Consider the following 144,179-nt stretch of genomic DNA (forward strand, 5'->3'; position numbering starts at 1 on the left):
CTGAAGTGTTCAAATAGCAGTGGCTGGACTCGTAAAGAGAGACACACTTAGTAAGAGGTTGCACTAGGGAAAAACATGTACCCATTGCCATAGGGGAGGTGCAAAAATTTTTCAAAGTCAGCATAGGCTGTATAAATTTGAACACCATATCCCTATGTAGTTCATGCCCCATCCATGCATTTGTGAGTGTAACTTTTTATCACTTTTACACAAAGTTAAATGAAAAGACCCTCCATCTATTTGAAATAAAACAATATTCTAAGTAACTTATAGTTTAAAAAATTCAGAGTATGTAATAACTAGGAAAAAGTTAGTACTAATAATGAAAACGTGTAAGAATGTATAGATATAAGTAGTTCCTAGAAAAAAGTATAGCCTTTAATATTTATATTGCAAAAGAATAAAATCTAAAAATTGTTAAGTATCTAAGTCAAGAAGTTAGATAAAAGGTATATAGCAAGGGGATCCCTGGGTGGCGCAGTGGTTTGGCGCCTGCCTTTGGCCCAGGGCGCGATCCTGGAGACCCGGGATCGAATCCCACGTCGGGCTGCCGGTGCATGGAGCCTGCTTCTCCCTCTGCCTATGTCTCTGCCTCTCTCTCTCTCTCTCTGTGACTATCATAAATAAATAAAAATTAAAAAAAATATTAAAAAAAAAAAAGGTATATAGCAAAACATTACATCATAATGTTGAAATTTATAACCATTCCCTTTAGAGTCTATTTAACATTGTACTGCATGTGTTCACCCACATAGTAAAATGGGAATAAAAATATTTGAAAAGAAATGCATACACATATCATTTATGACTTAAAATATGATCATATACATAGAAAACTCAAGAGAAGCAAGTACTCAACACTAATCAGCATTAGTAGCTTATATGTAGTAAGTCTGCTACATAAAATTAATTTGACTCAACACACAGTCAGCAAAAAGTTAAAAAAATGCACTCTTAAGGCAGTTATTTTAATAAATTAGTGAAATATATGTGGAACAAAAATGCAGAAAATCTTTTTGTAGAAAAAGTATAAACCTTTAATGCAAGTCATGATAAAAACATCCAAATATGGACAGAGTCCTCATTCGTAGATGGGGATACTCACTAACACAGAAATGGAAGGGATTTCCAAATTTTCTATAGAAGTTAGATTATTGAACAAAATCTTACATAGAAAGACAAAGAACCTAATATAGTTCGGCATATTTCATAGAAAAAGTTGGTGAGGGAAATTATACTCACACCTCAAGATATGTATTCCACTAATGTTCACTGAAAACAATTCATGTACCAAATGTTAAGAGCTTACAATAAATCAATGAACAAAACTGATGGAGATCTCTGACTCCATAAAGATTCATTCTACTTGAGGAAGTTGTAAGATAACTAAGAGTGTTGTATTTTTCAGGATTAGACATGAGAAAAAGGGATAAGAATAGAGTCCAGAGATAAAGCAACACATATGTGGAAAATCACTAAATGATAAGGGGAATAGTATATATTAGTAATTAAATATTTAATAGGTAAGGCAGAAACAATAATTCATTCACATAAAAAATGAAATTAGAACCTTACTTCACATTATACAAAAATTAATTCTGGGTCAATTAAAGACTAAATAAGAAAGACTATAGTGTATTTATTGTTGGAAAAAAGATATCAGCTAATTTTCACACATTGGATTATAATTTTTATTAAATATTAGTAACAAATACAAACCAATGATGGAAAATATTGATCCATTTGACTATAAAAACCAACAAAAAACACAAAGTGCTCAGGACATCAAAATATCATTTAAAAAGTGAAAATATAGACCATAGACTTGGAATAGATACTTGTCACACATTTAATAAACACAGAATAGGTATCCAGAATATATAAAGAACCACTAAAATGCAATAAGAAAAAGGCAAGCATTTCAATTGAAGAAGATAAAGGACATTAGCAAACATTTCACAGAAGTGAAAACCCAAATGGCTAATAAACATGTGAACAGATGTTGATGTTAATAGCAAGCCATAAAATGCAAATTAAAACAAGGCATTATTTTACATCCATCCGATTGGTAAAAACAAAATGTTGACAATAACAAATGTTGTTAAAAGTGTCTAGCGGAAAAAGTTCTCGTCACATGCTTGTGGGCATCTGAATTGTTGCAATCATTTTGAAGAGCAATCTGTCAGGATCTGGTAAAACAGAAGTAGAAATTATAAGCAATTATCTCACAAGAAGGCTCACTTTCTGGGACTGTATCTGCAGGTATACTATAAGACACGAACAGAAAAGCTTTTATTAAAACAATATTTTTAGTTGGAGTAAACTATAAACAATCTTAATCACCAATGAACAGAATAAAAAAATAAATGAATGTGAATGAATTGATGTTTATATAATTAAATACTGTATAGTCACTAGTGAACTAAGGTTTCATTTATTGATAGTGAGGAATTGCAAAACATAATATTTAACATTAAATCACAATGTCCAGTACAAAATGTTACAATATTTCAAAGTTTAAACATGGAAATAATTACACACACACATGCACACACATTGAACGTATAAAACACCAGTGTCAGATTTTCTCTGTGTATAGAGGTAAAGAACAAGACTGGTGAAGTACAACTTCTAAGGGTCTGCAGACTCTATGTAGTAGTTTTACCTCATCAAAAACTATGAAGCAAATATGGTAAGATACAATTTGATAAATTTAGATGAGTATTCAGATATTTATTAGTATTCTTTTTGCTTGAAATTCTTTCAAGATTTTACTGATATCCCTTAAAAAACAAAGAAGAGCAGTCATAGATTGGGGTGCATTTCAGTTCTTAGAGACTCAGGCTAAGAGTTAGGAACTGGCCCTGATGCTCAGCCAGACAATATTTGAGAAGAGATTAGAATATATATTTTGGAAGGAAAAAAGACAAACCTTCAACATCTCTTTAGATCTTTTCCCTGAATGATGATAAATAACTTTAAATATATGAAGGTTTCTAGGTGTTATCTATGATTAAAGCAGGAAAGTTTCAGCTTAAAGAGTCAGAGCCATTTCTAGCAATGCCAGCAAAAGGCAAAGAGAAGGGGACAATTACTAAAAGTTAACTGTGTTCTACCCAGGGCAGTAAGTACTCCGCTCAGTTTATTCCTTCTTATCTGGCTAACCCAGGGAGTTGTTCTTCCTTGTTCAATGTCTGATGGTAGCAACAAGAATGGTAACAAATGCTAGGATGCAAGATGGATAGTAGGAAAAATCTCTGACGTCCAATTTATTTCCTAGGAAATGCAGCTGCTTTGAATTACACGTTAGGACAGAAAAAAATAAATGAGGAAACCGAAAGAGGCAAGGAAGTCGGAAGCAATGAAGTTTTCATCCTTGGTCTGGGAAATAGGATATCTGGAATCTATTCTCCTCTATTCTGTTAAATAATTGCTTTTTCTTAGGCAAATTCCTTACCCTTTGGGGATTTCAGTTTCCTCATTTATAATATAAGAGCATTGCATGTTGACTGTCTTTTAAAGTCCCATATGCTTAAAAATTCTAAATCTCCTGGAGATTATCATCTTTCTGACATGGAGTTGGAGAGGAATGAATAACTATCATGCCTAACTAACATCCCCTAAATAAACTCCTTGTTAGTCCAAGTCCAGTACTTTACTATAGTCAGTTCAGCAATGCCACACAGTCTTTAGCTTTGGACATGGTATAGTTTTCCAATGGCACTTATTGGCACTTATTATTAATTCACTCATTTTCCTGATGAGGTAGGATCCCTATGGTTACCTCTGCTGGTTAACTGACTGATTATTTAAGAATTTGGTATTTGTATTTTTAAAAAGTTTTTAATTTAAATTCTAGCTAGTTAACTTACAGTGTAGTATTAGTTTCAGGTTTATAATATAGTGATTCAACACCTGCATACAACACCTGGTGCTCATCACAACACGTGCCTTCCTTAATACCCATCACCTCTTTAACCTATTCCCCAGCCCAACCCAGATCCCCAAGAATTTGGTATTTGTTTTGTTTTTAGATTTTTAAAATTCATTTATTTGAGTGAGAGAGAAAGAAAGAGAGAGGAGAGAGAGAGAGACAGAGAGAGAAAATATGTGCGGAGTGAGTGTGTGTGTGGGGGGGGCGGAAGGGGAAGGATAGACGAGGAAAGAATCTCAAGCAGACTCCACATTGACCATGGAGACTGACGCAGGGCTCTATCTCATGATACCTAGATCATGACCTGAACCAAAACCAGGTGTCAGAGCTTAACCAACTGAGCAACCCAGGTGACCCCAAAACTTGTTATTTGAATAAAACACTTTCATTGATGTTAATGGCAACAAAGACATTTCCTATTGCTAACGCCCTTTTGACAATTACTGGCGTGTGACACATTCAGGAAATCTCTGCTTGGTCCAGCTTTTACAAGAACTGACTGTGCTCCATAAATTACGGCCTCAATCTCAGGCCTGGCACTCATTAAGGGAGGAACGCTGAGGACAGGTTTCACTCCTCTCTGCTTATTACTATACGGAATTGTACTTATCTGTTAAATTGTTTGATGATATGACAACGTTTGAATCTAATGGTTCTCTGGTCAAACTAAAGATTTCAGAGTTCCCTAAGATAAGCCACATCAGGCTTCTAAATTGGGAAGCCTCTCCGTGGATCACATTTCAAATATAGATTATACGAATGATCCGACATACCCGTGTATCAGCTCACTAACAGAAATGTGTAGGAATGTATCCAGATGCAGTTGGCATCTTAGTTTTGTGTGTAAGTGATATCTGTGCTTTACTGAAGCTAAACACTTTTCCACACCAAGCTGCACAATGATGATTGCAAACCGGGGAGCAGCGGCTTTGGTAAATGAAAGCAATACTAACGGAGTTCAAAATGCTGTGTTAACAGTTCAGTGATCATTTTATGGGAATCACATCTACTATATGTCTTCATACGGTGACAAGGAATCTTTCCTCACTGAAAATAAGGCTAAACTCATCAGTAAAGAGGAAAGAAACACTATAAAGATAGAATAACAAACACTTCGGACTCCAGCTGATACACAATTTGGTAATCGCACTATTACAATAGTCAAAATTTATCCAGCACTTATTATTATCTTCCAGGCCTTTATTCTAAGTCTTAAAATGTGTGTTCTCAATGAACACTCACAGAAACTCTGTGAATTAAGAAACCATTATTATCTCTTTTATGTTGATAATACAAACCAGAGTGGTCAGGGAATTTGACCAAGGTCACACAAATGGTAAGTGACAGCACAAGGACATGACTCCACACAGCCTGGGGTGAAGCTAGCACTTGGGTACAATTCCTACAAAAGTAGTATTTGTTACCCTTCTAAAAAAACAAATATTGCTAGCCATATGAACCAAAGGAAGAATTCTTTGAAAATAAAACTATTTTATGTATTTTTCTCCTTGTTTATGTCTCATGAAGTTCTATCGGAAAAATGCTTAAACTGTGAAACCCAAGTAAAAACCTTTATTTTTGGCATATCTTTCATAGTCACATCCAGTTTCAGACAACATAGCCCATCAGCCAATTTTTTTCTTCCTACCTGATTTCCACTGAAACTACAAGTTAACATAATTATGATTTGAAAAACAATGGGCAAAAGAATGTATTATGGTTTAAAATATCTCAAGTCAGAGGTTTCCCAGCTGTTGGGAGACTTCCTAACACTGCTCGCTCTCAAAAGGCCATAGTCCTAGAATCAAAGTCCTTGCCATACATATGTTCTATTTCCCCTTTTGTCCTTTTCAGTAGAACAAGTGCATTCTCAAAATCCAAAATATTCTCTATTTTAATGTGAATCTGATTGTGGGCACAAATTTTGCAAGATGTCCTCATTTTACTTTATTTTTTTGAGGGATGCACAGATTATTAATTTACTATTTTTAATGTAAAATATATCAAATATGCAAGTGCCTAAAACATATACAATTAACAAATACAAGTGACACAATCATACTCATTCTGGCAAACTTATTAATTTTTCCAATTATTCACTCTCCCATTCTGAAAGAGATGTCCTCATTTTAATACATAGGTTATTATACAAAAGTTGTTACAAAGTTTATAATAGGAATAGCTTTCCTCACAGAAATAATTTTATAAATGGCAATATTTTCAAGGCAAGCCATACAAGGGTATTTAAACTACTGTCTATTGAAGTTTCTTGCTAAAGGTATAGTCTCTTCCCAAAGTTGTTTTTAATAGCATTTCATAGAAAATGTATTTCTTAACATGAAGAGGACACATCTTCCTACTTGTTAATGTTGAGGGTATAGTTAGACAGATTGACATGAGAGAGACTTTATTGGCACTAGGAACATGTTAAGGGGGCTTCTTCCACTTAGTAAAACCATCTATTTTGATACAAAACAAAATAAATGATAACAACAAACTGTGAGTAATCTAAATGTCTGTCTATTCATCTCTCTATATTTCCATATATATATATATATATATATATATATATATATATATATATATATATACCTAATACTGTTATAAGAGTTTTAAGTAATTTAACTTATTGGAACATCACAACAACTTGATGGACTAGTTTTTATTATTATTATTATTATCCACATTTTACTGATGAGGTGGAAGATACTGCTAGACTGCATGATTTGCTCAGGTTCATACAGTGATGAGTGGTGGAATTGGTCTATGCAGTCAGACTCCAGAGTCTGTATTCTGACCACTATGCATCTGCTACTTGGTCACTTTAAGACAGAGCTACTCATGCGATCCAGTCTGCCATGGGTGAGATTGAGAGCTTCAATTCAGGTACTCCGTATGTTTGGTTTTTATAAATGGAATAGTTATATGTTGAGTTTTCAGAGCCCTGGGTTCTCTTTATTCATTAATATATAATCATGATTCCCTTCCTCATTTCCCCTGTCACTTGTTCTGTTCATTTCTTCTGGCCACAGAGAAAACGTCCCAAGTTCGACTCTTTTTTTTTTGTTTGTTTGTTTTCCAAGTTCAACTCTTGATTTTAGAGTTGAACAGCTTTCAAAATCATCTAGGGTTTCATTCTAGAACTCCCAGATTATTTTTCACCAAAGTATTTTTGTGATTAGGATCTCTTTCCCTCTCTGTACTCTAAGAAGTTTCAAGGGATCTGGAAACCCCTGGAATTATATACATGTTTCTGGAAAAATGGTAAATGACTAAACTGATTATCAGAGTAGCTTCTTGATCTTATCACCTGAAGATCGTATGATCAATATGATTTAAGAAATGATCAATATGCTTGTTTGCAGTCATCATAACAGAAGACAAGGGGGTATATAGACTCTCTGATTAAGCAATTCCATTTTAGAGAATGTCCATATGCATAGTATTGCTAATAAGCAGCAAGTACCCACAGAACACTTATTTCTCTAATTACATTTTATGGAACAATTTGTGTTTCTCAAGATGTTTTACATATTCTACACATAGCTTCATACACACTCACCCATTTAATAGAATCACAGGAGGGATTTTCTACTCTTTTCTCCTCTCAGAAATTCACAACTAAAATATGAAAAGCCTTGTGCAGTAGAAACCAATTTAACTATTTAATTTAGCAATCTCCAAAAGTATTTGATCTATAAAGTACTTTTTTTATGAAGTGATTTGAAAAATTCTCTCTTCAACTAGAATAATTACACAGAAGGATTTGTGATATTTTAATATATGTACTATTTTTGTTAGGATATTTCAAAAATTGTGTTTGCTATAGTCATGATGGTAGTATTTGAACCAGGTACAGGAACACAGACCTCTCTACAATTATTCAAGTGAAAAGATATCTGTGACTCTATGATCAGCAAGAAGAAAGTGGCATTTCCCTTTACCTATATTTAATTGCTGATGAGGCAGCAGTGGGCACTTTTCAAAATGCTGCTGTATGCAACAGCTGTGCAATCATTCATTTTAATTAAATCATTTCTAAAAAGGGTCCTTAGAAAAATCACATAACGCCCTCTTGAGTATTTTCTATAGATCAGGTCCATTGTGATGAATGGTGTGCTCACATATTCACTTGCTCCTTATCTAGTTTACAGAATAACAAAATTCATCAGCACAAAAATTTGTAGGAATGCAAACCACGCTGGCAAAAAAAAAAAATTGAAGTTTTATCATCTTTACATTATTTCTAGATGTTTTAGTTTTTCTTTTTTCAGCATCTTTTCATTGCTACATCTTTTTTTCATCTGTCTACTAAGAAGGATTTTAGAAAGGCTAAGCAGCATCATAAAATCTTATTGCTTGAAGCTCTCCTTCTGGCTTCCCATGGCTCAAGAGTCTTCCTTGCAGAGTCACTGTGAGGGAAGGCCTCCCTTCACATCCTCCCTAGAATCTGTTCCATTTGAATAGATAATCATTCAGCTGTAGCTAGCAGCTGCTGCCTAATGTAGTCTCTAAACCTAATGCAGATTCCTAAGGGACTTACAAAGTCATTTAAGAATCTGTCTTGGTGGAGCATGTGAGAGTTGCTCAAAGACTGTAGTGTGTACTGAGGCAGCACACTGCCTCTTCCCTTCCTCGTGACCATGCCGCTGAAGTACTGCCACGATTTTAGTATTCAGATAAAGTTGGCTTCGTTCATCTTAGCTCTCAGCCTCAGTTCACAGAGGGTGAAAGCAGACCACAATTGTGTCCCCATTTCTATCTTGTGTGCCAAAAAGTACATAGCACATGATATGCTTTTAGTACCGTCATCATTTTTGTCAAATAAAATCTTTGGTGGATCCTGAGCTGATTATAAACAGAACTGCCCTGTTAGAAGAAAGGCTTGGACACTGAAATCAATCTACTTATCTTATTTCCATATATACTCAAGCCTGAGGCACCTCTGTGGAATTCCAAACATCTGAGAAAGAAAACACTTTAGAACACGGGCACCTAGAAAACCTCACTACCTGAAAATGCAATTCCATTATATTCTTTTACATATAAAATTGTATCCTTAGGGAATATGGCAGGACAAAAATGAATGGGAAATACATTAATCAAATTATTGTTTTGATTGAATCAACTGTAGCACTTCTTTTACAAAAGTAGACTGAACCTTCTAAGAATTTAGAACCCAGAAATCATGTGAATATGGTTTAAATGCGTGACCTTCAGATTATAATTTCTAAGTTCCTCAGTGACAACAAACTTTGCATTATTGCTAAAGCATACAGTTAATATCAAGACCTTCATTTTTTTTTTTTTTAATGTTATGTGCTTTCCCGTCAATTGGAATACCTTGAACTTCTTCACTTGGTAAACAAGAGCTTATCCTTAAGACCTAACATAAGTTTCATCTAGCTAATACATGACCAAGGTAAAAGACTCAATGCAAAAGGACAACTGCTAGCAGTGACTAAACTATTCAGTCTCTTTTACGGTCACTGATAACTTGTAGATTTGTCATTTTACTATGACTGACTGATTTTGCATATCTGTTTAGCAATCCTCATAATAGCTTCTAGCAGCTGCATAAAAATGTGATTTACATGAAATGATACATACTGGTTGCCAAAATAAACAGATAGCCTAAGGTTTCACAAGAGAAAGGAAGAAATAAGAAATGTAACTGGCTATATATATATATATATATATATATACATATACATATATATATAAAATCAGGCATCTAAAAGCCACAACTATGGAAAAGAAATACATGATGAACAGTAAAATCATTTTTAATTACTGTAAATCAGACTCCAGTAGTTAAATGTAAAATGCTACTACATTTGTTATATGATTTCTTTTACATTTTAAAGTCATTATTATATGAAACATTGGATCATCACACTAGATGAAGATTCTCCTGCTACAGAAACTTAAGAAAGCCATTATTAGCAATGCCTGCATTAAATTCCTCCATGCTTTTATTATCTATATAATAAATAAGTTATTATAAATCCTCCCTGATTTCTGAATATCCTCTGAAAGATAAAGTCTTAATTTGAATCCAAAGGACATCATTGATTAAGATCAAGCAATGAACTCACAAAGACCACAAAGTAACAGAAGAAACAAGCATGCATGATATGAGGAATTTTAAAATCATTGCCCATATTCACATCCTCAGTGTTGTCTCTGCTCCACTGATGTTGTTTTTAGCTCTATGACTTGCAGTTAGCCATATGACAAACTGACCAGCTTCCACTTTAAAGCAAAGACTACAGGGGCACGGCCAGTTTCTGCCAACTGTACCCTTCTGCTTTCCATCATAAGGAGATCATATTCCAGACAGTCACATCCTCTGATTCCCATAATGAGAAGACATTTGGAGAAGACTGAAAGGTAATATCCTATAACAGCCTCAGCAAACAGCCACAGCCACTGATCGGCACTGCACCAGAGACAGAGATTGGTCTGCTTAGCAGCGTAGCTAACACATACTAAGAACTCAAGAAACTTCAGCTACCATTATCACTTGGCTACTATCACTGGAGAAATAACCCAAATAAGTAAGAAGAGAGGATCCATTATATAAATTATTTTGGTATAGTATGAACCAATGAGACAGAACAGAAAACCCAGCATTAGACTTTATTACAAAGAAAACTTAAGTATTTGATGAATGCCAAATAACAATAAAAGAATTTGAAAGAATATACATTAGAATAGATTTTTTGCTATGAAACTAGGAAAATAAAAACAACAAAAAAGGTAACATTTCTAGTGAGCATAAATTAGGATATCACCTTCACGTATATTTAACATGAGAGTAAAAATTTGGTACCGACTATATAGAAAGCTATTTGTTGATATGCATCAGTTATCTAATCATTCAATAATGTTTACAATGTAAGTAAAATTTGCATAATTTCAAAAAGGGATGAATTTCTTAATAGCACTTTTAATAAAATGTATTAACAAAAAACTGTCTAAAATAGGGCAATGGCTTCAATAAATCTGTTTATTTGAAATTATTGTATTAATAAATTAGATTTTCTAAGAATATCTAAGAAATACAAATCATTCATAATGACAAAAAAAATCCAGGATATGAAACTGACTATTATGTATGATCTAAATTTTATAAAACTTTTGACAGATATAGCCATGGATATGATATAGACAAACTATAACAACTAGCCCCAAATAATACAGTGTGATTAACAACTGCTGAGTGGTAAAATTCATATATATTTTTCCTTTTTCTTTATATTTTAAATTAACTCCACTTATTGTTTATAAAAGAATAAAAAACATATTATATAAAAGGAATAATCTCATGTTTTTAAAGAGTACTAGGTATATTTTACTCTTTAAAAAAAGCTTTAATGACTCTTTAAAAAAAGCTTTAATGACTTTTACTAAATATTTTACCTCAAATTACAATTTCAACTTTACATACACCTATCTGAATGTTGTAACATTCTAACCACTTTTTTCTCTGATTCTTTATTCATTAACTGCTTAATATTCAGAATTTATAGTTTTGCAGAACACAGAACTTTATGTATTGATAGAAAAGAAAAGGCAGTTGAAATCAGAATACTTGAATTGCAGATGGTCTCACCTGATACTTTGCTCTAATTCTGGGTACCTTCCATGCTAAGGCATTCTCGAAGAAAAAATACCTTGCAGTTCATTTTTTCCCCAATAAATAACAAATTATTTCTTAAGAATTTCAAGACGATTAAAAATTGCTCAATGTTTCTCAGATCATAGAACATCATCTGAAAATCATTGCAGCCATCTGTTCTCAATCACAAGAGATGTGAGAGAACGGTTAGTAAAGATACACTGAACACCCCAAGCTGTAACAAGGAAATACCTCTACATAGGCTAAAGACGACTTATTTCATTGACCTAAAAACCATTCCATTTTTATCTACAATGTATTCTACATTTTCCTTGTATTAATTTAGTATGGCTAAATTGGGTTGTGGTAACATAAAACCCCTCAGTGATTTGTTAATACAAAGGTTACTTCTTTTTCTTACAACATCTCCAAAATGAGTCTCTTCAGTCAGGTCTTTACTTCAGGACCCAAAATCAAATATTTTTGGTTTTGCGGGCCATTTGGTCTGTATCTCTATGGCTCACCAACTTGGTTCACCAACTCATTAAACTCTGATGTAGTGCAAAGGCAGTCATACACAAACAGTGTAGCTGTGTTTTAATAAAACTGTATTTACTAAAACAGGCAGCTCTACTGGGAGCCACAGTTTGTGAATATGAATTCTAAGTGGCCAGGTATGTGAACATCTGGGAGTAGAGTATATGGGCATGGGGTGTACCATTTACAAAGGCCCTGGGGTGGGGAAAAACACTTTGTGTTCTTACAGAATAGAGAAAAGGCCAGTCACTAGAACACAGTGTGTTAGAGTTTGCAGTTATAAGCTAAGAGAGGTGCAGATTATATAAAGTTTCACAGGCCACGTTACAAACTTTGAGTTTTATTCTAAGTGGAACTGGAAGACCCCTGAGTCTTCGAAACAGAGGGACAGCATAATTGGATTGACTAAAAAATGACCATCCAGGATGCTACGCAGAGGAAAGACTGAGAGGGAGGGCAAAAACAAGGAAGGAGGTTATTGTGGTTACATAGGATAAAAGTAATGGTGCTCTGGACTAGCCATGGAGATGAAAAAACTGAGTAGATTCAACACATTTTAAAGTTAGAAAGGTTAAACTAACAGAGTATAAGGAAGACAAAAGATACCTAGACCTCTAGAATTTTGGGTTTGAGCACATGGGTGGGTGATGACGTCCTGCAGCTTTTCCTACTCCTACAAAATAAATGTGGAAGTTTAAACAATTACCTGGAGATGTTAGGCAAAAAGAGCCCTTCTATTCAAAACAGAGTCATGGTATATCCTATGACTGCTTCACTTCCCTATTGATTTTGCCTTTTTGTAAGTAAAAATTAAACCCACTTTAGCTCACCAAATCTCCCAACTGGCAAAGTTTGGCTTTCTGATTTCAGAAACAAACAGATTCCCAAGACAGATAAAACTGTATGCTTCTTAATGCACATTCCAATCAATGTTCAGATATGTACCCCCAAAGCCAAGAGGCTAGTTTTTGCCATTTTTTTTCTATAGAGTTAGAACATGTATGCATTTATCCAATAGATTATTTCTTGAAAGTACTGTATATACTGAGAACACAGTCGTGCAGCAAAATTAAAGCCCATATATGGACTGTATTTGGGGGGAATTGAACAATGTTTAAGTAAATAAAGCGAGATGTATTCATTGTGATTAACATTTACTGAAGTTAGTATGAAGTTAGTATGAATAAACAATTCTTATTTCTACACATGCCCCCTCATTTAAATCCATTATAGATTTTCTATATACATTTGTTTTTTTCTACTCCATTCTTTATGATCTATATATTATTAGATATATATCGTAAAAATGAGAAGGGGGTAAAATCACTAAAACATTTTAATAGGATCACACATCTTCAAATTTTTGGCCCTGGCTGACAAGATGGTATTTATTGAAAAATCTCATCCAGCAGACTCAGGGCAATACGAATATAAGCACACAAAGTATATATGCTTAGGTCAATTCATTTTCATTATATTGTCATGGTCAGTTAATTTGTTTTCCCATTTTTAATAACACTTCTGTGTAAAGAAAAAGTATTGGAACAATTTTTCCGCTGAAATGACCACTTTATCAGTTTAATAATTTCTCTTTCCAAAGTAATTTGCTGTCACAATTATTGAAAGCTGATGTGACAAGCAGAGACTTGGTTATTTTCATTACAATTATCATATGATAATATTAGAAAAAAATTAAAGAAAGCTATGGAAGTTGAGAGTCCCAGAGCTAAATTTATGGTTGTGATAGAAAGCCTTGAGAGAGGAGAATTTTTATTTTTCTATTTTGAAGTCAAATGGAGAACATTGAGGAGATTGAAGTTTGAATTGCAACAAATGGGGCTGAGATATTCTTCAAGCATCTCTTGTATTGACATGCTATTAATCAATAAATGTGAAATTCAGGTGAGTAATATCTGAAGGCTTTCTTTCCACATTTATTTCTTATTGCCTCTTTCTCAACCTTTCTATCCATATACACTCACTGTATCTGTTATATATCATTTATGTTTTCTCTGGCTTGATTGCATCTTTAAAATAAGTTATAGCACTTCTTTTTCTCTAAAACAAGACCACACAAAATCAGTGTTCTGTGATTACTAAACCACTATCCACCACTTCAGTCTATTAGCATGATAAAATTCCCTGTTTGACAACTCATACTACCTACCAATTAACTGTAACAACCCTAGGAAGAAGTGAAATAGAAATCAATATGACAGGAAAATGTTGATCTGTTAAAATAAATAACTGACATGTACATATATTAGCACTCATCTAAAAAAGTTACACTGGAGAAAATTAACTGAACAATGTACCTAACAAGTCACTTAAGCATTTTGTAAATCAATTAGAATCCTTTTTTTTTTTAAGATTTTATTTATTTATTTGAGAGAGAGTGTGCATGTGAGTGTGCGAGTGGGGGGAGGGACAGAAGGAGAAGCAGACTCCCCAGTGAGCTGGGAGCCCACCAGAGGGCTCCATCCCAGGATCCTGAGATTATGAAAATGGGGAAGGCAAGCGCTTTAACCTACGGAGCCACTCAGGCACCCCAGAATCTCTTAAATTATTGTTTTTATATTATACTTAAAATTCATCTTCTCTTGAAAAAAATATCATTTCCTTTATGCAACATATTGAATTTTTTCCCTGTTGGAAATTTTATTTTAATCATGAGAACGCTTGTTTTAATCAGAAGCAGTTTTGGAGAACTAAACCCCCTTCTCCAACATACATGCACACACTCCACTGTATTTACGTCTGTTTGGTATAAATCAAATTAGCATTTGATTACCACTGTATTTCCTGACCCCAGTTAAAATATATTTATGAAGGCCATACATTTCTCCATGTGTATTCTCTAGCATCCTCAGTCTAGGTATTTCCCTCTCTTTCAAACCCTCTTGTGCTTTTCCCATTCCCTATACGATGTTGGGGTTCTGACCATTCCTATATTTAGATATTCACTAGTTGATTAAATGAGTCTCCCAAATCTAAAAATTTTCCTCAAAATTTGACTGAAGCAAACGAGAACCTCAGCTGTCTAACATATAAAGAAACAGATTGCAGTAGTAACAGATAATCTCATATGTAATGTTTCTTTCATATTACCATTCTCTACATATTCATTAATAACCTATTAGAAAAATAATAAGAGAGATCCAGACTTTTCTTTTGGAAGGCAAAATTTTATTTTCTCCTACTAGATACATGAAATAGTCTAATTCCTCTTCATAAGGAAACACATCAATTTCCCTCTCTCCCTCTCTCTCAATGTTATTTTGGAACAGCATCTCATGAATTAAAGGGATAATATGTCAACATCTGGTTAAGTAATTTCAATAGAGTATGGAATAAAGAGTTACATGCAAAGAATCTTCGCATATATAACTTCATTTAGTAATTGAAAAAGCTTTACTAGGCAGTTATTATCTGCATTTTGCTAATGAAGAAACTGAGGTGCAGAGAGTTTAGCTAATTTGTTCAACATCATATTTCAGGTAATGGGAATTCATCCCAGATCCATTTGTCTATAATGGATTTGTCCTTTGTTCTCATTCATAATTCTGCCTCATAAGAGACTTGTTATTAAACTTTATTATTTAATTTCCTCAAAATTGGGGCTTTGGAACTTATTTTTCCCTATTCTTGGAATACTCTTTTCCAAACTTTAGAGTACCTCCTTTTTGGTATTCTGGTCATATCTCAAATATAATTACCTTAAAGGCCTTCCCTCCCTAATTCATCTAACTTAGGTTGGACACCCTCTACCCAATGCCCTTTCTCTTTCTGTCCCTCCTGGCTTTACTAAGATAAAATTGATATATAACATTGTACAAGTTTAAGGTGTATGACACAATGACTTGATTAGGCATATATTGTTGGGAAATAGTTCCCTCAATAGTTTATGATGACCACCCATAGTTAAAAACATTTTTTCTTGTGATAAGAACTTTTAAGATCTAATCTTAGCTCTAAGCAATTTTCAAATATGTAATATAGTATATTGTTTACTATGTCACCATACTGTACATTACATCCCCCAGAACCTAATTTACCTTATAACTGAGGTTTGTACTTTTTTATCACTTTCACCCATTTCCCCAACCCTCAACTCCCCATCTCTGACAACTCCCAATCTGCTCCATCTCTGAGACAAGTGTTTTAAGATTCCATATATAAGTAAAATCACACAGTATTTCTCTTTGCCTAACTTATTTCACTTAGCATAATACCTCAAGGTTCATCCATGTTGTCACAAATGTCAGGATTTCCTTCTTTTTTATGGCTGAATAATATATTCCACTATATATAAATATTACATATATATATATACACCTCTCTATATAATATATATTATGTATGTATATGTGCATATATACACATATATGTATAGAAATAAATGTCATATTTTCTTTATTCATTTGTATACAGACATTTAAGTTGTTTCCATGTCTTGGGTATTATAAATAATCCTACAATGAACATGAAGGTGAAGATACTTCTTTGAAACAGTGATTTTGTCTGTATATATGCCAGTGGAATCTCTGGATCATATGATAGTTGTATTTCAAATATTTGAAGAACGTCTATTCTGTTTTCCATAATGGACGCATTAGTTTACATTCTTACCAACAGTGCACAAGGGTTCTCCACTTCTTACCAACACTTACTTCTTGTCTTTCTGATAACAGCCATCCTAACAGGTGTGAGGTGATATCTTGTGGTTTTGATTTGTATTTCCGTGATGATTATTAACACTGAGCACCTTTTCATGTACCTGATGGCCATTTGACCATCTTCTTTGCAACATGTCTATTCAGGTCCTCTTCCCATTCTTTTATTCGGTTACTTTTGCTGGTGTTACTGAGTTGTATGAGTTCTTTAACTCTTAAATATTTTGGATATTCTTACCTCTTTTTTTTTCTTGTTTTGAGAGCAAGCATGAGCATGAATAGAGTGGAGGAGGCAGAGGGAGAGAGAGAAGCAGATTCCCTGCTAAGCAGTGAGCCCCACGTGGGGCTCCATCCCAGGAAAGGTCATGACCTGAGCCAAGGGCAGATGCCTAACTGACTGAGCCACCCAGGTGACCCAGATATTATTACCTCTTATCAAATAGGTGGTTTGCAAATATTTTCTCCCATCCCACAGGTTGCTTTTCATTTTGCTGATCATTTCTTTTACTGTGTATAAGTTTCGAGTTTGCTGTAGTCTCACTTGTTTATTTTTGCATTTGTTGCTTGTGTTTAGGTGTCATTCCCCAAAAAATAATTGCCAAGACCAATGTAAATGAGTTTTTTTCCCTGCTTTTTCCTAAGATGTTGGTTTGCTATTATTTTATTGAGAGTTTTTGCATCTATATTCACTGAGAACATTTGCCTGGAATTCCTTTTTCTTGTTTTGTCTTTATCTGACTTTGATATCAGGGTAATGTTGTTCTAAAATGAGTTTTGGAATGTTTCCTCCTCTTCAATTTTTTTGGGAAGAGTTTGAAAAGGATTGTCTTTAACTCTTCTTTAAATGGCTGGTAAAATTCACCACTGTAACCATCTGGTCCTAGACTTTTCTCTACTGAGAGGTTCTTGATTATTGATTCAATCTCCTTAAATCATTATTAGTCTATTCAAATTTTCTATTTTTTTATGACACAGTCTTGGTAGATTAAATGTTTCTAGAAATTTGCCCATTTCTTCTAGGTTATTAAATTGTTGGCATATAGTTGTTCATAGTAATCTCTTCTAAGTCTTTGTATTTGTGTGGTAATCATTTACGATTTGGGTAATCTTTTTTCTTGGTTAGTCTTGCTTAGGTTTGTCAATTTTATGTTATCAGTTAGATCTCCCAAGATCTAACTTAGTTTCTTAAATCTTTTCTATTGTTTTCCTTTTCTCTATTTATTTATGCTGTAATCTTTATTATTTCCTTCCTTCTGCTAACTTGGGTTTAGTACATTCTTTTTCTAATTCTGTTAAGTATAGGTTAGGTTATACACTTGAGATTGTTTTTGTTTCTTAATGTATATACTTATTGCTAGAAACTTTCCTCTCGGAACTGCCTTTGCTATATTATGTAGGTTTTGGTATGTTGTATTTCCATTTTAGTTTGTTTCAAGATATTTTTTCCCCTTTTGATTTCTTCTTTGTCCCTTTGTTTGTTACAGAGTGTGTTGCTTTATCTCCACATATTTGTAAATTTTCCAGGTTTATTCCAGTTATTAATTTCTAGTTTCCCACCACTGTGGTTGTAGAAATACTTGATATAATTTCTAACTTCTTTTTTTAAGATTTTATTTATTCATTCATAAGAGACAAAGAGAGAGGCAGAGACATAGGCAGAGGGAGAAGCAGGCTCCCTGCAAGGAGCCTGATGCGGGACTCGATCCCAGGACTCTAGGATCATGACTTGAGCCAAAGGGAGACACTCAACCACTGAGTCACCCAGGTGCCCCAATATCTAACTTCTTGAATTTGCTCAGGCTTATTTTGTGCTCTAACATATGATGGATCATAGAATATGTCCCACATGCACTTAAGAATAATATGTATTTTTCTACTGTTGGATGAAATGTTTTGTATATATCTGTTTGGTCTATAGTGTTGTTTCTTATCGATTCTCTGTCTAAATGATCTATCCATAGTTGAGAGTAGAGTGTTAAAGTCTCCAACTATTACTGCTGTTTATTTCTCCTTTTAGCACTATTAGTGTTTGCTTTATATATTAGGTACTCTGATGCTGGCTGGGTACATAAATACTTACAATTATTGTATCTTCTTGATGGATTGACTCCTTTATCATTACAGAATGACCATCTCTGACCCTTTTGACCATTTTTCTCTTAAAGTCTATTTTGTCTAATATAATATAGCTACCCCTGATCTCTTTTGGTTACCAAAAGAGCTTTGTTAGTTTCCTTTGTTGGTTTCATGTCTATTTGTTTATTTGTGATCCTTGATTCCTTGCATTAGTATTTGCACATCTGAATAAGTAGCCTTGTCCTCCAGACTCCAGCTCAGCTTTGAGATCTGAATGGGTCAGCTGGTAGCATCCTTGGGCAGGCGGGGCTTGCTATCAGTGTCTCTTTTTGGGTTAGGTCATTGCTCATGCTCTGAGATCAAGGGCTATGCCACCATCTGGGAACAGTGGGATAGAATAGTTGGCCTAATAACTTGCTCACGTGCCGCTATATGATGGGCTCTCTGGCTGCCCACATGCTCTGGTCAGGCTTTCTAGCCAGCTGGGATGGGTGCCATATTCAGCAGTTGGGCAGGGCTGTGTATTTGCTTCCCAGCCCAGGTGGAGCCATAGAAAGGACTCACAGCCATTATGGATCAATGGCTGGGACCCAAATGTGGCAGAGCTGCTCACACCACTCTTAGGCCAGATGATTAAGTATAGCTGTATCCTACAACAGCTGCTATGATTTCCATTCAACTTGAGAACTCTTAACTGAGGCAAGATGATTCTAACTAGCTATATATTAGAGGCCTATGATTTTTAATCTTGTATTTATCTGAAGGTTTTAGTCACTTATATGAGGCATTATAACACAGGATCTAATGTGGATACAAGAGTAGTTATCACTGATGCTTCTGAGTGCTTACTTCAGCAGGCAGCAAAACAAACAGGGATAGAACAGTAGAGGCCACAAATGTATATAATAATATTCACTACCTTTTTTTTTAAACAAAAGGTATTTTTAGATATATTTTTGAATTTTTTGTTTTCCCAGTTGTTTGTCTAATTAAAATCATACCTATAAAAATTACTTTATAATGAAATAATTATTAAGGAGTTTAATTCAGCCATGAAGTTAGATTGGAGACACCATTTACCTAATGGTGGACACAATTTACCAGATAATTCACTGTATTCCATCTTCTTTTCCTATCATCATAATTTTGCATATATAAACCAAACCTTGCTCACTTTTAGTCTGATTATGTCCATATCAAATGATTAGTTTGGCAATAGTATGATTAATTTAGAAATTTCAGTCACATTAATAAATCATGTATTAAAGTATATACTATTATTTTTTGAATATTTTTATCTATATATTATTTATCTATCTATTCAAAGTTAGAATATTTATGCCTTCAATTGAACATCTTATTTTTGTTTTCTTTCCTTTGGGAAAACTTCTATGGCATATAGTGTTCTCTGAATAATTTACAATGGGAGACTACATAGGCTAGGCACTTGGAACTTTAAATAGCATCCACACTTGGCACCAACTACAGTGGAAAGATGGACTAGGAAACAGGTGTCCAAATGTTCAGTGAAGGTTGGGGAGTGATGATGAGCTCCTCTGATAATAGATGTGAAAAAGGCAAAGAATGCCATAGCTGTGCAAGTGTGAGGAAGATATGGTCTGCAAATAGCAGGGAAGAGATGGAAGAATGTGGTGTCACCTCTTGATTCAGTGCTACACAGAAATAAAACAGTGAACAATATCTACTCAAGGCTGATGGAAGAGGAGGGCCAAACTTAATTTCTCCTGCTGCAATTTGTATTTCCATTCCCCCTCCTGCCTTTACAAAACAGAATTTGTGGTTTGAAAAGTAATATAAAATCATTTTAATACCTAAAACAGGCCAGATGAAACCTATCACAATCACATAAAGAATTGCTATTACTATTATATATACAAACACTTATGATGTATTTTACTTAATTCTTGCCACAAGCATGGAGAAAGGCACAATTTTCATTTTCATTGTATGAATCAAGAAATTTAAGCTCAGAGTGGTTAAGTGATTTGTCCAAAATTAGTTACCAATCTGGCTAGGATTTGAATCCAGGCTTATTTATCTATATGTGTTACTCTTAGCCAATTACTTTGATCTCAAGAATGGTGAAGGATAGTAACTTTTCCTAAAGAAAAAAATATTTAAAAATATTGCCTTAAATTTTACATAGCAAGCTTTGGGAATCCACTTGAAATTATACAAAACAAAATATAATGTGAAGTAATTAATTTCTTTTCTACAAAAAGCTGGAAAATTCTATAGGAGGTACTTGACTGAGGAGGTCTGAATTCTAATCCTAATTTCACCACTAATTTTTTGCATCATTTTTAAAATTTTTTTAAAATATTTTATTAATTTATTCATGACAGAGAGAGAGAGAGAGAGTGAGAGACAGGTAGAGGGAGAACCAGGTTCCATGCAGGGAGCCCGACATGGGACTTGATCCTGTGACTCCAGGATCATCTCCTGGGCTGAAGGCAGAGCTAAATCTCTGAGCCACCCGGGCTGCCCTATTTGCATCATTTTACATAAATCACTTAACTTCACGGGGTCTCAATTTTGCCATTTATACACCAAATATATTTTCCTATAATATTCAAAGAACGTTCTAGCTCTCAAATTATAAGATCTCCAGAAATATTTGATTTATACTAAGAGTAAGAAAAAAAATCCATGCAAAATCTTTACTTATTATCTAACTGAATATTTATTTTAAAATAATTTTTATAAAATTTGTCTTAGAAAAGAATGACCTTGCAGTCATGAAAATAGAAATAAATCTATATGAAATTTTAGTAAAAACTGAGACATTTTACATCTAATATCTTAAAATTATTTTTCACAATACATTTCACCTTATAGCTGTTGACAAAAAGCTAAAATTTCCATGTTAGCATGACAAATAGATTCCATTTTAGTCTGCATTGCATAGGTTGAATGAATGTTAATTTTTATACTACTATATAGGCTTATCTTTGATAATTCCAGAAAGAACATCCTGAAAACCAAGAAACTGAAATGCCTTACAATTCAATAGAGATTATCTTTTGAAAATTTGGACCCATTCATCTATCTGCTTTTTGCAAATAGAGTTACATAAAACTTTGCCAACTAGGATGTATAGTTGAGCCTTATCCCTAATTGGAATTTTAGTGCAAACCAAGAGCACCTCAAGCCTGGGAACAAATCCATTATAAAGACTGAAGTAAAATATGAAATCTTAGATTCCTAATTTGGGGTTTTATCCCTTTTAACTTAATTTTTAAATGTTTTGTAAAATGTTCTAATATAGCTTAATAAAGTTATACATAAGTAAAAAGTAGTTGCTGAATATTTTTCAATTTGTCTTCTATGACTGCCACCGACTCTTCAGATCATGTAGTAGTTCCCTTTTTATTTTCGAAAGGTTTTGTGTAGTCAACTTTTAAAAAAATGTATTTGTAGTTAACCTCAGATTCTACAGAATAAAGGTCCTTTCCTCTGCTTCCCAAATAGTATCTGCAGAGTTCCTCTAAAGGAAAATGCTCTGCATCACTTGCCATCAGGGAAATACAAATCAAAACCACAATGAGATACCACCTCACACCAGTGAGAATGGGGAAAATTAACAAGGCAGGAAACAACAAATGTTGGAGAGGATGTGGAGAAAAGGGACCCCTCTTACACTGTTGGTGGGAATGTGAACTGGTGCAGCCACTCTGGAAAACTGTGTGGAGGTTCCTCAAAGAGTTAAAAATAGACCTGCCCTACGACCCAGCAATTGCACTGCTGGGGATTTACCCCAAAGATACAGATGCAATGAAACGCCGGGACACCTGTACCCCGATGTTTATAGCAGTAATGGCCACAATAGCCAAACTGTGGAAGGAGCCTCGGTGTCCATCGAAAGATGAGTGGATAAAGAAGATGTGGTGTATGTATACAATGGAATATTACTCAGCTATTAGAAATGACAAATACCCACCATTTGCTTCAATGTGGATGGAACTGGAGGGTATTATGCTGAGTGAAGTAAGTCAATCGGAGAAGGACAAACATTATATGTTCTCATTCATTTGGGGAATATAAATAATAGTGAAAGGGAATATAAGGGAAGGGAGAAGAAATGTGTGGGAAATATCAGAAAGGGAGACAGAACGTAAAGACTGCTAACTCTGGGAAACGAACTAGGGGTGGTAGAAGGGGAGGAGGGCGGGGGGTTGGAGTGAATGGGTGACGGGCACTGGGGGTTATTCTGTATGTTAGTAAATTGAACACCAATAAAAATAAATTAAAAAAATAAAAAAAAATAAAGGTAAAGACAATCTCCACTGCCACTGGCTCTAAATATAGGAGAAAATTACATGCAGAGTTTGGGAGACATTCCTAGATTCCTTTTTTCCAGTCCATCAATAGTGTTTGGGGATGACAGGACACTAAAGTCAGAAAACATAAATGTTGTAAGTTGTAGGCTTTGTACTTACTAGTTGACATGGATCAGATGACATAACTGGGATGTCTGAATTTCCATTGGCAAAAAAGAAGAATCCAGGCATACTTTTAAACACCTAATAAATTCTGCATATCTGAAACCAAATGTTAAAATTGGTTCTTTTGTCCCAGTGAAATGCTGAATGGACATTGTGCAAATACAAAAGAACTGATACAGTGGAATAGTACTGTAGACTGAAAACTTGTCTCAGATGGCATAATGACAGCTGGAGAAGTTTAGATAAGGAAAAATAAAATGTCAGAATTCTTGTCTTAGGAGTTTGTAGTACGCTGGCATATGGTTCTGTTGAAGCTGTGGGCAACCCTGCCTTAATCCAATCATTGAAACTGCTGTTAAAAAAATACATAATTTATTTCCTACTATGATATATAAAAGGTTCTTACTTAAAACTGTAAGACAACAAAGAATAGTTAGATGATATAAATTCAGTTTTTCCAGTTTAGAAAATTAGAGAAGGAAACTATCTACATAGTACTCAGAGAAAGAAGGCAATTTGGGAAAAATGTATGCAGGGCTATTTTAATATTGAGAGAGAGTAACATACACAAAAAATTGAAACCCTGGCTGGCTCAGTTGGTAGAGCATGCAATGTTCGGGGTCGTGAGTTCAAGCTCCACATTCAGCATAGAGCTCACTTAAAAAAAAAAAAAAAAACAATAAACCCCAGCAATTCTGTTTGTGCAATGTGAAAATATCTTTGCAATGCCACTTTTATTGAGGCTTTGCAGACAGATATGGATGAGTGCTACTACACTGCCACCTGGTGATTAGGCAGGTAGGAGGGATTTGAATTAAAATGCCTGAAAAAGATGTCAGAGTTCATTAATAGGAATTTCATATGCTGAGTTTCTCTAACACATCCAAATTTGCTAGTAACCCACACAAAAAAATGAATGAGTGTTAATGTAATTATTTTATAATACTCTATAGGCTTATATTTAAAGAATTCCAGAAGAAATAGGCTGAAAACCAAGAAACTGAAATGCCTTCGAATTCAACAGAGGTTATCTTTTGAAAATCTGGACCCATTCATCTATCCACTTTTTTCCCAACAGAGTTACAAAGAATGCTAAATCCTATTTATTTACTTTTTGTTTGTTTTGTTTGGATAAAGTAAATGCACAAACTCTGTAGAGGTTCAAGAGTTTGTGACCTATTCCTGGAAATGGGAGAGGAAAAGAATGCCATGACCTAAATTTCTTTTATTTCAAATGATGCATTTTATGTTAGCAATCTTGACTTGTACTGTCACACTACTCATTCAAATTAGAGTTACTCGTTGATTTTATAATACTGCCTTTTCTTTTAAAAATGATTTGGCCAAGGAAGAAATGGTTTCCGCTACTTGAAGTTGAATGTCAAAAGCAACAAATGCAAAGAAATGGAGGGAACAAAATATGTGAGCATTTCATGAAGTTGAATATTTCATCCTTTTTTTAAACTGTTGAGGATTAGAAACAATTTTAACAACCTAATATAGATGTCGAGACAACTAAATTGTTAGGCAACTCACTTTTTGGACAAACTTGTCACAGGTATGGATAAGAAATTTAAGATTTACATCTATTCTCCATGCTCATACCTACTAAACTATAAGGGAATCTATGAAGAATGCAGAATGGAGCAAACCAAAGAGGAACCAAGATGGCAAGGTCAGCTATAGTAAGTTATCTCTTTCTCAACAGACCAAAAATAATTTCATAAATTTGAGAACTACATAATAAAGTTCCTATCAGTGTTTTTATATTCAGCATATTCTTAGTGATTGTGATAAATTATGAGAAAGTAGTTAACCACTAATATGGATTTCCAGATGATTTAGATCATCTCTTTTCAGACCCCTATTCAAATTGTCATATCATCCAAGCTTTTTGATAAGAGATAAATTAATCATTCACTTAAACCACCTTCAAGTATGCATGCTTAAAGAAACCCCACATTGCTGGTGATACAGGCATACTGAATAGTTCATCTGATCTACATATCATTTTGTAGCTTCACTATATTTATAAGAGGCTGAACATGTGCTTCTAGTTACTATAGAGGGTGAGATCTTACCAGTATATCTATGTAGCCAAAAGGCTATATAAAACGCTGGGTGACAAATAGTGAAAACAGTCCCTTGGTGAGGGATGGTAGTGGGAGTTGTGATGTTTCTAGTGCTGTACTCATATCCAAAAAAATTATTTTCCTATACACTCAGTTTTCATCCATTCGTGATATTTTTATTCCTCATGTTTTCATGTTAGTGCATTAACTCATCGACTCAACTCAGCTAAGAGTCAAAACTGGAAAGCTAATTTATTTGAGCAGAAATTTGTTCATTGTACTTCAGTAAGAAAAAAAGGTACCACGAAAAGCCCAAGGGAAGAGTATCGGATAAAATATTTAGAAATAGAATCTTCTCCTTATAATGGACAATCACATGTAATATACTGTGGGCAGTTCTATTCATTGCTTTTTTGAAGGTCAGTAAGAGATGGACTATTTATCTTCTCCTGAAACTGGGGCATGCCTGTTCCCATTGTTTCTCCCCTAGGCCCATATTCACAATACTCAACCAAGAGCAGAATTTCAGCTGAACAATTTAAGAAGCACTAAATAAGTGACAAAGAGTGAAGCAAAGAATCCTGCTGTGTTCATCTGTGCATTATAAACAGGCAATGAAGTTCATACTCCCACTAGCAGATAGTGGGCGCTAATAAATCTTGGTATGACCGATATTTCTAAAAGTACAGTCTAAAAACCCAGTTTTTCAGTTTGGAAATAGGAAAGCTAAAAGAATGTGATTTATTTCTGTAAAGTCACAAACAACTAGTCATGTTTACCAAATTTCAGAATCTCCCTTGAGCATGACGTTATGGGCAGAGAGTGCATTATAACATACAAAGCACTTTAACATTCTTTACCTTATATTCTTTTCCCAACTGAAAGATATGTGGAATTCTCATTATAGATTTGAAGAAGCAGGATCTTGGGAGATCTCATAACTCAAGTTAAAATCAGTCATTTTCAAATACATTGTGAGAGGAGACTTTTTAAGGCAAAAAAATAAAATAAAGCCTACTTTACATACTGTAATTTGAACTCACTGATGTGAAAATGTAGGGGTTCAGAGCAAATGGTCAAGAAAGAATTCTTCAGGCATCTTCAGTACCAAAAGGGTGGTTTTATTATTAAAGCACAGGGACAGAACTCATGGGCAGAAAGAACTACACTGGGATCGTGAGGAGTGTTTATATACTTTCAAATCGGAGGGGTTTAGGGAATAGCCTAAGTCTCTAAGGAATTTGGAAGCAAAGTTTCCAGGACCTTAAGGAGCTAGCTATTGTTAAGGAAAGGTCATTTATTACTGTCTAGTAAAACTTTAATGAGCAGATCCTTCAGATATATATCCATGGGCCATATGCTTGGAGGATAATTGCTAACACATATCTTGGGGGGTAGAGTAAAGGAAGTTTCCAAAGGGAGTTTACAAGATCCTGGAGATCAGGCTAATGTCAAGCTAGTGTTGTCCTTTTGCCTCTAGCAAAGTGTTAACATGGAAGCAGCTGAACTCCTTGGCGAAGGTCACTCTGCCTGTTTCAAGTACTTGTCAATGAATGGGCCGTTAAGTTATAATGAAGTTTAATTCTTTTTATTTTGCCTTTCTCCACATCATTATTACTTTGAGAAATTATTAGGTACAAAAAGGAATTCATCCAACAATGTTTTAAAGATTATAGAGCTCTATGATACTTAGGGTTATTAGAGTTGTTGAGTCAAAATTCCTATTCTGGGATTTAAAACATGGAGGGTGGAGGCAGCCCCAGTGGCTCAGCAGTTTAGCACCACCTTCAGCCCAGGGTGTGATCCCAGAGACCAGGGATGGAGTCCCAAGTCAGGCTCTCTGCTTGGAGCCTGCTTCTCCCTCTGCCTGTCTTTCGGCCTCTCTCTCTCTCCTCTTTGTGTTTCTCATGAATAAATAAATAAATAAAATCTTAAAATAAATAAATAAAATAAAAAAATAAAATAAAATAAAACAAAATAAATAAAAAAATAAAACATGGAGGGTAGATTCCCACATTAAAATATGTTTTTGATAACATTAATAGTATATATAACTTTTACTCTCTAAGCCATTAAGACTTTCTAATGTATTAGGTTTTTAAAAAGGGAATATGATTCTAATTAATAAGAGCCATAGCTATCATATAAATATTTTAAAAAATCATTACTCAAAAAACATTTATAATATTTTGAGGAAGTTACAAGTATAATATTGACCCTTCTATAGTGAAACACTGTGCACTGTTAAAAGAAGAATGTCAGATCAAGATTTAATAAGTTTTATAATTAATTTTTTATATATTGGAGCACAAGAGGCTTTATTCCATATTAGGTAGAATGCAAATCAAGGAAAACTGTCCAAAAACACTATTATGTTTGTCCAACTTTGCCTCTAAAATAAGAGAAGCAGTTTTTATTTTTTTATGACTACATGTACTTTAAATTATTTTAGACTATGTATACAAGACTCTGAATAGGGAATAAACTAAGGCAACTTATCACAGGGAACAGTCTACATTGCTATTCTCTTTTCTTCAGGCTCTTGTAATTGGTGGGCTTTGTTGGTTGTGTCCATCCCCCAAACAAAAAGAATGAAAAATGAATGACTCCTAAAGAATAGGCCCAAGTCTCCTGCATCTTTAATAGGTAAGCTTCTCTCTTGCCTTAAGTTTTGCACATGTGACATATATAATAAAGAAGGAAAACAACTGAATCAGAATAAGAATCAAAATGTAAATTCCTTTATATAAATTCATTCTCTAATCTTTATTTATAGAAGAAAGAAACAGGAAGATGTGCACATATCAAAATGACATGCTGGTAACTTGTGAAAGATTTTGTGCTATATACTTTTTTTTCTTTTATATACATAGAAAAACTAAAAGAAGAAATATTTCCTTCCTGAGGGACACATTTCCTTAACACTACAGAAGTAATTCAAAACCTTTAAGATATATTGTTAAATATTATACCTTGAGATAGAATAACAGAGTACAATGTTAAAACAATAGATAACTAGAATGAGTTTTTCCCCCTATTTCTTTTCATATCTGTCACCTATGCAAATATAAGATAGAATATTAACAATATTTTGTTTCCTCTTTTTTCTTTTTTTTTAATTTTTATTTATTTATGATAGTCACACAGAGAGAGAGAGAGAGAGAGAGAGAGAGAGGCAGAGACACAGGCAGAGGGAGAAGCAGGCTCCATGCACCGGGAGCCCGACGTGGGATTCGATCCCGGGTCTCCAGGATCGCACCCTGGGCCAAAGGCAGGCGCCAAACCGCTGCGCCACCCAGGGATCCTGTTTCCTCTTTTTTTCTAGTCAGTCTAGCCAAAAGTATACAAATTTTGTTTATCTTTTCAAAGAATTTTTGTTTTCATTGATTCTCCCTATTGTTTTCTATTTTCTATTTTATTTATCTCCTCTCTAATCTACTGTTTCCTTCCTTTTGGTACCTTTAGGTTTAGATTGCTCTTCTTCTTCTAATTAAGGTAAAAAGTTAGGTTATTTATTGGAGATCTTTTGTCTTTTTTAAGATAAATTTACCCCTATAAATCCCCCTTTAAGCACTACCTTCACTGCATACCATAAATTTCAGTATGCTATATTCTAATTTTTATTCTCTAAGTATTTTCTTTTTTTTTTTTTTATTTATTTATGATAGTCACAGAGAGAGAGAGAGAGGCAGACACACAGGCAGAGGGAGAAGCAGGCTCCATGCACCAGGAGCCCAACGTGGGATTCCATCCCAGGTCTCCAGGATCGCGCCCTGGGCCAAAGGCAGGCGCTAAACCGCTGCGCCACCCAGGGATCCCCTTCTCTAAGTATTTTCAAATTTCTTTTGTGATTTCCTCTTTGACTCATTGGTTATTTAAGGGTATGACTTTTGATTTCCATATATTAATGAATTTTTAAGTTTTCCTTGTGTTATTGATTTCTAGCTTCATTCAATATTCTACCTTTATGGTCACAGAAGATAACTTTATATAATTTCAATTTTTTCAAATTTACTTAGACTTGTTTTGTGGCCTAAAATAGTTTAACCCAGAGAAGGTTCTTTGTGCATTTCATATATTGTTCTACTCTTGTTGGGTGGAGTGTTCTGTTTATGTCTTTTAGATCCAGTTGGATCTTTATTTTTTTCCCTCAGATGTATGGAGATATAATTGATATAAAACATGGTGTAAGTTTAAGATATACAATGTAATGATTTGATATATGTAAATATTCTGAAATTATTATGACAATGAAGTAATACATTTATTATCTCACACAGTTAAACATTTTTTGTGTTTGGTAAGAACTTTTAAAATCTACTCTCTTAGTAACTTGCAATATTATAATACAGTATTGTAGTTGGTTTATAGTGTTGTTCAAGTCCTTTATTTCCTTATTGGTCTTCTGTCTAGATATCCAATCCACTGCTAAAAATGGGTTATTGAAGTATTCAACTGATATTACAGAACTATTTTTCTATTTAATTCTGTAAATGTTTATTACATTTTAGGGACTCTGTTGTTTGGTGTATATATGTGTACGATCATTTTATCTCCTTGATGAATTAACACTTTAATCAATATTTAATGCCTGTCTTCGTCCTTTTTTTTTTCAATTAAAATCTATTTTGTCCATTTTAGTATAATCATCCCACCTCTCTTTTGCTTACTATTTGCATGGATATCTATTTCTGCCCTTTCACCTTTAACCTACTTGCATATTTGGATTTCATATATCCTCTGTCAAGAGCATATACTTGGATCATATCTTTTTATCCACTCTGCCAAACTCTGCCTTTTGCATGGAATGTTTAATTCATTTACATTTGATGTAACTGCTTATAAAGAAAGGACATATTTCTGCTATTTTTAAATTTTTATGTCCCACATAATTTATTTCCTCCATTATTTTCATCTTTTGTGTTTTGTTGTGTTATGTTTTTCTGCTTTTGCTTTTTTGGTTTTTTGTAGTGCTATTGTTAGTTCATTCTAATTTTATGAACTAATTTTCTTTATTGCATATTTGTAAGACATTTTTTCATTGGTTACCATAGGATTACAATGAACATCCTAAATTTATAAGAATCTAGTTTGTCTTGATACCAACCTAGCTTCTACAATATTCAAAAACTCTGCTCCTATATAGTTTTGTTCCCTCTGCCTTAATATAGCTGTTACCACAAATTATATTATATTGTGTATCCAATAACATAGATTTAAAATGATTTTATGCATATCTTTAAATCATATAGAAAATATAAAGTAGAAATACAAACTAAAAATGAAATAATTGACTAGCTTTTATATTTCCTATCTAATTACTTTTACTAGTAATTTTTTTAAGATTTTATTTATTTATTTATTTGACAGAGCAGAAGCAGGGGGAGTGGCTGGCAGAGCGAGAGGAAGAAGGCTTCTCGCTGAGTGGTGAGCCCCATGTGGGGCTAGATCCCAGGACCCTAGGATCATGACCTAAGCCGAAGACAGACGTTTAACTGACTGAGCCATCCAGGCGTCCCCTTTTTTAAAGATTTCATTTGTTTATTTGACAGAGCGAGAGAGAGAACACAAGCATGGGGAGTGGCAGGCGGAGGAAGAGGAAGATTTTTATTTCTTCATATCGGTTTGAGTTACCATCTAGTGTCCTTTCATTTCAAATAAAGGGCTCTCTGTAGCATTTCATGTAGGGCATCTACTAATACAATGGAAGTGGAAATGTTACTACCAGCCTTACAAAAACAAAAACAGGGATCCCTGGGTGGCGCAGCGGTTTAGCGCCTGCCTTTGGCCCAGGGCGCAATCCTGGAGACCCAGGATCGAATCCCACGTCGAGCTCCTGGTGCATGGAGCCTGCTTCTCCCTCTGCCTGTGTCTCTGCCTCTCTCTGTCTCTCTCTGTGTGACTATCATAAATAAATAAAAATTAAAACAAAAACAAAAAAGATTATAAGAGAATCCTATGAATAATTACTAGCCAACAAATTAATCTAGATGAAACACAGTTCTAGAAACAAAAATTGCCCAAACTAACTCAAGAAAAATCGAAAATCTCAACACACTTATAACAAGGAAAACATTAAAATCAGTAATCAAAACCACTCAAGAAAAAAATGGAGGATCAGATGGCTTCATTAGTGAAATACACCAAATATTTAAAGAATTATCAGCAATTCTTCTCAAACTCTTCAAATAAAGAAGAAGAAAAAGAAAAAGAAGAAGAAAAAATAAAAAGAAAGAACACTTCCTAAATATTTGAGGCCAGCATTACCATAATGCCAAAGGACTATAGAAAGAAAGAGTCTCTTTAACATATATTACTGAAACTAGATATCCTCAGGGGGAGCATATGAAAAGAATGAAAAGTTGGATGCCTACACTCACAATATTAAAAAATAATAATAACTCAAAATGGATCAATAACTTAAATGTAAGAGCTAATACTATATAACATTCTTAGAAGAGAACATAGGGGTAAATCTGCATTACTTTGGATTTAGTAGTGAATTCTTAGATATTCTTAGATACCCAAAGTATAAACAAACAAAAAATCAGGTAAACTGGACTTCATGAAAAAAACAAACAAACAAACTGTGCATTAAAGGACATCATCGGGATCCCTGGGTGGCACAGCGGTTTGGCGCCTGCCTTTGGCCCAGGGCGCGATCCTAGTGACCCAGGATCGAATCCCACGTCAGGCTCCCGGTGCATGGAGCCTGCTTCTCTCTCTGCCTGTGTCTCTTCCCCTCTCTCTCTCTCTCTCTGTGTGTGACTATCATGAATAAATAAATAAAATCTTTAAAAAAAATAAAAAATAAAAAAAAATAAAGGACATCATCAAGAAAGTAGAAAGACAACCACAAACTAGGAGAAAATATATGGAAATCATGTAATTGAAAAAAGTCTAGTATTCAGAACATATAAAGAACTCTGACTACTGAACCACAAAAGGACAGCTCAATTAAAAAATGGGCAAAGGTCTTGAATACATGTTCCTCAAAAGAATACACACAAGTGACCAGGAAGTACATTAGAAAAATGTCCAACATCTTTGGTCATTAGAGAAATGCAAATCAAAACCACAACCAGGTATTACATTATATCCACTAGAATGACTACGCTGCTGAAAGATAAAAAGGTTATTCACTTTGGAAAATTTGTTGGTTCCTCAAATAGTTAAAAGTAGAATTATAATATGAACCCCAATTCCATTTAGATATATATATCCAAAAGAAGCAAAACTGAATATACAAATAAGAACATGTATTTATATATTCACAGCAGCACTACTCACAATACCCAAAAGGAAGAAACAGCCCAAATGTCCAGCAACAGATGAATGGATAAACAAATTGTGTTTATACAGATATATTATTCAACCATAAAAAATTAAGTAGTGATACATGATGCAATAGAAATGAACCTCAAAAATATTACACTAATTCAAAGAAAACAGACAAAAAAAGCTCACGTATCATAAAAGTCTGTTTATAAGAAATATCCAAAATAGGTAAGTTTATAGAGGCAGCAGATTGGTGATTGCCAAAAGACTATGGTGGGAAGAGAGAGAAATGGGAAGAAAGTGCTTAATGGGTAAAGGGTTTTTTCTTTTTTTGAAGTAATGGAAATGTTTAAGTTTTTTTAAAGAGACAACTATTTTGCATCTATTTAAAAGCAGGATAACTGGGATCCCTGGGTGGCGCAGCGGTTTGGCGCCTGCCTTTGGCCCGGGGCACGATCCTGGAGACCCGGGATCGAATCCCACGTCGGGCTCCCGGTGCATGGAGCCTGCTTCTCCCTCTGCCTGTGTCTCTGCCTCTCTCTCTCTCTCTCTCTCTGGACTGTCATAAATAAATAAAAATTAAAAAAAAATTTTAAAAAAAGCAAGATAACTCTGAGAAGAGTTAGAAGGTTACAGCTCCATTCTTAGTGCAAGCCTTATGAATTTCAGAGATTTGGGTTGAAATCTGGAATTAGACACTAACAGAAGAGAAGAATGAAACAGATGAGAATTGTGTGATGTAACTGGCTCTTCTGAGTAATTCACCTTCTCAGTTCAAGAGTACAGCTTGGCAACTGAATTATCAATCCTCTACTTCCCATTTATCCACTTTTTAATGGGAAAACTGCATTTACCATACTACCAAGTGAAAAAAGCCAATCTGAAAAGGATATGTGCTATATGATTCCAACTACATGACATTCTGGAAAAGGCAAAACTATGGAGATATTAAAAAGTCAGTATTTGCCAAAGAATGGGGGAAGGGATGGATGAATAGGAGAAGCACAAAAGATTTTTAATATTTGTATGATACTACAATGGTGGGTAGATATATATGCAAACCCATAGAAAGTACAACACTAAGAGTAAACCCTAAACTATAAAGTTTGTGTGATTACAATGTGTCAAGTTCATCAATTTCAACAAAGGTACTGCTCTGATATGGATATGATAATGATACTCCATTATCTGATATGATAATGGAGAAGACTATGCATTTGGGGGGGGCAGAGTGAATATGGAAATCTCTGTACCTTCCTTTCAATTTTGCTGTAAACCTAAAATTTCTGTTTAAAAAATTATATCTATAAAAAAAATAGAAGTGACTGATCACTTAGACTATGTTTGATCCATAGACTACGTTTCAGTTAGTAAGACTTTGAGTAATCTGTTTTGTAATGCTACTTGCATCAGAGAGCCACAGGAAAAAGATATACATGACTAGAAGTAGGGAGCAGGGAAATAAATTCAGGAATAATTTTGAAGTGTCTATTAACATATTTTCAAAAGAATAAGCTTTCAAGAATTTGCAAATAAAAATGTTTTAAAAAGATACGTAATTAAAATATATCAGTGAAGTAATAGTTTATCAAACACTATAAATCATGTCTCTGTCATGACCAAAACTCAGGAAGGTTTAGTAATATTTTAGCATATTAGAAGTTCAGTAAAAGAAACAAGACTAGCCATCCAAACATAAAAAAATATAAATCTCAGATAAAGCATTAACAAAATTCAATACTTTAAAAGAACAAAAACTCCACTGGGGACAAATGGAGTTCCAAGGGTTTTCACTTGAAGGAAATTGGAATTTAAAATGAAATCCACCATTTTACTGGCTGAGGAAGTTGGAGCTTTGTGATAAAGGCTTCAGGAGTATTTGGAAAATGAAGGGATTAATCTTAGAAAGGAGGGAGTCTCAGAAGAGAAAGCTCCAAAATTGGTGTATAAATTCCTCCAAATCTTTGGATGATCACAGAACTGTGCTTGTACAAGGAAGAATTCCAAGGTACCCAGTGAAAGCAACAGGTGGATGTTGGCAAGAAATTTCAGTGCTGACAATGACAAAAGAGTTTGGAATCAAACCACTAAAATTGCTCGCTAAAACAAAAATCAGTGTTATTCAGAAGAAAGCATTAACTAGCAGAATCCATATCTTCAATGCTACCCAAAATAACTTGTGAGGCATGTTGGGTACCAATCCTCACCATGAATGACATCACAGCCATCCCTGACTTACTGGAAATCTAAACTACACAAATAGGCCAAGGTTTGCAATCTCTCCCACTTCTTCAACTTTGAGATAGGCCTCAGCAGTCCTTATAAGAATGATAACCCTGTTCAGAAACTACTCTGTTCCTTACTTTCTAGTCTTCTTAGTAGATATGATGCTCATTCTCTCTATTCAGGCCCAAGGAATTTCCTACTATGAGAAAGACTGATAGTCTTCATATTGACTTACAAGCCTGTTAAACATCTAGGACTAGAATACAGTCCTTTGACTTGGAAGACTATAAAAGCCAGGTGCTTTTGAGAGCCAGGTGCTTTTGAGTTGCTCTACTCTGGAAACTTCTTCATGCCCCGCCCCCCCACCATTGGTAAAAACAAAAATTAAAGACTCTGATATTATTGAAGTGACTTGGTATTAAGACAGTAAACCTTCATTGTGAGATGGTAAAATAAAACTCCATGAAACCAATAGTGAAATGTACTATGTCCACTGAACCATAAATTTCAGCTTATCTAAGGGCATGTAAAACAGTAATCTTGAATATCATATTATATCCATAATTAAATATTATAAAGACTGTCCTCAAGCAGAAGACAAGTGTGGGCCTTTAAATTTCAGTGACTTTTTCCCTAAGGTGAGAAGGTTTATTATTTTTTATTATTTTTAAGTGCATATATTTTTAAAGATAAAGATAAAAAGTATATGGGAACTATATTTAAAACAATAAAAAGTTGTCAGAGTGATGGAGAGCTAAATAAAATCTTCCTTTTTTATTGATATATTAGTGACAGAATCTTGGTAATGAACCTATTTCAATAACTCTGGTCCAAATGTCCACTTTTTTATTTTTCTTCTGTAAGTCTTTTAAATATCTGCATATGCACATGGTAAGCCTACATTTGATTTTTTTTAGGAAGAACAATGAGGAACTGAGAATGACTTTAAAAGATTTCAGATAAGATGGGGAAAAGAACCAAATATATTCTAATAGGAGAACGAATGTTCTTCTTGAGTGACTTCTACTGTGTGACTTGGCCAGTCAATCAGTATTTATTGAGGGGCTGCTGGGTGGCTCAGTTGGTTAAGCATCTACCACTTGATTTCAGCTCAGGTCATATCCCAGGGTCCTGGAATCCAGCCTCACATCGGGCTCTACATTCAGCAGCAAGGAGTATGCTCAGGGATACCCTCTCCCTCCCTCTGCTTAGGCTCGATCTCGCTCTCCCTCAGATAAATCTTTTAAAAAATTAAATATTTGTTGAGTGCCTAGAGGTACCTGCTAAAACAGAGTGTCATTAAAAAAAATTCAATAACCAAAAGCACCCTTGCACATCAGTAATTCACTAAAGCTATTATCTGCACAAATCATGTAAGTCCAAAGAAACTATTATTTATTTCAAGGTGATTTTTTCCCCTTTTTGGTCTGCTTAGGTCTATATATTATCTTTAAATAAATGATGATAACAATAAATCATAATTTTAAAAGAGCCATTATATTGTTTCCATGAAAATACTTAGAGGAGTACCAATCTATACGTTTAGACATGGATGACACTAACTTCATATTTACTGACTGGCTATTTCCTTGTTAATAGTGTGTAAATGTAAATATTTTGGCAGATGACTAGATATTTACTTACTTATTTTGTCAAAGTAGGTGAAAAATTCAAACCACTTTGTACTTAGATTAAAAGTTTGAATTGCATTTGAGAGAAGTTTCTAAGTTATTTCTGAAAAACATGTCCTGAGTTAATAACTGGTGGTGCCTTACTCAGAATAATCTGTTGATCTGATGAACTTGTTTGATAATAGTGGCTTATTGTGAAGGGGTCATAATTTGGAAATAACTAAAATATAGTTTATAATATGTATATCTGACAGAGTGAAATATCTGATGATTGAGTGTCATTCCATTGCCTCAACTTCACAAAAACATTTAACTAGGCGCAGCACCCATGCACTCAACTTGTCTCTTTTTGAATTTTGACCAATTTAATTCAAAGAAGATGAAAAAATGCTATAGTTTTCATGATATATATAAGCAAATTCTTTCTACTTACATTTTCTAATTTTTAAAAGATCCTTATTTAATAAAGACTGTGAATTAGTATTTATCACAATTCACAGAGGGAGGTATTAAGTCTACAACTGTAAGTGTGGATGAATTTATTTCTTCCTTTGGCTCTAATGGTTTTCATTTCATATATTCTGAGACTTTGTTGCGTGCCATGTATACATTTAGGATCACTGTATCTTCCCCATGGATTCTTTCATCATGTATTGTCACTCTTTGACTCTGATCATTTTCTTCACTCTGAAGTATGGTTTATTAAATACTAAGACAGCTCCTCTTCTTTATTATTTATTGATGTTTGCATGGCAAAATTTTGTCATACTTTTGTTTTCAACTGTATTATATCACTGAATTGGAAGTGAATTTTTTGTACAGCAGATAGGTGGGTGATTTTTTTTTTTTTTATTGACTGCTAACCTTCAACTTCTGATTGGTGTATTAAGACCATTTAGGACAAATATTTTTATGTTTGCAATTAAGTTTTCCATTCTACTATTTGTTTTCTATTTGTTTCCTCTGATTCTCATTTCTCTTTTTCTTTTATCTTTTACTTCAATATTTCACAGGATTCCATCATACAGTGTTTTTAAGTGCATCTCTTTGTATAGTATTTTTTGTGGTTGCTCTGGATATTATGACATACATATTTAATTTAGTATTTTACTACTTTGAATGAAGTGTGGAAAACTCATTTCCACTTAAGCCTTTTTATATTATTCACTTATCATTATCTTGAGTATCAGCTAGTATATTAGTTTGCTACTAATTAGTTTGCTGTAACAGGTACCACAAACTAGATGATTTAAACAGCAGAAATTTACTTTTCACAATTTTGAAGACTAAAAGTCTGAGGCGAAGGCATTGGCAGAGTTGATTCCTTCTGAGGCTGTGAGGGAGAGTTTATTCAAGTCTTTCTCCTAATTTCTGATGGTTTGATAGAAATCTTTGGCATTTGTTGACTTGTAGGCATATTACTCTAATCTTTGCCTCTATGTTCACATGTTTCCCCACTGTCCTCTTTTTGCCAGTTTTATTCCTTCTTACCCTTGCCCCATTTGTCTATGGCAGAGTAGAAAAGATTTAGGGAGAAAGAAGCATCTGGCCTGGGCTGCTTGCTTTGAGTGAGTCCCTCTTGTTGGTTCTGCCTGGCTGTCTCAGTCTGTTAGTAGAAAAGAGAAGTCTGGGGCCTGATGAAAATAGAAAATGCTTCCCATGGCTTCACATTTTTAGTGGGACTTCTAAATGATCCTGCTTGATAGTGGTGTTGGGCCCTCCTGAAACTATAAGCAATACCTGTCTGGTCAATGGAAGAAATGAGCCTACCTGAGTTGTCTTCTGTTGATCAAGTAAAGGTCAAAAAGTGTCAGGTCTGCGTGGCCTTGTTCTGTTGGGTGGTCATATGCAAGACATCCCACTGCTGTGCTGTTTCCTCTAGTCCTAGGATCCCAAAGCAACTCACCTTCTTCTTATCACACTGCAGAGTTCTCCTTTGGTTGTCCCTAATATTTTCAAGATTTACAGTTGTGCTTAGCAGAGAAGAGCAGGGGAAATGGGTCTATATTATCTTTTCTGCATCAGAAGTCTTAAATAAATTTCTAACAGGTTGTTTTACCTAACATATAAATTATTTTTTATCTAGAATTTTTGTTTCTAGAATGTGCCAGCCTAATCTAACTGAATTTCTTTAAATATAAAGGCTAATAATATATTTTATTTTCTGTCTAATCATAAAATATCCCCACTTTCTGGGTCTTAGACACAGTTATTTATGCAGGGATAATAGGTGGATTTAATTTTGGATAGTTCTATCATTTGCTTTTGTTTCCTTCCTTTTCACTGTTAGATAATTACTTTCAAAGGTCAGTGAATAGGCACTGTGAATACTAACCTCCAAGAAAGGACTTCAGGAGGACACTATTGCTAACCGGAATCTTTAGTCACATTTATACCCACAGTTACCAGCACCATTAGTAGACTTGCTTTTGAACATGAAAGATGGTAAATAAGAAAACACATTTAGCCATCATGCTCTGGCAAAAAGCTTGTCTGTTTAATTGCTTACTTGGAATGAAAATTATCCCTGGTTAAAAATATATCTAATGAGGACTCATTCACCTTTGCCTTGGTGTGTAGACTAGAGTGATTATGTTTTATGTTTCCTTTGAAACTACACTATTATATAGTCATTAGGATTGCAGCTTTAGTATCAGGCTAGTACTGACTCCAAAACTTACCAACTGTCAGCCTTGGAAAATTTGCCTAATTTCTCTGTAGGTTTCATAGCTTTGTTCTTGTATTCTATTACTATTAGATAATGCTTAGAAAGTTTTTAACACAGTGACTGGAACATAGTAAGTACTCAATGACTATTTGTTTTATTATTTGAATATTGTCATTCTCTTTCTAAAGCTCATCATTTTAGAAAAGACTGTAGTGGAAATTAGCATAAGATAATTCCATAGGAGGGCTGTAAGTTTCTTAGAAGTATCTTTAATTTGGGATCCCTGGGTGGCGCAGCGGTTTGGCGCCTGCCTTTGGCCCAGGGCGCGATCCTGGAGACTCGGGATCGAATCCCACGTCGGGCTCCCTGCATGGAGCCTGCTTCTCCCTCTGCCTGCTTCTCCCTCTGCCTGTGTCTCTGCCTCTCTCTCTCTCTCTGTGACTATCATGAATAAATAAATAAAATCTTTGGAAAAAAAAAAAAGAAGTATCTTTAATTCAAAATCTCCACTTCTGGTTTGCTTAGGAATTTTTGTCTTTTGTTCCTTTCTCCAAACACAATTAAAAGAGGGCTTAAAATATTCCTAAAATATTTAATTAAGAGTTTAGCTTGTTTCTAATTAATAAAGGTTTTATCAGAAATCGGCTATATTAATCATCATTATATCCACAGTCCAATTATATCAACCTATTAAATCAAAGTTATTCAAAACTTATTTAGTTGTTTTAGTTGGGCTGATTATTATCTTACATATTGAGTAAAACCTATTAGTATTTGTTTCTAACTTTTATCTTCAAGAAAGTGCATATATAATGGAAATATTGAGATGATTTTCATTGAATGAGAAGATTATAGATGCTTGAAAAATAAGACAATAATTGCATTTTGAGAGAAGTCACTGATCTCATCTGTCCCTTTGGCCAAGTCTATAATGCACACTATGATATCAATTAAACAGACACTTATCAATCATCTATCAAAGCCATCATTCTGTTAGGCATGATAACAATAGTTATAGTTCCTACTTCAAATGCTCTAATTGATAAATTAATTCTGAAGAGCTGACAAACTGGAATGAAGTATTGCATTTGTAGTTTGTTTCTACAAATGCACTGGAAGAAGTAGGATGATGTTTGTAGCTTCTCTGAATGTGTCGATGATCATGCCCATTAGTTTGCGGTGAAATCTACAGTACTATCAAGTGGTGGAGGGGAACATACTGTCTGGCACTTGACAAACTGATAAGATTAATGTATGACAACAGAGAGGACTACTGCAACAAGTTTCAATGCTAATCAGAAAGAAAATATATATATAATGAATTCTCCTTATTTAAACATGTTAGAGAGATACTTGTAAACTTTTGATGCTATAAACTGATAAGTGCTTACATGACTTATGAAGTTTTCTGTGCTCCTTGACCAACAATTGAACTAAAGCACTCCGAGTCTAGCTACGCGACATATGAAAAACAAAATCAAAAACAAAAAAAAAAAAAAAAAGGAAAAAATGCAACTAAGTAAGTCATACGGAATTCTGTAGAATCTAAATATTTTTGGTGTATTTGGATAAATGTATTAATTTTAAACTTATAGCATTGAAGAGCTATGAATGCACTATGAATATTTTCCCAATACCCATATTTTACTTTAATAGTTTGCCATCAGGTTATTTAGTAATTTTTAAAAAATAAATGGCAAATATGAGAAATCAGTAGCATAGGGAAACATTCATAGTTTCAATGTATTATAGATAATTCATACAATTTGCCATATATGCTAAATGCCTGACACAGGTCCATAAGGATTTGATAATTAGTCATATATTAATAAGTTGACTTTCTTTTCAATCAGAGGAAATACTGCATGCTCAGAATACGGATGCATAGGTATATAATTTTTATCTGCCTTTTTAATCCCCAATTTTTTTAAAAGATTTTATTTATATATTTGAGAGATAGAGCATGAGTTGTGGGAGGGGCAGAGAAAGGAGAAGCAGACTCCCCGCTGATCCCAGGACCCCAAGATCATGACCTGAGCTGAACTCGGACACTTCCTGACTGAGCCACCCAGGCGCTGCTCTCTACAATTATTTCTTAATATTGTTGACTCGAACAAAACAAGAGTTATGGATGCTGACCCTTATGCAGTAAAAAATCCTTGTATATTTGACTCCTCCAAAACTTAACTACTAGTAGCATATTGTTGCCCATAAGCCTTACCAACATAAACAGTCAATTAACACATAAACTGTGATGTTATACGAATTATATATTGCATTCTTACAGCAAAATAAGTTAGAGAAAAGAAAATGCTAAAAAATCATTAAGAGAAAATACATTTACAGTACTGTACTATATTTATTCATCCCCACACATATAAGCAGACTCAGGCAGTTCAAACCCATGCTGTTTGAGGGCCAACAACATTTAATTCCATTAAAGCAGACCATCTTCTAATTCTTATGCTACTGAAATTTATAACCTAATCAACAGCTTTTTCTCTGAGTCTATCATTATCAACTGTAAAAATGATCACTGAGGTTTCAGGTCAGTGAGTAGATACTCCGATTGTGCCAAGTTTTAGATGACTAACTCAGTTTTATCTGTATCTGTCCATGAGCCTAGGGCATGTCTGAGAATACCAAAACAAAGCCAAACTGGCATTAGACTTGTAGCATGCAAATGTAGAAGCAGGTAGGGCAATTTCCCAACTATATCTGAAGCCAGTAGAGACAGAGAATTGGTGGGAAATCCAGCTTTGCAAAAAGTATCTAAAAGTGGTAAAAGAAAAAAAAAAAAAGCCACATATCTCACTAGCCAAAGATGAGAGTGGGGCCCCAAATGGAAGTAGAAATTAGAGGTCAGAAGTAAATACAGGAATGGAAAAAAGGAGGAGAAAGGGAAGAACGACCAACAATTTTTTCTTGTAAAGCTAAGTCATTGCATACTGCCTATTAATGGAGGCTTAGTAATGAAATGTTTTGTATAGATTACCATATATCAAAGGCACACATCAAGAGAATTAAATTACTACTAAGATTATTTAACATTATGTACATTATGTACTAATATATAAATATGTACCCGAAGAAAGTTTGAGATCAAGTTCAGTTTGGCAAGACTAATACAACAAAATGCCTAAATGGGAGCTTCGTTATCTCAGTTTGGGTACAATTCTCAGGATAACAGTTCTAACTACTTATACTACAAAACGTGAAGATGAAGTCTGGTTATAAAGTGCTTTTAGATTTGTCCAAGAATACTGCCTGGAGGGGAAAGACCAGAAAAGAAAGAATCTAGAAGTATATACAGGGATGAAGAAGGATCAAGAAAAGATTTATTTGCACAAACTGAAAGTTCAGTTTGGAGTCCTCCAAAGACAAGAGAGCTTGTTTTCAAAGCATCCAAGAAAAGGGCCCCAAAGAGAAAAAAATCAGTTTAAACATCTGTCAAGCCAGGAGAGTACTCCTGGTAGACCACCATAAGTGTGCTAGGCAGCCTCTGCTTTGAAGGAGCCTAAGAGAACATAAAGAAGAGAGAGGAATGGAAACTCAAGGTAGAGGCAGAGGAAAGCTCGTACCACACATTCCTTTCCCACTGCTGGCAACCAGCTAGAAACATGGTTGAGCTGAATAGACACAAATTTTTGTAGTGGTTGCTATAGGTAATACAATATGTATCTTAATTCATCCCAATCTACTTCAGGTAAAATATAGAAAATCTTCTCTAATAAAACTATATTTTTCCTCCTTCCTTAGTACTATTATTGTTATTTTATACACAGACACACATATATGTATTTTATGTGTGTGTATATATACATATACACATGTATAAAATTTTGTTTTCTCTCTGTTCTGCAACTGAGTAATTCCTATTGATCTATCTTTATTGATTCTTCTAACCATCTTAAATATAATTTTGAGTTCAGTTAATGAATTCTTTTTACTTTTAATAAGTTTTATTTTAATAAATAACTTTATTTTCTAGAGGAGTTGGGTTTATAAAAAAAACCTGAGCAGAAAGTACAGAGGGTTCCCATATACCCCCAGCTCCCACACATGCACAACCTCCCCCACTACTCTGGCAAAAGAGCAGTACATTTGTTACAACTGATGAACCTACAATGATTAGGATTCACCTTGGATTAGGAATTAAGATTCACCTTACTGTTGTACACTCAGAGCTTTCAAATGTTAATGACATGTATCCATCATTGTGGTAGCATATGGGGTATTTTCACTGCCCTAAAAATTATCTGATCTGTTTATTCATTTCTCCATCCTGCCTAAAACCTGGCATCTACTGATCTTTTTTTACTGTCTCCAAAGTTTTGCCTTTTCCAGAATGTCATAAAGTTGGATCATACAGTAGATTTGGCTTCTTTCACTTAACAATATGTATTTAAGTTTCTTTTATGCCTTTTCCTGGCTTGATAGCTCATTTCTTCTTTGTGCTAAATAATGTCCCACTGTAAGAATGTACCATAGTTCATTTACCCACTCTCCTACTGGAAGGATATCTTGGTTGCTTCCAAGTTTTGGCAATAATGAATAAAGCTGCTACAAACATCCATATGCAGGTTTGTGTGTGGACATAAGTTTTCAATTCAATTGGGTAAATACTGAGGAGAATGATTGCTAGATCATATGGTAACAGTATGTTTAGTTTTGTAAGAGACTATCAAACTGTCTTCCAAAGTGGCTGTACCAATCTGCATTCCTACCAGCAATGAATAAGAGTTCCTGTTGCTCCACATCCTTGTCATCTAGTGAATTTTTAATTTTGGTTATTATATTTTCAACTCTAAATTTTTCATTTAATTCTTTTATAGCTTGTATTTAATAAGATTCTTATTTTTAAGACATTGTTCTGTATAGTCCTAGAATTCTTAAAACCTTTTCATTATAGCTACACTAGAATATTTGTTTGCTAAACTAACATCTGGGCCTACTCAAAGTCAATTTCTATTGTTTGCTTTTTTTTTTTTTTCTTCTGAGTCTGGGTCTCAATTTCTTTTTTCTTCCCATGTCTCTTCATTTTGTGTTGAAAAATGAAAAATTTAGATAATATGGAGGGAGAGAATATGCTAATCTCTTCAGACAGCTCATAGTTGTGCAAGGTTTATTTAACATTAGAAAATCAGTCATTTTTCTGCCCTAAGTTTCCAGTAGAAACAATATCACTATGTAGACAGATGAAAATTTAATATAGATGAAATTACTCTATGTTCATTAAGTTCTTAATATTAGAATGAACCAGGAACTTCCTTAAACTATAACAACGGTATTGGGAAAAAATAACAGTATCAATAATTATACTTATTTTGAAACACTGAGAATAATCATTATAAGGCAAGAAAAAAAAATGGTGCTGGCCAGCACCATTTCTATACAACATTTTTCTGAATCCTAAAAATGAACCAATAACAAAAAAATAAGGAATAAAACTGTCATTACTTAAAAATGGCTTGATAGTATGTGAAGAAAACCCCAAGAATTTATAGGTAAATTGTATAAGAATTGATAGCTGAATTCAGAAATGTCAAAAAATTGGAAGTCCAGGAAAAAATATGGAGAAAAATAATCATTAAATTTACAGAGAAAACAGAACACCTAGGTGGCTCAGTGGTTGAGCATCTGCCTTCAGCTCAGGGCATGATTCTGGGGTCCCAGGACTGAGTCCTACATTGGGCTCCCGCTCAGGGAGCCTGCTTCTCCCTCTGCCTATGTCTCTGCCTCTCTCTGTGTCTCTCATGAATAAATATATAAAATAATAAATAAATAAATAAATAAATAAATAAATAAATAAATAAATTTACACAGAAAACTATAAAACATTCATTCCTAGAGAAGGAAATATTGTATCACATTTCAAGTTCAACATTTCAAATATACTACAAACCACAAAGACCAATTTTGTCTGTATGTGAACATAACTACAAATTGTTTTAACAAAAGATTAGCAAAATAATTCCAGGAACACATAAAAAAGAATGCAGCTTGGCAGAATGGGGTTTATCTGGAGAATACAAAGATGGTTTCCATTTAAAAGACAATCAATATGCTTCACAATACTAATGGAATAAGGGAGAAAAATCCAATGGTCATTTAAAAAACATTTGATAAAATGTAACACTCACTTAAAAGCTGAAAAAGGCAACTTGCAAGAATCCTACAAGTAGCCTTACTTTTAATGGCAAAATACTGAATGCTTATCCTCTTAATTGACAATGAGGTAAGGAAGCTTGTTCTCACCACTCCCATTCACTATTTTATGCAAGAGGGGGATGGGGAGAACATAGCTCTTACAAAAATAAAAAAATAAAGAAAAGCTATACATATGGGAAATGGAGACACAGATCTTCCATGTTCAGCAAATGTGAATGTTCACATAGAAAATCCCAAGGAATCTACCAAAAAATTACAGAAACTCTTAAGTGAATTTAGCAAGGTACATGAGGAAAGGTTAAATTACAAAAACTATTGTCATATTATGTACATATACCAGAAACAATTTTAAAATGAAACACTGAAAACTATAATTCTGAAGCATCCTCATTATTTAATTTGAAGATTCTTTAACAGATCACAGCAAAGTTCATCATAAAACTGTTATGGTGTCTTCAAAGACTATAAAATCTGAGACACTGAGAGGGAATTGGCCCGTTGTATTCTGTGTTTCCATTAATTGCCAAAAGGAATGGGGTTAAAGATTTTATTTGTTTCCATTTTACTTCCTATGGATCTGCATCCCATGTTTATCTGACACACTTGGGGCTCAGTTGTGTGCTGTAATGTCTCATTAAAGAAGATATTAAAACCAAAAAAATATATATAAAAGTATTAAAAACATGGAATACTTAGGAATAAATTTAACTTAAGACAAACAAAAGTTCTACTCTAACCCCTGGCACAGGTTCGAGAAATTAAAGGACACGTAAATAATGTTTACAGATCAGAGGCACAATATTTTTAAGACGTCAATTTTCTCCACATAGATTTTTAGATTCAATAAAATCAAGATAAAAATTCTAACATGCTATTTTGGAGAAACTGATGAGCTGATTTGATTCTAAGTGTGTATAAAATTTCAAAGAACTCTGAATAGCCAAAGTCAATAAAACAACAGCAACAACAAAATCAAAGTGCTTACACTACATGATTTCAAGAAATAACACAGCCATAGTACTCAAGACTGTAAATGTTGTGCCCAAGATCGTGAATCCGAGGAACCGCCAAGGAGCCGACACCGATGCAATCACACGAGGGTTTATTTACAAGCTCGAGCCTGGGGCCAAGTATACCCAAAGCAGTGGAGCAGGGACTTGGACCCCGAGACTAAGAGGCGTAGCAGCTTTATAGGGGCCAGTGGCCAATGGGATACGCAGAAAGTTGCACAGTCATGCTGGTCCCCTGAGCCAGATTTCCGGTTAGGGTGTGCCCTGGTCTCTGACTAGGGAGGGGCAGTGCCCTAAGTAATAAGCAGGTCAGCACAAGGCGGGTGCAGCCCAAAATAGTCAGTCCTGCTCTGCTTGTCCAGGGGTAGGGGGTTTTGTTCAATTTCCTGGGTCCCACAGTAAAAAGATAGGAATTTATATCAATGAAACCCAATAAAGGAGTTCAGAAAGGATCTTTGCATATGTGGATATTTGTATGAAAAACAAAGGAATCATCAACCTTTACCTCACACATATACAAGGGTTTACCAATCTTGTCACTTGTCATTTAAGATCAGATAGATATTCTTTGCTGTAGAGAGTTTTTCCTATAAATTTTAAGATGTTTGTCTGGCCTCTATCAAGTAGATTCCTACAACATCCTCTCCCCAGGTATAACAACTCCAAGTCTCCAGATTTTGCCAAATGTCTCCAGGGAGCAAAATCATCCCCATTGAGAACTACTGCCTTACAAAGACTCTAATTTGAAATGGATTTAAATGTAAACATAAAATCCCAAACATAAAATTTTAGAGAAACATTTAAGAGAATACCTTCATGATGAGAGACAGACAAGGACTCTTTATATACAGGAACCAAAGAGTATGAACACAAAGAGAAAATACGAATAACTGGGTTTTATCAACATCAGAAACTTACTCTTCTATCACAATTTATTTTCAACCTTTCACTGACTGTTCAACAAATAACACATGGCAAAGAATAAACTAAAAGATCTAACTATTTTAGAAAATTTTGTTCATTACTGTGTTTGCGAAATTACATATGTATTATATATTATATAGACATATTCGTATGCATGTATATATAATCACACACACATATAATATGAAGAGCCAAGAATAGCTTTATCTTTATTTTTTTAAAGATTTTATTTATTTGAGGGAGAATGTGTGCAAGAATGAGGGAAAAAGAGAACAAGCTGGGGGAGGGGTACCGGGAGGGGGAAGCAGGCTCTCTGCCAAGCAGGAAGGCAGATGTGGGGTATAATTCTGGGACCCCGAGATCATGACTTGAGCCAAAGGCAGACACTTAACCTACTGAGCCATCCAGGTGCCCTAGAATAGCTTTATCTTTAAAAGGAAGAAATTTGGGATGCCTGGATGGCTCAGCGGTTGAGCATTTGCCTTCAACTCAGGTCCTGATCTCAGGATCCAGGATGGAGTCCCACATCGGGCTCTGTGTGGGGAGTCTGCTTCTCCCTCTGCCTGTGTCTCTGCCTCTCTCTTCCTCTGTGTCTCTCATGAATAAATAAATAAATAATCTTTTAAAAAAATAAATAAAAGGAATAAATTTATAAAACTTACACTACCAGATAGCAAAGCTTACTAAGTAATTAAAACAAATTGGTACTGGCATAAGAATAAACCAAAGGAACAGTAGAACAGAAAAAAACCCACACACATATACTACCACTATGACTAAGATAAACAATATGAATTTGTAGAATCAAGAAGTTAAGCAAATCCTAAATGAGATAAATTATTAATAACACAAATCAAAAGAAAGCTTAAAGGTTATATTAATATCAGATTAAGTAGATTTCAACAACAAAAAAGGAATATAATCAGAGATGAAGAGGGACATTACTTAATGATAAAAAGGATAAATTCCCTAAGAAGATAAAACAATGTAAATTTTCATGTACCTAAAAACAGAACATCAAAATCATAATGCAAAAACTGGAAGAACTAATAGAAGAAAAAGTCTAATGCATAATTACTGCTGAATATTTCAACTTTTCTTTCACAGTAATCAATGGAACAATTATAGGTAAGATAAGGAATGATACAGAAGAACTGAACAACACCTGACATAGAACATTCCACCCAGCAAAGTATAATAGACTTTCTTTTCAAGTGCACATAGAACATCCATCAAAATAAATCATTTTCTGGGCATAAAACAAATCTAATACATTTTTAGAAAATGAAATTATACGAAGTATGATCTGTGAACATATTGCATTAAACTAAAATTTGTTAACAAAAACAACTAAAAATCCTCAAATATTTGAAATCTAATGACACACTCATAAATAACCCAATGGTTAAAGAGGCTGTTACTGGGGAAATTTTTTAAAAACATTATGGAATGAAAATGAAAACACAACATTGCAAAACTGATCAGCTAAAGCAGTACCTAGAAGTAAGTTACAGTATTAAATTCTAATTTTAGAACAGAAAATACAGGGAACCCTGGGTGGCGCAGCGGTTTAGTGCCTGCCTTTGGCCCAGGGCGCGATCCTGGAGACCCGGGATCGAATCCCACGTCCGGCTCCCGGTGCATGGAGCCTGTTTCTTCCTCTGCCTGTGTCTCTGCCTCTCTCTCTCTCTCTCTCTCTCTCTGTGTGTGATTATCTAAATAAATAAAAATTAAAGAAAAAAGAAAAGAAAATACACAAGTCAGATCAATGAAATAAGCTTCTACTTTGAGAATTACAAAAAAAAAGAGATTTCGATCTTGAGCATTTAAAAAGAAAGAAAGAGTAAATGCAGGAATAAAATTGAAAAGAGAAAAGGCTATTGATAAAAATCAATGAAACCACAACTGACTCTTTGAAAAGATCTATGAATTCGGTAAATATTTAACCTACTGACTAAGTAAAAAAGAACAGAAACACATTACCAATATCAGGAAAGAAAAATGGGAGATCAAAATGTTAAAAGGTAAGTAAGTAAATACTATGCACTAATTTATACGAATAAACTCAATCTCAGCTCATTTTTTCATTCCTTATACAACAATTAACTCAAAATGGATCATAGATCTAATTACAAATGTATACTAATAAAACTTTCTACAAGAAAACATTGAAGGAAATACTTGATATTGGCTTAGACAAGGTTTTTGTAGATACTCCTTGTATGTATGCATGATCTATAAAAGACAAAAAAGAGATAAATTAGGCTTCATCAAAATAAAGATCTCTGCTCTTTGAAAAATACTTTAAAAAGATTAAAGAACAAGCTACAGATTAGGAGAAACTATTTGCAAACTATGTTATCTAAGAAAGGACTTGTATCCAGAATATATGAAGAACTTTCAAAAATCTGTAATAAGTATAAAAAAAAGCACCAATTTTTAAGAATAGCAAAAGATTTGCAGCCACTGTAATAACAAAACAAAATCATATATGGATGGTAAATAAGCATGTAAGAGGATGTTGAACATCATTAATCATTAGGAAAATTAAAATTAAAATCAGACATGCCACTATTCATTTCTAGAATGGCTAACCACACATACACAAAACACAACAGACAATTCCAAGTGCTGAAAAATATATGCAGAGACTGGAGCACTCATACATTGGTGGTAGGAATGTAAACTAGCGCAGCTACCATAGAAAACTGTTCAACAGTTCCTCACGAAGTTAAACATGTCCTTACTATAAGACCCAACAACCCCACTGCTGAGTATTCATTCCACAGAAATGAAAATTTATGTTCACACAATATTCATAACTGCTAACAGCTGCATACAACCTAAATGCCCTTCACTTTGAGAAAGCTTTTTTCTTTATCAGAAGACATAAAAAGATAGTGAAAAGACAAATTTAGAATTTTTTATCGCATATAAAAATGTGTTCCAGCCAATTAACAATCAAATAAATACCTATTTTAAATCCACACTGAGATAATCATTTCGCATTCAACAAATTAGCAATAACTGAAAAATTAGATATTATTAGCTTTTGGCAAGAAATTGAAACAATCATAACTTTCCTCTGCAGGTACAAGTGTATATTGACAGAACATTTTAGAAATCATTTTGGCAATTCATAAAAAAGCTGAATATGTGTTTGTTCTGCAGGCCAACAACTCTGCTACTAGATATACACACTGAAGAAACTCTTACACATGGGCGTCATGGGACAATGACCACAGAACACAGATAAGAATGTTTGTAAGCAACATTGTTTACTTAATAGCAAAGTAGAGAAATGGGGAACAACTCAAATATCCATTAATAACAATATAATTGATAACTAAGTCATAGTTTATTCTTGCCATTGTATATTCAACAGCATTGAAATTGGATTAACCATAGATTTACATGTGTGGGTCCTAAAAACATAACATAGAAAGGAAAAATAAACACAGAAGAGTATATAGCTATATTTAGCACAGACAAAATTTAATAATTTGCTTTTTGGGAGACGTAGACAGGTGTTGATTACAGTCAAAAGCAAAAGAATGATTTAAGCTGAATTAAGTAGAATGGTTACTTCCGGATAAACTTCTGAATAAGGAATATTCTATACCTTTGCTTGCTTGAGTTGTGAATATACAGATGGTCATTTTATTATTATTTTTAAAACTCCCTGTGTAAGTTTTTATCTTTTCTTTGCATGGGTTTTCTTTCTTTCACTCTCTTTCTCTGTCTCTGTCTGTCTCTCTCCTCTCTGTCCTCCCTCTTGCTCTTTCTTAAGATAAATGATCTAATCTGTCCCTCAGGTTTCTGGCTAGGGTGGTTGAATGGAAGTGTGCCTTCATTTCCAAGTGAGTTAGGAAACACCTGAAAAAAGAGCAGATGGCTGGGGAATATAACTATCTCAGTTAAAGCCATGTGAATTAGGGCAGCCTATGTAACATCCAGGTAGAAACAATATCCAGGGAAGTTGTACAGCATATCTGAAACTAAAGACAAGGCTAGGCACTACCAGCAAAATGTGATATTTAAAACTTAGTATTTTCCAGGAAAAGCAGGTGGTGTGAGAAGAGTCGTTACTGAGAAATGAAGAACAGAAATAGGATTATGGGATTGTGTCATCCGCAACTCAAACAAGCTACATTTTCTCAACCTGCTTTTTCTTGTCTCAACCTGGAGGATGGGGAGAGAGTAGAGGAGGAAACCGAGTATTAAGAGTTACAGACTCATTCAATAAATATTTATTAAACAACAAAAATTACTGAGTACTCACTAAGATCCAGGCAAGAAAAAGCTCTCTTCATTTATTTTGTTTTCTTTTCTAATGAAGTGTCAAGAATTGGTGAAGGGTTAAAAAAAAAAGAAAAAAAAAAAAAAGAAAAGAAAATTATGGGGTAATATTTACCCAGAGTGCTCAAATAAAGCCTCCCAGAGGAGGTGCCATCAACAGAGACCTCAACAATGTGAGTCCTATGAATAGCTAGGGAAATAACATCCCAGAATATTAAATAGCAAGTTCAAAGTTTCTGGATTGGGAGTCTGTCCAACTGTCTTGGTACATTAAAGGCATCAAGAGAAGGTCAGCATTACTAAAGTGCAGTGATCCTCAGAGAGAGGTAGGAGATCATGTCAGATAAGTAGCAGAGTGGGAAGCCAGAGAAGATAGCGGGGAATGTGGATTTGAACCGAGCCAGTTAGGCTCTAGAGTCCCTATATTTACTGTTCACCTGATACTATCTCTCTGCTTAGAAAAAGGTGTCTCCATTTTGCAAAATATTTATAGAAATTCAGATCCTCTGTATTCTTGGAAGAGTCTGTATCTGTAGGTCAATAGAACTCCCAGTTAGGTCCTGAGGTACATGTCAACTCACGACAGAATTTAACTTCGGAGCATAAATTCCCTTAGACCATCAGCCCAGTCTTCTTTAGAAGCCAATTAAGAATTTCTGAATAAGCAAAATAGCATGTGTTCCTTAGAGAAGATTATACCAATATATAATTTGCTATTTCTACTACTAATACTGCTACTACTACTATTACAAATTATAGAAATAATAATCTCATTAGTTTCCAATGGAAAAAATGGTTGTTAATTCTCTACAACAAAGGCACATACACCCTCATAAATTCAAATACACATTATGAAGTAATATACTAGGAAAGATGGACTAATTGGTGTTACATATTCATTAGGTATAAGAATTCAGCCACCCGGGGCTAGGCCGCACCAAGACTCAACCCCAATATCTCTTAGGCAGGTTAAGAATCTAATACTAAAGGGTGCCTGGGTGACTTGGTGGTTGAGCACCTGCCTTCAGCCCAGGGTGTGATCCTGGAGTCCTGGAATCGAGTCCCACATTGGGCTCCCTGCATGGAGCCTGCTTCTCTCCCTGTCTATGTCTCTGCCTCTCTCTCATGAATGAATAAATAAAATCTTAAAAATAAAAAAGAATCTAATACTAAGACAAGTTCAAATAGGCTCTAAAGCTAAGATTAACAAAAGGTTTGATTTCAATTTTATTAGGCAGATACACACACAAATTAATCTTTATAAAAATCTTGGGAAAGGATCTCATTTTTTTTATTATCAACTACATTCATATTATTTGTGTCCAAAACTTTCAGTTGTCAGTCACTTGTGCTCTTTTTTCCTGATTTACAGAGAACAGCAAATGAAAATGACTAAATCTTGATGATAACCTAAAACCCGTTTAGGAGAACCAAGCCCATCATCAGCTTTTCTGGTTTTATTAGCACTTACGATATCTGCTATATAAAGAACAAAGATATTTCTGAAACATTTTCATTTCTTATGCATATATCTATAGCTACTTTCCATATTTCTTTATCTTTCTTCTCCTTAAATTTTAATGATTCAAATCTATACCAAACTTCTGGATTATCTCTCCCTACAATATTTTATCAAAAAAGTTAGTGCCAGAGAGGTCAAAAGAATTTCCCCATGTACTTTTATCCTTCCTCTAGGATTCACATGTTATTTTCCTTACATATGTATTCACAGCAAACTGAGACACAGGGATTTAGGCTCTATTTCTCAAGGCAAGTATAATTCTGTCCTTGCAGGTTTTCAAAAGCATGATAAAAACATCCCCATTTCCTCCAAAGGAGGGAGTTCCTCTTCTCTGCATACACTGTACTGAATAGAGGTGAAAATCTCTGAAGTTTCAGTCTCACATTACTGATAGCACAGAGAGCTACAAGCTGTGTGACTTAGGAAACAAACAGGATCAGCTGGGTGTTTGAGAACTACCATGAGGGCTAATAGCTTGGACCGTGTGATGGTTGGAGAATCAGGCTGCCAATTATTTTGTCCAAGTATGTGCCATATTAATGACAGAATTTAAATAAATAGAAAGGCGGAAAGGCAGACAGATAATCTACTTCACAATTGCCTTCCAATGAATTGATTACATTAAGAGAAGTGTCTCATAAAAAAGGAGACTCATTTCCACTAGATTTTCACCTGCTCTGCCATTTGAAAATAGGAATGGATTCTTTTCTATTTCACAATTTAAATTAAAGCACTCAGGTAAAAAATAAATAAATAAATAAATAAATGATAAATAAATAAATAAATAAATAAATAAATAAATAAATAAATAAAACAAACGCAGGAAGTAGACCTATTACAATGAGCCTAAAGAGATAAAAAATGTTCCTTTAAAAATGCTGACACCTTTAAAAATGGGACACCTGGGTGGCTCAGTGGTTGAGCATCTGCCTTCTGCTCAGGGCGTGATCCCAGGGTCCCAGGATCTAGTCCCATATGGGGCTCCCCGCATAGAGCCTGCTTCTCTTTCTGCCTATGTCTCTGCCTCTCTCTGTGTCTCTCATGAATAAATAAGTAACATCTTTAAAAAAAATTGCTGACACCCTACATAAAAGGATAAGCACATTTCTTGAGTGGGAGAATTTAAATTATGAAAAGATCTATTATTACCAAATGAATATATTGATATAACACACTTTTGATCACAACAAAAATTTTGGTTTTGGACAAATTGAGCATGATAACTTGTCAAAATTAATTTGAAATACCTTGTAAATGTTTGAGAAATGACAAGAGATATTTGCAAAAGAATAAAAGAAAGTTTTCTTACTATACCAGATTCTGAGAAAATCCACTACAAATAAAAAGTATATTATTTGTGTATCATTATGCAAACTGAATGGAACGAATCAAAATACTGAATCTATAGATGGGCCCAAGGATATCAGTAAAAAAGAATATGATACAAGAATAATCCTACCATGGTCAATTTTAAGGTACCAATGTCATGACAATCAGCATGCAAAATCCCTGAAAATTAAACAACTGGTGTCTGCAGCCCACCACTGGCAAGGGTGTTATTTCAAGTCAGCTGGAAAATCGTATTTGCTTAATAAATGGAGCCAGAAAGATAACCTTTGCAATTTAAAGGAAATACAGTTAAATACTTAACACATTTTACATAAAAAAATCAAATCTCTATTGTTTAAGAATACATGAAAAATACCCATATTCTAATGCATGAAAAATTCTAGCAGACTAAAATGAAAATATACCCTAAGAAAAGCTAAAAGAGAATAGGCTAGGAAACAATTTGAAGTATTGAAAACAAAAGTTAATATTCCTCAGATATACATACATACAAAAAAGCTGTATAAATTAAGAACCAGAATAAAACTTCAGAAGATAACCAAAAATGAAAAATAATAAGGAGGAAGAGAAAGAGGAGGAGGAAAAGAGGGAGGAGAAGAAGAAGACAAGGAAGAAAAAGTATTCTCAATCTCATGGTAGATAAATAACAGTAAAATGCCATTTTTTTTTATTAACATACCAGATTAGCAAAATTTTAAAAGATTAATGATATCCAGTATTAAATGGGGAAATGTGTATACTGGAGCATTTTGTGAGGAAATGTGATTTCACATATTCTATAATAACTGTGAGTTAAAAATACACACAACCAAACTTAATAATCCTATTTTGGTGACTGGGGAAGCCATTTCTATAAGCAAAGACAAACCAATTAAACACAAATAGAAAAGTGTATGACTACAGGGACTTTTTAAAACATAGTAGTAGTAAAATATTTTAAAACAAGATGCATATATGCCAATAGAGTAATATCTGAATTAGTTATAAAATATTAACATCATGAAATATTGCCCAGCTACTAAAAATGAGCTATTTAAATTACTATTGACATGAAAGGATATAAATGACATACTAAAGAAAAAAATACACTGTGTACTTGTAAAATCCTATTTTTCTTAGATAGTAGTAATTAAAGTCCCTATATATGCCTTTGTATAGGCACACTTGTCTTTAAAATGAAGAAAGTTATGGGATATCTACACTAGTAAAGATAAATTCAAGGAAGCCATATTTGGAGGGGGGTTGACACTTTCACCATTTTCCTTTTATATCTCAATAGAATTTGCCTTGTTAGAAAGTACTATATGACTTTTACAATTTAAAACAGACTGAAAGTATGAAATAATTGGCTAGATCAATTATATTAAACTGGAAGACTGCTATGACACATCATATGAATAAAGCAAAATGAAGAGTGCTATGAACAAACAAGGCCTATTTAAAAACCAAATGATGGGGATCCCTGGGTGGCTCAGCAGTTTAATGCCGCCTTTGGCTCAGGGCGGGATCCTGGAGACCCAGGATCAAGTCCCACGTCGGGCTCCCTGCATGGAGCCTGCTTCTCCCCCTGCCTGTGTCTCTGCTTCTCTCTCTCTCTGTGTCTCTTATGAATAAACAAATAAAATGTTAAAAAAAAATGAGAGAATTATGTGTGTTTAACATAGATGTTAATTTGGATTATTATTATTTATTATTATTATTATTATTATATCTCTGAGTGACACAAAAAACATGACAGAGAGATTGAAAAAAACATTCCACTCTTCTACAGTATTCGTGGGAATGTAATTGGTATAAGCATTTGAGGAATAATTAGGCAAAAAGATATAAAAAGGCTTAAAAATATGTATGCTCATTTCTCAAAAATGTAACTTGTAGTCATTTATCCTAAGGAAATAATTCAAACATTTATTTGTCAAATAAATTTAGCAACAATTTAGGCTTGTCACAAGTTCAATATTTACTAAGAGGTTAACTGATTATATGCACTGTTGATGACACCAAGACTGACAGGCAGCTGACACTCCACCATTCCCAGGTGTTAATGCTGCCATTTTTTTTCTGTTATTTGTTTTATGGCCATTGTTTGATGGTTAGTGCCCACAACATGCAAGGTATTAAATGTTTTAAATATTATCCCTGAATATGACCTTTTAGAATATAATATACAGAGGATCCCTGGGTGGCGCAGCGGTTTGGCGCCTGCCTTTGGCCCAGGGCGCGATCCTGGAGACCCGGGATCGAATCCCACATCGGGCTCTCGGTGCATGGAGCCTGCTTCTCCCTCTGCCTGTGTCTCTGCCTCTCTCTCTCTCTCTCTGTGTGACTATCATAAATAAATAAAAAAAAAAAAAAAAAAAGAATATAATATACAACCATTAAAAGTAACACAGTAGAATGGGGTTTTCCAACTTTAGTTATGTGCTAGTTCACGCTGAAGATTTTTGCCTATGTATATGCCACTTGAATTATTATTTTCTTAATATATTTCCTTAAGTCCGTTAAATATCAAAAGTAGAAGCATCTATAGCTTAATGTAATTAAGAGTAATGGTAAAAAATATATATATTATATATATATATTATATATAATATATATATTAATATATTACATATAATATAACAGTATTATGAATTTTGAACTAGATAAACCTGTTAATACGTCTTATGAAAAGGTAACTATCATAAATTAGTTATTTAAGTCAGACTAAGACCCTCTTTGTATTATCAGAATGATCAGAATGATTGAAATAATACAGAAAGTAGAATAAAGTTTTTGCTGTAGATTTAATATTATTTAATACCTTGTCCAAAAACAAAATGAACGAGATTTTGTAATCACAACATCAGCAGTATGCATCCCATGTTTAAGGAAAAACTGAGACATATTATAAAGACATATTTTGGCATACAGAAAATTCACAGTGGCTTTAATACTTTCTGTTTATTTTTCTCTAAATAAAAATAAAATAAATTAAGGAATCTAGAGATAGGCAATGCTGGCCTAGGTTCAGGGATATTATTTCCATGATCCTCTTTGTCTTTCTCTCATGCCTCTGAGGTGGCTACTACATCATCAGCCTTCACATCTAGAGGCAAGTCAGAAGAAGATAGGGGGAGATAAAGAACCAAGCTAATTGCATCTATCTTACTCAGAAAATCAAAAGTTTTCTAGAACCCCTCCAACCCTCTTCTCTCAAATATTACTGGTCTGAACTGATCATGTGCTTACCTTACATGGTAGGGAAGCCAGAAAATTAGAGAATAGGATCATTGTAAATGCCTTGAACCAATTCCCATCTAGCCCCTTAAATTTTATATATACACTGTTGCTTCACCCTACATCCTATTTAGTAGAAAAAAAAGGGAATGACTGTTAGGTAACTAGGTTTAGGTAACTAACAATTTCTACCATAATCTGCAAGGTATTCATGATATATTTTAAGATTTAAAAAAGTTTACAAAAAATATGTACAGCTTTTCTTTTCAAAAAGATTTAATGTGTCTATGTATGTATGCATGTATGTGTATATACACATGGGAGTATCTTAGTATCCCAACTACCAAAATCTCTGTCTCCTGTCCATAGTCCTGAGAATTTCTTAACTGGGGTAAGAGGCGTTAACATGTTTCTTACTCAGAAAACACATCATTTCATTTGGGAAAGTTTTAACTATAGATAGAGATCTGACTTTCACCTTCTATTTATCTCTTCATAGTTGCATAAAGGGCCGTGGAACCAGTGTAGGGCTTACAGTTTTGACACAAGAGCTTTCTCTCTTATCTAATTCTTGCAGAATCCAGATTTGGTGGCCTTTAGACACAATGTAAGCTACATCTGTTTGATTTAACAATTGTATAAATTTTATTACTGTTGAGACAGAAAGTAACCCGCAAGAAAAATAATGGATTTCCAACATCACATCTGTGTGTATTTATATGAATTGCACAGCTCTGTCGTTTTGTTCAGCTATCTGAGTGGCTGTCTGGCTGAGGGTGCTCTGGGATTTTAGTGCTTTTTAAATATTCTGGCACAAAGCATGGCTTTTTCTTAGCCATTAGGGTTTTTAAATACACACACATACACACACATATTTTTAATTAATGATTAACTGCAATGATGATTCATCTTAAAATTAATTATGTACCAAATAAAGATTTCTGGAAACCAAAGAGATAACCTTCATGCTTATGTGATATTAAAACAAGGTCACAGGCCGCTGTCAGTAGTTATAGCTCAGTCCAAAGTCCATGAGCATAAAAGGCCACTTGATCTGGCACAAGAGCACTACTTTTCATTTAATGCCACTTGGTTTTCTCATTAACTAGTAGAGGCATGGACTTCTCTATCTTTTCTGAAATTTTAGACAGATGTAAGGCCAACTTCAAAATAATGGCTCTCTTGGCAATTCTGCTGACCCGACCTTATTTATTACCTATATAATGCAGAGATACAAATGCATATGGATATATATGCACATAGTCATCCAGGTAGAAAGATAAGAGATTGTCTATGCCATTGCATTAAAGGCTTTAGTACAGTCTATCAGCCATACTACAATTATTTGAAATTAAAAACTCAAAATAAAAACAAATTTTGTCTTGTCACATGCCTGTATTCCTCTGCCCTGCTTATCCAAGGAGAACATCTGGACTCAGTATTTAGAAATCATTATATTAGCAAATTGAGAGCCAAGGCAGCCAGCACAAGGGAGATAAGATCCAATGAATCATTCATATCCAAGAGTTGAGCTGATTCATTTTGGAGCCATTGAAGTGGACATAGAGCTTTTCATGGAAGACCAGCATAAAATACCTTTCAGTTGTCAAGCCAGATTGAGCAAAGAAGCAAATTATCTAAGCATCATTTCAGAAAGTGTCAAAAGAAATGCCAACTGAGTGGCAGCAGAGATTTTTGAGTTTCTAAACTGCATGATTTGTCATGACAGAATTTTAACCATTTTATTTTTTATAAGGTATTCCAAGTATTTCTCCCTTATGCTGACATTTAAGGGATATTTATGTGTAAATATGTGCTGCTTCTTTCTATAAAATAATGAATTCCATAGAATTTAGTTGTGAATATGATCACTGAGGTATAAAGTTTTAATGAAAGGAAACTGGGGCGACAAGCAAGAATCTGCAAAGATGACCCCAGAGAGTTTTGTCAGGTTGCTTAGAATGATGTAGGCTATAGAGGGAGAGTCCTACTTCCCTGTCCACATGCCCTTTTGCAATCTCCTTCCCCTAAGTGTGGTCTACATATAGTGACTTGCTTCTAACCAAGAGAATAATGACAAGAGTGAGGAACTATCACTTCCATGATTAGGTTACAAAAGACTATGACTCTCCTCTTTCTATCTCTCTCTCTCTCTCCCTTGCTGAAACTCCTTCTCTCCCTTGCCTTTTTTCTTCTTCTTTTTTTTTTTTTTTTTCACTTTGCTGAAACAAGTTGCCATGCTGAAAAGGCTCATGTAGTAAGGAGCTGAGGGTGCAACTGCACCCAACAACTAGCAAAAAAATAAGGCCAACAGCTCACAATGGACTGAATCTTGCCAACAACCACTGAGTGAGCCTGGAAGTGGATTCACCCTATTTAAGCCTTGAGATGACTCCAACCTAGTTGATATTTGAATTATAGATGAGAGATCCTGAAGAAGCAGCCCAAGTTTGGCTGTCACCATAATTCCTGGCACACAAAAGCTGTGAAATTATAAATGTATATTATTTAAACAATCAAGCTTTGAAGTAATTTCTTCCAGTAATAGATAATTAATGCATTCCCCTAACCTTCCATGAGTTCCCCAAGTATCCAAGTGCTCAACAGCTCCTATCTCATAACTGAAAATCACTGACACTAAATCCAGATAGACTAGTAACCAAATAAATCTGTTAGTATAAGGCAGCTTTCATATTTGACACAAGTTTTTGGTAAAGTTGTCTTAACTGGAATCAGAGCTTGACCTGAGCTAAGGATTTACTAAAGAAGTCCTCCTGGAGAAGCATGTAAAGGAGTCAGGGAAACTGGTTAGGGCAGATGAAGACTAGCCAAGACACGATTCCAGGGAAAGATTGGAGAAGAGCAGCTTTAGCTTGTTCCCACAAAGGAACCCAGGAGTATATGTTACTCTTCACATCTGTCCAGCATAAAGGGAAGAGAGGTGAGAGGAGCCGGTGGGGTGCAGTCAGTTAAGCAGCTGACTCTAGGTTTTGGCTCAGATGATGATCTCAGGGTCATAAGACTGAGCTCCTGCATCAAGCTCTTGCTCAGCACAGTCTGATAGAAATTCTCGCCATCTGCCCTTCCCCCCAGCTTGCACAATAAATAAATAAATAAATAAATAAATAAATAAATAAATAAATAAATAAATAAATATCTTCAAAGAAAACAAAACAGAAAACAAAGGCAAGAGAGGTGGGCTTTCATGCTTTCATAGTCTCACAGCTGTTCATCATTAGCTAAGGGTACCCTGGTTGAGGAGCAGTGAAAGTGTAACCTGCCAGTTGTGCTTTGCAATTTGTGATTATGCAAAACAACTCTAGAAGCCTCTAGGGCTGTGTGATGAAGGGAGGTCTCAAATACAGGCCAAATGAACTTTAAAGCTGGCAATGGGGAGCACTGAACTTGTAATTCATATTTGAGATAAAGATCTGGATGGAGTACCTGCAGTGTTCACTACCACACCCTGTACAAACCGTAGTAAAGCACAGTATGTCTAACTCTTCTGTGGTGCAAGCACACTGCCTGCAGGGCACTGAAAGATGGGGGACCCTGTGCCCTCCCTGCTCTTCTCCTCTCGACTTCCAGCCCATGTAAGTGAGGTTGTATTCTCTTTAGATCTTAACATGCCACAGAACTTTTCACAATGCCTTGAATTCAGTATGAAGTTCTTTCTAGGGAGCAATTTGTGAGCACAGGGGATGGGCACAGATGTGGGAGCAGAACTCATCTGCATCGTGCCTCTATAACTCCAAACATCCAGAGTCCTTTACCCAGCTTTAGAACCAGCAGATGGTACCTACTTGTTTCCTTAAAATTACTATATTCATAACATTATGATTATTCATATCATTATTATGATTATTCACTATATTATAATGACAATATTATTATATTCATAATTATCATATTCATAAATGTTATCCTCATTTCAAGCATGGTATGTTTGGTTATCAGCCAGTGGCTGTTTTAAGTTTCATAATGGAATCTAACTAAGTAAAAAATTCTGATAGACATAAACACTGTGTAAAGTGAGTCACACGTATCTCCTGAATGCCTACATGATTGGCTTCCCACAGTCCTATTGAGCTCAGTCCCTTTAAGATTTCAGGGCCCAAGAGACAGGCCTCCTCCCTGCACTCAAGTCACAGCATGTCAAAATTAGAAACAACCAAAGCCAGCAAGTGAAATGAAACAACAAATGAACCAAAGCAGAGTGATATCAGGACACTCTAGTGGGTGAGATGTTTCCCACATTTGCCTTCATCTGGTGCCAATCTGCAGGTTGATTCTGATGCACAATAGAATCGCAGGTGCTGTCAAGCTACCTTCAGCCCCTGCCTGTCCATCTGTCAAAGGAAGTCACCCTGTGAGTGCAGAGAATGGCTGCACAATCTTGGGCAGACAACTGATGTCACTGAGGGGAGGACAATCAAAATGTTTAATAGATCAAAACTGACAATCATCCACCACTCACTTGCTGGCTTATGAAGGAAGAACATTCAGAACAACTTTGGCCGATTAAAGGGGGTTGGCAGTGCTCTCTGATGGAGGATTAACCCTAGGGAACAAAATTTTCTGGCACTTTCTCAGAAAAAATAGTTAATAAAGTGAAACTTTAGAATTGCTAACCTCTCAATTTGACATTTGAAGTCTACAGAATGGTCTGACAGACCGTTTTAACCCATCACCTTTCAATACATTGGTAAAGTTAGAGTAATTTCATTTTCCTTCTCTTTTTCTATGTATCATACTCAGAAGAGAAAAATTGGGAGCATCCCTAGAGTACTATGTACTAAATAGAAGTTCAGGGATAATGAGGGTGAGCAAAAGAGAAGATAAAGAGAGTTTCATCCCTATGACAACTTTGTTTTACTTAAAAACGTTTTGGGGGTGTCTGGGTGGCTTAGTCAGTGCAGTATGTGACTCTTGAGTTTGATTGGTCATGATCTCAGAGTCCTGGGATTAAGCCCCAACCTCGGGCTCCATGCTCAGCGGGGAGTCTGCCTGAGGATTCTCTCTCTGTCCCTACTCCTGCTTGGGCATACACTCTCTCTAATAAGTCAATAAATCTTTAAAAAATTGCTTTCTTTTCCTTTTCTTTTTTATAATCTCAAATTGAAAAGCCTTCAGTTGTTTTTCAGGAGGAAGATTTTGGGATAAAAGGCCAATATGCATTGATTTTTAACAGGGCTTCTCACAGGGATTTTTCCACCTGGATAATGAATCAGATGAAGATTAGTTTACTGCCCTCACAGGCATTTCACTGCCTCACTGTCAGCTTCTCTGGGTTGGCTTGACCTGTGTTTTCCCTAGGCTTTCTGGAAAAGGTTTGGTTCATTATTTTGAAGTACCTGGTCAACTGTTAGCTTACTGCAATCACTTGCCTGCCATCAGATTGTCACAAGTCTTCAGAACATGCAACTAATATTTTGAATGTTAATACTAACTCAGTAATGTATGGTTTATTATTTATAGCCATGCATGAAACTTTCACTTTTAAATGGGCACTATAAATTATGTGGTTTTTTTTTCATGGGCACTATAGACTATGAGGTTCTTTTGTTTTTCATTTCAGATTATTATTTTCAAATCCTATTCTTCTGATTATCTTGTTTTTGAGCTAACATACCCGAAGGATAGTTTTAAAAATATAATGAAAATGATTATTTTATTATCATTGCAATGGTAAACCCTGTATTGAGGAAACTATTCATTTTACCTACAATTAATTACCTGAGAGACCAAAAAAGGAATACAGGTTAAAGCAGTTCAGAGTTGTTTGCAGAATTAGTGTATGTTATCTGTAGGAGATTCCATGGGCTCTAGGATTGGCTCTAGGAAAGATGTATTCCATATTTACTTTTTTAAATTTACTGCTTAAAAGGGGTTCCTCAAACAAATTCCATTAGTATTAAATAATTGAAAAACTTTCAAACAAACCCCCATTAATTTAGTATCTCTTAAAATTATACATTGTACACTACAAAGGATCTGTATTAATATCTACAGAATATTTTCCAGGAAAAAAAAAAAAAGAATATTTTCCAGGACTTAATTATCCTTATTGTATTTGAAAACTAAAATTCTGCATGATATGTCAAAGGGAAAACTTTATATTCGTATTTTCCACCTATTAAAAGAATTTACCTATTTCTCACTGCAAAAGAATTCTGAAAAAAATACATTTTTCTTACATAGATTCTTGTTATATTTTCTTTATCACTATAGACTTTTTCTGTTTTATTCACAAAATTCAAGTTTTAATATTTTCAATCTGAAAAAGACCTATGTAAATTTTGAACTTTAGTCCTTTCTGTGGATAAAATTATCATCAGTATCAACATATCAATGTTCCTTGGTTACCTTACTTTTTAAAATGTATTAAAATTCCATTTTAAATGAATTAAAGAACATATTTTTATATAGGAGGTATATGGTACTGCTGTAGGCAAAAAAAATAATAATATTAATTAAGAACAGTTTTTAGGGCAGCCCTGGTGGCATAGCGGTTTAGCACCGCCTGCAGCCCAGGATGTGATCCTGGAGACCCAGGATCGAGTCCCACATTGGGCTCCCTGAATGGAGCCTGCTTCTCCCTCTGCTTGTGTCTCTGCCTCTCTCTCTCTCCCTGTGTCTCTCATGAATAAATAAATAAAATCTTTTTTAAAAAATGAACAGTTTTTATCCTCAAGGAGTTTAAGGCAGCCTTGGCAACAAGATTTGTGATACAGTACAACAGCAGAGGTATGTCTGGTGATGCCATGACAGAAGGCAACATCAGCTCTGCCTGGCCTAAGTCATCTATGGATGGCTTCCAAGGGAGGCACTTGGGGTAGACGTGAAATATGAGCAAACATCTGTAGAGAGTGTGGGCTAAAATATATTCCAGAGAGAGGAATCGGCAGATTCAAAGACATGGCACAAGCTAGGTGACTTAGTAGGATAGTACAGAAAGAATCTGAAGATTAAAAGGGGGCTTAAACTACTTTGACCTATAAAATACCCACCAATCCCAGAATCGGTGGCTTACTAACCTATCTCCGAGAAAACCATGCTTTTTTCAAAACATCAGTGAAATATAAATATATGCTCATGTTAACACAATTTGAACATGATGGTAGTAAACTATATGATTAGAAAGATGATAGTAATCTTATTGAAAGAAAAAATAATTTTCACTTGATTTGATGGCAAAATTTATTGTGCTAAAAAAATCACCTCAGGAGTTATAAAAGTGTACATATTCCATACAACTCCATAAGTACTGAATAAAAGTTTGGGAGCATAAAAAATTACATTGCTAATAAACATTCTGGTTGACTTTGATCATCTGATCCTTGGAACACACTCTGAGAAACTCTGGTCTAAGGAAAGTTAATAAAAAAATCAAACTAAAAACAAACACAAATGAAAAATACAATGAGATACCTCCTAATACCCATTAGGATGGGTAGTATCAGGAAAAAACAGAAAATTCTAAGTGTTGACAAGGATATGAAGAAACTGAAACATTTGTATTATTGATGGGAACATAAAATGGTACAGCTGCTGTGGAAAACACATGGTAGTTCCTCAAAAAGATTAAACAGAACTACCATATGATCCAGCAATTCCACTTTTGGATATATACCCAAAAGAATTGAAAACAAAGTTTCAAAGAGATATTTGTATATCCATGTTCATATCAGCATTATTCACAATAGCTAATATGTAGAAGCAACCCAACTGTCCATGGACAGATAAGTGGATAAGCAAAATGTAGTATATATACATACAATGGAATATTTTTCAGTCCTTAAAAAAGAAGAAAATTCTGACATTTGCTACAACATGGATGAATTCTGAGGACATTATCCTAAGTGAAAGAAGTCAGTCACATAAAGACAAATACTCTATGATCCTATGTATATGAGGTATTCAGGGTAGTCAAAAATCACAGAGAAAAACAGTAGAATGATGGTTGCCAGGGTCTGGGGGTGCAAGTGGTGGGGAAATAAAATGAGTGGTTGTTGTTTAATGGCTACAAAGTTTCAGTTTTATAAAATACAAAGAGACATGAAGATGAATGATGGTGATGGTTGCACAATGATAGTTTGTATTTAATACCACTGAAGGGTACACTTAAAAATGGTTAAAACGGTAAATTTTTATTATGTGTATTTCACCACAATAAAAAAAAAACTGAGGGGGGATCCCTGGGTGGCGCAGCGGTTTGGCGCCTGCCTTTGGCCCAGGGCGTGATCCTGTAGACCCGGGATCGAGTCCCACATCGGGCTCCCGGTGCATGGAGCCTGCATCTCCCTCTGCCTGTGTCTCTGTCTCTCTGTCTCTCTCTCTCTCTCTCTCTCTCTGTGACTAACATAAATAAATAATAAAATAAATAAATAAATAAAATAAAAAATAAAAACTGAGGGGAAAAAAACACAAAAAACAGGAATGACAAATTATTTACATGCCAAAAACTAATTCAACATCATCTTTCCCATAAAGCATTCTGAAACAACTCGAGCCAGAGTAATAACTCAATCCCTCTTTTGTACTCCCATATCATTCTATTCATACTGTAATGATTGCTTTTATCACACTGTATTATAATTACCTTTTACTTGCATATCTGCTCACCTATGTAATTCCTTCAATCCAGGCTTATTTTTGTAAATCCTGTCCCTAGATTAATGCATAATGCATAGCTGGTACACAATAAACATCTATTAAATTGATTGCCGATAACTGTAAGTTGCAATATAAAGACTGACAAGAAAGAAAAAAAAATAGTTGAATGAAGAGAATGGGACCATAAACAGGCCTCAGAGAGATGCAAATTACTTTATTCTCACTGTTCCAACTGCAAAATGCCAAAAATAATTTTTAAGACACCACTGCTATGTTCTTCTTTATTGCAGTATTCAATTTTAGTGTGGTCAAAAAGAGTTAAGAATCAAATTTTAGCTGTCTATAGCAAATTAAATGTAGATATCAGGGCACCTATCAACTTTGCAAAATTATACCCTGGGAGCTTCATCAGTATAATTATGTGTGAATGAATAGCTACTTTTAGGTATACCACTTGTTAAATTTACAGTGGATAATTTCCTGAGAAAGTGTGAAAGAAAATGATCTGCAATAAAATAATCTCTTAAACTCAACAGCATGGCAGTATACATAAAGAAATTGTGCAAGGTAATTTCCAAGGTAATTTCCAAAATAATTTTGCAAAGAGGATAAATAATCTTTTGATCATATGAAAACTTTCATGTGTCTACTTTGCTTGATGGTAGATACACCTCTCTAACAAGGTGTGGACGGATCCAGCAATGTACTGACAAAATTGCCTTCAGGTGGTTCCACTAGATTAGGGACAGTTTAGGGCTAAAAAAGGTTCAAAGGCTAAAATATAAAAAAAAAAAAAATTAAAAGCAAAAATAATCTCTTAACATGAAACTCTTTTCTAAATGTTGTCGATAAATAAATGAAGATGAGAAATTCAAAAAATTCAACATTAATGAATAATACAGCAAAAATGATCTCAACTTTTCCTTAAATATAAAACAATCATTTCAATAGATGGCATTAACACATAATTTAAAATTTTCTAAAACCAAATTCCTTAAGAGCTAATTATGGCCCTTATTTTCCTAGATCTCTCTCTCTCTCTCTCTCACACACACACACACACACACACACACATATCCCTGTGGAGTCAATTATTTCACCCTGTATAAGAAAGAAAATGCATGTCTAGAACAGTCTGAATATACAAAGGAAAAAATATAAATGTGATTACCATCTTTAGCAGTAGAAAGATACAGGCATGAAAAAATCATCATTATATTTCTTCAGTCCCAAATATGTAAAAAATGCTAGTATATAAAGATAATGTACAATGAAGAGTCAAGAAATACAGGTTTGAACTTGAGACATAAAGTAATTATTACCCTTTCTTTTTGCTATGGTGAAGCATGGGAAGTTTAAGAATTTAATCTTAATAGGAAGGATTAAAAAAATGAATTTAAACAAATTCCACAATAAGTTTTATCTCCCTCCAGATTTTTACTGTCTTTCAACTGTATTAATGTGCTTATCTTTATTTTCTTCACAGCTAATTATAATAATTAATTTGGACATTCATAAAACCAACTTCAAAGGATCTTTGTTCAGATTTATCAAATGAGAATTATTTACTTCAATTATTAACATAAATGCTTGTGTAGGGAATTCTTATAAGCTAGCACTAAACATATAAATCATGCATAAGTAAAAGGAGGCACAATTATTTATACCATAAAATGACTGTTTTCTACTGACATTAAAATGTCTAGCTTTCTTTATATATTTCAAATATACTATTAGGAAAACTGTAACTGCCATTGTGCCATTATGCATTTCTTTGGTAAACTGGTGTCAGTGAAGATTCAGACCTTTAACCATCTTATCTTGGACCATCTGGAAACTGGTAGGTTTAAATGCAACTTCTACTCATTCAGAACCTCTTTGCTGTTTCAGAACAGCTCATGGAGCCACACAGAAGTACCCTGCACTCTGCTGCTGCCACTTGGGGGAAGGAAGAACCCTGAAATTTCTATGTGGTTGCTGTTTTTATAAACACTATATTGTGGTTTTTCTATTTTTCATTTTGTACTAGAATTTGCAGTTGTTTTTGAAAGACCCTAGATCTGCTGTATAAATTATGTCCTGTAACTTAATACATTCCATGAATCTCCTTCTTTTTCCATTCTTATTTTGCATATACTCTTCCTTTTGCACTTTAAACTTTTTGTGAACATATTCCCCACATTTCAAAAGAAGCAAATTTTCGTAAAAAACTAGGATTCCACATAAAAAGAAATGGTAAATAAGGGAGCTATGTCAGGTATTCTACAACCAAATATTTGTGTAGTCTTTATGAGAAGGGAAAGTACATATACACTACTATGACTTTAAAATATATATTAATCCAAGGGCGCATGGCTGGCTTAGTTTGTTGAACATCTGATTCTTGGTTTTAACTCAGATTATGATCTTAGGGTCATGAGATACTTACATTAGGTGAGCTCCATTGTCAGTGGGGAGTCTGCCTGAGATATTCTTTCTCTCACCCTCTTTCCCTCCCTCCCTCTCTCTGCCTCTCCCCCTTGCTCACATGTGTTCTCTCTCACTCTCTAATAATCTTGTTTTAAAAATATATTAATTCAATGCAACCAAGTCAGTGGTATACTTTGATGTAATCTTGGTAAGTATGAAAGAATTAAGGAAAAACTAGCGAGAATAACTATATTCATTGCTAAGGAGTCTGGATTTGATTCTGAGTGGATGAGTGATAGGATGACATCTGGTGTTTGGAAAGGTAATTTGTACTTACTGTGATTAATAACTGATTGATGGTCTAAGTGGCTACAAGCAGAAAGTCAATAGGGAGAATTAAGGTGAAAGATAACAAACAAGGGCAGGGAGGAGTAGGTGAAAATAGAAGAGAAAATAGGAGGGGTGGGAACCTATTTCAAAATATTAATTTGAAGATTTTATAGCAATAAGAGTACACAGCTCAAGAGAAGATGAGATACTGATAGATCAACACATCACACTAAGACACTAGAGTTGTGGCATTTCAAGTGAGAAAAAAGGGAACAATGATATTGAAGAGGGATATAGAGTGAGGAGAACAGACAACAGAAGCATACATAATCCTTGGACGTCTGGGTGGCTCAGTGGTTTAGCACCTGCCTTCGGCCCAGGGTGTGATCCTGGAGTCCCAGGATCCAGTCCCGCATTGGGCTTCCTAGATGGAGTCTGCTTCTTCTTCTGCCTATGTCTCTTCCTCTCTCTCTCTCTCTCTCTTTCAATCTGTGTCTTTCATGAATAAATAAATAAAATCTTTAAAAAAATACATAATCCTTATTTAGTATGTTTATCCCTTTCATCTTGCATACATATATCTATTTCACTTTTACAAATAACATATAAATAGCATAAACTGACCTTTTGAATCTGAATATTTGTATTTGTCTCTAAATATCTGAAGCAAGAAATATTTTTTCTATTAATATCTTGGCTAAATCAAGGGACGGGGGAAGAGAGAGAGAGAGAGATGAATTCTGCATGTTTCCAGTACAAAAGTGAAGTAAGCAGTTGCCATCATAATCTATTTTCTCAAAAGTTTCCATGTACATAATAAACTTTTTTCAAGGACCTACCTGAATTATTTCCATTAGAGTCATTTGCTAAGCCAAGTAACTGTTTTTAGGAGGCTCCTGTGTATGCAAATGTCTTATCTCTTTAGTTTGTAAACTTTGATGAACAATTTTGTGTTATTTAGGTATGTAATCTTGGTTATGTAATTTAACCTCTCTGTGCCTATTCAATGAAACAGAGCCAAAAATGGTATCTACCTTCCAAGACTGTTAGAAGAATGAAAGGAAATTGGGAATATAGAGCACTTAAAGTGTTTCAGAAAATCATGGCTATCACTATTAGAGAAGCTAAAAAACAGGACAAAGATAAAATGGAAATTCTGAAGAAAAATTCACAATATATGTTAAATTAAAATACTGAGGAATTATAGTGAGTGATTGAGAATAGTGTAAATCAGAGAGACAAATAATACATCTCTAAGGATAGAATCTCATAATGCTTCCTTATACACACTAAGTGATCAATGCTAAAAAATCAATGATTAAAAGGTAACATTTTTTATTTGATTACCTTTTGATTAAAAGGTAACATACTTGACTATCTGAAAGTAAAGTAGTAAAATAATTGAGAAATGAAAAATATAATTACGAAAAAAAAAGGCAGATGTTTAATTAAATTTACTGTTTTATGAACCATTAACAAAGCTAAATACATCTACTTCTAAACTAACAAGTAGGTAAGATAAAATTATTGAAAACTTTAAGGGATGTGGTATCTAGTGGTGTGATACATCTTTTTCACTGTCTTCCATATAACTTAATAACCTCCAATTAAGTTTTTGCAGCTTCTCCTATGGCATTATGTCTGTATTTAAAGTGTGAATGTAGACACACCATTTCCATAATGATCTGTTCAACAAAAGATGTAGGAAATTTTTTAAAAATGGTGTCAAGTTCTTCAGATTAACATCCGAAATACTCAAGTATTTATCTAATGTCAGCAAACCAAACATCGAATATAATTTCCATACTTAACTTTCAATAAATGGCATTCTGTCTAAACCAATTTTAAAGAAGGCTACCTGAGTTTTACATATCTGTATGTGTTTAAATTTATTACTACTCTGTAGTATGAAATAAAAAATCTAGCATTACAATACATTTAAAATTTTCTTTGAGGCCAGTCACATCCACAGTCCCTGAGGCAGTTATTCATTAATTGCAATAAACTGACAGTTTTGCCCTATTGTCACAAATATAAGATGACACAAACCAGATTATATGTGTTTTGATTTGTAGTGTTCACATAGCAGTTCTAATTAACAACCAAATAGTTGAGATTCAACTCTCCTCAGGCAAACCTACAAAATCTTTGAGGGAAGAGAAAGTTGTTAGTTGTCACTGAATTTTGCTTTTTATTTTTTTCCTTTGCTTTCTCAAATGTCAAAGTGATAAATCAGGAATTTGAAAACCATATCGAAGAAAAGCAAGCACATGTTGTGGCAGGTTTGTGCCAACACAGCATCAAAATTCATCCCAGCACAAAGACTCTTGATTGAGGAGCTGTGCAACCTACCATTGAGATGCAAGGCACTGACTGGCTCTTCCTGTCATGTTCAGTCACTCATTCAGGTTCAGTGGGGACCCATCAGATATAAAGATCAAATGACAAAATAAACCTCTATCGTGAGTTGCTACAGCACGGGAGCATCACTATGTCCACTGCACGTCACTTTGACAGGGCTTGTCACACAAAGCTAAAGATAGATATTAATAGACACATCAATAAATTACTTTTTTTAAAGGTTATTCACTATGTACTTTCATAGGAGAGTATCAAGGACAAAGGCTGAGTTGAAAACAAAAGATTAAAAAAAAATCTATGAAAGTGATACCCTTCTTCCCACTTGTCCCCTTAAAAACTCCTCATTGGTGAAAACAAATGCAACATCACAGATGTATTTTGATGGCAGGGCTCCTGAACTGAAGTCACACAAGCTTGTTTGCAGGTCTGTCCTGTGAATTATCTATTCTTAGTTTTGTGTTTCATTTTGTTTCCTTCCTCCTTCCTGGGTATCCACTGAGCTTCAAAAGGGATAAGGGAAAACAAAGCTGAATATCAATTTGAGTGTCTGCTCTTCTTTAAGCAGTGTAAGTTGCATAAAAATCTTAGTTTGTGTGGGAATATGGCTGAAATATTTACATAGGATTAAATATTTTGAGAAGCAGTCTTCTAGAAAACCCCTTGAAAAGTAGCACATTGCATTTTCATGTCTGTCTCATCACTGTTTCATGTTTACTACTCTTTATATCTGCAGGAATAATATGGAGCTTCAGTGGATTCTGGTCAGCCAGATTTTTTGTTGTTGTTGTTACATGCTATATGGAATTCCTGTATTGTGTGCAATATAAGCAAAAAATAGTCATCAGAGCCAAGAAGAGAAAAACTTCGGTCATTAAAAGTGATTTAAGTTTCAACATTGTAGGGGAGTCCAAAACAAATTGCCCCAAGATGTGCCACTTTGGGATGTGGATTATTTCAAGCTGAAAACAATCAAGGCCCAAAAGCCTCAGGAAGAAACTAACCTTCCCTCTAACTGCCTGAAACAATTCAGGTAAAGGACCTGCTCCAGGAAGGGAGCTATCACCAAAAATATATACATTATAATATGAAATAGGAAGGGGTAGACAGAGAGGAATTCAGCAAAGTCTATGTGTTAAAATGCCTATGTCAAACTTTCTATGAGGACCAGCAAATATTTGACAAACAAGTATTTCATCCTCGTATTAGCTGCTTTCCTTCCAAGTCCTGGACCCTTATACCTTTTCTTTGGTTCAGGATGACATATATGCCTCATTTTACCTGACTTGTCTTTGGAATCTCTCATGTTTATGTGGCTTCCCTATACATACACAATTAAATTTGACTTTCTCTTGTTAACCCATGTCAAGTCAAGCTAATTCTTAGACCAGCCAGAAGAACATCCAAATATAAACTTTCTTCCTCCCCAACAATGTTTCTCTAAAACAACAAATGTAATAATTTTAATACCTATTACTACAAACACAAATTCCATGAAGTAAAAATAAGTATCAATAAATTTAAACAGGGGGTGCCTGAGTTGCTCAGTTGGTTAAGCATCTTCCTTTGTCTCAGGCTTCTAGTCATTCATGATCCTGAGAGGCCTCTAGGATTGAGCCTCGCATTGGTCTCCCTGCTCAGCAGGGAGTCTGCTTCTCCCTCTGCCTCCCCTCACCCCTGTTCATGCTCCCTCTCCCTCTCTTTTTTAAACAAATAAATAAAATCTTTTTAAAAATTAAAAGTGTGACTACACAAAGAAGATAACTATACAATATTTAGATTGTATATGAAATTGCTGATATATGACTGTTGCTTTATAGAAGTAATGTCTTCAAATGTATACAAGATATATGCATGATTTATGTTATATATTGAATTATTCCTTTTCATGACTGAACATTCAGGTATGTCATTATTTTTCAAAATCCTTTCAAAGAAGGAAACTTTATCAAAGTATCTACAAAACTGCCTTGTTTTGTCTGCTCTCTTTTCACACTTGGGTATCTACAGAAAAGCTTGATGGCATTTAGAAAGTGCATCTAATTCATATAGTGCATCACTTGTAGAAAAGAAAAATCTATTTTGTATAACTTGAAATAACCTTCAGTTTGGTTGAGAATTCAAACATTGTTAGTGGAGGTTTGTTTGCCCAGAAAACAGGTAAACTTTCCTCAGAAGTCAAAGCATGAGCCAATTATGCTGGAAGATGCAACTCTCTAACCAGAATAGTGACAACAAGGAAATCATTAAGAATTCTAGTCTATGAAATCCAGCTCAGTGGTTAAAATAGGGTTTGCAAATATGTCTGACAACCAAATCTATTATTACTTCATGAATAAATGTTAACCCGTTGGCAAGAGTGACAGGTGTAGGTGTATTGATATCTTGTGGATGGGGGAATAAAGTAGTTACAGTTCACAAACAATGGAATTCTCTCATCTCACGGCACAACAAGCAGTGTTAAGAGTAAGTTACAAGTACACATATCCTTGTGGATAAATGTCATATTATCATACGTGCTTAGGTACTTGTAATGGTAGAAATGAATAAAAGATTACCCTGCCCTCTGCCTTGCTTTTGGCATACTTTCAAAGTCTTATGAAATTGAATAAATCCTGGTAACTTTTTACAATGTAGACTATTAATTACTTAGTTAGATATTTATTGTGAAAAATTCTACCCTTAAGTTTTTATTTTTACATTTATTCTCTAGAAGTAATAACACAGACTTTCACTCACCAAGGCCCACCTATCTATGATGCCCAATCTACCAGCAACAGAGGCAAACACTGGGTGCATGGTATGGCACCACTGTCCAAGATAATCAACCAGTTAACTGGTATCCTTCCAATATGGAAAGGACATTTTTTTGTTCTTCCCAGGAAGGGACATTTATTCTGGAAAGGAATCTCTCTTTCTCGCATGCAATGCTTCTGCTAAAACTACTATCCTGGGCTTACAGAATGCCTTATCCACCATTAGGGTACTCATGGTACTCAACACATTCTTTAAAAAAAAAAATATATATATATATATAGAGAGAGAGAGAGAGAGAAAGAGAGAGAGAGACAGAGAGACAGAGAGACAGAGAGAGAGCGAGAGAGCTGCATGGTGGGGGGAGGGGCAGAAGGAAAGAATCTTCAAGCAGAGTGCAGAGCTCTAAGCAGGGCTTGATCCTACGACTTATGACCTGAGCCAAAACCAAGAGTCAGATGCTTAATTGACTGAGTTACCCAGGTGCCCTTTCAACACATTATTTCTGATGAAAGAACTTACTTCACAGTAAATGAAGTGTAGCAATGGGCCCACGTTCATGGAATTCACTAGTTTCACCATGTTCCCCATTATTCAGAAGCAGCTGTTTTGATAAAATGATAAAATGGCCTCTGAAGATCAGTTACAGCACCATCTAGCTGGCAATAATTTGCAGGGCTGGGGCAATGTTCTTCAGGATACTTTGTGTGTTCTAAATTAGCATAACAGTGTTTTTTCTCTCATATTCAGGATCTATGAGTCCAGGAATCAAGTGGCTGAAATAGGAGTGGCTCCATGAATTTTTAGCCCTACTGATTTACCAGCAAAATCTTTGCTTCCTTTCCTACTACCTTGGGCATCTGATGGTCTACGGGTCTTAGTTACAGAGAGTCTTGCTATTACCAGGAAACACAACTATAACTACTAAATGGGAAGCTGCAACTGCCATTCAACCACTCTGAGCTCCTGCAAGCCTCTGAACCAAAAAGCAAAGAAGAGTGTTGAATTACTAAACTGGCTGAACAGTTGATTCTACCAAGGGGAAACTGGATTGCTGTCATACAGCGGAAATAAGGAAGGGTATGTCAGGAATACAAGATATCCCATAAGGTGACTTATAGTGGTATCACATCCTGTGACTAAAGTCAATGGAAAACTACAACTCAGTTCAGGCTGGACTTCCAATGGTCCAGAACCTTCAGGAATGAAGATGTGAGTCATCCACCAGGCAAAGAACTACAACCAGCTGAGGTCCTACTGAAGGTAAAGGGAATATGGTATCAATAGTAGTAGAAGGTAGGTATAAATACCAACTATATCACATGACCAGTTGCAAAATGAGAATTAATACTTAGATGCAATGGCTAATTTTATATGTCAACCTGACTGGGCCATAGGGCTCAGATATTTGGTTAGGCATTATTTTAGACAGTTCTGTGTAGGTGATTTTTGATGAGGTTAACATTTAAATTGGTGGATTTTGAGTAAAGCAACATGGATCAGCCTCATCCAATTAGTTGAAGGCCTTAATAGAACAAAGACCTTCCCTATGCAAGAAGTAATGCAACCAGTATACTACTTTCAAACTAGAACTTCAACTCTTTCCTGAATCTCTCATCTGCCAGTCTATTCCACCAGATTTGGGACTCACCAAGCCTCCACAATCATGTGAGTCAATTCCTTAAAATAAATCCCAATCAACCTCTCTTTCACTCTCCTTCTTGTTTCGGTGTCTCCCTCTCCCTCTCCTTACCTCCCTCCCTCTCCCTATCTCTCTTCTCTGGAGAACCCTAATACCTTATGAGTATTTCATTTTTTTCTGTTATATTTCTTCCTTATTTTGTTTAAATATATCTAGTTATATATATCAACACAATATTTTTATTTTCTTCTCCTCCTTCTTCCCTTATAATTTAACATAAGATACCATGAACAGTAGCTAATTTTATAATCATAGAACTGAAGGTACTAAATATCAGTGGAGAATAGTGAGTATTATGCAATGTCTTTGCATCCTCTTATGGAGAAAGGATCAGTATGTCTTTAGTTGTATGCAAGATAGCTATATCAGGGAAGATAGAAGTATCATTATCTTTATTTAGGGATTAATATCATTTAAGATTTTTGTATGGGTGCCAAGTTGCCAAGGGTTGGACTGTGAATGCCAGTTTTTTGTGTAAACTTGGTTAGGTTACAGTCTTCAGGTTATTTAGTCAAACGTCAATTTCATGATTTCTATGAAGGAGCTATACAGATGTGGTTAAAGAACATCTTGAAGTATGGGAAATTATCGTAGATATCTGGATGGGTCTGATTCAATTCATTGCAAGTTCTTAAGAGCAGAACTGAGGCTTCCCTGAGACAGGAGAAATTCTGCCTGGGATTAGATGCTTCAATTTGTGACAGAGTTCCAGCCTGAGCTTTCTCATGGTCGCTATATGGATTTTGTACTTGCCTAGGCAGCCCTACAACAGCATGAACCAATGCTTTGAAATAAATCTCTTAACACGTATTTCTTAGTGGTACTATTCTCTGGTTGAAGAGAACCAGCAGGAGTATGTATTATTTCCAATGGATATAATGATAAACACTGAAACAAATGAAAGATAAGGTGCCAGTCTTTAAAGTGTTCAATCTAAAAATTATGTAAATCTCAAATCACCATACTATTTGAAATTCACTTTTATTCCTTAAGATATGTGTTTAAATGGCTGCTCATATTTTTTTGACAGTGTTTATCAAGGTCAATTATTCAGGCGCTCCATTAGTAAAATTAATAATCCAAGAATCTGCCTTACACAGTATTTATCCAGCCTTATAGAACTACCTGGCACACCCAATACAAAGTTGAATAGAAGTCTGTGAGCAGACATCTTTGCTTTTAGGTGAAAATCCTCTCCTTGGGGATTTCCAGAAATGCTCTTAATCAGGTTGAATAAATTCCTTCCTATTAACAAGTTCTTTTGGTCATGAATGAGTACTGAATTATTACAAGCATTATTACTCTTATTACGATGATTATATGATATTTTCTCTCTATCCTATTAATGTGGTAAATTATATTGAGTTTCAGATATTAAATTAAACTTGAATTTCTAGTATAAAATCTACTTGGTCATGAATCTTTTAATATGATTCCAGATTCCATTTTCTACTATTTTGATTAGAATTTTGTATCTACATTTATGTTCCTGAGGTACTACATCATCCAAATCCAAGCCACTGTATTCTCCCTCCACCCCATGGCATCTCTTCTCTTCTAAAGATAACTCCTATCCTAAATGTTAGGGTAATTTCTTTGCTTTTTATAGATTTGCCACATAAATATGTAGCCATAAATAGTATATTACTTAATGTTGCCTATACATAATTTCTATATATGGAATAATAACGTGTATTTTTCCAAGGCTTTTCTTTCTGCTTAATGTGTTTCTGAATTTCAATCTTTTTATTTTACGTAGCTTACTCATTCACTTCCAATGCTATATAATATTCTATTACTTGTGCATATTGTCATCTATTATTTACAATAACCAATGAAGATTTGGGCTGTTTTTGCTATTGCTTCTGTATGTTCCCTGATGAATGTGAAATGATTCCTCTAGGTTATATATCTAGGAGTTGGATTGTTGGAAACTGATGATACACGTTTAAATTTATAATGAATGCCAAATTGTTTCCAATATGGTTACCAATTTGCAGATTCACCAACAATATGTGAAATCCAACATATAAAATCAAATGTTACTGAAACTCCAATCACATCTATGTTGACACTTCCCCTTCCGTGTATGTGAATGATTCCACGTGTTCCCTGACTAGCTGTATGCTGATAAGTTATTTGTATCTATCCTTGAATGAATTTACATTTTCCTCACTTGAGTTTAATATACTGAGTAAACCTTCCAATGAATTTCAATCACCAATCATACATGTATAGAAATGCATTTCACTCCTGAAGTTCTGTCTGGCTTATCTGATCCTATCTGAATTTGGTCTCCTCCTTCGCGTTTCACCACCAGTGTACCTCAATGTTATTATCAAGGGCCTTCTACTGACCCTTCTACATACCTTTATCAGTGGCTTTTGCTCTGAATTGATTCTTGATTTAAAAAAAAAAAAAAAGCCTCCTTTTCTTTTGTCTTTTGTTGTTTCTAAAAGGTAATTTGGTACTACTTTCTCTTTGCTAATACCCTTCCTTGATTGCCTCTAATGTTTTGTCAAGTACCCCTATTCTCACATTTTCTTTTTAGGATTTCCTACTATTGGGGATGCCTGGGTGGCTCAGTAGTTTAGCGCCTGCCTTCAGCCCAGGGTGTGATCCTGGAGACCCAGGATTGAGTCCCACATTGGGCTCCCTGTATGGAGCCTGCTTCTTTCTCTGCCTCTGTCTCTGCCTCTCTCTCTCTCTCTCTGTGTGTGTCTCTCATGAATAAATAAAATATTTTAAAAAATTCCTACTATTATTTATTTATAAAATATTATTTATTACACTTGCTCTCAAATTTTAAAACTTTGAAAAAATTCCTTCATCCCCTTTAAGCTACCCATTTCAATTTAGTTAGTATAATAATAGAAAAAAATAGGCATCTATCTATATTACTTTTTTTTTTAATTTAGAATCTGTTAACCATTTTCTTCATTCCCTATATGATACTAAAGAATCTATTGGCATGACCTCATATAAAAAAAATTCCTTCTAAAGTGTGTCATTTTCTTTTGTATGGATCATATAGAAATAATACTATACTTTCCTAACAGTATCCAGAACTGGTTAAGGCTTTGAAATATTTGCCATATCACATTAAAAAAACCTGACATAATGTTAGGCAGGCAAATGCTCTGTATTTAACACTATTCTGAGTATACTGTATCAGTGCTAGATATTTTCTAAGAGATTAAACATCAGTGCATGGGGGAAGAAAATTAGAAATTCAAAATGACTCAGTTCCCCTCCTTTCCCTTATAGTCTCTTTCACTATTTCTTATAATCCCTGTATGAGTGAAACCATATGACTGCCCTTCTCTAATTGACTTACTTCCCTCAGCATAATACCCTCCAGTTCCATCTACGTTGAAGCAAATGGTGGGTATTCGTCCTTGCTGATGGCTGAGTAATACTCCATTGTGTATATACCACATCTTTATCCATTCATCTGCCGAAGGACATTGAGGCTTCTTCCACAGTTTGGCTATTGTGGACACTGCTGCTATGAACATTGGGGTGCAGGTATCCCAGAGTTTCACTACATCAGTATCTTTGGGGTTAGTAACAATCACTTATTGTTCCTTGGAAACAGTAAAACCTAATACAACACTTCACCTTTCATTGTTTTTTAGTCAATATAGTTCACAATTCTGAAACTAAATAAACTGGTATTATGAGAGGTTAATCAATAAAAGTTGCATTAAGAATGAACTTCAAACACATAACTCAGCAGTTAATGTGCCAGTATGTTGTTAATTCAAAAGTTCATTGATTTGAAGCAAAGTTTCATATGAAATTGGATGACAGGTGTTTGCTATGTAAAGTGACACTATTTTTGGTGAGAGTTATATGAATCTATGCTGGGAATTACTAAATGTCCAAGGGAAAAGAGGACATGAAAGCTATAATTGCAGCAGAAGTTCAAAATGTAATTTTAATCAAGTTGTAAACTTATTTGTTTTCTAGTTTATTTCCTTCCTTCCTTGTATATCCCTTCTATAAAAGTAGCATATCTCACACAGGCAGAAAAATGGATAACATCCTGGAATATAAATTCCAGTTTCCATAGGGCCCTGTCATATTATTGGTTAAAGACACATGGGGGATTCTATACTTTTACTACGTCGATTAATGGGGTCACTAGTACAACAAGCAATTTATAATATCAGTTATGCTTAAATGCATAACTTAATATCTTCATGATATTACATTTTATACAGGGGGGTGGAAATGCACACTCTTCCCTAAGCCAAAGACTCTATTACAATCGCAAATACACTCATTTCTCTAAGCAAAGGCAATAAGAAACAAGTCAATCTGATCTGCCTTGATATGTCTCATTACTACTAAAGTTGTTTTACTATACAATAAGGCAAATAGATTACTTATTAAAATACTTAAACTTACTGTTCATGATTCTCAAGTGCATGTTCATTGCAGACATTAATATCTCTGTCTGGAAACATACCATATTTTGCCCTTTGATCAAATTACTTCTGACAATAGAGGTGAGTTACTCATGAGAGCTCAGAGTTTTCCAGTAGTTTTCCAGTAATTTAGATAACAAATTCTAAAATGTTTATAAATATTACTTGAATAAATATGTTACACATGGTACCTAGCTGGTTTAATAAATTCTGAGAATTAAAATCATTTTGAGGGTAAATCCTATTTACATATTTAAACTTAAAATACTAGGCAATTTCTATAGAGAAAAAAAAGTCATATATCAGTAAATATATTTAGAGTTTTTACTTGCACATAGAGGTTCATATTTTAGAACTCTGCCTCATGTTTGGACAAGTTAGTACAAGATTGAGCTGCCAATCTCCATTGAGATGTCAGGGGCTGAAATAGGAGACATTTTGTATGTCAATGCTGGACTACTGTATCATGACCATGGACATGTTTGTATATTGCCAGCCCATGCTATCTATTCTTGGCACCACTGAATACAATAAATCTTCACCTCAGAGACTGTAAAATGCATTATATAGCTTCTCTTTAAAAAATACTACCACTGCTTCCTATAAAACAGAACTGCTTGTAAAACCTAAATGTTGGAGCAACAATAGACTTCCTGCCAAATAATGTGTGACCAAGAAAAAAGTAATTGACTTTACTAGCACTGCTATGAGCTTTAGATGAATTGTATTTGTATAAAACATATGAACCTGTCTTATAAACACATTTTACCAAGTAAAGTTAATGAAAGAAATGCTTTTATTCTGATAACTTGGAAAAGACTATTTTGATATTCAAATATGGTTATACAATATTTAGAAAGTGAATTTTACTCTGTTCTGAACTTTTATAAAATGCCTTCATTTTGGCACCCTCTGACTGCATAATTATGTAAAAGTGTGACTGGATCTATTATGAATTTCTACTCTTCTCAGGCTAAGAAATGTCATGAACATTACTCTGATTAAAAAGTAGAGAAAAATTCCCTATATCCATTCTGGAGAATACTTTTCCCTTCATCAATCTTGTAATACATGTCTGTCACCAGGTTCACTCAGAAACGACAAACTTTTAAGTTAAAGCTTTCTTCAATTCTTATCCATTTCTTTTTTATAAACATGTGCTATCATTACCATCTAAATTACTTTTTAGGGATACTATGTAAGTGGTTAATAACTGCTGTGTAACTTTAAATATATATATTCTTCAGTTTCTATGACACATGATTCTATACTTAAAAGAGGACTCAATTTTTTTAAAAAAACATATCCTTCAAAAATGCAAGCTTCCTCACTAATAGATTATACATGACATATTTAAACATAAGCCTCATTATGATGTTGTTTTTCAGGTATGAGTCAAGGTTGCTCAGCACAGATAAAATTAGATAGCACTGGGGAAATTAACAATAATGTTTTTAAAATTCTATTTTCTGACCAGTGGATATACAGTAAATTTTAAGCATGTATTTCTGGTGAGGCAGAAGAAAGCTTTTTGAGACATTTCCCAAGTATAACACCTTGTGCCACATATATAAATACTGGAAATGTCCAGGAAGAAACAAAGAACTGTCTTTCCCTGTAAGGGGTGAACTATAACCATCATGTAGCCCAAAGACATTTTCAGGTACTCAGAAGGGGTGTATATTTGAAGTACTGTAACTAATGTGTTAGATTACATTAAATCAGTGAATTCATGTAATGAAATTCAGCATAGGTTATATTTCTTTTCCCAAAAAATTTTAGATTAACAGTCAGTAATACATTATAATAAGTATTTGGGGGCAAAATGTGGGGTAGTATTTGGCCTCGGAATGCTCAAGATTTTACTTTCGAGTCAAAATGATTAGCAACATTTTTGGATGCCAATGTTGATCTGAGCTTTGAGAATACCTAGTTATCAAAATAAAAGCTGAGCCTAACACATTTTAATAGAAAGAAATATTAGCACTAGGTAGGTGCAAGATAATATTCTTGGCAGTTCAGGCACTCATTTTCTTTAATTATAGCCAATAGCATCATTTTTGTCAAATAAAAACAGTATTTTATCACTTTTCTTGGTTGAACTAATTTTGACTTTTTTTTAAAATAAAGGTAATTACAAGTGCTAATCTCCTTAAATAATTCAGAGATAATTTACTCTTGAGAATTAGCAGTCAGAAGTGATAATTTAACTCCATTGGATTTGACGACATTGACTCCACTAGTGCTTCACTAATATTTTAACAGAAGCTGGGAGAGTGACCAACACTAATTATAAAAGAAGAATGGTTCAAAATAAAATATTAATGTTCTAGGAAGGAAACTCATGATATTACAATATAGTTATCGTTAAAAAATTATAAACTGGGACTATTTTGGTGAAAACCAAACAAGTTCTTCTAAAGTTTTTCAGACCCAATGATAGATATATAGATAAACAAAGTGAACTTGGTACATTATTGTCTATGTTCACTTTTTTACATTGAGGCAGAAGTTAGTAGAAAGAAGAGATATTCAAATCACTGGATCAAATTCTGCCCTGATGCACCTTTCACATTATGTTCACGTTGAGCAAGCAACTTGCCCGTATTACTCCAATGGTCAGTTTCCTCATCTCTAAAGAGGAGATAAACAAGCCTACAATATTATATGAAGATTTCAGTTCAATTTCAGAAATGCTTTTAAACCAGGTTTATCAGTATTTGAATTATTACTATTATAACTAGAGTTGTCCATTTTATACTTTATTCAATACTGAAAAACAGGTGTACAGACATTAATGTTACTCCAAAAAGAAGTGTTAAAAACCATTCTACCCACAAATTTTAAAATGATACCTAAATTTTAAATCTTAAGTACAAAGAGTTGAAACAAAGATATCACAATAAATTAGTATCATTGTCATTCCTTTATAAACACAAAAATAAGCTATTTTTTAATAGTAGGAAATTTTATACCATTAATTTCATCTCTGAACTTTTATTCTCATTCTAATTCTGCAACACTAATTTATCCTAACTTAATAACGATTTTATACCTGAAGGTTTTCTACTTATCATTAATGAACATCTTATTCTCAATAGATAATTATTTTTAAATTTTAATTTCCTGTAACAGAAGGCTCTACAGATCTTTTTTTTTCTTTAATCACCCCAACCCCCTGCCCACCTCCCTTTCCACTAACCCTTGTTTGTTTCCCAGTGTTAAATGTCTCTCATGTTTTCTCACCCTAATAGTTTCACTCATTTTCTCTCCTTTCCCCTATATCCCCTTTCACTACTTTTTATATTCCCCAAATGAATGAGACCATATAATGTCTGTCCTTCTCCAATTGACTTACTTCACTCAGCATGATACCCTCCAGTTCCATCCACATCGAAGCAAATGGTGGGTATTTGTCGTTTCTAATGGCTGAGTAATATTCCACTGTATATAAAGACCACATCTTCTTATCCATTCATCTTTCGATGGACACTGAGGCTCCTTCCACAGTTTAGCTATTACGGACATTGCTGCTATAAACATTGGGGCACAGGTGTCCCGGCATTTCACTGCATCTGTATCCTTGGGGTAAATCCCAAGCAGTGCAATTGCTGGGTCATAAGGCAGTTCTATTTTTTTTTTAACTCTGAGGAACCTCCACACAGTATTCCAGAGTGGCTGCACCAGTTCACATTCCCACTAACAGTGCAAGAGGGTTCCCCCTTCTCCACATCCTGTCCAACATCTGTTGTTTCCTGTCTTGTAAATTTTCACCCTTCTCCCTGCTGTGAAGTGGTATCACATTGTGGTTTTGATTTGTATTTCCCTGATGGCAAGGTCTGCAGAGCATTTTCTCATGTGTTTGTTGGCCATGTCTGTATCTTCCTCTGCGAAATTTCTGTTCATGTCTTTTGACCATTTCATGATCGGACTGTTTGTTTCTTTGCTGTGGAGTTTAATAAGTTCTTTATAGATCTTGGATACTAGCCCTTTATCTGATAGGTCATTTGCAAAGATTTTCTCCCATTCTGTAGGTTGTCTTTTAGTTTTGTTGACTGTTCCTTTTGCTGTGCAGAAGCTTTTTATCTTGATGAAGTCCCAATAGTGCATTTTTGCTTTTGTTTCCCTTGCCTTCATAGATGTATCTTGCAAGAAGTTGCTGTGGCCAAGTTCGAAAAGGGTGTTGCCTGTGTTCTCCTCTAGCATTTTGATGGATTCTTGTCTCACATTTAGATCTTTCATCCATTTTGAGTTTATCTTTGTGTATGGTGTAAGAAAATGGTTTAGTTTCATTCTTCTGCATGTGGCTAATTTTCCCAGCAACATTTATTGAAGAGACTGTCCTTTTTCCAGTGGATAGGATAGTCTTTCCTGCTTTGTCGAATATTAGTTGACTATAGAGTTGAGGACCCATTTCTGAAGTCTCTATTCTGTTCCACTGATCTATGTGTCTGTTTTTGTGCCAGTACCACACTGTCTTGCTGATCCCAGCTTTGTAGTACAACCTGAAATTGCCATTGTGATGCCCCCAGCTCTGATTTTCTTTTTTAATATTCCCCTGACAATTTGGGGTCTTTTCTGATTCCACACAAATCATAAGATCATTTGTTCCAACTCTCTGAACAAAGTCCATGGTATTTTGATAGGGATTGCATTAAATGTATAAATTGCCTTGGGTAGCATTGACATTTTCACAATAGTGATTCTTCCAGTCCATGAGCATGGAACATTTTTCCATCTCTTTGTGTCTTCCTCAATTTCTTTCAGAAGTGTTCTGTAGTTTTTAGGGTATAGATCCTTTACCTTTTTGGTTAGGTGTATTCCTAGGTATCTTATGCTTTTGGGTGCAATTGTAAATGGGATTGATTCCTTAATTTTTCTTTCTTCAGTTTCACTGTTAGTATATAAAAATGCCACTGATTTCTAGTCATTGATTTTGTATCCTGCCACACTGCCGAATTGCTGTATGAGTTCTTGTAATCTTAGGGTGGAGTCTTTGGGGTTTTCTATGTACAGTATCATGTCATCTCTGAAGAGGGAGAGTTTGACTTCTTCTTTGCCAATTTGAATGCCTTTTATTTCTTTTTGTTGCCCCATTGTGAGGCTAGGACTTCCAGTACTATGTTGAATAGCAGTGGTGAGAGTGGACATCCCTGTCATGTTCCTGATCTTAGGGAAAAGGCTCCCAGTGTTTTCCACTGAGAATGATATTTACTGTGGGCTTTTCATGGATGGCTTTTAAAATACTGAGGGATGTTCTATCCTACACTTTGAAGAGTTTTGATCAGGAATGGATGCTGTATTTTGTCAAATGCTTTCTCTGCATCTATTGAGAGGATCCTATGGTTCTTGTTTTTTTCTCTTGTTAATATGATCTATCACATTGATTGCTTTACGAGTGTTGAACCAGCCTTGCATCCTAGGGATAAACCCCACTTGGCCAAGGTGAATAAACTTCTTAATATACTTTTGGATCCTACTGGCTAGTATCTTGTTGAGAATTTTTACATCTGTGTTCATCAGGGATATTGGTGTATAATTCTCCTTTTTCGTGGGGTCTTTGTCTGGTTTTGGAATTAAGGTGATGCTGGCCGCATAAAATGAGTTTGGAAGTATTCTATCCCTTTCTATCTTTCAGAATAGTTTTAGTAGAATAGGTATTTTTTCTTCTTTAAACGTTTGATAGATTTCCCCTGGGAAGCCATCTGGCCCTGGACTTCTGTGTCTTCGAGGTTTTTGAAGACTGCTTCAATTTCCTCCGGTTATCGGCCTGTTCAGGTTTTTCTCTTTCTTCTTGTTCCAGCTTTGGTAGTTTGTGGTTTTCCAGAAATGTGTCCACTTCTTCTAGATTGCCTAATTTATTGGCCTATAGCTACTCATAATAAGTTTTTAAAATCGTTTGTATTTCCTTGGTATTGGTGGTGATCTCTCCTTTTTCATTCATGATTTTATTAATTAGAGTCTTTTCTCTCGTGTTTTTAATAAGGCTGGTTAATGGTTTATCTATCTTATTAATTCCTTCAAAGAAGCAACTCCTGGTTTTGCTGATCTGTTCTACAGTTCTTCTGGTCTCTATTTCATTGAGTTCTGCTCGAATCTTTATTAACTCTCTTCTTCTGCTGGGTGTAGGTTTTATTTGATGTTCTTTCTTCAGTCTTTAGGTGCAAGGTTAGCTTGTGTATTTGAGTTTTTTGAGGAATGCTTGTATTACAATCTATTTCCCTCTCAGGACTGCTTTTGCTGTATCCTATAGATTTTAATGGTTGTATCTTCATTCTCATTAGTTTCCATGAATCTTTTTAATTCTTCTCTAATTTCCTAGTTGACCCTTTCATCTTTTAGCAGGATGCTCTTTAACCTCCACATCTTTGAGTTTCTTCCAAATTTCTTCTTGTGATTGAGTTCAAGTTTCAAAGCAATATGATCTGAAAATATGCAGGGGGCAATCCCAATCTTTTGGTATTGGTTGAGACCTGAGTTATGACTCAGTATGTGGTCTATTCTGGAGAAAGTTCCATGTGCACTTGAGAAGAACGTGTATTCAGTTGCGTTTGGATGTAAAGTTCTGTAAATATCTGTGAAATCCATCTGGTCCAGTGTATCATTTAAAGCTCTTGTTTCTTTGGAGATATGTTTAGAAGATCCATTACTGTAGAAAGTGCAATGTTAAAGTCTCCCAGTATAAGTGTATTATTATCTAAGTATGTCTTAACTTTGGTTTAATTGATTGATATACTTGGCAACTCCCACATTAGAGGCATAAATATTCATGATTGTTAGGTCTTCTTGTTGGATAGATCTTTTTTTTAATTTTTTTTATTGGTGTTCAATTTACCAACATACAGAATAACCCCCAGTGCCCGTCACCCATCACTCCCACCCCCCACCCTCCTCCCCTTCTACCACCCCTAGTTCGTTTCCCAGAGTTAGCAGTCTTTACGTTCTGTCTCCCTTTCTGATATTTCCCACATATTTCTTCTCCCTTCCCTTATATTCCCTTTCACTATTATTTATATTCCCCAAATGAATGAGACCATATAATGTTTGTCCTTCTCCGACTGACTTACTTCACTCAGCATAATACCCTCCAGTTCCATCCACGTTGAAGCAAATGGTGGGTATTTGTCATTTCTAATAGCTGAGTAATATTCCATTGTATACATAAACCACATCTTCTTTATCCACTCATCTTTCGATGGACACCGAGGCTCCTTTTGCAGTTTGGCTATTGTGGCCATTGCTGCTAGAAACATCGGGGTGCAGGTGTCCTGGCGTTTCATTCCATCTGTATCTTTGGGGTAAATCCCCAGCAGTGCAATTGCTGGGTCATAGGGCAGGTCTATTTTTAACTCTTTGAGGAACCTCCACACAGTTTTCCAGAGTGGCTGCACCAGTTCACATTCCCACCAACAGTGTAAGAAGGGTCCCTTTTCTCTGCATCCTCTCCAACATTTGTTGTTTCCTGCCTTGTTAATTTGCCCCATTCTCACTGGTGTGAGGTGGCATCTCATTGTGGTTTTGATTTATTTCCCTCAGGGCCAGTGATGCGGAGCATTTTCTCATGTGCATGTTGGCCATGTCTATGTCTTCCTCTGTGAGATTTCTCTTCATGTCTTTTGCCCATTTCATGATTGGATTGTTTGTTTCTTTGGTGTTGAGTTTAATAAGTTCTTTATAGATCTTGGAAACTAGCCCTTTATCTGCTATGTCATTTGCAAAGATCTTTTAAGTATGATATAGTGTCCCTCTTCATCTCTTACTACAGTCTTTGGGATATACTTTAATTTATCTGATATGAGGATTGCTATCCCTGCTTTCTTTTGAGGAACATTTAAATGGTAAATGGTTTTCCAACCTTTCATTTTCAGGCTGTAGGTGTCCTTAGGTCTAAAATGAGTCTCTTGTAGACAGCAAATAGATGGGTCTTGCTTGCTTTTTTATCCAGTCTGAAACCCTGTTCCTTTAATGGGATCATTAAGCCCATTCACGTTCAGAGTTACTATTGAAAGATATGAAATTAGTGTCATCATAATACCTATTCAGTCCCTGTTTTTGTGGATTATTTCTTTGGGCTTCCTCTTTCTTTTACAGAGACCCCCTTAATATTTCTAGCACAACTGGTTTGATGATCACATATTCTTTCAGTTTCTGCCTATCTTGGAAGCTCTTTATCTTTCCTTCTATTTGAATGAGAGCCTTGCTGGATAGAGTATTCTTGGCTGCATGTTCTTCTCATTTAGGACCCTGAATAAATCCTGCCAGCCCTTTCTGGCCTGCCAGGTCTCTGTGGAGAGCTCTGCTGTTAACCTAATACTTCTCCCCATAAAGGTTAGGGATCTCTTGTCTCTTGCTGCTTTAAAGATTTTCTCTTAAAAAAAAAAAAAAAAAAGATTTTCTCTTTTGAATTTGAAATATCTTTTGAATTTGAAATATTTTCTCTTTTGAAATATCTTTTGAATTTGCAAGTTTCACTAATAGATGTCAAGGTGTTGAATGGATTTTATTGATTTGGGGGGTGGGGGAGGGAATCTCTCTATCTCCTGGATCTGAATGCCTTTATCCCCTCCTCAGGTTAGGGAAATTCTCATCTATGATTTGTTCAAATATGCTTTCTGGTCCTCTGCCCCTTTTGGCGCTCTCTGGAACCCCAATTAAGCATAGACTTTTCCTTCTGAGGCTGTCATTTATTTCCCTTAACCTATCCTCATGGTCTTTTAATTGTTTTTCTCCTTTTCCTCAGCTTCCTTCTTTGCCATCAACTTGTCTTCTAGGTCACTCACTTGTTTTTCTACCTCATTAACTCTCATCGTTAGGACCTCCAGTTTGGATTGCATCTCATATACTTGATTTTTAATTTCGGCCTGATTAGATCTAAATTCTGCAGTCATGAAGTCTCTTGAAACCTTTATGCTTTTTTTCCAGAGCCACCAGTAGCTTTATAATTGTGCTTCTGAATTGGCTTTCTGACATCGAATTGTAATCCAAATTCTGTAACTCTGTGGCAGAGAGGGCTGTTTCTGATTCTTTTGTGGTGAGTTCGTTCTAGTCATTTTGCTCAGTGTAGAGTGGCTAAAAACGAGTTGTATTGGAAAAAAGGAAAAAAAGGAGAAAGAAAAAAGAAACAAACAAACAAAAAAAACCACCAAAAACAAAAACAAAACAACAACAACAACAAAAAAGGTGGGGCATCCTCTGATTCTATATACTGTAAGTCCCTCGACTTCCCCTGGAGCTTTCCAGTGCTGCTTGGTCAAGAACTTACTCTTCCCCTGTCCTTCCAGCTGGCCTCCCGGGGGGAAGGGCCTGCTGTGCTGATTCTCAGGTGTGTGCACCTGGGGGAGCTGTCCCGCCCCCTGCCAGGTGGGAGCTGTTGGCCCCACTCCGTCCCAGGCACAGGGTGACACCAGGAGGAACAACCCCACTGGCGGCGGCCAGCCCCCCAGCCCTGGAGTCAGCTCCCGCAGTAACTTCCGCAGCTCCCAGTCCGCAGGGGCCTGGATGCTCTGGGGGTGGGGAGCACTGACCTGCACAGCTTGGGGCCGCCCAGGGGCAGGAGCGTCCTCGCTGTCCTGGGCCCGCTCAGCCTCGCGTGTCCCCGGGAGGGCCGATCCTGAGCTGTGTTCCCTGGCACCTCGGGATCCGGGGTCTGCGCCGCTGGAAACGTGCTCCCGGGGCCACACGGCCCCCTCCTTGCAGAGCGGCCACCTGAGCTGCTCCCAAGGCCCCGCCGGGCATGCGCTCCAGCCCTTTCCCGCTCAGCCCCCATGTGTGGCGCACTCTCCCATTGCACCTCCTCTGTTAGTGACCCCGGGAACCTGGGGGCTCCACTGCCCCTCCGGGGATCCTGCCTGAGTTCCCTGCGAGTGCCTTTCTATCCCAGAAGAATATGTTGCAGATTTTTAAAAGTTCCTGCTTCTCCAGGACTGGGCTTTCCTGTCCTGGAGGCTATTGCCGCCAGGCCTTAGCCCTACTCCTCGCTGGGTGCCCCTCCGCCACTTAATTAATTTAATTTATTTTTTCCATCTTCATACCTTGTTAGAAGCACAAACTCTTCTCTCTGTAGCATTCCATCTGTTCTCTCTTTAAATCTCAGGCCGAGATTCGTAGGTTTTCAGGATGATTTGAAAGTTATCTAGGTAAGTTGGTGGGGCCAGGTGACTTGGGGACCCTAACTCTTCCACCATCTTGCCCACCTACATCTTTTAGATTGACTCTTTATTAAAATTATTAGCTTATCTAAAATAGCAAAATATATTATGAATTCCAATAAATACTATTTTTGTAAAGTATAAGTGATTTGAAAAAAACTTCAATGAAATGATTGTAGATGACTTGCTTGAAGCTATTATGGAAACATTCCTTAATTTGTCATTCTGGACATATTTACAGAGTAGGCCAGGTACTGATGTGAGTTTTGACCTAGCCATTTGCCTTTTTTTTAAGGATCACTGCTAAAGGGGGAGATGGGAAAGGAGAACCTACAAGGCAGACATGTTTTTAGGTTGAACAATTTTATAACAGAACAGACTCCAAATAAAATTTAAGAATATATCTGACTTCTTTAAAACTTAAAAAAAAAAGTTGTGTCTCTGCCTCTCTCTCTGTGTGTGTGTCTCTCATGAATAAATAAATAAAATTTGAAAAAAAAGGGCGGGGGGCAGAATCCCTGAGTGGCTCAGCAGTTTGGTGCCTGCTTTCGGCAGGGGCATGATCCCGGAGATCCAGGATCAAGTCCCACATCCGGCTCCCTTCAGGGAGCCTGCTTCTCCTTCTGCCTGTGTCTCTGCCTCTCTCTCTCTATGTCTCTCATGAATAAATAAATAAAATCTTAAAAAAAAAAACTTTAAATAAGTAAAGTTAATACTTTCATAGCCCTTGTGGTAAATTTTTGGGGACTGTCAATGATATAGATTTGAAAACCATTTTTTTTAACATTCAGTGCTCCATCAAAACAAACCACTCATGCCCTATACTGATTCTGAATAGTCAATAATCTTTCCAGTCTGCTTTTATCAATGACTAAAATGGTCTCACCTATAACTGAAATAGAGTAATGTAATTCAAGAAAGGTTGAATGGACCTAGGTAAGTTCAACCTAAGTAAAACCCAATCAGATTAATCATGGAGAGAACATGTATGTCTCTAAGCCCCAGCCTTTTTTTTTTAAGATTTTATTTATTTATTTATTCATAGAGACAGAGAGAGAGAGAGAGAGGCAGAGACACAGGCAGAGGGAGAAGCAGGCTCCATGCAGAGAGCCTGACGTGGGACTCGATCCTAGGGTCTCCAGGATCAGGCCCTGGGTTGCAGGCAGCACTAAACCGCTACGCCACTGGGGCTGCCCCTAGCCCCAGCCTTTCTAACTCAGAGGTTTATAAGTCTCTGAAATAGAGGGATGGGAAAGGCCACTATTATAATTTACAGAAACTAGTACTTACTAAAAAGCTGACCATACAAGGGTTTTGTAAGATGCTCTAGAAACCTTTGAATTTTAAATCAGTAAACAACACTAAGGCACTGGCTTCCATAGCATTGAGCCCAAAGAGCAGCCTGAGACAGAGAAATCTCTGATAACATTGTTGTGGGAGCCTCCACACTAATTTTGTAATGTGATAAAGATTAAATATAGAAACACGTATCCATTAGATAACATTTTTTGTTCTGTTTGTTTTTTGTATAGCTCAAGCAGAGAAATTTTTTACATTTAAGTATAATTAACATACAAGATCCTACCAGGTTCAGGCATACATCATAGTGATTGATATTTTTATACATTAAAAAATGATACCCATAAGTCTGGTTATCCTTAAGCGTAGTAACCTTTGCAGAGGAAGCAAAGGGATGAAGGGCAGAGTTCCTGTGTAATTTAAAAAGAATTTTCAGAGCTCTGCGCTTTGTAAGACCTTTGAATCACCCTAGTTAAAGGCACTATATGCTCTTTTGTGGCTCTTGATTTATATTCATAGATCTTTGGGTGAAACACAAGGAAATGAGTAAACACCTAGATGAACACTCTCATTTGAAGAAAGATAAAAGAGTAAACCTGCAACAGTAAGTGCCATTTCCAAGATCACATAGCTAATGGCAAAACTTAATTTAGAACGTTAGAACTTTTTTCCTTTGTCTTAATGCTAAAGTAGTAGTTCTCAAAGTGTGGTCTCCAGACCGGCAGCATCAAAATCACCTGAGAACTTGTTAGAAATGCAGATTTTCTGGCCCCACCTCAGACTTGCTGGATCTGAAACTCTAGGTCTGGGACACAGCAATCTTTGTTTTAATCAACTTCCACAGTGATTATGATATAATGTCTGTGAACCATTTTAAAAAAGAGAATTCAAGACTATAAAAGAATTTCTAACAGTGATGTCTTATGTGGCCTTGGCTTTAGTATACTGAGGCAATGTCTATGTCCTGCCTTTGGAAGGCCACTATGTACTATCTTGTCACAAAACAGATGTGCCATGCAATGTTAGAATGTTGACATATAAATATTAGTTGCTAAATCCACCTCTCATTAATTTAATCTCTTTTGATTTAAAAAAATTACAGAATTTGAATTTTAACAATGCCTTCTAATGTTTATTAAAGGACTATATAAAGAAATAATGGGAGCAAACAACAGCAAGGAGTACTGTACCTCAACTCTGAATACTTAAATATAACTTTCTTTTCTATGTGATACAACCAGAAACTAACTCTACTACTAGCCCTTATACTCACAAGTGAGAAATATGTCAAGAGGCTATTCGAAGCGGGAATATCTAATAATGTATATTTTCAAAGAAATCAAATTTATGTTTAAGTTAAATGTACATTTGAAAAACAAGACCGTTACAGTAAGTGTTCAAAAGAAAGAAAGTTGAGAATGGTACTGACATTCTACAAAGGGACCCTGATGTCAGAATTAAATTTTTATTTTTTAAAACATGGGCATAAAATGATTTAATTATGGAGAAAATGATTTCCTTATCAGCGTCCATGCAATATGTATACACTACTGAGAGAATAGAACAAAATATTTTAAGGTATGAACCTTCTGTTTATGTAAAGTGTAATGATCTCTACTATTCTGCTACTAGAACTATAATCATAATCAAATAGAAAATTTAAATTCTTGTTTTCAAATGCCTATTTATCAAATTATTGCTCACTCAAAACATTGTCATATCTTTTCATAAGATAAGCATAAAATTAGTATACAATACAAACATCAGTAAATGATATTAAGATGTTATGTGATATTTAAATGTCTTCTTTATAGCCAAGGAATTTTAATCATGAAACATGTCGTAATTGAATGAGTAAACTACCTAAAAATGCTTTTAGGAATTACCACTTTTTCCCTAAAAATGAACACATCCATATACCTTTCTCATTACTATTTATTTTTACAACTCAATAAATTTAAGGACACATAAAGAAAAAATGAATACTGGCTTTTTAGGTATCTTTCCCATATGCTTCCAACATACAATTTGGAAGTCAAAAGAGTGGTTGGGAGCTAAATTACTGAATATATTTCCTTGCAGTAAAAAGAAAAGTGCCTTTGTAGAAATGCTGTAGAATTTTCCTATTAAACATGGAGGAATAATTTCTTACCATCTGTAGCATTCATTTAAAAAATGTAAACAGTGGTATATTTGCCATCTGTTGGAGAGAATTTTTATGATACTTTTGAATCTGTCATTCAATGATATCAACAATTTTATCATCTAAGGATGATGCTTAAAACTATGATCAATGACATTTTTGGTAGCCAGACATGCATGCTGTGGAAGTGAAGCAGCAAAGGGCTATAAAGATGGTCAGTAACAGCCATAACAGTTCTGTTAACACCAATAAAACAGTACAGAATAGCTATTTAAAAGCATTTAACATCTTGCTGAAGGTGAAGAGAAGAATATCTGGGGAATGAGTAGTGCGTATCAGCTTACTCCAGGTAGCCATTAAACAGGTAAATTACAATTCCAGCCCTTCCCACATCCTTGGAAACATTTTGAAAAATGATACTTCCCACAGAAATTTGCACCAGGTTTTCTATGCAGTCTGAAGTTCCGAGATAATTAGTGAGCTTCTCTACATATTTGGGGAAGCAAAATATGAACTAATGAAACGTTTACTGAATATATAAAATCAGAGAATATGGGTATAGATATTTATCTTGATGAAAATGGCATTAGGATTTTATACTGAGGTGGCATAAATACTCCGATATTGATAACTTTACAAGGATAAGTTACAGCTACTTCTCATGGAATTAAGAGACCTACCAGGTTATGAGGCTTGGAATTTTTAGGCAAGAGAAAACAAAACCACCCCCTTATGACAGCACATGACTTAAAAAGAAAAAACACATTTTGTGACTTATTTTCCCTTTAAGTTACAAAAATCAAAATAATTCTTGGTAATGCTTCACCACTTACTATTTTTGGCCTATGACAGAGTAGTGAAGCAAACATAGAGGAAAGTCAGTAGAAATGAGAAAGTAGCAGAGAAGATGGAAGGTCATATCTTTAGTGAACCTCACTAAATGGCATAGAGCTTCCACCTATACTGACTGATCTCTAAGTTAATGTCTATGAAAAAAGTTTCTTTTTTTCATTTTAGGTTCAGTCATTAAACATCTTTGTAAAACTCCCTGTTAAAGATATACTATAGAGATTCTTGATATATCTGTATGACTTTCTCATGAAGTTAAGGATTGGGGTTTCCTAAAGCACTGTATATTTCATAATGGTTGTGTATCAGTATAATACAGAATGACTTTGAAATACAATTCATTACAATTAGAAACTAGACTTAAAAACAGTCTACAAATAATCATATACAAATGAAAAGAAGAAAAAATATAGTTAGAAAACACATATGAAGACTGGACCTATAATCAAAATGAATTATTTATGTCACATTGTGGCTATATATATATATATATATATACTGATATATTTATATCAGTAAAAATTTATATTTAAGTAGCCATTTATATCCCCCCTTACAGACATGAGTTTTGGAATATATCTAATTTTCCAAAACCCAGACAGAGGTATGTCTTCTGACAAAATAATGCTACTATAAATCTGTTATTCTAAAAGACACTGTAGCTGTGAAAGTTTAGCTTTCACAATTTGCTGATAAATTTACTTTAATACAGTATATTTGATGAAAGACATATATGAGATTTTAAGACAATATCAATGTATTCCTAAAATACCAAGAAAAATAACATATTTATAGTATAAACGACTATAGTAAAATAGCTTGATATAAGATAAATGCATAAAAATCAGTAATTTCCCCAGATAACAGAAAGACAGTAGAATTTATAAGAAAAAATATGAACTCATTCATAGTTACAACAAAATATATAAAAAATATAGGAATAGGTATAAGAAGGAAAGATGAAAACTTTACCAAGAGACAAAAGGACTGAATAAAAAGAGACATCATAGATTTGGATAAATGATAAAATATAATAGGTTGTTGGAGAAAAACAAGGAAGAAGATTCTAAGACCATTTGCAAAAACACTCAGAATAGTTCAAGTTGTGAATAGGATGAGGTATGGAAGGAATTTTTTGGTCTAATGACTAAATACACAGGAATTAAAACACTGTGGTATTGGTATAAGACTTGAAAAGTGGACATAATGAAATAAATTCCCCTGAAATGGATATTAACATCTATAACTAAATATTTAAGAAAATATTAATATTTAAGAAAAATGTTACGGAAACTGTACTATATTTAGAAAAGAAATAATTAAAATCTTTGCTAGAAACCACACAAAATAAATATTTTAAGGAATATATTAAAGAGCTATATATGAAAGATGAAACCATAATAGCTGTAGAAGAAAGCTGTAAATGGTTAAAATATCACTGAGATAGAATTTTTCTAAATATGCCATAGAAACTATTCAATAATATGAAAAATGTTTTAAATTATATTACATTAAAAATATACCACAAAACTTATATGAAAAATTACTAAGCATGTTTGCAATAAATATGACAAAGTATTACAATGATTAATGTAAATAGCATTTTAAAACTAATCAACAAAGCACTACAAAAAATAAGGTCAGTAAACATGAAAAAAGAATTCACAGGAAAAATGGGAAATAACAAAAGGTGCAAAATTGTTGCTAACTAAGGAAATGGGGATTAGAACAATGAGGTTTTTTTTTCTATAAAGGTTCCAGAATTTTACATACTGTAATCTAGTAATTTTACTTGTAGCAATCTTCTTTAATAATCTGGGGTTCCAAAAGTTATTATAGCATCACATAAAGAAATATTAAGACTGTTAAGACATCCAAAAGTAGAAAAGTCAATTTAAAAATCATGAAACAGAGAAAATGCAACCATGAAAAATTGTAATTTTGAGACTTCCAGGGGAGATGGTGGCGTAAGAGGATCCTAAGCTCACCTTGTCCCATGGATACAACTAGAAAACAGCCACATCCATGTAAATAAAACAAGAAATGATCTAAAACTGGCAGAACAGACTTTCCATATGTAAATGTAGATAAGAGATCACACTGAAGAGGGTAGCAATGGCAGAGACTCAATCAGGAGCTAAAGAGACCCACAAAAATGTCCATAGGAGGGAGGGACACAGAGGCCATAGAGAGGGAGAGGACCAGATCCTCATATCAAGCACCAAAGGCTCAGGGAACCCATGGGGAAGATGAAGCCCCACAACATCTGGCTCAGAAGACCAGCGGGGCATAATTTCATGAGTTCTTACAATCAGCAGGGCTTAACACCTAGAACTTTAAAAATTAGTGATTCAGCTCTGGGAGAGCCAGAAGGGCAACAGGAAAATGAGTCTCCATCCTTCAAGAAATAGCACAACTAACAGTCCCAGTAATATACAGCAGAAATTTGAAAAGGGACTGAAGTATATGGGAAACAGATTTGTTTTCTAAACTCAGTGTGTGTGCTAGAGACAGCAGGGATCCTTGAGAGATTTCTCTAAGAACAAAAAAACTGGTGAACTCTATTGCCCTCCCCTACCACCCCGCCCCCCAGCCTAGATAGATGGACATGTGTAGGAATCAGCACAGTGCAACACTAACCAGCATGCTAACAGCACACCTGGGCCCCTCACACTTCTGCAAATCCTCCCCCACCAGCCTCAGCTCTAGGTCCCCTCTCAGAGCAGAAATGCACAAACCTTGCAAACACCACATGCCACACCCTGCATTTTCCTGTAGACCTGCCCCTTCCAACACACTCCTATCCAGAGCCCATCCAAAGTGGTGGCACCAGTCTGGTGGTATACAATGAGTCCTGATGGGACAGCAGCACTACAAAGTGACTCCTGTCCTGGGGGAAGGGAAGATAACCACATGCACATCATTCTGACTACAGTCCTGGAAGTAGGTTGGAGGCAGACATCTGTTCTGATTCCAGGCTCTGTTCACATAAAAGCTTCTCAATGGACAACACAGAGAGAGTGTCCTGTAGTTCATTCTCTTGCGAATGCCTGGTCTCAAGCCAAAGGTGGCCCCAGACTGGCCCACTAGCAATAGAGAGACCAAATCCTTTCCACAACAGGCAGAGAGCCTCTGTAGATGATGGGACTCAAGGCAAATGTAGCTCAGTAGGGATCATATAGCACACATGGAAGACATCCCTGAAGGTTCTGGTCAACAGGAGATATCGCACTGCAGGGCACTACAGGACCTCCTCTTTATAAGGCCTCTACTCTTAAGAGCAGGAAATGTAGCTGACTTTCCTAACACAGAGACGCTGGTACAGAGAGTTAGAAATAATGAGTAAAAAGAGGAATATGTCCCAAATGAAAGAACAGGACAATATCACAGCATGACAGCTAAACAAAACATATGTAAGTAATATGCCTTATAACAAATTTAAAGTAATGGTCATAAATATACTCATTGGACTTGGGAAAAGAGTGGAGAGATCCTTTAAAAAGACCGAGAAAACAAAAAAGAACCAACCAGAAATGAGGAACTCAATAATGGATAAAAATCATCCTAGATGGAGATACCTGGGTGGCTCAGTGATTGAGCATCTGCCTTTAGGCTCAGGTCATGATCCTGGAGTCCTGGGATCGAGTCCCACATCAGGCTACCCACAGGGAGCCTGCTTTTACCTCTGCCTATGTCTCTGCCTGTCTCTGTGTGTTTCTCATGAAGAAACAAATAAAATCCTAAAAAAAAAGAGAAGAAAAATAAACATACTAGATGGAATAAATATCCTAGAACAAGCAGAAAAATGAATCAGTGACCTAGAGAACAATACTGGAAAGCAATAGAGCTGAACAAGTGAGAGGGGGAAAAATGAAAATAGACAGGGAAATCAGTGACACCATAAGTTGTAATGACATCTACATTATAGGGAACCCAGAAGAAGAGAGAGAAAAGGGGATAAAAAATTATTTGAAAGAATAAGAGCTGAAAACTTCCCAAATCTGGGAAAGAAAACAGAAAGACATATCCAGGAGTCACAGAGAACTTCCAAAAGCAACCCAAGCAAGTCCACACCAAGACAGATTGTAATTAAAATGACAAAAAGTACTGATAAAGAGAGAATTTTAAAAGCAGCAAGAGAAAAGAGAATAGTTACATACAAGGGAAACCCCATAAAACTATCAGTTGATTTTTCTGCAGAAACACTGAAGACAACAAGGAGTGTCATGATATTTTAAAGTGCTGATAGGAAAAAAAAAAAAAAAAACTGCAATCAGAATACTCTATCCAACAAGGCTATCATTCAGAATAGAAGGAGAAATGATTTCTAGGTTAAAAAAAAGTCAAAGGAATTCATGACCACTAAACCAATTCCACAAGAAACATTAAAGGGGACTCTGAGTGGAAAGCAAAGACTATGAGTGGAAGTAAGAAAAGCAGGCAGTATAAATCAGTAAAATTAAGTATATGTATAAAAATCAGCCCCAGACATATAAAACAATTTATTACAAATACAAAGGAAGTAATCTATAGTCATATAATAATAACAGGGGACTTTAACACCCCACTTACATCAATGGACTAATCATCCAAAAAAGAAATTCAACAAGGATTTGAATGACACACTGGACCAAAAGGATTTAACAGATATATTTAGAACATCCCACCCTAAAATAGCAGAATACGCATTCTTATCAAGGGCACATAGAATATTCTCTAAAATAGATCATATGTTAAATCACAAAACAAGTCTCAACAAATTCAAAAAGACTTAAGTCATATCATGCATCTTTTCCAACCATAATGCTATAAACCACAAGAAATATCTGGAGGGAACACAAATACATTGAGTTTAAATATCATGTTACTAAACATCAAATGGGTCAACCAGGAAATCAAGAGGAAATTTAAAATTATATGGAAATAAATGAAAATGAAAACGCAACAGTCCAAAATCTTCAGGATGCAGCAAATTCTAAGAGGGAAGTTCATAGTAATATAGGCCTACAACAAGAAGCAAGAACAATCTCAAATAAACAACCACTTTACACCTAAAGAAATTAGAAAAGAACAAACAAAACTCCAAACCAGTAGATAGAAGGAAATAATAAAGATTAGAGCAGAAACAAGAAAAATAGTATCAAAAAATCAATAGAAAAGATAATGCAACCAAAAGCTGGTCCTTTGGAAAGATTAAAAAAAATTGATAAACCTTTGGACAGATGAGAGAAAAAGAGAGAGAGAGAGAGAGAGAGAGAGAGAGAGAGAGAAAGGACTCAAACAGAATTGGAAATGTAAGAGAATAACCAACACACAAAAATACAAGGGTTATTAAGAGGGTATTATGAAAAATAATATGCCAACAAATTGAACAACCTAGAAAAAATGGATACATTACCAGAAATATATAGCCTCTCAAAACTGAATCAGGAAGAAATAGAAATTTTGAACAGACTGATTACCAGCAATGAAACTGACTCATTAATCAAAAAAATCAAACAAAAATCAAGGACCAGATGGTTTCACAGGTAAATTCTAAAAACATTTAAAGAGTTAATACCTACTCTTTTCAAACTATTTCAAAAAAATAATAGAAGAAGCCAAGCCTCAAAATTCATTCTATAAGGCCAGATTTATCCTGATACCAAAACCAGGTAAGACCACCATGACCAAGTGGAATTTATTTTTTGATGGAAGGGTGGTTCATCATTCAGACATAAATCAAGATGATACATAACATCAACAAGAGAAAGGATAAAAATCCTTTATGATCACTTCAACAGATGCAGAAAAAGCATTTGATAATATATAACATTCACTCATGATAAAACATCAACAGTATATGTTTAGTGGAAACATATGTCAACATGATAAAAGCCATCTATGAAAAATCCACAGCTGACATCAACCTCAATGGGTAATAACTAAAAGTTTTTCGCTTAAGATCAGGAACAAGACAAGGATGTCCACTTTCACAACTTTTACCCAAGAGAGTACTAAAGTCTTAGCCATGGCAATAAGATAAGAAAAAGTAATAAAAGCCATTCAAGGTCATAAGGAATAAGTAAAATTTTACTACTTGCAGATGACATGACAGCATATATAAACCCTAAAAAACTACCAGAACTAACAACCGAATTAGTAAAGTTGCAGAATACAAAATCAATATAGACAAATCTTTTGCATTTCTATACACTCATAATGAAGTAGCAGAAAGAAATTAAAAAAAACAATTCCATTTACAATTGCAGCAAAATAATACCTAGGAATAAACTTAACTGAGGCAGTGAGACTGAACTGTATATACTCTCTGAAAGCAATAATATATTGATCGAAAGAAACTGAAGATGACATAAACAAATGGAAAGATATTCCATGCTCATGGATTGGAAGAACAAATACTGTTAAAATGTCCATATTACCGCCCCAAAATCTACAGATTTAATGCAATCCCTATCAAAAAAACAACAGCATTTTTCAGAGAACTAGAACAATCCTAAATTTCTGGGTAACCCAAAAGACCCTGAATAGCTAAAGCAATCTTGAAAAAGAACAAAACTGTAGTTATCACCATTCCAGATTTCAAGATATACTATGAAGCTGTAGTAATCAAAACAGTATGCAACTGGCACAAAAATAGATACATAGATCAAATGAACAAAATAGGGCACCCATAGATAAACCTACAATTATACAGTCAATTAATCTTCAACAAAGGAGGCAAGAATGTGCAATAGGAAAAAAAAAGCAATCACTTCAACAAATGATGGTGGGAAAACTGTACAACTACATGTGAAAGAAAAGAAACTGGACCACTTTCTTACACCAAACCAAAAAAAAAAAAAAAAAGGATTAATGACCTAAAAGTGAGACCTGAAACCATATAAGTCCTAAATGAGAGCATAGGCAGTCATTTCTTTGAGTATATTAATAGCAGCATTTTTCCTGAATCAAGGAGAAAAAAAAGCAAAATTAAACTATTGGGACTACATCAAAATGAAAAGGCCCTACACAGCAAACAATCAAAATAAAAGACAACCTACTGAATGGGAGAAGATATTTACAAGTGATATATTCAATAAGGGGTTAATACCCAAAAATATATAAAGAACTTATATAATTCAACACCCAAAAAACAAATAATCCAAAATGAATAGAAGATATGAACACACATTTGTCCAAAGAAGACATACAGATGGCTAACAGCCACATGAAAAGACACTCAGAATCACTCATTACCAGGGAAATGCAAATCAAACTACAGTGAGATATTACCTCACATCTGTCAGAATAGCTAAAATCAAAGCCACAAGAAACAATAAATGTTGGTGAGGATGTGGAGAAAAAGGAACCCTTGTGCACTATTACAGACTCTTAATTCTATGAGAATATACTGATGGTTACCTGAGAGGAGGTAGGTGGAAGAATGGGTAAAACATGTAAAGGAGATTAAGAGGAGCACATTTACCATGAGGTGCATTGAGCAATGTATAGAATTGCTGAATCACTATATTTTACACTTGAAACTAATATAACACTGTATATTAATTATGCAGGAATTAAATTTTTTTTAAATAATTTAAATCATAGTTTTGGCTTTTCTTCTTCTTTTCCTCTATTCCTGAACAATTTGGACTGAACATCATTGGGCAGGGCAGAGAAAATAGGCATTTCCATATCTATATATTAAAAAAATTTATTCCAACATTGTCAATTCTAATTCAATAACACATAGTTTATTCTACTTTTCTCCCTTTCCAAATTTGTTGATCCCTTCTCCTTCAGTAACTTTTAATATTCTTCACAGATCTACTTTCTATGCTTTAAAACATGTTTCATAAGGAAAACTGCATATGCCCTAGTGGGCAGGGTAAAGAGCATGTCCCCCCAAGAGACAGCCCGGGGTAGAGTGTTAGAATTAGAACAGGGTAAGGAGAGAATCCATGCTACTGAGTAGGGATGATCATGTAGGAGGTGTTAGAGCTGACGTAGAATGAGAAGAGAACCCATATGGAGGGATATCCCAGTGTGGGTTGTCAGAGTGCTGGGTGCTGCAGCCTGAGTATGGAGAGCAAGACAATCATGCAAAAGTAGTTGATGGTACACAACAGAAAGTATCTCTGAGCTCTGCTCCTCTTCTCAATAAAGAAAAAGGGACTAACAAATTTGGAAAGGGAGAAAAGCAGAACAAACTATGTGGTATTGGATTAGAATTGTAGGTGTTGATATGAACTTGTGGTTTTTAATATATAAATACATACAACAAAAGAAATAATAGTGTGTGTGCATGTATGTTTGTCTGACTAATGAAAGTCAGAAGAGAGGCTCTTGCTCTTTCTAGTCACTCAGGAATGTAGACTCTTCATTGTGTTTCTCTCTCATTTTCAAAGATGTTGGATTCTTTGCACCTAGCTGTCACACAAAAGAAAAAAAAACATGTGGAAGGCATATTGCTTATTAATAACTCTATCAAGTGTTAACATACATTATTTCAGCTCATAATCCTCTGATGAGAATTTCCTAGCTCCACATAGTTGCAAGGGGTCTAAAAATGTAGTTTAGTGGTAAGTGCAGGATGAAGACAAAGAATGGATATCACTGGGCATTTATGTGTTTGTTACAATCTGCCTCTGCCTCTGTTGTAAGTATCTGTTAACGCCCTTTTTTGCAGAGAAGGTGCATCTAGCTATCCCTAAAATAGAAAACTCCAAATTCCACAGTCACAACATGAGTTCAAAGTCCAGGATTACTGACAGACAATTCTCTATGGGAATCTTTCATATTGCCATACATCTTGCTTCAGCTTTGTTCCAAATGGTCAAGAATGTATGTTTAGCAAACAAGTTGGGAAGATAGAGACAGTGTCTCCCTAGGAATAAAAGGCACGACTGTTTGCTATCCAGAATAATACAGGTCATTTTTTTAAACAAAATCTTTTTTTGTATTTATTCTGGGGTAGCCTTTTGGCTACTGATAGTTTTCTACTGCATAAGCTGGAGAAAGCAAACAGGTGTTAGTTTTATATTATTTGGTAAAATACCTACATATTAATTCACTTTTTTGTAAGGATGTATCTAATTTTTTAAATATAAAAAATAAAAATGGGGAAAACCATATACACTTCTCCACAAAAGCTTATCAACATACTGCACCATAATCCATTAGTTAAATGAAGAAAATCCACAAGTTCCTATCAATAACTGCAGAAAAATATGTTGATAATATTCAACCTTTATTCATGATAAATTAAAGCCTATTTATGAACTAGGATTTTAAAAAATCATTCCTAAATATCTTAAGGTTATTGACCAAAAAATCTCAAGCAAACACTATACTTTAATAGTGAACTACAGAAGCCTTTAAAATCAAGAACTGAATGAGGCAAAGATATTGCCAATCATTGCTCATATAAATACCATCTAGTTGAGGAAATTAAAGTTAAAAGAGAAAAAATGAATGCAAGTAAATTACTTCTTCATAAAGCAAAACAGAAAAGTGATTTTTAAAAAGGTTTTGTTTCACAATAATAAATTAAAATAAAAATATGTGTTTAGGGTTAAATTTAACGAATAATGCATGTAAATTCATGAAGAAAATAATAAAATTTTAATGGAAGGCATTAACGAAGCACAAATAAATTGAGAGATGAACTATTAAGTTCAACTAGATGAAACTGCTATTTTGGTTGGTCAAAATGGTCAAACATCAGCAATTTCACATGGTTCAACTAAATATATACATGAAGAACAATGTTATGAATTTGACATTTCTCTCAATACTAATTTTATACACTCATTTCTGTTCCAACTGAAATCCAACACAAGGTAATTCTAAAGTCTACGAAGTTTCAGGGTACCTGGGTGGCTCAGTCAGTTTGCTTCAGCTCTTGATTTTGGCTCAGGTCATGATCTCAGGATTGGAAGACTGAGCCCTGTGTTGACTTCACTGGGTGTAGAGTCTGCTTAAGAATCTCTCTCCCCCTGCCTTTTTTCACTTCCTCTCTCTCTAAAAAAACAAAAACAAACAAAAAAACAAAAAAAACAAAAAAAACACAATAAAGTCTACAAGTTTCAAGAAAATACTTTTTCTTTTTTAAAGATTTATTTTAGAGAGAGAGAGAGCAAGCACAGGGGAGCAGAGCAGAGGAAGAGAGGGAATCCCAAGTAGACTCACCACTGTTTGTAGTGCCACACGTGGGGCTCAATGTCATGACCCTGGGATCATGACCTGAGCCAAAATCAAGAGTGTAACACTTAACCAGCTGAGCCTCCCAGACACTCCAAGAAAAGACTTATTTTTTCTTTTTTTCTTCTTTTTTAAAAATTTTATTTATTTATTCATTCATGAGAGATGGAGAGGCAGAGGCAGAGGTCTCCCACAGAGCAGGGAACCTAATGCAGGACTCACAACCGGGATCACAACCTGAGCCAAAGGCAGACACTTAACCACTGAGCCACCCAAGCACCCAAGAAAATACTTTTCTTAATAAGAATGTAAAAGGACATTACCTCTACCCTACCAGAAATAATTATAAAATTAAATAATAACTAAAGAGTAGCACTAGTGCATGGATAGGCAAATAGCCAACAGAATAATATTAAGAGTCCAGAAACAGACTCCCCAGTTCTGCTATTCTTAATATAATCCAAATTGCTTCTGAATATCAACTGGGGAACGAATGGGCAATTCAATGAAGAATAGTTGAACAACTGGTTATCTATTTGACAAATGGTAAGTCTGGATATACTTTACACTGTATGCAAAAATCAAGTCCAGATGACAAAAATCTGAAAATGTGAAAAGAGAACTTTAAAGCTTTTATAAATAAATATAGGAGAATTTATTACACAAGATATAAAAAGTATAGTTCATAAGGAAAAGATTTATATATGTAAAGCCTTCATCAAAGGCACCATTTTAAAAAGGTAATTAAAAGCCACAAATTTTTAACATATAAGACTGGCAAGGGATTTATATGCAGATTAAGTCAATTACTCTTACAAACGAGGGGAAAAATTCAATCAAATTAAAAATTAGGCCAAAAAAGACCATGCATTTTAGATGAGAGAGGCACACATGACATATAAAATATGAAAATATACTCCACTTTATTGGCTATCGGTAATACAAATCAAAACAATATCAAATTTCCATTTCAAATTAATAAGTGACAAAATTGTAAATATTTTGCCTATTTCATGTGTTTCTTTTAGATATGGTACATTGGGAATTATTACACAGAGCTAGCAAGAATGTAAATTGGCAAACCACTTCATAGATAAATTTAAATTCAACCACAGAAGTTGATGATATGAGCCTAATGGCCCAGCAAGTTCATTCCTACGCATATACCCTAGAGAAATTCTTGCCCAGATGCCCAAGGAGTCATATAAAAGAATGCTCATAGCAGCATTATTTATAATGTCCAAAAAACTAGGAATATTCCAAATGTCCATCGTCAATATTTCGCACATCAAGTTAAAAAACATGCAAAACTAAATAATGTATATTTTAAGGATACACACACACAAAGCAACTCTTTACAAAAAAGCAACGGCATGATAAATACAAGAGTGGGGATCATGATTATCACACAGAGGGAAAGAAGAATGAGGGTCAGAGAGGAGTACACAGGTTTCCCCAGTACTAATAATTCAATTACTTAGGTTGTATTATTACCTATATTACCTATATATTAATACTTATGCTTTATAAAGGTATTAAAACATTCCCATTTATGAATAAAATGTTTCATAATAAATTCTAAGACAGAGAATGAATTACTGCCCAGAAGCCCAAAATGGGTTAGGAGACAGCAGTCTCAAATCACTTTAAATTCATTCGATATTCTTGGATCTGATAAATCCAGCCCTCTCTGAGCATGATTTTAAATCCAGGCCACCTCTATCCCTGACATGGCACACAGAAACACACATATGTCTTTAGCTCCACAAAAGGCTCTTGAAGTATAATCTTAAAGTATCCCTGCCTCTCCTTTCTCTCTTTAAAATGAACTCAGTTAGTGATAGGATATCTGAGATGTACTTCAACAAATCCAAGGGTAATAGCATAACTGAAACAAGCTGGTCATGAGTTGATAACTATTTTAATTGGTCATTGATGCATGGTAGTTCATTGCACTATGTATACATTTGAAATTTTCCATAATAAAGAATTTTAAAAAATCAATTCAGCAGCCAAAACATTTCCTCACATATAGACGAAAACTAATTCAATACATTGACTTCTCTGACTACTTCTAGGTAATAAAAAGTAAATGATCACTTTAAGTCAAGAAATACCAACTCAATTCAGAAATTATAATTCTAAGATCCATATAATGATAAAATTCTTATATTATAAAATTAAATATTTGTCTCTAGTTATGACAATCCACAGGCAAGAAGCCAGCAATTAAGGTTAGGGTGGTATTGTGAGGTTTTTCCTTTTCTTTTTCATGTGTCCATTTGCTCAAGACCATTCTGACCTCCCTCAGGTTTGAGTTTAGCGATGAAAGAAGGTAAGACAGAACAGGAAAATTCTTATTTAACTGATGCAGTATTTACATGATTTTGCAGTCCCTAATGCTGGGTTTAATTTTTTTTTTAATTTTTAAAAAATTTTTATTTATGATAGTCACAGAGAGAGAGAGAGAGAGAGGCAGAGACATAGGCAGAGGGAGAAGCAGGCTCCATGCACCGGGAGCCCGATGTGGGATTCGATCCCAGATCTCCAGGATCGCACCCTGGGCCAAAGGCAGGCGCCAAACCGCTGCGCCACCAAGGGATCCCTTAAAACCTGCTCTTATAAGGTACTTTTATGGGCTTTTTGGAGGTCCCACTGGGAATGTCTACTGCACGGCCCATGAAGTAGACAGATGTATTTTCCTATCAATTCCACTCCTCACTTCACCTTGTTTTCTTGTTCATCCACGCTCTCCTATACAGACCCTTACAGCTTAAAATGCTACCACACTAACCCTCACCCCCTTGTAGCACACCACTCCTTTTGGGAAATAATCATGTATCTTTTCTCCAATGAATTCTGAAAGTACATACACCTTTTGTTCAGCTCACCTACCAGCCACTGCCTAGATCATGTATTACCTTTATATTTTTCAGGAGGAAGTTAGACAGATAACCACCAGTCAACACTGCTGACTGCATTATTAAACTTTCTCAACAGTTTTGTTAAAAGTCTTCTCACCAGGCTTGATTATTTCACCCTTATTCTACAGGTCTCAGAGTACAGCTATCTCCAAAGAAATCTTCTTTCTAAACCCATGCTTCTTAAACTCAAAAACTTGAATGATAACTTTAAGGTTGCAAAACTTACTTTGAAAATTTCTATGTTGGAACCACTCACAATGATATTTGGTCTCTTTCAACTTACTGTTTTGTTAAAAATTATCCCGGGGGCTGAAGAGAGAGGTGTTGAAGCAGTCTTACAGTGATGAGGTGGATGGTCTTTGAAAGAATATGGTGAATAGAAAGTAGCCGAAAGAATTAAGATTAGTAGGGCAGCTGGGGTGGCTCAGCAGTTTAGTGCCACCTTCAGCCCAGGGTGTAATCGTGGAGACCCGGGATCGAGTCCCACATTGGGCTCCCTGCATGGAGCCTCTTCTTCCTCTGCCTGTGTCTCTGCCTCCCTCTCTGTGTCTGAATAAATAAATAAAATCTTTAAAAAATTAAGATTAGTAAATATCATAATTAAGAAAAAAAATGAACCTTCTGGAAACTAAAGCTAAGTGGTAAGAGTTATATTGATTTCTGGAATTGCTACAGTGGATTAGCAGACATACTTTGATTAATATTTAGGCAATAAAAAAATGAGAATGAGGAATTAAATTGTTTACTATTAACAAATACAAATGTGTTCATACATATTGATCTAAATATAATTCACTGCCAATAAAAACAGTTATAGTTATATCATAAGATTAGTAAGGCATTTAGTAATTTCTTTGTTATCAATTTTCAGATTAGGCTTAATTTATGGGGTGAAAAACAGTGGTATGAGATATTTAATTGAATTTTATTATGAAAAAATTTAGTTATTAATTATGTCAGTATAGAGGGAAGTCACCCATGGAATATTTTAATATTCTCTCCTATTCAATGTTTTAATTGATGATTTAGGTGAAAATACATGAAATGTGCAAATGCTACATTAATATATTAATATAGTTTTATATAACCTGTAACTTGCTTCACAACTAAATTACCAATTAAACTTCATTTTTCATCATTTGTTGTTTTGTCCTTGATCTTTGAAACTTACAACGTTGAATAGAAAATTACCTTAAACAGCAACTGTTGACTGATTAGTTTCACACACGTTATTATTTGATTAATCTATATGAATAGACAGCCTATATTTCTCAAACATTCTGGAAATAAAAGGTTTAGCTCAATTATACAGCAACAAATCCAAATGTTTGGTGGTATAACAATCAAGATTAATAAAAATGAAAATTGAAAATGAGCCAGGTATTTTAATGAAACATATTCCTTCTGGAATTTAAGGTACATGGTGCACTGGAATGCCATGTGACACAGTTCTGTCAAGGATAAACCAACAGTAATAGATGATACTTTTCCCTTTCATCAGTAAGGTGTTTTTTCAAAGGTGATCTTACTCTAGCACGTTAAAGACCATATGGCATACAGACCACCAAAGCTAGTTAATTTATTTTTATTGCTCTGCTGTGAGCAAGACTAAGCACATTCTCTGACTCCAATTATATGTTCAGACAAATCTTAGGCATTTTTGAAAACTGACATAATGATACTTTATACTGAAACAGATTTTTAGGTGGAAAAAAGGGCCACCCTTGTTTTCTCTTATTTAATTAACATTATTCCATGAGACCATGCATATCTTTGGATTTTATAGAATTTAATGAATGTTAGAGATAAGCAAAAGAAAGAGAAAAGTTATTACAAAAATATATTTAAAAGGCAGAAGTGACAATAAGAGAAAAAGCATAGAAAGGAAGGCATGAAAAGGAAAATGTCCAATTTATTGATAAAAATTAGAAGTACCAAGAGAAGAAACAAAACAGAAATGTGTCTTTGCTCTCCGTTTCTTTTTGTATCACATCCAAATCACACACCTGAGACCCTGCTTCTAGATGAACATCACAAGGCACTCACATGTCAGATTATCCAGCAACTTATATTGTTTTTTTAAAGGGTGGTAATTGTGCTTTTTAAGGCAGCAGACTATATATTCAATCATGTTCTAATCTAAAATGCAGTGTCCAAAAACACCTCACACTGCATACTTTTTGAAAATGGAAGCTTATTATACAGTGAGATCACAGTTCAATTAACATTGAAAAGTGGTATCATTTTAATCAACATTTTCCATCTGTCTATCAAAGGGATATGGCTGTGTGTCTATACAAATATATATATAGATACACACACACATATATGTTTGTACAGTTGGCATAATCTCATTGCATTGCTTAAAAAGCAAAAACAAAAAACTAAAATCATATACATTTCAAAAATACACTTAACTCAAGAATAAAAAATAATTTAAATAACTCTTTTGTCAGAATATTGGAATATCTTTGAAAATCCTAGTCATATGACCATACTCATAGCCATAACTGTGAAAAATGAAAGAATTACATTAATTAGACAAAAGCCAATATACTTTCATGCATAGAACATCATGTAACGCTATAATCTGGGTAAGAGTTGGGAAGAGGAATCAGCAGGAGTTGTCATGCAGTAAAACAAGTTCTTAATATATTTGTAGGCCGGCCAAAATAAAATATGTTTGTGTTAAATTCTGGTTGATAAGAAAATATATTATAGAAATTTTACCACTATCTGGGTAAGCTAAATAGTAGGAACTCTGCTGGCTAGACCAAAGAGATTGTTTTGAATTTCTGTTTTTAGGGATTTTGAAAGTTCAGAAAATCTACTCCCAAACTTGCAGAACTATAGAAAAGAAAGAAGTATCCAAGTAACATTCTATGCAAAAGATTAATATAATGACTGAGAGGTTCAAGTTTTTATACCATAAGATTGTTTGGAAAGCCAAATCTATGATGAGATTAGAGCACAGAGACTGATTATGTCAAAGTTAATATTAAAAGAAGAAACTTTTATTATTGTAGTCCAGGTGAAACAAATGGCCTGGCAGGCAGTGAGAGTGTTAACAATTGATCTTTAAATTTCCCGGTCTCTAAATTCCCTGAATAAAATAATATTGAGACAGTTAAAGCCTGGGTAAAACCATTAAAATTCATTTCTGCAGTTAATTTGGTGATGAGCTTGGGGGTATGGAAGGGAGTCTCTGAATGTATATTCCTTAAGTCAAGCTATAATTTAGTGTAACCTGTTCAATAACTTTTCAGTTTCCAGCTTTCAAACTTTCAAACTTTTCTGACCACAAACCAAAAACATTGTTTTTGCAGAACACAGTTCATAACACTTGCACACATGATACTGAAGACAGGTTTCATGAAGTACTGCTTACTGTGATAGAGTATGATTCTGCTTTTGATGCTTCACTACTGGCTGCTTTCAAGTCCCATCATGCCCACTTTTTATCTGTTACCTCCACCTGGGCAAATAAGAAAGCTCCCTTTGGAGCCAAGAGGTGTGAGATTTCAAAGCCCTCAAGTCCCAGGCTACTTGTGGGAATCTTTTCCACATCCCCACACTCTAAACATCATAAAATCCCCTTGAGATTCTCCTTTTGCAACTCTCTCAAGTCATTTTTAACCTGTGTAGGAGCTGCTCTGCTCTCTCAGAAATCCTATCTTGTGAGTAATTATTTTTGTCACCTTCTTGGTGCATGTGTGGCATCATGTCTCCACATCTAAACCAAACTCAGGGGCCATTCCACTTCTTCAGGGTGACCACAGCATTTATCTAATTTACTATAGGTGAAGAATTTTTTTTTTTAATTTTCTATTCCCTTTCATACTATTTCATTTATAAGAATAGTGATCATAACTTTCTACACTGATTATACAACCCACTAATTGTAGATTCCAGTTGAAAATTCTAATTCAAGAGAAGGAAAGCACAAAAATTCTGATTCTAAAGGGTTTGGGGGTCTTCTCATTTTTAACATTTAAGTGGATAATGATAATAGTAAGACCTGGCATTACACACATATTCCAAGGATGATGCCATCCAGCTTAAGACTCCAGCTCTACTTCACCCCTGTGACTCAAGCCGTATTATACGTATAATGAAGGTGAAATACAGCAGTGCTTCTCAAAAGTTCATGATATACCATTTACCTGATGATCTTATTGAAAAGCAGATTTTCAAACAGTAGGACTTGCATGTCTACTAACTTCAGCTAGTATTCATACTGCTGGTCCACAGAGCACACTTTGAGTAGCAAGGACAAAAAGAATAGCTATAGAAATGTAGACATTTGTATTATCACTCTTCCTATTTCTTTATCCATACATACAGACGTATCATCTGACAGTAAGTTGCACTCATACATGATGCCCCTTTACCCCTTAAGTACTTCAGGGTAGAGTTTCTAAAAGTCATGAATATAACCACAATATAATGATCCAAGTCAGGAAATTCACATTAAAATGGCACTATTATCTAATTTACATTGCTTATTCAGATTTCAATGGTCCCACTAATATTTTTTATAGGCAAAGACACAAATTTCTGGCCCAGGATCCAAGCCAGCATCACACGTTGCATTTAGTTGTCATCCCTTGTTAGTCTTTAATCTAGAACAGTTCATTGGTCTTCCTTTTTTTAATCATGTCTTTGACATTTGAAAGAATTCATCTACTTTATTTAGTTGAATAAATTCAACTTTCTCTAATGTAGTCTCAAAATTCAACTTACATATTTTGTTCAGGACACCGAAGAAGACATGTACTTTTGGTTAATCATTCTTTAGGAGACACATGATACCTATTTACTACTACGGGTAAAGATCATTTTGATCACCAGGTTACCAGGTTTCTACACTACAGAGTTTTGTGTCTGTAATTAATGCATATGGGGAAGTATTGGCTATTTATGTTTCTTACAAAACTTCCATCCTCTCAACTTAGTAGCTATTGATAACTCTTATCTGAACAATTATTATTGTAAAATAATAAATAAATAAATAAATAAATAAATAAATAAATAAATAAATATTATTGTGATGCCAAATGCTAATATTTTAATTTCCTGTTTCCACCTGCCTAAATTGATATTTTACTGTAAGGAGCATTTTAAGACAGCAGTGCAAGAAATTTGAAAATCGTCTTTAATTTCTCACATCCTCTCACCAATTATCATACTATCTAATCATGTAGTAACTGCTTGAGAAATGTATAGCACATAAGACAGCCACTAGCATTACTATGAAATCAAGATCACATGGAAAAATTTAAATATCTTTTACGAAATCACAGGTCAAAATACTTAAAGACAACTACAACAATAAGAAACAAACAAACAAACAAAACCCCAGGAAATGTGTCTGGAGTGATTTTACACTATCAGCCACTAACTGAGAAAACCTGACACTTTGTTGAAGCGGTGACTCTCAGGATCTATAAAACAAGGTCATGATGAGGGGGTTCAAGAGTCTGAATCCTTTTATCCAATTATATCCTGTGCACAGAGTAGCCATCCTTGTCTACAGTGGGAAGATCATTAGATGTGCCCAGAGCAATACTTTCCTTCTTAACACTAAACTAAGTGAGAATTGGTTTTACCAAATGTGTGTAATAATTTGTGAAGTGCTCAAACCTTCATATCACTGCCCCTGGAGTTTTTCAAAGAATAAAAATCATGCCCAGCTTCTTGTTGGATGAGAAAGAATCTTTGTTGGTTAACGTAAAAGTAAAAACATCTTCCTAACAGATATCCCAAAACAGCCATTGCCAATGGGAATATCACTTAAAAGTTACTGGAATGGAATGGCTATTCTCTCATCATCACTATTATATGCTTTATTGATTTAAAAACCATCCTCTGCATTTCCTTCAGCAGCTCATATAAAACAGCCACAAAGCTGTAACATCTGCTTGGCAGTATTAGCATAATACATTAAAAAATCGAGTTATCAGGGGCATTTCAGTCTACAGCTGCATTGTTTTTCTTGTTAATGTCCTATGGCTAATGTAATATTTCATCTCTAAAAAGCAAAGCTCAGGTTATCTGATTAAGTTTGGCACCAAAAAGAATAATGACCTGCATTATCTGTAGACATGAGTGATATACCTACACACAGACAGAAACCACTACCAATTGTGTACTTATTAAGTAAAGCAGTACTACATACAAAACTATTCTTTTCTGCACATGAAAAGATTTTAGAGATTGGAAATGTCAATTTATGGATACTGTCCCCAGATCCCTAAGGACCAGAAATTACTATTTTGATGTATGTTGAAGGGAACAAAATGATGTATTTCAGGAAAAATCTATTATTAATATATATAATATTTCAATGTTAAAATTTAAACACATCCACATAAACATCTTTAAAAACACACACTTGTACTTTCTGTACAAGACAAAGGGGATTATGATATAGTTAGAAGAATTTCCTTCAAAATATATTTAATTTTTAAAATTATATTTCAACATCTGGAAAATAGAAATAGTCATTCTGCCTAAAAAAATAAAGATTCAGTATTTTATTTTTTAAAAAGAATTAAAATAATTACAGCAAGAGGTTGTTTTAATCTTTGTCTTTCATTCCTTTTTAACTTTCCTGTATTTCCTCAATTTCTATAATCATCTAACTGAAAATAGCACCTATAACTCTTTCATAATTTGGATGATGATTTATTAATGGGATACAATATAGTAGATAAAACAACGTTAGTGTACCTTAATCTCCAGAAAACCCTTCAGTGAAGGAAGCTGGCATGCTGTCCCATAGATATCGTGGCATATTGTTTTGCTGAAATAATAAAATATTATAAAATAACAGTGAGTAGGTACAACATTTACAAATTCACATGGCATTTACATACTAAGCATTCATAAAAAATACACCTCGTCATATGCCACTATGAAAATCATGTTTATACATGATTCTATTCCATTTTCTATGAAAACAATAATGTGAACTGAAGTAAAACTGAGGCTTATATAATTACGATTTTTCACATTCCTTACATCACTGCCAACAACAACAAAAAGAAATAAACTGTCCAAAATGCCTTCATTATTTAAGCATTAATAAATAAGAAAGAAACAAACAGATAAAACCAGAGACTGAAAAAGCTCTAACTAGAGTTCAGAAGGGAGCAAAAGGTTGCTTTGCTTTCAAAATAGTTATTTTAGGGCAGCCCAGGAGGCACGGTGGTTTAGCACCACCCTCAGCCCAGGGCATGATCCTGAGGTCCTGGGATCGAGTCCCACATGGGGCTCCCTGCATGGAGCCTGCTTCTCCTTCTGCCTGTGTCTCTGCCTCTTTCTCTCTCTCTCTCTCTGTGCCTCTCATGAATAAATAAATAAACTCTTTTAAAAATAAAAAATGTTATTTTAAATTAATGATTCAGTGCCTAACACTTGTGAGACAGGGAAGCAAGTCTCAGCTGTAACTGAAAAAAAAAAAGCAAACAAACAAACACACACACAAACTTTTTAAATAATCAATAGGCAAGGAGAAAAAGTATAAACATTTTATTTGTAGTAAATATAAAGGACAAGACACATGTTATAAATCTTAAAATCCAGCAAGAAATAAGTAAGATCTGAATGGTAAGCAGGCAGAGGATCTGAAGACAGAATCCACAGACAGGTAAACAAATCAGATAACATGTGTTTCTTGACCAGATCAACTACTGACCTGCACGACTGTGGATTTGTAAGATGCATTTTTCTCTTCCCTCATTTCCATCACCCTCACCTCCATCAAGCTCTTTCTCAAAGAAAGTCCTCCTGGATTAAATTAATTTTAAAACTACTGTATCGATAAAAATAAAAGCATCAATTGATGCACATGCAGAGAAACATGAATTAGTAAAAAATCGTGAACACCATCGCCTGTAACAAGAAGAATTTGAAGATTACCTAAAAATCTAACAACAGTGGAATAACTAAGTAAATTCTCCTATCATCACACAATTAATGTTTATTAATTTCATGTTTAAAATTATCAAAATAAATAGCACTGCCCTTTTAGAAAGAAAAAAGTATGTGTGTGAATGTTACTAAAGGGAGAGGAAATCAGAGTTTAAAAAAATGAGGAGAAAATATTGAAAAAAACACATCAAATGGCTTACTGTCATTTTCTTTGGGTAGATGACTATGAATTTTTTATATTTTTCTGCTATTCCTGTTTTCTAAGATTTGTACAATCATATAAGAACACCGAATACAGCATAAAATTATTTTCCTAAAAGAGGGCGAACCACCACCGCATCGTTTGTTGTTACAGAACGGAATCGGCAATGGTATCTCAGAGACTTCTGGGATTAGGAGAATAAAACAGCAAACGACAAAACAAGTAAAAAGCACATATTTCCCGACCTTCCCAAAGGAAGAGGAAAGAGGAGCACGACCTGCCCCCCGACGTCCTTCCTTCCGCCCTGAGGCAGGAGCACCGGAAGTGCGGGCGGCCGGAAGTCCGGCGGCACCGCGCAGTGGCACCGCGCAGCCGCAGTAGCCGCGGACGGGCTGTGGGGGCCGGAAGGAGCCCCCGCAGGGGAGACCCGCGGGGCGGCGGCGGGCGGCCGTGGTGGCTGACGCGGTGCCTCTGAGCAGAAGCACCAGTTAGTTCTCTTGGCAGAAGGGAAAGGTCCCCGGTTCCACAAGTGCCTGCAGGAGGACCGCAGCCTGCTCCGCCTCAGCCGCCTGGACAGCTCCGAGCCTGATGACTGGGCCGTTCCATTCCCTGCCAGACTTGCTGGAGGGAGCCCGTGAGGAGGAGGAGGAGGAAGATGAAGAGGACAAGGAGGAAGATGAGGAAGATGAACAGGAGGAGGAAGATGAAGAGGAGGAGGAGGAAAATGAAGAGTAGGAAGAGGAGGAGGAAGATGAAGAGGATGAGGAGGAGGAAGATGAAGAGGATGAGGAGGAAGATGAAGAGGGTGAGGAGGAAGACGAAGAGGAGGAGGAAGATGAAGAGGACAAGGAGGAAGATGAAGAGGACAAGGAGGAAGGTGAGGAAGATGAACAGGAGGAGGAAGATGAAGAGGATGAGGAGGAGGAAGATGAAGAGGACAAGGAGGAAGATGAAGAGGGTGAGGAGGAAGATGAAGAGGAGGAGGAGGAAGACGAAGAGGATGAGGAGGAGGAAGATGAAGAGGACGAGGAGGAGGAAGACGAAGAGGAGGAGGAGGACCGGGTGCCCAGGGGACCAAAGGGGCATAAGAATGCTTCTGGCCTGCGTGCCCCTCGCCGCGGTCGTACGAAGCTACGCCTTACTCCAGAGCTGCCCGCGAGGTCCTGCGGACGTTCTGAGCACCCGGAGACCAGAGAGGTGCTGAGGCCACCTAATGCCAGGCCCCCAGCACGGCTGGGTCCAGCGCTGACGCCGTCTACGTCAGAGGCCTCTGGCTGCCTTCAGAAGCTGCTGATGCGAAAGGCCCCGACGGGCAGCGGCCTGTCCTCAGGGCTCACTGGAGTCGGTCATAGGCTGGTGGCCTGCACGGCAGAGGGGACAGAGGTGGCGGCTGTCTCCCCGCATGTCAGCGGCTCGGTCTCCACTCTCTGACCTTCCCCAAGCGGTGCCACGTGCTGCTCAGGAGGACGCTGCGAGCGCTGGACTCCCTGGTTCTCGCCAGTCGGTGCGCACAAGAAGGACGCTGCCCTGAGCTCGGTCCTCGAGCAAATGTGTATCAGCTAAGGACGAACTGCGGTTCCCTGCCCCCAGCGCCCTGCCCCTCATCGACTACATGGAGCTGCTCATCCTGGACACCCGTGTCACCTACCAGCAAGCCAGCTGGGGACCCCACCAGCCAAGCACTACAGTCAGGGGCGAATGTGGAGGGCCCAGGAGATCCCCCCTCCCCCCCGTGGAGATCAATGGCAAATAGTGGCTAGAAGACTTGAACTTCCCAGAAATAAAATAGAAGGTGGGGGATGGGAGGGAATTCAAGGAATTCTCTGACCTGGAAAGTGGCAAGGACACTAGGGACTTCTCCAGAAAGAGAGGGACAGCTGGGTCTCTGAGACCTCAGCAGTGGCTGGAGGAGGAGGAAGTAGCAGGAGGATGCGGGGGTAGCTGCTCAGAGGAAAAAGTCAGCTACTCAGAGGATAGAGGCCCAGAGGCTAAGGCAGGTTGACCCACGGCCCAAAGACAAGGAGGGGATCTACTTCTCTCAGAGGCGGGAAAGCTGCCTGCTGGGGGCCTGCAGGAGCTGCTGTGCAGTGTTTCCACCTTGAGGTAGGCCGGCAAGTATCTTCCTTGCCTGTGCTCTGCCCAGAGGCCCTGAAGTCAAAACCATAAAATAGAGGAAGGGCAGTAGACGGTGGACAGGGCTTTATTTTTACAGCATAAAAGATCAGAAAGTAGGAAGAGCTTTGCCGATCCTTGGAGCAACTGCCTTGAGGTGGAAATTATCACGTGGACTCTGCCTAAGGCTGCATCCCATAGCGGTGGGCTAAGATACCAACTTTGTGAGGGAAGCGACCCAGAATGGGGCTCTACCCTGACACCTTGTCAGATGTCAGGATGCTGAAAACCTTGCAAAGAGCAGTCCCCCTTCCAGAGAGAGAGGGTGGGCATGGCCAAAGACAGCCTGGTGCTGCCTCCTGTCTCATTGCTTTCTGCTCAGGATGCAGAGCCCCTGGGCCTGGGCCCAAGTTTGGGTCACCCGGGCCGTCTACAACAGGCTTCTCTAAAGTGAACCCCAGAAAATCTTTGGAAACTTGTTCCTTTTCTCTTCAGTTACAGGTTTTCTTTTTAAAATATGTTTTGCATCCAAAACCAAAAGGGGAGGGGGGACTTTTGCATCTGAGTGGCCAGCACTGAAGGGGTTCAGGGATCTGAGCTGCCTACCCACCAGCTTAGTAGAGGCTGGGAGGAGTCTGTTGTACCTAAAAGCAGACCCATGGTTCCAATCTCTTGCTTGGGGGAGGCTCAGCCAGGAGGGAGTGCCCTTCCCCATAAGGGGAAGTGGCCCTGCTGGGGATGGGGACTGCTTCCCAAGGTAAACTGCTCTCTAGTGCCTCTGGCATTGGTGGCTTCAACGACATAGCCGCTGGGAAGTTGGCCACGTGGAAGATGTGACGCAGGTGCTTGGCTACCCGTGGAGACAGGCCTGCATGGTGGTTTGCCCAACTGCTGGCCCAAAGTCACAAAGAGGCTCAGTGCTGCCCCTTCCATTGTTTGCAGGCCACTGCCTCCAGCTGGCATTCACCTAGGCCCAGATCTTGAGTGTAGGCCCTAGCTTCAGCCCCATGGGGGTCAGGAAGTGTTCCTTTGTTACTTCCTGGGGCCAAGGGTCTAAAGGAGTAGCGCCAGCTCACTCTGCTGGATCCCTTCTGTCCATCAAGGGCTGAGTGTCCTCAGGTGGTTCAAGGCTTTCCAGAGAGAGAGAGAGCGCGCACGCAGGGCCAAGAAATGCTGATTGTGCAGCCTGCAGGAACAATTTTCCAATGAAAGAAGGATCTTTGTGTTGAGCATATGCATACAGACTTTCCCTCCATCTCCCCATGTAGTCTTTAAGGAGAAGAGATTTCAGGTGTGGAGAGGCACTGAGCAATGGTGCTGCCCTGTCTGTCCATCCCCTCCTTTCCAGGAAGAGATCAGAACCATCTTGGGCAGGTATCCCAGCTCTGTCCAGGGACATATGCCCCCACATACCAGTGCATTTGGTCCACAGCCAAACAGGCCCCAACAAAGCTGCAGACCTCATCCGCGGTCCACTTGCTGACATCCTTAGGGCCTGTGGCCTCCTTCCCATCTAGGCGGAATCTCTCAGTGGCACCTGAGTTGGGGCCCTGGAGGGTGGGGAGGTTGTTACTAAGACTCTGGCTGGCTCTTTCCTTTGGTCCCACCCATCTACCTATATGTGTTTGCCCTGCTTATTTAGAGATGTTGTATGATGACCAAAAGGGATTTTCTCTCTATGGAGACATCCAGGGGAGACCAGGTCTCCTACCCCATGGAGGATCCAGAGCATGGAGAGGGATGTGGACCCCAAAATATATATAAACAAGGGCCACCTTTGCAAATCTCTAGATTAGTGAATATTTGCCATTTGGCATATTGACTGGCTAACAGTTTCTTAGAACTCTTAGTGTTATTTTTACTCCTCACCTCAATGTGAGATATATTTCTTTTGAGTATTTTTTTTTTTAGTTTTTTAATTGGAGTTCAATTTGCCAACATATAGCATAATATCGGTGCTCATCCTGACAAGTGCCCCCCTCCGTGCCCATCACCCAGTCACCCCAACCCCCCCGCCAAACTCCCTTTGCACTAACCCTTGTTCATTTCCTAGAGTTAGGTGTCTCTCATGTGTTGTCACCCTCATTGATATTTCCCACTCATTTTCTCTCCTTTCTTCTTTATTCCCTTACACTATTTTTTATATTCCCCAAATGAATGAGACCATATAATGTTTGTCCTTCTCCGATTGACTTGTTTCACTCAAAATAATACCCTCCAGTTCCATCCACATTGAAACAAATGGTGGGTATTTGTTGTTTCTAATGGCTGAGTAATATTCCATTGTATATACAGACCACATCTTCTTTATCCATTCATCTTTCGATGGACACCGAGGCTCCTTCCACAGTTTGGCTATTGTGGACATTGCTGCTAGAAACATTGGGGCACAGGTGTCCCGGCATTTCACTGCATCTGTATCTTTGGGGTAAATCCCCAGCAGGGCAATTGCTGGGTCATAGGGCAGTTCTATTTTTAATTCATTGAGGAATATCCACACTTTTCCAGTTTTCCAGTGGCTATACCGGTTCACATTCCCACTAACAATGCAAGAGGGGTCCCCTTCCTCCACCTCCTCTCCAACATTTGTTGTTTCTGGTATTGTTATTTTTCACCCTTCTCATTGGTGTGAGGAGATATCTCATTGTGGTTTTGATTTGTATTTCCCTGATAGCAAGGCCTGCAAAACATTTTCTCATGTGCTTGTGGGCCTTGTCTATGTCTTCTTTGGAGAAATTTCTGTTCATGTCTTCTGCTCATTTCATGATTGGACTGTTTGTTTCTTTGCTGTTGAGTTTAGTAAGTTCTTTATAGCTCTTGGATACTAGCCCTTTATCTGATAGGACATTTGCAAAGATCTTCTCCCATTCTGTAGGTTGTCTTTTAGTTTTGTTGACTGTTTCTTTTGCTGTGCAGAAGCCTTTTATCTTGATAAAGTCCCAATAATTCATTTTTGCTTTTGTTTCCCTTGCGTTGATAGATGTATATTGCAAGAAGTTACCGTGGCCAGGTTCAAAGAGGGTGTTGCCTGTGTTCTCCTCTAGCATTTTGATGGATTCTTGTCTCACATTTAGATCTTTCATCCATTTTGAGTTTATCTTTGTGTATGGTGTAAGAAAATGATTTAGTTCCATTATTCTACATGTGGATGTCCAATTTCCCCAGCAGCATTTATTGAAGAGACTGTCTTTTTTCCAGTGGATAGTCTTTCCTGCTTTGTCGAATATTAGTTGACCATAAAGTTGAGGACCCATTTCTGAATTCTCTATTCTGTTCCATTGATCTATGTGTCTGTTTTTGTGCCAGTACCACGCTGACTTGTAAATCCCAGCTTTGTAGTTCAACCTGAAATCTAGCTATGTGATGCCCCCAGCTCTGGTTTTCTTTTTTAATATTCCCCTGGCTATTTGGAATCTTTTCTGATTCCACACAAATTTTAAGATCATTTGTTCCAACTCTCTGAAAAAAGCCCATGGTATTTTGATAGGGATTGCATTAAATGTGTAAATTGCCCTGGGTAACATTGACATTTTGACAATATCAATTCTTCCAATCCATGAACATGGAATATTTTTCCATCTCTTTGTGTCTTCCTCAATTTCTTTCAAAAGTGTTCTGTAGTTTTTAAGGTATAGTTCCTTTGTCTCTTTGATTAGGCTTACTCCTAGTTATCTTATGCATTTGGATGCAATTGGAAATGGGATTGGCTCGTTAATTTCTCTTTCTTCAGTCTCATTGTTAGTGTAGAGAAATGCCACTGATTTCTGGGCATTGATTTTGTATCCTGCCACACTGCTGAATTGCTGTAGGAATTCTAGCAATCTTGGGGTGGAGTCTTTTGGGTTTTCTATGTACAGTATCATGTCATCTGGAAAGAGGGAGAGTTTGACTTCTTTGTCAATTCAAATGCCTTTTATTTATTTTTATTGCCTGATGGCTGAGGTGAGAATTTCTAGTACTATGTTGAATAGCAGTGGTGAGAGTGGACATCCCTGTCATGTTCCTGATCTTAGGGAAAAGGCTCCCAGTGTTTCCCCATTGAGAGTGATATTTACTGTGGGCTTTTCCTAGATGGCTTTTAAGATGCTGATGAATGTTCCCTGTATGTCTACACTCTGAAGAGTTTTGATCAGGAATGGATGATGTATTTTGTCAAATGCTTTCTCTGCATCTATTGAGAGGATCCTATGGTTCTTGTTTTTCTCTTGTTGATATGATCTATCACATTGATTGCTTTATGAGTGTTGAACCAGCCTTGCATCCCAGGGATAAATCCCACTTGGTCATGGTGGATAATCTTCTTAATGTATTGTTGGATCCTATTGGCTAGTATCTTGTTGAGAATTTTTGCATCTGTATTCATCAGGGATATTGGTCTATAATTCTCCCTTTTGGTGGGGTCTTTGGTTTTGGAATTAAGGTGATGCTGGCCTCATAAAATGAGTTTGGAAGTATTCCATCTCTTTCTATCTTTTGGAACAGTTTTAGTAGAATAGGTATTCTTTCTTCTTTAAAGGTTTGATAGCATTCCCCTGGGAAGCCATCTGGCCCTGGACTTCTGTGTCTCGAGGTTTTTGAAGACTGCTTCAATTTCCTCCGTGTTTACCAGCCTGTTCATTTTTCTCTTTCTTCTTGTTCCAGTTTTGGTTGTTTGTGGTTATCCAGCAATGTGTCCATTTCTTCTAGATTGCCTAATTTATTGGTGTATAGCTGCTTATAATAAGTTTTTAAAATAATTTGTATTTCCTTGGTATTGGTTGTGATCTCTCCTTTTCATTAATGATTTTATTAATTTGAGTTTTTTCTCTCTTATTTTTAATAAGGCTGGCTAATGGTTTATCTATCTTATTAATTCTTTCAAAGAACCAACTCCTGGTTGTGTTGATCTGTTCCACAGTTCTTCTGGTCTCTATTTCATTGAGTTCTCCTTGAATTTTTATTAACTCTCTTCTTCTGCTAGGTGTAGTTTTTATTTTCTGTTCTTTCTCCAGTTCCTTTATGTGCAAGGTTAGCTTGTGTATTTGAGTTTTTTCCAGTTTTTTGAGGTTAGCTTGTTTTGCTATGTATTTCCCTCTCAGGACTGCTTTTGCTGTATCCTAAAGATTTTGAATGGTTGTATCTTCATTTGCATTAGTTCCATGAATTTTTAAAATTCTTCTCTAATTTCCTGGTTGACGCTTTCTTCTTCTAGCAAGATGGTCTTTAACCTCCACGTGTTTGAGTTTCTTCCAAATTTCTTTTTGTGATTGAGTTCAAGTTTCAAAGCAATATGGTCTGAAAATATGCAGGGGACAAACCCAGTCTTTTGGTGTTGATTGAGACCTGAGTTGTGACCCAGTATGTAGTCTATTCTGGAGAACGTTCCATGTGCACTTGAGAAGAATGTGTATTCAGTTGCATTTGGATGTAAAGTTCTGTAAATATCTGTGAAATCCATCTGGTCCAGTGTATCATTTAAAGCTCTTGTTTCTTTGGAGATGTTGTGCTTAGATCTATCAATTGCAGAAAGTGCCATATTGAAGTCTCCCAGTATTAGTGTATTATTATCCAAGTGTGTTTTAACTTTGGTTATTAATTGATTGATATACTTGGCAGCTCCCACATTAGAGGCATTCATATTTATGATTGTTAGGGCCTCTTGTTGGATAGATCCTTTACCCTCTTCATCTCTTCCTACAGTCTTTGGATTAAACTTTAATTTATCTGATATGAGGATGGCTACCCCTGCTTTCTTTTGAGGAACATTTGAATGGTAAATGGTTCTCCTGTCTTTCATTTTCAGGCTGTAGGTGTCCGTAGGTCTAAAACGAGTCTCTTGTAGACAGCAAATAGATGGGTCTTGATTTTTTATCTTGTCTGAAACCCTATGCCTTTTGATGGGATCATTAAGCCCATTCACGTTCAGAGTTACTACTGAAAGATATGAATTTAGTCTCATCATAATACCTATTCAGTCCCTGTTTTTGTGGATTATTTCCTTGGACTTCCTCTTTCTTTTACAGAGTCCCTCTTAATATTTCAGCACAACTGGTTTGGTGATCACATATTCTTTCAGTTTCTGCCTATCTTAGAAGCTCTTTATCTCTTCTATTCTTTTTTTTTTTTTAATTTTTATTTACTTATGATAGTCACAGAGAGAGAGAGAGGCAGAGACACAGGCAGAGGGAGAAGCAGGCTCCATGCACCGGGAGCCCGACATGGGATTCGATCCCGGGTCTCCAGGATCGCGCCCTGGGCCAAAGGCAGGCACCAAACCGCTGCACCACCCAGGGATCCCTATCTCTTCTATTCTTAATGAGAGCCTTGCTGGATAGAGTATTCTTGGCTGTATGTTCTTCTCATTAGGACCTGAATAAATCCTGCCAGCCCTTTCTGGCCTGCCAAGTCTCTGTGGAGGGGTCTGCTGTTAACCTAATACTTCTCTCCATAAAGTTTAGGGATTTCTTATCTCTTGCTGCTTTAAGGATCTTCTCCTTATTTTGAAATTTGCAAGCTTCACTATGAAATGTCAGGGTGTTGAATGGTTTTTATTGATTTTAGAGGGGACTGTCTATCCTCTGGATATGAATGCCTGTTTCCCTTCCCAAGTTAGGGAAGTTCTCAGCTATGATTTGTTCAAATACACTTTCTGGTCCTCTGTCCCTTTCCGTGCCCTCTGAAACCCCAATTAAATCTAGATTTTTCCCTCTGAGACTGTCATTTATTTCCCTTAGCCTTTCTTCATGATCTTTAATTGTTTTTCTCTTTTTTCCTCATCTTCCTTCCTTGCCATCAACTTGTCTTCTAAGTCACTCACTTGTTCTTCTACCTCATTAACCCTCAGCGTTAGGACCTCCAGTTTGGATTGTATGTCATTTAATTGATTTTTAATTCTGGCCTGATTAGATCTAAATTCTGCAGTCATGAAGTCTCTTGAATCCTTTATGCTTTTTTTTTCCAGAGCCACCAGTAGCTTTATAATTGTGCTTCTGAATTGGCTTTCTGACATAGAATTGTAATCCAAATTCTGTAATTCTGTGGCAGAGAGTACTGTTTCTGATTCTTTCTTTTGTGGTGAGTTCTTCCTTCTAGTCATTTTGCTCAGTGCAGAGTGGCTAAAAACAAGTTGTACTGGAAAAAGGAAGGAAAAAGGGAAGAAAATAAAGGAGGGGGAACAAACAAACAAATAACAAAAAATAAGGAGGAGTATCCTCTGATTCTATATACTGTAAGTCCCTCAACTTCCCCTGGAGCTTTCCAGCACTACTTGGTTAAAGGGTATACTTTTTAAAAGGTGAAGAATTTAAAATTTGTTTTGTTTTAAAATCACCTAAACCTTATAGCAATAAAATAAAGCATACAGAACAAACAGCTATGTGGCATTTCAGTTGTTGGGCAGATAGCTAGGTTTACTCAGTTTCTAAATGTGTTTGTCACAAATAATAGGGGGAAAGGTTAAATCTTCAAGTGTGCAAAGGTAGAAGTATTAGTCTACTAAGACCAATGAGGTTATTATTTTTATATCTTTCCACAGGATAACAAATTGTAGACTATATTTCTGAGTACATTGCCTTCTTTTTGAGTCTTGGCCTGCTTTTGTGACATTTGGTCCATAGGCATCTATAAAATTTCCCAGCCTTTCACAAGTAGTATTCTCAATCAGACTCAATTTTCTTATCTAGTTCATCACAAATGTCCAACTTCCATGAGAAAGCATTTTACCTTTCCTTAGGTTTTATTTCAAACAAGGTTTTACTTACTTATATGTAGAATGTCAAGATTAAGTGATTATTGATAAAATTTCATGTAGAATAAAAAAAATTACTGTGATGTAATTATGTTTATCAATAACTTTTTGATCTTACTCTACCAGATTAGTCGAGATGCTATGTTTCTTTTTCTTCAAAAAACACCTCAAAAGCAATACCTACAAAATTCACCCTTGATAATTTGAATGGATCTTTAAAATGTAAATATTGAGTCTTTACCCAAAATTTTCTTTTAAAAAGGGAATGAGAAGAGGAAAAATCTAATATGTCCTAAGAATCTAGCCTCTTATGTACCACATTCTCTTTTTGAGCTTTTAGGAAGTGCCTAATAAAATCTCAACAACACAATCAATGAGGTAGCAAATTAGTAAATGAGAAAGGAGCTTCAGTATTTTGCCAAGCCTCCATGTTTGCCTTCTACCAACCTTGCATTTTCTTTTGACCACAGATTTTACTTTTTGAGATAAACTTGGCTTCAAATCCTGCTGCTGTGTTTCACACCGAGCTACAAAAGCAACATGTGACTAGGAAAAGTTACTGGATGCAAACCTCTTAGTTTGAGAGTTTGAGAATGAAGTGGGAGGGATGCCTTGGTGGCTCAGTCGGTTAAGCACCTGGCTCTTGGTTCTTGACTGAGATTGAGTCCAGTGCTCAGTTACTGCTCTTCCCCTACCCCTGCCTCTCTCTCTTTCTCAAGTAAATAAATATATAAACAAATACATAAGTACATAAATCTTTAAAAAATAGAGCAGAGGAAAAACCTGATGATAAGCACATTTGACTTATACATTATTTAAATGATGATGCTAAGTATTCATTCTGCATTAATTGGCTTACCTATTAGTAGATATTTGAAAACTATTAACATTAAAAGCATAGGCCATTTTAAATCTTCCATAAAAAGTATTATTACATCCAATTTAGATATTTAAATGCTCATGCATTAGTGATCTTTTGCACCTGAGAAATCAGTCATGCCTTTAAAAAATCTGATTTCATGATATGATTCTAAATGTTCAACTTCTTACACTTAAAGTTCATCTATCCCTTCAAAGACTAAGCTGGGTGTAGGAGAGGGAAAAACACTGGCTAGAAGTCAAGACACTTGGAATTCCTGTTCTGAACTCTCCTCTCACTACAGTGTAAAAAAAAAAAAAAGGGGGGGTCATGGAATATCTCATAGTATTTGTCTTCTCATATGTAAGCAAATAAATGAGTGCTATAATATTTCCAAGTGCTCTCTTGGTTAACATATTAGGTGAAATTATTGGGGCTAAGTAAATATCTTTCTTTGTATACCAACAATATAACTTTACAAATTTACAACAAAAGGATGAACTATGGAGTTCCTTTTTATGTCAACCTCCAGTATAGCCCTTACTTTATTTAAAATCTTTGTGATTTAGACATTTTTTTTTTGCTCTTATATATAGCTATCCATCAAAGCACACCTGTTCTAGTTACAATGATAATTCTGCCTGTTTTCTCTTGACAAAGAAGCTGCATGATATGATTGCTAAAATGACCTGGAAAGAAATAGAATAAGATTCTCATATCTTCCTGCTATTATTCATGACCTGCTTCATGAATTAAAAGGAGTCACTTATGACATTTTGCTGAAGACTACACTTACTGCACCATTTCCTCCGCTTGGAATATGCTCCATTTCCCCTGAATGAAATACAGTAACAATCCTGTGAAGACAGGGAACAGTGGCTAAGGATAATGAATCCAAAAGCAAGATATGTGAGAATATATCTGGGAATTTTTCTCTTTCTGATTTGAATGTGGACTTTTTCACTAGTCTGCAATTGTAATGATAGATTCTATTTAGATTTTGAGAGGCAGAGAGGGAGGTAGTAGGTGAACATCAGAAAAGGTTTTCAGGTGTAGAAAGTGTCCTTACTCTGGATGGTGTAGAGGAAAAAAAAAAAATTTCTTCTGCTCTTCTAGGTTCTTTTTGCTGGTCTGTTAATTAAATTAGTATAAGACAGATTAACAGGAAAAACTAATCTTGTATGTATGGGAGCCCCATAAAAATATGAGACCCACAGGCAGTCAGGTAATTGAGACTTATATACCATACTGAGCAATAAGAAGGAAGTAGAGGTCAGAGACTTCAAAGGAGAGGAAGACAGTTCACAGGAAGATGGAAAAAACAAATGTTTGGTAAACATATGTTTGCTACACCTTACAGAGATAATGGGACACAGAGAGGAATTTGATATCTAGGTCCTGCTGAGCATCCCCCCAGCTTACCACACCTGGTCCATATTCTTTGTAGTTATCTCTGGTGATAACTCTTTTCATGGACTAGGCCCTCCATTTCAATTCTTTCAGGCAGTTGAGGGTGAGGTAAAAGCTCTTTTGGGCTTTTACCCTGAGACTTTTGGGACTTCATTGATTTCAGCTTAAAGTAATCCACGTGCCAAAGTGGCACACTTTTGGGGAAGCTTGTTCTGAATCCCTCCAATGGCAAAGACTATTATTGACCCTAACATTTTTCATGAAAGGACATTTATTTTGTGATCACCAGCTGCAGGCTATATAGCTAGAACACTGATTAAGTCACAGTAAGACATTCCATTCTGATGGCTACCCATCCCTTCCCCTGTCACCAATTAAATATGAAGCACTGGCTTCGGGACACAAGTAGGGGGATATTTGAAAATGTCTTCACCTGATTCAAATACACACCTAGGGTTAGGAACTAAGACTAGAAAAGTGGTTTCCAGACTGAGCTGTGAATCAGACATTCCTGAAGAGTAAGAAACAATGCTGAGTCCCTCTAGTATTTCTAGTTTGTTGGTTATGGGCAAGAATGTGAAATTGTGACAAGCATGCCAGGTATCTCTGATGCGAGTGTTTGATAGACGTGAATAAAAAACACTATCCTAGGGACGCCTGGGTGGCTCAGCAGTGGAGTGTCTGCCTGAGGCTCAGGACATGATCCCAGATCCGGGGATCGAGTCCAGCATCAGGCTCCCAGCAAGGAACCTGCTTTTCCCTCTGCCTATCTCTCTGCCTTTCTCTCTCGCTCTCTCTCATGAATAAATAAAATCTTAAAAAAAAAAAAAAACCCTCTGTCCTAAATAGTAGTCTTTAATGCATACTTATAGTGAGGTGAATTTCTCATAACAGTCAATTCCTATTCAGTCAATTCCTAGATAAGCAAAATTACAGATTTGAATATGAAGGTATCTATAAAAGAACAAATTACAGTTCATGTTAAAATGCAGATTCCTGAAGGGGCACCTGAGTGACTCAGTTAAGTGTCCAACTCTCGGTTTTTGGCTCAGGTAATGAACAGCCAAAACTGTAAGATTGAGTTGTGAGATGGATCCCCATGTTGGGCTCCACGCTCAGCAGGAGTCAGCTTGGATATTGTCTCTCTGCCTCTCCCTCTGTTCTTCCCCCTGCTTGTGCGTTCTCTCTCTCTCTCTCTCTCTCTCTCAAATAAATAAAATATTTTTTAAAAAATGCAGATTCCAAGCATCCCCAGTGGCGCAGCGGTTTAGTGCTGCCTGCAGCCCGGGGTGTGATCCTGGAGACCCGGGATCGAGTCCCACGTCGGGCTCCCTGCATGGAGCCTGCTTCTCTCTCTGCCTGTATCTCTGCCTCTCTTTCACTCTTTCTGAATAAATAAATAAATAAATCTTTAAAAAAAATGCAGATTCCTGGGGAATCAGCCTTTAGGTGTTGGGGCCTTGGAATTTTGTATCTTATAAGTTTCTTATGTAGTAAAAATAAGCCCTGGTCTGGCAAGTATCTCCAATGCCTTCTCTGAGACTTAAATGTCTTTGTGACTAGTTGTAAGGCGGCAACTAAAATGGCTGGTTTCCCTGCATGAGAATTAAAAAAAAAAAAAAAAAAAAAAGGCGATGGGGCCACAAATGTCTTATTTGAGATCCCTGTTTTCATAAAGAACCTAAATCCTTAAATTGACTTAGTTATCTAGCTATACTGCTTATTAGGGGCCAGTGAAGGATCTGTGCTTGGGAAGATTTGCCATTCAGAAAATTTAAAGATAGAAGTGACAATAAAGTTCTAAAACACTACAAAGTCTTAATTGGCCCAGTCCTCCTGGATGTATTTGGTTATTAATTTCAAGGGGTTCTATCAAGAGCAGGCAATCCTAGGCTATATCACAATGTCAAGGCTAATACTTCTAAAATTTTAATGTACACATGAATCACTTCAGCATTTTGTTAAAATGCAGATTCTGATTCATTATGTCAGAGATGGGGGCATAAAAGTCTGAAAATCTAACAAGTTTCCAATTATTGCTGATGCTGCTGATCTGTGGACTGTTCTTTGAGTTGCAAAAATCTAGGCAATTTCTGTGGTTCTGACACAAGCCCACATTCTTAACCCTTCTCATTTTCTTGTAAATCAGATTATTGGTCATAGACCACACTGCTTTCATAGTATATGCATGCATTGCCGTCAAGCCATCACACCATCCTCCTTTGGATTGGACTCCTGTATATTCCTCAACTCTGGGATCCCACCTAACACAATATTTCAACATCTTAATAGCCATTTAAGGGGATACACTGGTGGCTCAGTGGTTTGGAGCCTGCCTTCGGCCCAGGGCTGATCCTGGAGTCCCGGGATCGAGTCCCATGTCAGGCTCCTTGTATGGAGCCTGTGTCTCTACCTCTCTCTCTCTCTCTCTCTCTCTCTCTCTCTTTCTGTCTGTCTGTCTCTCATGAATAAATAAATAAAATATTTTTTAAAAATAGCCATTTAATATTTAATTTATAAACACTAACACATTTGTGATTTATAGAAACCATGTCAATGCTGCTTTATTAGCTTTATAAAAGAAAAACTGTGGTTCTAGGTTGGATTTCAAAACTTGCTAAGCAGGTTCCATGGCTCAACTCATAAGATTATAAGGACTCACTTCCAAGACCCCTAATTTGTTAAAAAAAATTTTTTTTTCTAAAACCACAGTTTCCTGTGTGAAGTATGATGTCCTGATTCTCCTTACCTATTTTTTTTCTCCTTACCTATTTGGACAACATATCAGCACTATAAACAAACAAGACTCCCATGCATAACTTTATAGACTTAGATATAAAACACTCCATAAATTTTAACTAAACCTCACAATACCCATATGAAATACCATTATTTTCACATTAGTATAGAGAGGGATAAAACAGAAATTAAAATCACCTAGTTTCCCTGAAGCCAACAGAATGTGGAATACAATTTATTGTAAATTCAACTGAGTCATCACATTCCATAGTCACATATTTTATAGCAGAAAAGGTATAATTGGTTTGTAGAGGGATACCTGTAAAGCTCATTCTATGGGCTACCTGGAATGTTGACTTACCTAATGAATCCCTTTCAGAAGTAGATGGTTATCTTATTCAGTGAGCAATAATGTCAGTTGCACATTACTATCTGACACAAAAAATTAAAACATATTTTTTATAAAAAGTAGTACCTTTGCAATATGATTCCTAGTGGCTTCAGAATAAAATGTGTTTTTATTATTTATTTACTTATTTATTTCTTTTATTTTTTATTTTTTTTTAAGATTTTATTTATTTATTCATGAGAGACACACACAGAGAGAGGCAGAGACACAGGCAGAGGAAGAAACAGGCTCCATGAAGGGAGCCTGACATGGGACTCGATCCTGGGTCTCCCAGGATCATGCCCTGGGCTGAAGGTGGCACTAAACTGCTGAGCCACCCAGGCCGCCCGCTTCTATTTTTTTTTTAAGTCGGTTCCATGTCCAGTGTGGACCCCATCGTGGGGTTTGAACTCGCAACTAGGAGATCAAGACCTGAGCTTAACTGACTGAGCCACCTGGTGCCCCAGAATTAAGTATATTTTTAAAATATCAATATAAATTTAAGAGAGAAATTGTTTTCCACATTTTAGTTATTACTACATTTATAAAATCAACGCAAATGCCATCATTTAACAAACATTTCCCTCTGCAATAATAATCTCTGTGACCTATCTTGGGGTCTCTACTTCTCCACTAGAGAAGAAAACACACAGAAAGAAAAAGAGGGAATTGAAGGCAGTGGACTAGGATGAACTCAGTAACTCTGTACTAAATTACTGTGAAGAAATGAGACCTCAACGAAACCTTCCCATCAAATGATTTTTCAGTATATCCTAAAGCCAGTAATTTGAAGCACAGTTGATGATTATGATAATATGTTGCTTTTATGGTTATTTTTACCATTTTTTGCATTGTCACCAAAATGTCTCTATATGGATGAGATTTCACATACTAACCACAGAAAACCTTAATGACCAACTTTTCTTAAACACCATTTACACTGTTTGAAGCTTATTGGCGAGGACTTTGTCTTTTCAGGAAAGTGAGAAATTATCTATTTTCCATGCCCTGGTGCACTATTCCATGCCTCCAATAACTTTCTTTCATGTGTAGTGTTAATACTATTATCTTCAGTTATTTTGTTTTACCTATATAGAGGACTTATTAAATTTGAAAATTGGAAAACATGGAAAATTATCTGAGACAACAATGAAAAAAGAGAAGGATATAATTACATAATGGAGTAGCAGTTTGGGTTGTTTAAAAAAGATTGAACTATTATGCATCCTCCAAAAATTGGAAAGGGAAAATATGTGTGATATCTAGAAAATATTTTATACTATATTTGGTATTATCATTCTTTTTTTCCCTTTATTTTTAACTTTTGCTTTCACCTCACTCATTTTACCTTTCTTTTATACTAAGACTAGTTTTTCTATCATGTCAATATAAACTTTTAGTTTAAAAATATATATCATCACAGTTATATTACATTGTGTAATCTAAACAAATTGCTTAATCAAATTCAAGTTGTTTTCTTCCTGAATCACTTAGTCAAACATAAGGAAGTTAACCCGGTAAAATTGTACTTTATTTATGGTTTAAACACAATTGAGACACATTAACATTATCAAGCCTGTGGAAAAGATAATGAATTTTCCTTTGTTATGGTGCATTTCACTTCCAGCTTCCAAGGACAATTACTGTGCACTTTTGTTTATGAGGTAGAGTATTGTCTGTGACACTTGGCCATTTAGAACACTACATTAAATCGAGTATTGTAAATTACTTCTTTTTATTTAGAGGAAAGAAAGAGACTTTGAAAATAAAATGTAGAGCTTTCTAAATAAAATGGGACTTTATGAGTTTGCTTCCTGTGTTCCGAATTTCTATACTTTTCTGCTATTTCATTTTAAAAGAACTCTTCATTTGAAAGAGTCAATTCCATTTTCAAAATGTTTCTCTGGAGCCATAAAAAGCAAAATACCTTCATTACCTCAACACTGACCAACTATGAAATAGCAGCAAAATATAATTATATAGATATACTATAAAACATATTTCTAGATTGATACTAGTTTTGGGTCAAATAAAATTTCCTAGATAGACACACTTCTGTATTTCATAGATTTTTTAATATGCTCCCCACCAATTTTATATTTGAAAGATAGATGTTTGTTACTTGGAACTTAATGCATATAAATAAATTTAATTTCCAATGTCATTAAATTGTGTATCAATATGTACTAGTACTACAATAATTCAGAAACTCAAGGTGGTATAAGAAAAAGTAAATGTCACATCACTGATCATCTACAAATGGCTACCTTTCTCTTTAGATGATGATGAATGTATTACAAATAAAAATAATATTTTGTGCTAAGATTGTTGTCTAAACAACTTTTTGAAAATCTCAAATAACATCAATATGGATCATGCCTCCAAAAGAAGGAAGTTTCCTTCCAAGTTCCTGGTTATAACTGCCCAAAGCACACTAATATACTATTACATAGCAAAGGAAGATGGAAGATGGAGGCCTTCTTAGATATTTTGAATGAGGCAGTCAGCCAAATTTATCATGCCAGGACCCAGAGCTTTTTGTGGAAAATTCTTCTTTTTCTATAAAATTCCATATGATTTTTTTTCTATGAATACCAGCAGGTCTAGATATGCAATTGCTAAAATGACTGTAGTGCCTTTTTCTTATAAGTGACAACAATTTCCCTTTTGTCAGGCCAGCAGACACAAGTTAAATACAGCTTCTCTCAACTTGCTAATAAATCCCTATAAAAACCAAATATTAAAAAAATATAATATGAAAGAACAGATATTGTCTTGAATATTGGAGGACTTGACACTTAGGCATATGAATTTGGATTGAGAAAATAATCTTCAAAATGTAATCATAATTTTTTTCTTGATGTACACAGCTTCCATATTAAAAAAAAACAGTTCTTCAGGGGAAAAAAATCTAAATAGAACACTCTGATCCTCCTCCTTTGTCTTTCTTTCTCCTCTGACTCACAGAACAAAAATTTCAAACAACAAACCAAAAGGGCAACCCTTTCTATGATGTGTGAAAACTGATTTTTGAGGCAGCAAGAGCATATGTGCAAAAGTGATTTTTATCATCCAAAGTTTGAACCATATAAAATCACACTATATAAATGTTCATTGCCAATGATGACAAATTAACTCACTTTTATCTTTTTTGTCTGTTCAGAGGCAGTAACTACCAAAAACCACAGGATGTGAAGAAAAAAAGAGTATATGCTTATGACTCTTTCATACAGAATGAAGTAATATCCTTGAGTTTTTTGGGAGTTTTGAGTTTTTTCCTTCAGTTTTTTTTTTTCTCCAGAAATTTAATTTTTCTGGAAAAAAGTAGAAATTCATAAGGTAGGAAACACTACATATACTTTTAAATAAGCCGAATCCTCCTTATTTTTAGAAACTGACAAAATAGGCAAACCATGTGGCTAACCTAATCAATAAAAAAAGTGAGAAGGCAAAGATGTACATGGGTGATCTTTAAAATACACCAGGAATTAAACTATGACACTACTTTGCAGACCTCTTTGCAATGAAATAGAAAATTCTAGATTAAAGGGATGATTTAAAAGAAAGATACACTATTTGTCAAAATCTACTTTGTTAGAGTTAGTTCAAACAGACCAATTTCCACTGAACAAAACTTCATTAAGGAACTATTTATATAAAACATCAGACCCAAATAGATTCAGAAGGAAATTATGCTATTCCACCAAAACCAGATTATTGCAACACTACAGAAATTGTTCCAGATAACAGAAAGTGAAGAGAAACTTAGAAATTTTTTTAACTGGGTGAAATAAAATGAAATTATGATAGCACCAAAAAAATAATAGAATAATAGGCCAATATCATACATGAATATTCATTCTAAGTATATATATATATAAAATGTCACAGCAAGAAATACACTCTGATAATAAGAAATTTATTTTAGTAATTGAAGGTTAGTTCTTAATAGGAAATCAATTCGTATGATACACCAGAAATCAAAGGCCTCCATATACACAAACAAAAATATATAATTATAGCAAAAGTATTGTTTACAATATTACCAAAGAAGCTGAAATATTTAGGAACAAATTTAATAAGTGATCAAAACCTATGTAAGGACAGCTTTAAGATACTTATGAAATGCATAAAAATGTAAATAAACAGGAAAATATTACTTAGTTCTTGGATAAGATGACTCCCTATCACAAAAGGGTCAGTTCTTCCCAAGCTAACTTATAATATTTTAGACAATCTCAATAGAAATAGCATTTTTTTTAAAAAAAGGCAGACATTAATGCTACAGTTATTACAGAAAGCAAAGCACACAAAAATAACTAGAAAAACAATGAAAGAAAAGCTATGAAAAGGGATAGGAGAACCTAATCCTGCCAGATATTTAGCATTTAAATCCTTAACAGGTAATACAGAGTGGTACTGATACGTGAATAGACAGGCCAGTGAAATAAAATAAAATCTATAAAGTGACCACATATATACGCACATTTAATAATGATAAAGAAGTTATCAGAGATCACAAGGGAAAAGATGAGTCTTTTAATAAGTGGCACCAAGGCAACCCAATAGCCGCTTAAGAAAAGAGCAAATTAAAATCCCTGTCTCACAACTTATCAAGAATATGCTCCAAATAGGTCACAGATTTAAATGTAACAAATGAAACCATACAGTTCCTAGAAGAAAATATAGGTGGATTCCTCTATAACTCAGGTACTTGGAAAGGCTTCTAACTATGACCTTAAATCTAGGTGGACCAACCAAAGATCCAAACACTGGACTAAATTAATAAATAAAAAATATCTTTACATTGAAAAGAAAAATCAGTCCAGGCCAAACTGAGAGTCAAACTGACAACTTTGGAAAAAAATATTTACAACTCACATCACAGGAAAGGACTACTACACATAATATGCATTTTTTTTTAAATTAAAGGATAAGTATAAAAATCCTTTAGAAAATAATGGGCAAATGAAATTAACACATAATTTTAAGAAACATATATTAACATCACCCATAAACATAAAATATATTCACCTTCACTCATAATAAGACAATACAAATTAAAATCACACTGAGATTCCAGTATTTTCTCAACAAGACTAACAAAAAACAAAAACAAAATTGAAAAAACAAATTGAAAATATCTCCTGCTGTGGGGAAAGGAGACCTGTCACATATTACTGATGGTAACATAACATGGTACAAGCTTTAAGGGGAATTTGAAATTATCTTTTGATCCATCAATTTATTTCCTAGGCATTTGCTCTAAAGATTCACCCCAAAGATTACTAAGAAAATACAATTGCCCAAGACAATTCATTGAAGCATCATTTATTGTGTATTGAAAATCATGTAAGCGAGGTTTCTCACAACTGGAGAAGAAAGTTACTAATATAGCCATAGAAATGAACTCTGGGGTGTTAACCTGAAATCAGTAGGAGCTCATGGTTTAAGAGATGATGGTAGATGGATAAATAGAAAACTAACAGATGTATATTTTTCTTAGCTCTACCTTCTCCAACAACCTAGAAACAAAAAATATCACAGCAGCAATGAGCATAAAGTTCTCAGATCTGTTTCTAAGGGGAACCAGAGCCCTTTGGGGGGGGGGCGGAATAAAAGTGGTGATTGTAGAATAGCTAAAGAAAGTACAAACTGTAGAAGTTAGCTGGGAAGAACAGTCACTTAAATACACTGTGAATTGTTAAGTAATGAATAAACAAAACAATAAAACAGTCATCACAGGAGAATATTTGAATATTTGAATATTTGAATTAATGATTTAGGAAAGTATGTAGCACATATCCTAAAATAGCATTTTATTTAGAAAAGAAAAGAAATCAACAAGAGAAAAAGAATGAGAAAAAAATTGGCTTATGATTTCTCCTTAACAACAATGCTAAGAGAAAATGTAACAGCATCTGTAATATTTTGAATATAAGATATGGCACTCTTAAGGTAAAAACTATCTTTCAGTTATTAAGGAAAAAGATTCTTATCAAATTCACCTGTTCTGTTAAGACTGAGCATCACAAAACCCTATTCATGGCCAAAAAGAATCATTTTTCATTTGGCTGCAACATTTTGATTTATCAACCCATCATTATTTGGCTTGACATGGTGGTATGCACATCACACAATAATTTTAATATGTTAAAAGCATAAGAAAAAAATAAAACCCCATGAAAGCAATAGCGATGTTTTATTAAAAGTGGAGTACTAAGATTTTTTTTAATTAAATCTTTCACTAAGATTTTTTTTTTCTTACTTCCAGTTTTAATATATCTCTGCCTTCTAAGAGATTAGATTGGTCTTTCCCTGGAGTGCAAAGATAGTAATTCTGAACAGGTCACTAAATAAAGATGCTTTTGTCAATCAATAAGATAGAAAATAGAAAAAGGAAAGATGACAATAATTAAAAATATGTGTGATAGATATAATTTCCTTAAAATATAATATTTCTTATTATATAATATTCTTAAGAAATAACAACTTTAATTAAAATCAATAAGATCCTATCATTATTTAGCAAAACATAATGCAGAAATAAATGGTGTGAAAATAAGGAAATAATAATGTAAATAATAGATTATCACCTACCCAAACAAGAGAATCCTTTTGCTAAGTGGAGAGAATATTACTGAATTTAAGAACATCAGACCTGTAAAGCTTCCTACTCACCACTGTCAATAGAAAATAAAATTTAAAATATCTCACTCACAGTAGCCACAAAAAGATATAGACATTGATAATAAGAAAAAAATGTGCAACAATGAAGTGGAAAAAATCTACAAAGAAATAAAACAAATGAAAGGTGTATAAGACTCAAACAGATGTAGAAATATAGCATGTTCATGAATATGGGTACTTAATATTATAAATAATTATACTTTATTTTATGAGTAATATAAGTAATTATCCCTCTAATATTGTAATTAATCTCTGCATTCAATGTATCTCTATTCACAATTTTTTATTTAGTGATGCGAACAAAAATAAGCTAAATTTCATATAGGAAAATGTATACAAAAACAGCAAGTTATTTGAAAAAGTGATAAAACAAAATTTATTATGAGATTTCAATAATTGAAATACAAAGGTATCTATGTATATTAGGGAGATAGCTCATATATATATGTATATATATATATACAGAAATTTATTATTTAAGTGTTACACTTCATTTGAGAAAAAACAGTATTTTTTTAATAAATTTATTTTTTATTGGTGTTCAATTTACCAACATTCAGAATAACATCCAGTGCTCATCCCGTCAAGTGCCCCCCTCAGTGCCCGTCACCCATTCACCCCCACCCCCCACCCTCCTCCCTTTCCACCACCCCTAGTTCGTTTCCCAGAGTTAGGAGTCTTTATGTTCTGTCTCCCTTTCTGATAGAGAAAAAACAGTATTAAAAAAATCATGCTGAGACACTTTTGCCAGATAAATTCAGATTCTAAATATAAAGAACAACACCACAAAGTATTAGAGGCAAATAGAAAATAATATCTGTAAGACATGAGGTAGGATACTTAAAAAAAATAAGACTGAAAAAGCAAAATCTAAGAATAATGATAAATTTAGCTACATCAGAATTTAATACAAGTCCTTTATATAAAAAAGCACTATAAACAAACATTACAAGACTTCATTTATTTATTTGAGAGAGAGAGAGCGAGCACGACTGGGGTGGGGAAGAGGGTCAGAGGAAGAGGGAGAAGCAGACTCCCTGCCTGAGCTGAGCCAGGAGCCCGACTGGAAGCTGGATCATGACCTGAGCCAAGCCAAACGCAGACACAGACATTTAACTGAGTGAGTCCCCCAGGTGCCCCAACACAGTAAACAAATATTAGCTATAGATTCAGAAGACAATAAACTTTAATCCACAATTTATTTATTCAACTAGGGGTGGTAGAAGGGGAGGAGGGCGGGGGGTGGGAGTGAATGGGTGACGGGCACTGGGTATTATTCTGTATGTTAGTAAATTGAACACCAATAAAAAAATAAAAAAATAAAAAAATAAAAAAATAAATAAGCAAACAAATAGAAAACCTGCTGAGAAATAAAAACAAGTAATTTGCCTATAAAGAAAACAAACATGAAAAGTTGCTCAACCTAACTAGGCAAAATGAATATGCAAATAAAATATCTATAAAATAATCTCTAATCTTTCATGTCGGCAAAACTCATAAAACATGAGAATATAAACTATAGGTAAGTATGTAGAGAAACAGATACAATCATACACTACCGGTGGCTATGTAAATTTATGCAGTCACTTTGAAGGGCAGTCTGGCAATGTTTAAACATTTTTAATATGCATATTTTATGATGCAACACTTTCTTTCAATTTTTTTCTACTCCAGAGAAACACTCACTTATATGCTCAAAGAAGCAAGTATATGGATATTAATTTTAAACAACCCAAATTACCATCATTAGGGAAAAGGCTAGCCAACATGTACACTTATACATTGGAATAATATGCAACAGTTAAAAACAAGAGGTAGATCTGCTTGTCTGTACATCAGTAAAACTTCAAGATATTGTCACAAGCAAAAGGTAAGTTGCAGGACAATTCATAAAAAATAATATTTATGAAAAACACGAACCATACACAAATCATAGCATTTTTTCTGCATGTGTGGTTATGTTTGTATATGTGTATGTATTAGAAGATAGGCAGTAAAAAACACAGGATCGTTCGTGGTTGGTGACCTGAGGAGAAATATGCTTTATCTGTAATATTTCACTTTTATAGTAGTGATTATTCATATATTAGTTACGTATGAAGGACAGGAAGAGATAGCATACAAAAATAGAAATATGCATGTTTTTAATCATATGTAAAATATGCTAAATCACTGAAGCTTAGAAAAGTGTAAACTGAAATACCAATCACACCTTGTTTTATTTACCATTCCCATAGAGATTAAAAACATTGATTATACAATGTGAAATATTCTAGTAAGAGGTACTCTCAAGGCTTCTCAGAGTATATGTATATATATATTGTTGCAGCTTCTTTGGAGGACAGAGATCAAGGTAATTTACTTTTGTACTGTAAATGTATACACTTGGAGGCTTCTTTTTTTTTCTTTTTACTATGTACATATATTAATGTTAACAGAAAGTATAAAAAATAAAGTAACAGTAATTATTAAGTTAAATAATTAAAAATTAATATTTAAATAGAGCAAGAATAACCATGTGTTGGAAAGATAGAGATAATACTCCTTAATCTGAAGACCATATAAATAAATCTTTTAAAACACCCCAATCCATTAATATTTTGAAGACATCTTTAGAGTGATATAGTGACAAAAATTCTTTGCTTGACAAACTTTAGTCAAGTTCCTGAACCTTCTCCTAGGCATATTTTAGCATTCCCACGTAAAATCCAGTTTTAGCAAAAACCCTGCTAAATCATTTTAACCTGAACCTCTACCCTCGATATCAGATTACCCTTGATATTTGCTCAGATTCCTTTATCCTCTGCCATCCCCGTGTGATGTCTGACCATTGGGGACTTTCTTCTACAGAGTCCCATTATGTGGGTTTATCCAGAATCCTCCTTTTCTCCTCATGTTTCCTCTTAGTAATTTTCTATCCACTGACCCCTGCTTTGGTTCCTGGTTATAAATTTCTTCTTGTCCATCCTGGGTTCAGATTTGAGCCCAATTCTAACGAAGGTCTCTTTAGCTTATTGCAAGGGTCCTGAATTCAATCTGCTTTTACTACTTTAACTATTGTCCAGCTCTGGTGTTCGTTGACAATTGGATTCAGACACACACACACACACACACACACACACACAGGAAAATATAAAAGGGAATCATCTCATTCACAATGGCAACGGAAAAGGAATTAGGAATCATTTTAATTTAAAAAGATAGGTGGAACAAATAAGAAAGCTCAAAAAGCTGACTGGAAGAAGACATGTTAAGTCATCGCACACCAGTACAGTTTGCCAAAAGTGGACTGTGGACCAGAATCCATAAATAAATAAATAAATAAATAAATAAATAAATAAATAAATAAATAAATAAATAAAATCTTAAAAATAAAAGACCTAAGTAAATGCAGAGATAGAGAATATTTTTTTGAGTGTAATTTCTGAGGAGCTGAATCAATAACTGATGACGGGGGAGGAGAGGTGATCTTCTATTTATTTATTTCTTTGTTTGTTTGTTTTTTAAATGGAGTTTGATTTGCCAACATACACCATAACACCCAGTGCTCATCCCATCAAGTAGGCTCCTCAGTGCTTGTCACCCAGTCACCCCAACCCCCCGAACCTCCCCTTCCACCACCCCATGTTCGTTTCCCAGAGTTAGGTGTCTCTCATGTGTTGTCACCCTCATTGATATTTCCCACTCATTTTCACTCTTTTCCCCTTTATTCCCTTTCACTATTTTTTATATTCCCCAAATGAATGAGACCATATAATGTTTGTCCTTCTCCAATGGACTTACTTCACTCAGCATAATACCCTCCAGTTCCATCCACGTTGAAGCAAATGGTGGGTATTAGTCGTTTCTAATGGCTGAGGAATATTCCATTGTATACATAAACCACATCTTCTTTATCCATTCATTTTTCAATGGACACCGACTCCTTCCACAGTTTGGATATGGTGGACATTGCTGCTAGAAACATTGGGGTGCAGGTGTCCCAGCGTTTCACTGCATCTGTGTCTGTGGGGTAAATCCCCAGTAGTGCAATTGTTGGGTTAAAGAGTCTATTTTTAACTCTCTGAAACCTCCACACAGTTTTCCAGAGTGGCTGCACCAGTTCACATTCCCACCAACAGTGCAAGAGGGTTCCCCTTTCTCCACCTCCTCTCCAACATTTGTTGTTTCCGGTATTGTCAATTTTCCCCATTCTCACTGGTGTGAGGTGGTATCTCATTGTGGTTTTGATTTGTATTTCCCAGATGGCAAAGTCTGCAGAGCATTTTCTCAAGTGCTTGTTGGCCATGTCTATGTCTTCTTTGGAGAAATTTCTGTTCATGTCTTCTGCCCATTTCATGATTAGATTGTTTGTTTCTTGGGTGTTGAGTTTAATAAGTTCTTTATAGCTCTTGGATACTAGCCCTTTATCTGATAGGTCATTTGCAAAGATCTTCTCCCATTCTGTAGGTTGTCTTTTAGTTTTGTTGACTGTTTCTTTTGCTGTGCGGAAGCTTTTTATCTTGATAAAGTCTCAATAATTCACTTTTGCTTTTGTTTCCCTTGCCTTCATAGATGTATCTTGCAAGAAGTTGCTGTGGCCAAGTTCGAAAAGGGTGTTGCCTGTGTTCTCCTCTAGCATTTTGATGGATTCTTGTCTCACATTTAGATCTTTCATCCATTTTGAGTTTATCTTTGTGTATGGTGTAAGAGAATGGTCCAGTTTCATTCTTCTGCATGTGGATGCCCAATTTTCCCAGCAGCATTTATTGAAGAGACTGTCTTTTTTCCAGTGGATAGTCTTTCCTGCTTTGTCGAATATTAGTTGACCATAAAGTTGAGGACCCATTTCTGAAGTCTCTATTCTGTTCCACTGATCTATGTGTCTGTTTTTGTGCCAGTACCACACTGTCTTGCTGATCCCAGCTTTGTAGTACAACCTGAAATCTCCCATTATGATGCCACCAGCTCTGGTTTTCTTTTTAAATATTCCCCTGACAATTCGGGGTCTCTTCTGATTCCACACAAATCTTAAGATCCTTTGTTCCAACTCTCTGAAGAAAGTCCATGGTATTTTGATAGGGATTGCATTAAATGTGTAAATTGCCCTGGGTAGCATTGACATTTTCACAATAGTGATTCTTCCAATCCATGAGCATAGAATATTTTTTCATCTCTTTGTGTCTTCCTCAATTCCTTTCAGAAGTGTTCTGTGGTTTTTTAGAATATAGTTCCTTTATCTCTTTGGTTAGGTTTATTCCTAGGTACTATAAGGTAACTTATGGTTTTGGGTGCAATTGGAAATGGGATTGGCTCGTTAATTTCTCTTTCTTCAGTCTCATTGTTAGTGTATATAAATGCCACTGATTTCTGGGCATTGATTTTGTATCCTGCCACACTGCCGAATTGCTGTAGGAGTTCTAGCAATCTTGGGGTGGAGTCTTTTGGGTTTTCTATGTACAGTATCATGTCATCTGCAAAGAGGGAGAGTTTGATTTCTTCTTTGCCAATTTGAAGGCCTTTTATTTCTTTTTATTGCCTGATGGCTGAGGTGAGAATTTCTAGTACTATGTTGAATAGCAGTGGTGAGAGTGGACATCCCTGTCGTGTTCCTGATCTTAGGGGAAAGGCTCCCAGTGTTTCCCCATTGAGAGTGATATTTACTGTGGGCTTTTCATGGATGGCTTTTAAGATGTTGATGAATGTTCCATGTCTACACTCTGAAGAGTTTTGATCAGGAATGGATGCTGTATTTTGTCAAATGCTTTCTCTGCATCTACTGAGAGGATCATATGTTTCTTGTTTTTTCTCTTGTTGATATGATCTATCACATTGATTGCTTTATGAGTGTTGAACCAGCCTTGCATCCCAGGGATAAATCCCACTTGGTCATGGTGGATAATCTTCTTAATGTACTGTTGGATCCTATTGGCTAGTATCTTGTTGAGAACTTTTGCATCTGTGTTCATTAGGGATATTGGTGTATTATTCTCCTCTTTGGTGGGGTCTGTCTGGTTTTTGAATTAAGGTGATACTGGCCTCATAAAATGAGTTTGGAAGTACTCCATCCCTTTCTATCTTCCGGAACAGCTTTAGTAGAATAGGTATTGTTTCTTCTTTAAACGTTTGATAGAATTCCCGTGGGAAGCCATCTGGCCCTGGACTTTTGTGTCTTGGGAGTTTTTTGAACACTGCTTCAATTTCCTCCGTGGTTACCAGCCTGTTCATGTTTTCTCTTTCTTCTTGTTCCAGTTTTGGTAGTTTGCGGTTTTCCAGAAATGTGTCCATTTCTTCTAGATTACCTAACTT

At 35.4% G+C, this 144,179-nt stretch overlaps 1 long non-coding RNA gene across 1 annotated transcript; it reads right to left on the reverse strand.

Moving 5' to 3' along the window:
• Window positions 1-1,720: 1,720 nt before the first annotated feature.
• On the reverse strand, window positions 1,721-116,318 carry LOC140608654 (uncharacterized). Its single transcript, XR_012010618.1, has 4 exons — window positions 116,213-116,318; window positions 115,530-115,726; window positions 114,563-114,635; window positions 1,721-2,189 (listed from the first exon to the last, which is right to left on the reverse strand). It is a non-coding gene; the product is annotated as an uncharacterized lncRNA (long non-coding RNA).
• Window positions 116,319-144,179: the final 27,861 nt, after the last annotated feature.

The sequence above is a fragment of the Canis lupus genome, chromosome 18 (genome assembly GCF_048164855.1).
Source record: "Canis lupus baileyi chromosome 18, mCanLup2.hap1, whole genome shotgun sequence".
Classification (NCBI taxonomy): Eukaryota; Metazoa; Chordata; class Mammalia; order Carnivora; family Canidae; genus Canis; species Canis lupus.